Source organism: Diabrotica undecimpunctata, chromosome 11, assembly GCF_040954645.1.
Source record: "Diabrotica undecimpunctata isolate CICGRU chromosome 11, icDiaUnde3, whole genome shotgun sequence".
In the NCBI taxonomy this organism is placed as follows: domain Eukaryota; kingdom Metazoa; phylum Arthropoda; class Insecta; order Coleoptera; family Chrysomelidae; genus Diabrotica; species Diabrotica undecimpunctata.
Genome location: NC_092813.1, coordinates 27,417,035 through 27,561,213, shown reverse-complemented (window position 1 = coordinate 27,561,213; position 144,179 = coordinate 27,417,035). Strand labels below are relative to the sequence as shown.

At 32.6% G+C, this 144,179-nt stretch overlaps 1 protein-coding gene across 1 annotated transcript; it reads left to right on the top strand.

Annotated features, from left to right (window-relative positions):
* The first annotated feature begins 41,498 nt into the window (after nucleotides 1-41,498).
* Nucleotides 41,499-134,904, top strand: LOC140452813 (uncharacterized). The gene is made up of 4 exons (XM_072547145.1): nucleotides 41,499-41,548; nucleotides 77,821-78,158; nucleotides 134,017-134,089; nucleotides 134,598-134,904. The coding sequence occupies exons 1-4, from the start codon at nucleotides 41,514-41,516 to the stop codon at nucleotides 134,902-134,904; spliced, it is 753 nt and encodes a 250-aa protein (XP_072403246.1). The 5' UTR covers nucleotides 41,499-41,513.
* Nucleotides 134,905-144,179: the final 9,275 nt, after the last annotated feature.

The window sequence follows — 144,179 nt, the reverse complement described above, 5'->3', positions numbered from 1 at the left end:
TTAGACTGGAATCTTTGGATAATATTCAGCGAAGTTGGCTTTGCACAGCCCCATGGGTGTAGTCCGTAGAACCAGATAGGTTTGAGTATGGCTTTGTATAAAAGAATTTTGTTTTGTATGTTAAGTTTTGATTTACGTCCAAGAAGCCAATACATTTGCCGAAATTTTAAGTCGAGCTGCCTTCTTTTGGTCTGGATATGTTTCTTCCAAGTTAGAACACTACCCTGCGGGACTCCGGAGTCGATAGGGTAGAGGTTGGATTGTTGGTCTTTGAATTTTACAGAGAAATATCTATTTGATATGTAGGATTTAATTAGGAGGAAATAGTTACTAGATAGTGCTATTTTTACTTTGTAAAGCAGAGCTCTGTGCCAGACTTTGTCAAACGCTTCTGAAATGTCTAGAAATACAGCGTTGCAGTATTTCTTTTCTTCAAGACTTTTTGATATTTCATTTATCATTCGATGATCTTGTTTGATGATTAGATGAACAGGCCCATTCGCCATTTGGTTTACGGATGGGAGGAACAGTTGTGTATGGTTTCTTAAGCTTCTTTGACGCCTTTCATAACGTCTGGTCATTTGCTGTAAGATTTTTAATGTAATGTTCGAAGGTTTCGTTGTTTGGGCTTTGATGGCTACTCCAAGTTGCCTACGTAGTCTATTGAATATATATAGGTCTATGTTGTTTCTAGATCTCTGAAGTATTGAGCTGCTGTATTTATGTCATCAGTAGATTTGATACGCAGATTAAGATTGGTTTTTTCTTCTAGGTAGGATTAAAAATCTGCCCAGTTGGTGTTTTTTGACGTGAGTCGAGGAGGTGGTGGGCTGTTTATAACTGTGGTACTCAGGCTCATAATAACCGGTGTATGATCCGATGAGAGGTCATAGCTGGATTCTATTAGACAGTTGTTTCTGGACACTCCTTTGCTTATGTAGTAGTCCAGTCGATCTGAAAGTTTTCTGGGGTCACTCGGCCAGTACGTAGGGATTCCGACGTTGTGGCAATCATAGTTGTTGTCGGTCATTGTTTTTATAAGATTACGACCTTTTTTTGTTGTGAGTCTTGAGCCCCAGTGTCTCCCCCGGCTACGAATTTGCTGCCAAGTAATTGGAAGTAGGCTTCATATTTATCTGTGGAGATTGCGTGACGAGGTGGGCTATACATTGCAGATATGTTATGGCGTTAAGTGCCATGGCGTTGAATTTACTTGAACGATTGCTGCTTGTATTTTTTCTGTTACATATTTCGGCAATACATGATGTCATATGCAGCTGCGGATGATTACCGCCGAGCCACCATGAGCTGTATCATCGGGATGAGGTGTGCTGTATGTGGTATAGAGCGGAATATTGAACGTAGTTAGGTCGGTAAAGTAATTTTTCTGAAATAAGCAGAACGTCAATTTTATTCAAGTTTAAAAAAGTAATTACTTCTTGCTTATGGTTTAGCAGGCCATGAGCGTTCCATGTGGCAACACTAAGTATGTTTAAGAATTTCTTTGGTTAATGATTTGTATTAGTAAGTTTAATATCATACCATTTTGACTCATGAGTTGCGAGAACATGTTTTTGAACTCGTTTAGGAATGTTAGTAGTTGTTGTTCTATATTAGTTTTAGGTTCTGAATCATGATTGGTTTGATGTGCTGTCACGTTTGCATATGTTCTTTGATGGTTTTGTAGAGTGGTGTTTAGTTGATTTGTTTCAGTACATACATGTGGGATGTTGAATGTTGGTCTTTGAGGCTGTTGGTTTCCTCTTTTCTGCATATGTCTGTTTTCTACTAGTTCCCTGTAGACTACACAGCCGTTATAGTTAGCAGCGTGATCTTGTTTGCATAGTGCACACTTAGCTGGAGTGCTTCTAGTTTTTTTACAATCTTTTTTACTATGTTGTCCTCCACATTTGACGCAGTAATGCGGTTTAGTGCAATATGTTTTACTATGGCCCTCTGCCTGACATCGCATACATTGAATTATTGAGTTTCTCTTCTTTGGTGCTTCGACTGCTATTTTGGTGTGACATAAGAATTCTAGGTTGAATATGTCTCTGTTGTTACTGTTGGATTCAAGGTCTATGAAAAACAAAGATAAGGGTTCCTTTGTTTGTCTGTGTCGAATGTTAGTTATATTGTGAACCTTATGGCCGGCTTTTTCTAGTTCCTTTGTTATATCTGTTGTGGGTATTGAGTGATGGATATGTCTTATTACCACTCTACAGGCACGTTCTTCCTTTATTTGGTAAGTATGGTGAATAATTTCTTCTTCTCGTAAATGTCTTATCAGTTTACGTTATGTATTTATTGTATATGTTGTAATCTTGACAGTGTCGTTTGGCAGAGTTCTGGTATAGTAAGTTTCTTTCTCCACAATTTGTGCAAAGTTATTGACCATATCTTTAAAGTTTTTGATGCCATATACGAATATTGGAGGTGGTTTTGGTATATTCTGTTGTTTTTCTATTTCAGTCTGTTCAGAGCTTTCGGCGTTTGATAATGCACTGTATCGATTTTGTATTTTTGTTGGTGGTCAGCTTGGAGAATTGGAATCGTTATTTTGTTTTGAAAATTTACGTTTTTTGACTACTTGCCATGAGTTTTTATTTTGGGTTTCTTGATAGTCGTCTTCTCTAGACTCAATATCCGAGTTTTCTGAATGTGTAATTACAAGTTTTAGCTTTGTGTTTAAGGTCTGCCCTACAGTAGATGGGTTGCTTGGATTGTAATAAATTGGTTGGGGTTGTGGTGGAAATTATTGTGGTTGTGGCGGAAGAGCGAATTAATTTTGTGAAATGTTTGATATAGCAGTATTTGTGGGTTGCCAGTATATGTGGTTTGGTGCATGTTCAAAGTATGTATGTATGTTTCATGTATTCTAGTGAGGAATATTGTTGGGGAGTTGGGTATATGTTCTTGAATGTTTGTTAATAGTGGACCTGCTGCTTACCTGCAATTTCTGCTGATACTACAATAGACACTAAATATTTGTGTTCCGTGTATGTGAATTGTTCATTGTAGAAAACAGAATTTGGTACGCCACTGTCACTTTACTGTTTATTTTATTAACTATTTTATTAACTAGAATTTTAATAATTAGATTTTAATTGTTTTTATCGATGGTCAATTTTTGCTATCGCACTTGGCGGAATACGTCCTTATTTTACGATATTCAAGTGAACACTCTGTAATTTAACTGAGTTACTTTAGTTTTGCCTTAAAATGCTGGTATATTTTTGAAATCGTTGAACTTTACTTCTACAATGTTGACATTGTAATGATCGAGAAGATTCTATACAAATCTAGGAATGGGAAGAAAAGGAACATACTCACCCGTTGTTGCTTGCGCTGCTTGTTGCTTTAAATGGCGTTAGCTCTCAGGAATTATTTGTCTGAATTCACCTTTTGCTTCTTCCTAATATGCTGTGTAGCCGAAAGACTATGAAATGAACTGTATATGTATCAACAATAAAATACAAATCGCTTTATTAAATCCCTGATTGGCTAAAACCAAATACAATATACTTAAGTCGTCCAGAAAGTAAAGAAAGTTTTGACATAAAAAAAAATTAGACAAAAGATACCAACACAAAATTTTATTTACAAAGTCGCAGTACCTTAGGATATCTTTAAATGTAGTTGCCTTAGTTTTCTAGTTACAAAAATGTGCCTAGTTAAATGTAAAGGTTTTTATTGTATCGTAGAATCAGTTTTTCAATGCAGGTGTTGTAGTCCTTTACTGCCAAAAACCTGAGCCAGGTTATGATTTGACGTTTGTACTCTTCGTCATTTCCAAACTCCTTTCTTCTTCTTATTTTTCCTCTTTATAAGCAATTCTGCTGGTTCATTGGTGGAATAATATCTCTATGAAAGGTTATCACTCCATCTTTTGGGTGGTCGTCCGATACTTCTTCTGCCGAATGGTAACTTATTTCTTGCTATTTTGACGACACGGGTCTCCTCCATTCTGCTTATGTGGTTATTCCATTCTTTTTTCTATTTTGTGTCCATTCATTTGACACTGTACGTTACATTTTCTTTTAATGTCTTCGGTCCTCTTTCGATCTCTCAGCGTACTTCCTGTAATTCTTCTCAGTACTCTCATCTCTGCCGTTTCCAGTAGCTTTCGCATCGTGGCTGTGTCGGGTCTTGTTTCTGAGGCGTATGTCATTACTGGTCTTACACTGGATTTATAAATTCTTGACTTTATCTCAGTGGTAATGTATGTGTTTCGCCATATAGTGTTATTAAGGCATCCTGCCAGTCTATTTGCTTCTTTTACTTGATCTCTCACTTCTTTGTCCAGGTTTTCATAGCTAGACTAGTTAGACTAAATTCCTTCAGTTTCGGAAACAGATGATAATCGAAAGGCTTGAGGTCTGGACTGAAGAGAGGGTGCTCGAAAATTTCACAATGAAGACTTTGAAGTTCTTGCAGATATATGATGGTCGAGCATTGTCGTAAATCAGAAACAGCTTCGTCGAAAAGGTGCCACGTCGTTTATTCTGGTTTTATTGTTAAACCCATAGGCATAAACTCCACGTGAATTAAACAAAAGTTAAATTACTAAAATTAAAATTAAATCAAATAAAATTAATTAAATTTATATGTGGGACGACCCACCTATAACATAAAAGGTGTTAATTTGACAACTTTGACGTTCGTTACATTGGCACGCTTAATTATTTAAATTATCCTTTCATTTTTTATTAAAATGATTCCTAATACTTTACGATTACAAAATTTTATTGACTGCTTACTTTGGGAAAACATGTTCATATAAAGTCAAAACACTTACATATTTCTTATTAAGTTACTACTGCTTTTTTCTTAAATTCTTAAATTTTTATAAGATATGTGTGTGTGCCTGTGTGTGTATATGTGTGTGTACACTTTGTAATTTTTCTTTTACATTTTTAATACCCTTAACTAATAGACATTTTTACAAGTTCTAATTTTTGTATTTAGTTTTTTTTTATTTTTATTTTTTGTTATTTTTTGATTATTTTTTTATTTTTTGTTTTTCTACTATTTTTTTTTTATATTTTTATATATTTATATATTGTTTTACATTTACAATTTTAAACCTATATTACAAATGTGTTTGTATAACGTTTTATATGCTTCCATATTTTTAGACATTAGTAATTAAGAAATATTGTTGGGATTATGTATAAATTTAAATTTATCTAGTAAGTATTTAACTTTTTCACATTATCCTTTACGTTTTTACAATTTAACATAATATTTTATGTTACATCATATTTTATGTTCCGTTGATGTATGTATGTATTGTACGTATGTTTTTATAAAATACTTCTTTTTGACTTTCAGTATACCAAATTTTCCATTCCTCCTTCACTTGATTTTTTAAAAATATATTTAAATCTAAAGGTGTACATTTATTATTACTAATGTAATTTACATTTAGGGCCTCTTTTGCTAAATTGTCGACTATTTCATTATGTTTTAAGCCGCAGCGCGGTTTAGTCCATGCTAGTTTTGTATGTATACCAATGTTCTTTAATTTCATAATTTTCTTTGCAATATTAATTTCATTATAATTTATTTTGGTTGTATTATGAAGTTTTTTAATTTTTCCAGTGCGCTTCTGCTATCTGAAAAAATAATCAAATTTTCTTGATAGCATTTATTTTCTATATATAATAATGCCTCCAAAATTGCTGTCAATTCTGCTGAGTATATTATGAAATGCTTATTTACCCTTTTTGTTACTTTATTTATTTTTAATATTTTGATCCAGACTTCACAAAAAATTTGATCATATTTTTTAGAGACATCAGTATATAACGGAGAACTGTTCAGTACTAGATTATTAATATCTGACACAAGTAGTTGATTCCCAATCAGTTAAAGAAATTTAGAATAGTCCTTAAGGAAAATTGTTCTAACGATAATTATATTTGTTATTGAATTTAGTTCAAAATATTGCAATATATCAAGTTTTTTACTACAAAAATCTTGAAACGAAACTCTTTTACCTTGTTTTATAATTTTGTTTGTCGGTTCTATTTTACTCAATTCTATAAAAAAATGTTATGTTTGTATTTCTTTTTAATCGTAAAAAGCTTCGTTTCTTAAAATAATCATATTTGTACCTTTTTGGTTCCATCAAGGTTTACTAAATTTTGAGTTGGTTATTGTTTTCTTAATTGGGATAGCGGCATCAGTTACATTATAATATTTGTAATAAATTGATCATAAGAAATGTTATCATTTTTTATTGTATTTAATTCTTGTTTATCAGAAAACAACAACCAATCTGCTTTTTTGAAGTTGTATTTTTGTGTGTTTATTAAATTTTCATATATATTTATGTAATTAAATATATCAATTATAATAGGTAAATGGTTAGACCCTAAAGATACTTTCTCAACTCTCCAATTACAAAGAGGAGTAATCCCATTAAAGCAAAGTGTCAAATCTACTGCTGATTTATAAATTTGGTATGGAGTAGGAATCAGAGTTTCATCTCCTGTATTAATAATGACTAAATTGGTATTTTTCACTGCCTCGAGTTTATTGAACTGTTTTTATTAATCTAATTTATTGTTTTTATTTATTATTAAAGGTTCTACACTTATAACACTTATAAGTTTATTTAAAGTCTTTATTTGGACAATATAACTAATTTATCTTACAGTTAATAATTATATAATTTATCTACGTGCGTTACATTTTAAAAACTCGACGCGATGTTCAAAAACTAACTTCTTGTTTACAACAAAATTCCTCTTTAAATATAAAATGGTGTTAGTTCCGGAATCGCCGCGATCCCCCATCGAAGAGCCCAGAAGGTCGCTCATACTAGTTTTATTCGGCCTGCTTCTGGAAATTTCAAGTCGTGGGTGACTCATCAGAATTCAGGTAAACAGATCTTTAAACTGAGCGCCGAAATAACTAGAACAGAAAAGAATTAGTCATAATATATTTACAGTTTTAAGTCATATGACACGTCATTATCTATCGCAACAATATGATTACCAGCAGCATCATTTCTTCCGCAACCCCACACAATATGATGACAAATGAAATCACCTGCCACAATAAAAGGTTTTTCTAGAATTTAAAAAATTTAGTCCATTCCCTCGCACCTATTTTCAAATTTGGTTTAGCGTATATAGAATATACATTAATTCGAGTATTTTTGTCTAATATTACTTTAATAGACACACACACACACACACACACACACACACACACATTAATTGATTTTCCCTAAAAAAAGGTTTGATTTTGCTAAAGGCAAATGATTTGGTTAATATTATGGCGGCGCCAGCAAATCCATCATCTCTACCTTGTCTAAAAATATTAAAATTACTAATTGAAAAATTATTTTCCTTTTTTAACCAAGTTTCGCATAAAATACTTAAAGAAATATTGTTGTCCAACAGAAATTTTTCTATGCTTTACTTATTATGAATTACAGATTTAGTTCTATTCTGTAGAACTACGATATAAGATTTTGGTTTACATCTATTTTAAGTGATTCTAACAAATTTTGTTCTGGTGAGAATTGAAAGTATTTTTATAAAATATTTTTATTGATGTGTAACATAAAATCCATCATTTCTTGATTTATATTTTGTGTCCCTTCAGACAACATCTATATGTTGTTATGTTTTTAAATTATCCAAATACCACTGCATTTGATGACCTTGGAATTTAAACAATGTTTTTATGTTCTTGTGAGTATCCTGATCTGTTGCTATTATTTTCAATATGCCGTTTTTTATTTATGATTGTTGTGTAGTATGGCTACCTCGTTTCTTTTTTTCTACGGTTGCGTAGCTGTTAGTCACCATCATTTTGATAACAGATTTTTGCTTTGCAAATTCACTGCAAATTTTTTTCATTTGGTATGTGATTTCCGCCGCCTAAAACACATTTGGTTCCTTTCTTTGTTGACAGTTATTGGCTTCATGTTCCCCTCCTTAATATGGGCACCTGATTTTTCATTTACATTGGTTGCTTATATGACCATATCTCAGAAATTTATTACATTGGACGACCCGTGGAATATATATTTATACATCATAAATAAGTTTTTCTGTAATTACTTAAGAACGGATCATTTGTCTTTTAAATGTAACAATAACTGTCGATGTAGGGATTCCTTTTTCCCCATTTTTCTTTTCTTTATTCTAACATTCACTCCAATTAGTTAATTCCAATTCTGATAAATCAATGACTTTGTTTAAAAAGTTCTTTTTTGTGTAAAAATGTGGGTACATATATGTCGTATCCTTTTTCTTTTAATTTTTCTGATTTTATTAGTTCCAAAAATCAGTTTTAATTTTTTGAAACCTACAACATCCATATTACAATCCAAATTTTTTTAAATTTTTGGGACAGCATTTAATATCAATCTTGCGGTTCCAATTCTACGAAGTTTACCAATATTACCCACAGTCTTCTGTACGAAGGTGTAATATGGACCAGCATCAGATGATAAATAAAAATTGATCGGCCTTGTGAAAGAAATAATATTTGTACTTACCCCTGTGTCTACCTAATTAATTAAACGTGTTCTTTTGTTAATAGCTTCTTCGTCTGTAACGATAATTCCTGTACTGTTGTGATCTATGTTATTTTTTACCCTATCTGGTGAATCACTTTTAAGACTTTTATTCATTTTTCTTAAAAAACGCCGATCATCAAAAGGTTTTTATAAATACCTTAATTAACCTTGTTCGATACACAAATTTAACTGTATCTTTTGTCAATTCAACTCGAATACTAATGAATAATTGGAATTTAACTATTAAATACTATTTAATATATACAAAATTATTAAAAACCAATTGAAGAACTGTTAATTATCAAGTTTAACTTTGAGAGTTATATGACAATTGAATTTTTATAAGATGAACGTGAAAATATTTGTGAACTCTTCCTAAATTAATTTCATCTGCCACCTTGATCAGTTTGTAGTAAATTTGTTTCGTGTGTTATTATAAGTGAATTTATTTCTAAAGGTAGGTTTGTGATTATTCATTGTTTAACTAAAAATAGTGAATTTCTTATGTTTAAACAGAGATATTTATTACTTTTAAAATGATCGTTGTTCGCGCCACGGCCTTCCGGTAGGGATCTATGGAGGAGTATCATCAAGCCGCAAGCCCTTATCTCTTGTCGTACTGCTCCACTATAGGCCGATCAGATACCAGCATATTCTGGTCTAAGGCTATGGCTCCACGAGAGACAGATTGTCGCTAGCAGTAGCAGTAAAATTACGGCGGTAGTAAAGCAGTAAAATCATGGCTCCACGAGCGACAGTTTACAGCACGCATATCGCCGCGTTTTGGTCTTGTAGTGGCTCCATGAGCGTTAATATGACGCAGCCGCAATCAGTGGCATCTTGTCCGTTTATATAGTGTCCGTGTATATAGCAGATAAAATAAATAAATAAATAAGTAAAATAAATTCAGACCGATAATACAATAATACAGTATGGATAATTTATCATTTTAACAAAAAGTTGCTTTAATATTGGCATTGCGCCGTCGACGTAGGGTAAAAAAAAGGAAATGGTGGATTCACCCTGTTCTAGTGCCTAGACAGACAGAGGGAAAATTTTTTCTTTTACACAACAAATTAAAAGAATATCCTGACAAGTTTTTTGAATATCACAGGACGTCAGTGTCTCCTTTTAATTTTTTATTATGTGAAATAGAAGATGTCATACGAAAACAGGATACATCAATGCGTGATAGCCTAAGCTCAGAAGAAAAATTAGCAATTACTTTAAAGTAATATTTCAAATTACATATTTTATAATTATATACATGTATCTACCTAAAAATAAAAAAAAAATAAAATATTTAACTATTTAACTTTCATTAGAATAAAAAGGGGCCGCCACCACTTCTTACCTCTGCGTATTCTGTAATTCGCTACTGAATTATCAAGTAGATCGACGGCTCCCATATGACAATTATATTAATTTATCATATTGGGTTGATATAATGAATCTTCCTTTTCCAATATCTAACTTGCTTTTTTATGTTACAATAATTAAAAAAATTCTGATGCGACATACAATCTGCTTTGTTGCATTCCTTTATTTATGAATCACGCCAAGCTATCGAAAACGAAACATTAGTACTGAAGGATAATAAAATTTAACACTATACACAATAATTATTCAAATTTTATTTATATATGATTAGACAACCACTTATATAGAAATGAATCACCAGTTCAAAGAAGGAAATCCAAAAAATAGATTTTCGGGAAATCAATAAAAACTGTTTATTCTCTCTATTCAACTTTTTCTTGTTTAATAATGGCATCTATTATAAAATACAGTTTGATACGGTTAATTGGGAAAAAAACCATCCATTGATTTTTGTTATCTAGAATACCGATAAAGAAAATATTGGATTTATTTCTTTCTTAGAACTTATAATTTTTTGTTATGATTTGAGACAAAAAATTGTATGAAAAAACTGTAAAGTAATTTATAAAAACAAAGAAACAACTTAACAAACACCGAGAAATAAACAAAACAAGAACAAAAATATCCGATTAAATGACAATTACCGCTACAAGCGACAAATTACTGCTAGTGGAGCCTCAAACGCGCTGCAAATTACTGCTAAAAAATAGGTCCGAGCCTATTCGAACGCGACACGACCTTGACGACGCGTCTCGGTCTCAAAACGAAGCGACAATCTACAGCGCGTGGAGCTACTCAGTATCACTGCTGTTGTTTTCATTTATCAAGCTACATTTTACTGCTACTGCTACCGACAATCTGTCGCTCGTGGAGCCATAGCCTAAGCCGCAGATTGATCTAGAATTTTAAACTGCTGCGTTAGCCTTTTTTATTTTTCTGTACACCGAGCTGGGGCTCGAACCCACATCCACTGAACCATTCGACAGTAAAGCGAATGAGAATCGGCCGCCTAGCCCGCTTGGCTATCTGACCGACTTTCTCAGCTCAGCTTTCATACATATGATTAACTTTCAAAACTCCCTTATTTTAAAGTTAATTGTTTGAGCATTGGAAAAAATTAAAAAAATAACTTTAGCTTTAATAATAAAAAAGTTATAACAATTAAACATTAAAAATTTTACTACAAATTTTTGACTAATTTGTTTATAAGAAATTTAAACAAAATTAAGTTTTTTTTTGCTTATTGGCTTTGGCTTGGAACCTTTAGCCACGTAATTGCATATTATGAATATTAGTATTCATTCATACAGGATTATACAAGGAGAACCCTTTTCACGGTCAGGGATTCATCAGAGCGGCTTTATTTTAACAAACAACTAACCTATCTAACCACGGTTAGATAGGTGGGCAACATATACAGGGTGAGTCACTACTCACGAGACGGAAGATTACAGCGAAACGGTAAAAGATTAAAAAAAAAATTAAATTTATAGTTTGAAGGTTAATAAGGGCTACATTTTAAAATTATTATAAAATATACAGGACATTCCAATAAAGAGCGGCGTATCAAAGTTAAATTTTTTCTTATGGGAGACCCTATATTTTATTACATTTTATAATTATAGGCAAAGAAAAGGTAAAGTTTCATAAGACTTCCCTATACCTATATATAGAGTGTTCTGAGTTATGTGGAATATTCTTAAAATGTAAAGCTTTAAACGAAGACTCATTCCTAACTTATTGAAGAAATTTTAATAAAATTGGTTATACCCCTAAATAGTTAGATATTGATTGAATGTATTTCATGATTAATTATTAAACATTATTTACAGTGTGTTCAAAATGTGCAGTTTTATTATTGGATTATTCAATGTGTAACATAAGGTTTATTTTAAATAGAACACCCTGTATAAATGAATTATTATATTAACAAAATTTTTCACTTTCGAATGGTATATGGATGTCCTATAACTAGGAGTAATAGATTTTCCGTAATTTAAAATTTTCTTTTCGATTTCAAAATATTTATAGTTGTTACTCTCGATTTTTAAACCCATTATTTTGACATATTTGTTATAAATAAAACCAATGTAGTTGTAAACAAATGTATATACTTTATACTTTTACTTGCTGATACATAACGTATCAGAAATAATTTTAATAAAACAAATAATACAAAATAATACATCATGAACATAAATAATACAAAATAAACAACAACTTACTACATTATAAGCAAAAAAAATTTTTAAAGAAGACTCATTCTCAACTTATTTAAGCAATTATAACAAATTTTCTCTTACAGCGAAATAGTTGGGTAATGGTTAGATTTATTCCATTATTTATTATTAAAATAGATAGAAAGCTAGACTTCTATCAACCTTGCGAGCAAGCAGGATTTAGAGCTGGATACGGAATAAATGATCATTTGCAAACTATTAAGTCGTTGATTGAAAAGACCATTAAATATAATAGACCCCTGATACTTATCTTTGTCGACTTTGAAAACGTATTTGATACGGTCAATCAAAGTGAAATGCTCCAAGCTCTAACACAATGTAGAATAGATCACCGATACATATCCCTCATCAGATACATCTATCAGCATGCTACAGCCTATATAAAACTTAATAAAGATACTGGGACCTTTCGTATTGAAAAAGGCATTCGGCAAGGAGAAAACATGTCATCTTAAATTATTTACAACTTTGCTAGAATACGCTTGTAAAACAATAGATTGGAACGAAAAAGGCATCAATATAGAAATGTAGCCATAAGCTCCCTTACTATTAAGAATCAGCAGATTCCGATATCCGACGTTATAAATAGGAAGAAATCAATATTTTTATTATTATTGTAATTATTATGTTTCAATAGTCAAGTTTAAATCATTAAATGTACCTAGTAGTTTGTAGTATTTCTCAAAATTGTAACTTTTATTTTCGAAATAAAGATTTTTTTTGGGAAACTCAACGTTAAAGAAACATTTCTGGCGCTGCGAACCACAGGATATTTCATACAGAAACATAGTCGTTTCCTGGTCTACATTAGTTTAATGAAATCCTGAAGAACCTGGTAAAAGAGAAAAATGTATTGGAAATCAAACACGATCATCCTTGCGTAAGTTTTTCCTTTCTTTACCATTGTTTATGAGCATTTATTATTTTAATTGAATTTTTAAACATTTACATTGAATTTATTATTTATTGTATATTGAATTTATATTATTTATAACATTTTACTTCAACGAATTTTTTATATATATTTGCATTTATATTTTTACATGTTTGCATATATTTTATGAGTACATTGAATAATATTTCCCAAAATAGTATCGAAAATTTAAGTTTACTATTCGACAATTTAAATTTAAAAATATAAAGAAATCTACAAACCCCTAAATCTAAGCCTGCATCTAAATTACGTTCCAAAATGCCGATGACCAGTAGCGATATTGCTAGCCTTTGCTCAACTCTGCCCGAATTCTCTTCTGGAGACAACCTCTCCACCTTTATCAAAGCAGTAGATAATTTAATAGTTTTCTTAGGCACCCAAGATTTAAATCCGTCCCAAGAATGTATCTTAAATTCCCATATCGTATCTCGAATTAAAGGAGAACCTAGAAATTTCTTAAACTATTCTAATAAAACCAATTGGACAGAAATTCGTCCAGCGTTATTAACAAAATACGGAGATAGACGTTCCGAAGACATATTAGTAACACAACTATCCACCACCGTCCAAAAACATAGTGAATCTTACGACAATTATCATCAGAGAATAACTACAAATCTGAACGATTTAGTCCAACACATCACCCTAAACGATAATCCCGCGACAGTCACTTTTAAAACTCTATACTTCAAAAACATTGCCCTCAAAACCTTCTGTACCGGAATCGACGAGCCTTATTGCGAATACTTATCGCATTTTGAATTAAATTCCCTAGAAGAAGCCCTTCAAAAGTGTATTGCCTACGATAACCATAAAAATCAACAACAATACATGAACTTCCTTAAGAGCCAACAAAACAAAAAGCCCCCACTCAAAAATAAACCCTATCAATCTTCGAATAATCAAAGATCCACAAACTTCCAACCCACACACTCAAACTTCCAACCCATGCATTCAAATTATGTGAGACCTTCAACTCACAACACAGAGCCCAATTTTAACTTCACTCCACAACAGAACTATAATTTTCCTCAGAGACAAAATTTCAGTTCTTACGAACAAAATCAATCCTTCCAACGAAACAATGTTCCGAAAAACAACCAACAAAGATTAAATAAATATAAAGCTCCTCGACCCCAACCAAATTTTGCTACTCCAATGAGCGGTGTTCAAACTACCACAACCAGAAACCATCAGCCCATGACAATTACGACTAATAGAAGCCACAATTTTCACATAGACTCAAATGATACCCAATATTTTAAAAATGATTTCGAAAATTACGAGTCCGAACAAGAGCCCGATTTGCATGATGAAAATCATCAGGATTTTCAAGTCATCCCGTTACACGATCATTCACCCCCTGTATAAACCTGCATAATATCGAAAGTTCCCCTGGGTTACCCTGCTTCGTTACACCCAAAACACATCTACGCGTTTTAATCGGTACCGGCGGTTCCCATTCAATTTTAAATCCGCGAGCTCTCAAACTATTTGATAAAAATCATATTTATCGAAAACCTTTTTCGCTAACGTCAATGAAAATTACTTCCAAGCACGACTTAAATATTAAGACGCCACTATTCCTAGAATATGGAATTCCACAAACATTCGACGTAAAAATTGCCGACTTTAGTCAGCACTTTGATATCCTCCTTGGAACCTACGATCTGAAAAGATTCCACTCCACAATTAGCTACGCAACTCATATTTTAACCTTTGAGAATCCTTATGTTAGCATTCCATTTGAAACTTTATACCAAAAAATTCCAGTAAGCGTTCATAATGGTGAAGTTTTATTGCGTGAAAGACACTTTCAAGGTATCAAAATTCCTCATTTTATTCACGTTGCAAAAAACGGCTTTATAGACACTATCGACTTATCTATGCCTATGAAATTTAATAAGAGAATTGAAGTTGAGAACTTCTGTAATTATAATATAGTAGAAATTCCGACAACGCATTTTAATGAAAATAAAATCCGTACTTCGCACTTAAATAACGAAGAAAAGTATAAAATTATAAATCTTTGCAAAAAATATAAAGATGTATTTTACGATGAAAACAAAAATTTAACTTTCACGTCAGCTGTTAGACACGAAATTAAAACGAAGGTTGAAAATCCGATTTATGTAAAGGGATTTCGGCATCTCAAAGCAATGCAGGAAGAAATAAAAAAACAAATAAGTAATTTATTAGATAATAAGATAATTCGACCGTCAATTTCACCGTACTCAGCTCCAGTTTGGATAGTATCAAAAAAAGCTGATGCCTCAGGTCAGAAAAAATTTAGATTAGTAATTGATTACAGGAAGCTCAATGATCATACTGAAAGTGATCGCTACCCACTTCCTCAGATAGATGAGCTACTGGATAACTTAGGAAAAGCCAGGTATTTCACAACATTAGATTTAGCTCAAGGTTACTATCAGATTGAAGTTTATCCGGATTCTTTTCGGAAAACAGCCTTTTCAGTTCCGCATGGTCACTTTAAATTTTTACTTATGCCCTTTGGTTTAAAGAATAGCCCAGCAACATTCGAAAGGTAAATGGACAATATTCTTAGGCCCTTTATTCATAAGTTTTGCTTCGTCTACATGGACGATGTCATTATTTTTTCCAAGTCACTGCAAGAACACTTAGTTCATATTGCGACTATTTTTGACACTTTCAGGAAAAATAATTTAAAAATTCAGTTAGACAAATCTGAGTTTCTCACGAAAGAAGTTTCTTTCTTAGGTCACGTAGTGACAACCGAAGGAATCAAACCTAACCCAGCAAAAATCGAAGCTATACAAAAATATCCTCTACCAAAAACAGTAAAAGAAATTAAATCATTTCTTGGTTTAATCGGTTACTACCGAAGATTCATACCCAACTTTGCAAAAATAACATCCCCATTTTCGAGATGTACTCGAAAAGGAGCAACTATTGACCCTACCAATCCAAATTATTTAGAATGTTTTGCAAAATGCAAACAATTGTTAACTAATTCCCCAGTTTTACAATACCCAGACTTCGAAAAGCCTTTTGTACTGACTACAGACGCCTCTAATATAGCTATAGGATCAGTATTATCTCAAAATAATCACCCTATTGCCTACTATTCTCGAACTCTAAATTCCGCAGAACAAAACTACTCCACTATTGAAAAAGAACTTTTAGCCATACTAGATTCTTGTAAACACTTCCTTGTATGTATTTATACAACCAAAAATTCACTGTAGAAACAGATCACAGTCCTCTCGTATGGATCTACAAAATTAAAGACCCCACTTCTAGATTAGCCCGATGGAGACTTAAACTAGAAGAATATGATTTTGAAGTTAAATATAAAAAAGGCAAAGAGAATCAAGTTGCTGATGCTCTTAGCCGAGTCCAAATAAATGCCCTAAGCTCAAGTTCAGAATATGCTGAACCACCGAGTTCAGAATGTGCTGAACCACCCGACAATTTCGACATTGACGATTTCCTTGCCGATTTTGACAACTTACAAAACAGTACCAACACACAACATACATCAGTTGAGAACCCTATCACTGGAATAGAGATTTCACCTGAACCAATTAATTTATCCTCAAACCAAATTATTTTTAAACCAGAGTCAAATAATTTTGAAATTAAATACAAAAGAATTTTTAACAAACACCGTTACACTGTCACTTTGACAAATAATTGGAAAACAGAAATAGCAAATACCTTCCAAAATATCCTTAGACCAAATCAAAAATTTGCAATAACAATCCCTCACGAATTTAGACCTTTTATCTGTAACTATTTTAAACAAAAGATAAATTCCACAGTCAAAGCAATATTTTGCAATATACTACTTCAGGATATAGAAGAAGAAAACCAACAAATAGAATGCATAAAGAAATATCACGTAGAAAATCACAACGGAATAATTGAAACCTACAAACAAAAATGTTATTGGCCCTCAATGCAGACAACTATTTCTAATTTTATCAATAAATACGAAATTTGCCTAAAAAATAAATACGAACGACGTCCTTATAAACTTCCCCAATTAGGACCGTTGTTAGGTCAAAAACCTTTTGATATATTACATATCGATCTATTCCACTGCAATAAAAACCTGTATCTCACAATAATAGATTCTTTTTCCAAATACGGTGAATGCTATAAGCTCACCGACAAAACTTCCATTTCTATACTAAATAAATTAAGACACTACTTTTCGCACCACAATTATCCAAAAAAGATTGTATGCGACAGCGGCACCGAATTTAAATCCGCAGTCATTAAAGAATTCCTAAATATCCACAAAATCGAAATACATTTTACAACAGTAAACAATTCTTCCTCAAACTCTCCAGTAGAGCGCTTTCATTCAACTCTTATTGAAAAACTTAGGACCTTACAAGCCCAAAATCCAAATGATTCGTTAGATGACATTCTAACACACGCCATTCTTATTTACAACCAATCAATCCACAGTTCCACAGATTATTCCCCTTTCTCAATTCTGTACGGACCCTATTCAGAAGAAATACATTTCGACTTTGATCTTCCGATATTCGAAACATATAATCAAAGACATAAAGAAGAACTCCAACCCTTTATTGCAGAACTATATAATAAACAAAAACAAAAAAGACAACAACTTTTAGATAGACAAAACGAAAATGCCGAAGATATTCCGGAAATAGACCTTACAAAATCCCTATATGTTTCTAAGTAAAAACATAAGTCCAAATTACAAGCCCCTTTCTCCACTATTCATCCAGAAACACAAGACAAAACAAAAATAATCGGTAAAACAGATAAACAAAATTTTACAAGCACTCACCTTAAATATGTAAAACGAATACGAAAACATGTAGACAAACCTACTCAAGACCCAAATTTTTCACAGGACAATCCTCGCCCTGGTCCATCCACTCAGTATTCAGGAGATTCCGAATAATGGTTACTATGCTGAAGAGATAGGCAAATCAAGAGAAATCTCCCACTATCACAGACATTTTCTTCACATTCCACTAGACAAATTATCCGACAGTATTGACGCTAGTCCGACAAGCTATTTCAAAGATCACTTCAAAAATGCACCTCTCTCGCTACTGTACTCCCAATACACCCACATACAAGAACAAACAAAAGACGATCTACACAAGATTACGCGAAAATAGAAACGCGGACTTTTTAATTTTCTAGGTACAGCCATCAAATACGTGACTGGAAATCCAGACGACTCTGACTTAGACTTGTTAAAATCACACATAATCTCTTTAGAAAATAAACAAAACGAAATCATAAAAAAATTTAATAACCAAATATCTTATGGAAACTCTTTTAACACGAGATTCGATAAACTTTTAGAAAAACTAAATTCTGATAATTCAATTCTCCTATCTGCACTCAACAAATTATCAGCTGATTTTGACAGCTATATCATTCTACACAATGAGATAATAAATTTCCAAAATATAAACGAATTTCTAATGAAACTTATAAGAACCATTACTTTATCTGAACTTAATATCTCTAATGTAGAATTATTCACTTTAAAGGAAATAATAGACCTTAAAGAGAACCTTCTTAAAATTTATCCCAGAGATTCAATTCCCAATGGTAATGAACACCCTTATGAACTTATAGAGTCAACAAAAACTTTAGTTTGTGTAACTTCAAATACAATGCTCATAATAATTAAAATCCCTATACTCCATGAAATTGCTTACACTACCTATAAAACCTATCCCATTCCAAACAAAGATCATGTTATGATTCTGCCACCTGCAAGCTACTATACAAATAATAAATGGTTCGACACTTGTATAGGACAAGGCGATAACATAGTTTGTTCTAACTATGTACAATCCAAATGTAACATAACCAATGTAGATAATTGCACAAAAACATTAATCACAGAGAACTTTTTCCAAGAAACCAGCAAAGTCATATTGCTAGGAATAGTTCACCCAATGAGAATCCAGCAGATAGAAATTAATTCAACCAGCCTCTTGACGACAGATGTACCCATAATGATTGAAGGCATCCAATTTAATAAAAAGACGTCTCAAGACATTTCCATTCCAAAAATTGTTCAAAAAAAATTAATACCAAACCATGAGATGAAAATTGAAAAATTAACAATCCCAGAGACACATGGCCAAATTCAACCAATAAATACCATAGTACTACCCCGATTATCAATAGGACTGAGCACCACTTCTGTTATAATATTTTTAACTATTTTAGCTTTCCTAATAATCTTCCTAATTAGGAAAAGAAAACGAATTTCTAAAATCCTATTTGGAGAAAAATTGCATCCTGCCCAGATCCAGATATTAGACGAGCTGATAGCCGAAGTAACCAAAACTTCGAGGACGAAGTCCCAACCAATGGAGGGAGGAGAAATGTAGCCATAAGCTCCCTTACTATTAATAATCAGCAGATTCCAATATCCGACGTTATAAATAGGAAGAAATCAATATTTTTATTATTATTGTAATTATTATGTTTCAATCATTAAATGTAGTAGTTTGTAGTATTTCTCAAAATTGTAACTTTTATTTTCGAAATAAAGATTTTTTTTGGGAAACTCAACGTTGAAGAAACATTTCTATATAGATGGAAAATTTTTAAATAACCCTAAATTTGCAGATGATATCGTTCTTATTGCAGACAGCTTTGATCAGGCACAGATAATGCTCCAAGAACTCCATACTGCCACAAAAAGAGTTGGTCTTAAAATAAATTTTTCAAAAACACAATTTATGACAAATTTAGTCCACAACAAAAACATCTCAGTAGAAGACAAAGATATTGAGCCAGTTGACTCCTATAAATACTTGGGCCATGAGATCAGAATAAGTCGAGACAATCAAACAATCGAGCTGAACAGAAGAATAAACCTCGCTTGGGCTGAAAGAAAGCTAAAAGAAAAGTATTTAATCAGTGTATTTTGCCAGTGATGACCTACGGCGCAGAAACCCTACCACTCACAAAAACAACAATGAGTAAACTACAAGTTGTGAAAAGGGCAATGGAGAGAATAATTTTAGCGATTTCTCTACGTGATAGAATACCCAATGCTACTATACGCAAAAGATCAGAAGTAGCTGACGTTATTGAAAGGATAACAACACTAAAGTCGAACTGGGCAGGTCATGTAGCAAGATCAGTTGATGACCGGTGGACAAAAAGAATTTTGGAATGGAGACCCCGAATACAAGCTAACAGAAATAGAGGTCGACCCCCAACGAGATGGCAGATGACATAAAAAGAGTGACTACAAATTGGATTCAGATGGCGCAAACTCGGACTAAGTGGAAAAGCATGCGAGAGGCCTGTGTTCAGCAGTGGACGTCAGAGGCTAGTTGATGATGATGATTGATTATTAAATATTTATTTACAGGGTGTTAAAAATTTAGTTTCAATTTTGGATTATTCAATATTTATCTAATATGAGGCTTATTTTAAATAAAACACCATGGATATTAATTAATTGTAATACTAAAAAAATTCCACTTTTGAATGGTATAAAGATGTCCTATACTTAAGTCTCATAATTTTTGCGTAATTTACAATGATTTAAACTCTTCATCGGTATACATATTGATTTTAAAACAAAAGATATAGTTAGTTAATGTTATTGTATGACATTATCATTTTCTGACATTACGGTCTGGTAATTGTCAAAATATAAACATTCGTGTGTAATATTTAACTTTCATTGTTCCTAAAAATAAAGAATTACGCTATCCATGAAAGAGTCGACATGGTACTTTGCATTGAAAAATGTTTGGAAAATTGTCTCTTAGTTTCCAAAGTTTATGCTCAAAAGTATCCTGATAGAAGACACCCACAAAAGGAAGTTTTTGAGAGATTGCTTAATAGATTCGGTGCTACTGGTAATGTTGTATACGAAAAGGTAAATAAAAATAAACCAGTTATTGGTGACAAAGTTCAAACTTAATGTCCTGCTTTTTGTTACGGAAAACCCAAATATTAGTACAAGAAAAATTTTGGGTGAATTAGAAATTAGTCAAACTAGTGTATGTAGAATACTGAAGACCAACCACTTTCATCCCTATTACATTCAACTTCACCAGCATTTGACAGAACAAGATTATGGTAACCGTTTAAATTTTTGTTTATGGACTTTAGATAAAGTTGGAGAAGATCCTGATTTTTTTTAAATGTATTATTTACAGACGAATCGACTTTTCATAATAATGGTCTAGTAAATAGACATAATTTTCATTATTATGACACAGAAAATAAACATTTATTTCGTACTGTTGATCGCCAAGACCGATGGAGTGTTAATGTTTGGGGCGGCATTATGAGCGAGTACGTTATTGGCCCGTATTTTTCTGACGGACATCTCAATTGGACAGATTTCTTAAATTTTTTAAAACAAGATTTTTAGATACTGCTTGAGAACCTTCCACTTAGCCTACGAACAAAAATGTGGCTCCAGTTGGACGGACCTCCTGCTCATTTCTCACGTGATGTTAGGAACTGCCAACAGAAAATTTACAAACAGATGAATAAGTAGAGGTGGTTCATATAATTGGCCCCCTCGGTCACCAGGACTAACCAAGATGGATTTTTTTAAAAGGGATGGATTTTATTAAAAATATTGTAGAGATGACATGAAATTAAGAATTACAAACGCGTTTGCTTCATTAACTATGTTAAATAATGTAAATAAATCATTCGAATATAGTATCGCTTGTTGTATTGCACAAGATGGCAAGCATTTTGAACGTCTGTTACATACCTGAACATTTTTTACTTATAGTAAGTTTTGGATTATTTTGTATTATTTAAGTTCATTATTCGTTTTGTATTATTTTGTATTATTTGTTTTATTAAAATTCTTTCTGTTTCGTTATGTATTTAATTATTTTCAAAAAAATAGTGTGTGCTCGTAAGCACGTAAGAAGTTATAGGTACATCTATTTTTATGACTTCAAAGAAATAAATATATTTTACAGTTTTATTTCTATTTAAACATTAAACTTATTTTAATACTTAAAATAATACAAAAAATTAAACATAACGTTAATATGTACGTCGTTTTTGAAAACTGTAACCTATGCGCAGTTGCCTTTCACTCGATGAATCGTAGAAAATCTAAAAAACATCAGATTTTCTACAATTTTTTTCTCTCTATTTTCTTTTCATCATATTTTTATACTAATTATCCTATTCCCAACGAATACAAATCCAAAGACATACAAATTTTAATTATTTACAAAAAATGTATTTACAACTACACTGGTTTCGTTTATAACAATATGTCAATATGATGGGTTAAAAAATCGAAAGTAACAATAATTATAAATATTTGAAATCGATTTTCGTTTAACAAAATTTTAAATTACTGCAAAAATATCAGTCCTAATTATAGGACATCCGTATATCATTTGAAAGAGGAAAACTTTTTTAATTTAATAATTCGTTAATAAATTCGTTTTAAATGGTGTCCCATTTAAAATAAGCCTTATATTACACATTAAATAATCCAATAATGAAACTACAAATTTTGAACACCCTGTAAATAAATGTTTAATAATTAATCATGAAATAAATTCGACCAATATCCAGCTATTTAGATGTATGAGTAATTTTATTAGAATTGCTTAAGTAAATTAAGAGTGAGTCGTCGTTTAAAGTTTTACATTTTAAGAAAATTCGACATAACTCAGAACACTGTGTACATAGTATAAGGAAGTCTTATGAAAGTATATCTTATTTTTGCAGACAATTGGAAAATCAAATAAAATACAGGGTGTTCTATAAAAAAATATATAACTTTGAAACGCAGCGCTTTATTGTGACACCCTGTATATTTCAGAATAATTTTAAAATGTAGCCTTTATCAACCTACATACTATACATTTAAAATGTTTTCAAAATCTTTTATCGTTTTGCTGTAATCTTCCGTCTCGTTAGTCGTGATTCACCCTGTATAATAAACATACAAAGGAAATATTCATGCATACGATCAATTTTACACTCGTACATAATGATTTTATAAATTTTTATATTGTCGTCACTTAATAGAAGATTTACGTTTAATGATGTACTTAAACCCTCTTGTATCAATTTTTTTAGCAGCCACGTGCTTGTATTACGATGTAGTGAGCAGTTCAAAATTATGTGATTTAAATCAGGTATACTAGTTTCACACTTACATCGGTCTGTTGGGAGAACTCCTGATTTGTGTAGATGTTTCGGAAAACATCCATGATCTACTTTTAATCTTAAGACAGTTGACCCTCTGTTTCTGCTTAGTGTAACATCTTTGTTGTTAAAGAAATTGTTTTACAGCTACTGTTGGTTGTAATTTGTATAAATTAGTGACTGTGCTTTCACCAAACTGAATCCATCGTCTGTCCCATTTAAATTTAATATGTTGTTTGATATAGGCAAGTAGGTCACATATGTTGAATTCTTCTATCACCATATTATGTGGGTGCTGTAATCGATTTTTAGCTATAGAATCAGCAATAGTATTGCCTAAAATATCTGAGTGTCCCTTAAACAAATTTAACACCATATGGATCTGATAGTTTTAGTTGGTGTTGAAAAATTTCTAATATGAATATAATGCTAATGATTGTGAATTTAAAGTTTTATAAGTTGTGTAATACTGACAGTGAATCACTGCATATGACAATTTTGTTCCACTGGTTTTCACAGCACAATTTAAGGGATTTTTATATAGCACATGCTTCAGCAGAAAAGATGCTGGATTGATTATTTAAAATAAATGATCTTTTTATCTTCATTTTTGGTACAAAGTGAGCACTGGTTGTACATGTTGGTGATTTTGACCCATCTATATAGATCACAACATGTTCTAAATAACCACTTAAGATTGCTGTGTGGGTAGTGTAACAAAATTCGTTTTGGTATTTAGGAATAATAATATTTGTAGCTAGAACACTTGTTGGATGTGGTATATCCAACGATTTCCAGATAAGATTAAAAGGGGGATTTATTAACTTGAGTTCGTTGCAAGTTATAATTGCTCTTGAAAGTGTTGGAGTTTTTTTATTTAATGAAGTATGTGGATGTTAAATCAGCTGTATTTAATTCATTAATTATTTTTGCATTATAAGTGCGACGATAATATTTATTTAGGAAATATTTGCTTACCGGATATTCTCTGCGCAATGAGGGTAGGTTTTTAGATGCTAGAACTAGGGTGGCTTCATTTGGAGTGCTTTTCATTAATTCTAACAAAATTCTTAGAGCTTGAAATTGGATTCTGTCAAGTTTACGTAAATTGATTATGCTAGCTGACCCATATATCAACCAGCAGTAATCTATAATAGATCTTATATAGGCTCTATAAAAATTCAATGCAATGTTTTGATCTGCACCCCACGATCTTTTACACACTATTTTAAGAAAATTAATACCTTTTTCGCAGCGACCAATTTTATAATTAATATGTTAATTCCAAAGCAATTTTCTGTCAAATACGACACCAAGATATCTAAATTCCGAAATAATTGGAATATTATTGCCATGTAAGGTTACAGCGTGATCTTTATTAGGGTGTCTTCTTGGAAAAAATACTACGGCCGACCCAAAATTCTTGATTTTGGAATGTCAAGAAACACAAATTTATCACAGAGTATATCTAAATCAATATTGTCATATGCACTTTTTATGTCAATAAACAATACATATGTTGTCATGGAATTAGAAAAACCAATTTAAACATCTGTAGTCCGTGGTTCCATAGCCATGTTTATATCCATATTGTGTTGCTGGTAGAATATTATGCCTTAACCAAATTTCCATTCTCAATTTTAGAATTCTTTCAAATGTTTTAAAAATGCATGACAATAGTGTTATTGGTCTATATGATTCCTGATTATCTTTGTCTTTTCCCGGTTTTAGAATTAATATAACAAAGCAATCAATCAATTTGTAAGGAGGTATTCCAGTTTGCAAAATACAATTATAAATATGTAGTGGTAGTATTTTAGCCATTACATCCATTTTTTATAACATAATATAAGAAATCTGATCTGGACCTGGAGCTGTGTTTTTGGATATCTTGATAGCATATTCCAGTTCGGATGTTGATATTTCTTTTAATAAATAATGTTCTTCTGAATGTAAACCCATGTAAGGTATATGTTTGTCAACAAATGGTGGACATAACTTCTAAAGAATAGCTTCTGCAACTGCGGAAGGAGCATGTTTGATGTTTGTGTTTTTGTTGTTTAATTTGTTAGCCATCTTCTATATTTTAGTTGATGGGCAACTAGAGTTAAGACTGGAGCAAAATTTAGTCCATGTTGTTTTGGCTTTGCGTTTAAACATTTTTTAGTTGTAGCTTCTATCTTTTTATATTCAAGAAATTTATTCAGTGTAGATGCGGTTTTGTATTTTTTAATAGCATTCTTCTTAAGCTGTAGCTGTGTATTACATTCATCATCCCACCAAATTGATTTTTGTCTATGTTTAGGACTAAATGTTACGTTTTTGGGGATAGAAGCTTCGCTGCTTGTATTAATTGCTCTATTTAGATTATATGTCATTTTGTTTATTGTTGTAGTGGACTGTATTCATTGAAATTAATTAATAGTCTAAAATACTGCATTTATTTATGAATTTGCACAAAAATATGAAAACAATAACAAATAGTTCTATGCTTCTCAACGGCTGGTGATGGAATGTCATTCTGTCATCTGTCGTCTGTACCGACTAGCTGGCTGGCTGGGCTGCAGTGGCGGACCGTTCAAATACAAAATGGGTTGTCGTCGACATACTCCCGGCCTTGAAAGATCCTGAATCTTTCAATTTAATGGAAGGAGAGGACATATTTTGGAGAATGACCTCGTGATGATACCTTCTTGAGTCTTTATTTTGCAACTCTAGCGGTATTCTGCGATCCGTCATGTATGTGAGTTATTCTGCCTAGTTTCCACTTTGCTGGTGGCAGACAGTCATCTTTGATAAGGACTAAAGTTCCTTCTACTAATTCTCCCTTGGATATTTGCCACTTAGAACGTCTCTGTAGCTCGACGACGTATTCGGAAGACCATCTCTTCCAGAAACTTTGGAAAATTTGTTGGATGCGTTGAAATCTATTGAGTCGTTGTGGAATCTCTTGGAGTAGATCTGGTTCTGGAGCTAGCGTTGGCATTCTACCGATGAGGAAATGAGCGGGACAGAGTGGTGTTAAATCATTAGGATCAGGACTAATAGGACACAAAGGTCTGGAGTTGAGTACTGCTTCTATTTGTGATAGTATTGTTGCAAACTCCTCAAATGTAAGATTTGTATTTTTAAGTGAACGTTTTAAGTGAAATTTACAAGATTTTACTCCGGATTCCCAGAGTCCCCCGAAATGTGGAGAATATGGCGGAATTAAATGCCATTCAATACCCTCATGTGTACATGAATCTTGTATGTGTGCATTGTTAATTTTTAAAAATCTTTTAAGTTCAGACATGGCACCTACGAAGTTTCTACCATTATCTGAGTACAATTTGGCTGGCTTTCCTCTACGAGCGATAAAGCGGCGCAAGGCAAGCATGAATGTTTGAGTGCTCAAATCGGTTACGAGCTCAAGATGAATCGCCTTTGTAGCAAAACATATGAATAATGAAATATAGCATTTATTTAATTTGGCACCTCTGCCCTTATTTTTATACAAAAACGGACCGGCGTAGTCAATACCAGTGATGGCAAAGGGAAATGTGTATAGTAATCGGTCACGTGGTAAATCACCCATGATTGGTTGTATAGGTTTAGGATTCAATCGTAAACAAGTAGTACATTGTTTCACAGTCAACCTAGATAGGTTTCTGCCTGATATAGGCCAATATCTCTCCCGAATAGTAGATAGAAGCAGCTGAGGGCCTGCATGATATAGACGCAGGTGTTCATGACGGAAAAATAATATCGTGAAATGATGTTTTGAATCCAAGACAATGGGATGTTTTTTGTCATATAGAAAATCCGAGTTAGCCAAGCGACCACCAACACGTATTAAACCATCCTGGTCAATAAATGGGTTTAAAGAGAAGAGCTTGCTGTTGGAACTAACGCTTTTTTGTTTTGACAGCTGATCATACTCTTCGCGAAAAGAGTGTAGTTGTGTGATCTTCAATAAATAACGACGAGCGTCATTAATATTGGTTAATGTTAGAGAGCCACACTCTCTAAGAATTTTGGGTGTTAATAAATTATTTTTAAATCTAAGGATGTATGCAAATGCGCGCAGTAAACGCGAATATTGTGAAAAGGCCTTGAATGGAAACCATTGTTCTTGCTGAGAATAGGAAACAAAATTGAGAATAGTTTGAGATTTTATTTCGGGTAGAATGTCTACCTTTGGATTTAAAAGGGGCCAAAATTCTTCCCTTAAAGACAACCATGACGGACCGTCCCACCATAGTGAAGAATTTAGTATTTGAGAAGGAGATAATCCCCTTGATAGATGGTCTGCAGGATTATCTTGTGTGGGTACATACTTCCATGTATAGGACTTTGTTAAGACCTGAATTTCGGAGACTCTGTTAGCTACGAAGGTTTGAAGATTGTTAGGAGAAGTATTGATCCAAGCAAGGGTTATTGTGGAATCTGACCATAAATAACATTTATTGAGGTCTATATTAATGGATTCAATTACCTTAGTTAAAAGACGTGAAAGTAATACAGCTGCGCAAAGCTCTAGGCGTGGCATGCTTAGAGTTTTGATAGGGGCAACCTTTGATTTAGCACATAGAATTTTAACCGAGATATTTCCCTTGTCATCAGTACTTCTTAAATAGATACAAGCACCGTAGGCTTGTTGTGATGCGTCCGAAAAACCGTGTATTTCTATATCTTTAGCATTATTGCACACTGCATGACGTGGTATACTTAATTGTTTCAGATTGGCAAGATCATTTTTCAATCTATTCCAAGTATTTAGTGATGAACCGCTTAATTTTTCATCCCAATTCAGTTTTTCAGTCCATAGCCTTTGCATTAGAATCTTCGCAAGTATGATACAAGGACCTACTAAGCCTAGTGGATCGTATATTCTTGCAATTAAAGAAAGAACATCTCTTTTGGTACAAGTTTCCTTGTAATTGTTATATTGTACATTGTATAATAGTGAATCACGTTGGGATGACCAAATAAGTCCTAAAGTTTTTGTGACTCCATCTTTAGAGAGGTTTAGAATTCCAAAGGAATCATCTTGATTATTTACCCTTTCTAAAACTCTTGGGTCATTTGAAATCCATTTTCTGAGTGGAAAACAACCTGTAAGTAAAATACGTGAGACTTCACGGCAAATGTTCGAAGCTTCAGTAATAGTATCCGCACCGGTTAACAAGTCATCTACGTAGAAATCCTGACGTAATATCTTCGCGATTTCTGCTTGCGACAATTGTGTAACGGGATTTAATTAAGCATCAGATTTAAGTAATCTTTTTAATTACGTGACACACATTTGCCAAAATATATTATTTGTTTACGACATTAAAAATATCGTTGTAACGAGGACACACTCTGACCTAGTGAAATTTGCAATGTAATCAATAGCTTATTAAATAATGTGTACAAACTAAACAAGTAAAAACAATAATATATCAACAAGCGCACGGGAGGTAAATAGCTGGAAATCACGGGATTAGTATTATTATCAATATAGTTAAGAATGAAGAATCAAGAGAACGGTCTAAGTTAGTCAAAGTCAACTGAGTACTTTCTAGTATTGTACTTAGATAACCAATAAACTAAATCATGAGTATCTAGTGTATTTTAAATAAATCTACTAAGAGATCATAAGTGAAGATTATTTATTACATGGCGATCCTACCTTTCGAATAAGGAGTTTTCTGATTCGCAGAAACAAATCAAAAATGCCAACCACATACTGGAAATTTAAATGGAAATTTACATAATAGATGATATATGGAACCCACTGTGGAAAATGCATCAGCAGTTAAGAAAATTCCCGCCAAATTCCGGTCCAAACCCGCCAGGAGCCCCGCGACAGCAGCCCAGTTCATAATAATGGACAATAAATGGAAAAAATGGATAAATGGACAAAAGTGAAATAACAAAAACCATATATGAAATATATTATGTAAGTAAATTTTATTTTTTATCCCTTATATAAATTATGCAGTCTAACAGAAATTATTACTTAGTATTTAAATATAAGAATTTAACTAAGTCAAGTTCAGAATGTTGAGTACATAATTTTTTATTGATTTTAAAAGTACAGAATATAATTAATTTTTTTTAAATTATCGCTAAATAACTGTTTATATATCAAATTCTATTTATTTTTATTTCTATTTTTTAATGAAACAAATATGTCACATATAATTTTATTTGCTTAAGGTATAGTTTTAAAAATATTTATATTTGACCATGAAAATATACTGTGACTAAGTCGGAAAATATTAAATTACGACATGAATTTGCTTAAATGACAAATTCTTCAATTAATATAGACGAAGAAATCGGATATGACTTTATTTAACTATTTAGCTATAATAAATTAGGATATTTAGAATTATTGTTACATTTATAAGGAAGAAAAACGAATTTAAAAGAACTTTTAAAGACAATTGACCATGGCATCAGAAAAATTTTCATTATGTTGGAACAATTTCCACGAAAATATAAGTTCAGGAATAAATTCATTATGGAAGAGTCAAGATTTTGTAGACGTAACGCTTTCAGCACAAGGAAAATGCATAAAAGCGCATAAAATGGTTCTTTCGGTTTGTAGCCCATATTTTAAAGAAATTTTTAAGGCAAATCCCTGTCAACATCCTATAGTAATTTTGACAAACGTGACTTACGAAGCACTAAGAGACTTGTTACAATTTATATACCATGGAGAAGTACAAATTAGACAAGAAGATGTAAATACCTTCATTGGAACGGCCGAATCATTGCAAATACAAGGACTCACTGGAGATAGAAAAGTTTCAAATGATAATAACATTATGGAAATTTCGGATAAAGAATATACTCAAAATGTAAAAGATTTTAAACCGGTTTCTCTACCTGTGACAAAGAAACAACAACCTATAAAGAAGGAAGAACATAGCGACACAGAGCAAGAAATAAGTATGGCTCTTACAACAAACGAATTTTTAAATATCGCAAGCAAGGTGTTACCCAGCGAGTTTGATGGAAAAGCAGGTAAACTGCAGTCATTTTTAGATGCACTAGAACTCCTTGAGAAAATAGCGATAGGACACGAGGAGACAGCGACAACATTAATAAAGACAAGATTAACGAATAAGGCCAGAAACGTTATAGCTACAGAGGATACAATCGCAAGAATAGCAGAGGTACTGAAGAGAGAACTGAGAGGCGACAGTCCAAAGACGGTAATAGCTAAATTGGCGAAGAAAAGACAAGGACATAAGGATGCAGAGGTCTATGCATCTGAAGTTGAAGAATTAGCGGAAAGTTGCATACGTAGCGGAAGGAATGTCATTGGAACTAGCAAAAAAATACACAACGGAGGCAGTAGTAGCTGCAATGAAACGCAACGTCAACACAGAAAAAGCTAAATTCATTTTGGAAGCTTGTAACTTTTCAACCACACAAGAGATAATGTACAAATTTTTATCGATCGACGAGACAGAAGATAGCACACAAGGAAAAGTATTAAATTACAGGAACAAATACGATTTTGATATGAGAAAAGAAAGTAAGAATACAATATATGGATATTATAAAAATAAATTCGAAGAAAGAAAACAATATAGAAACAAAAATTATAGAAATATAAGGGAATATGGAAGACATAATACGAGGATATATCGTAATAGAAACAGAGCAGATTGGCAATCACAACGAAGAACAAAGAATAGTCAATGGACACAGGTGAGATGCCACAGAAATAGAGGTACAGCAAGATCATATTACGCACCGCATGCGAATACGAATACAGTGAGAGGAGTAGATTTTTGACAGAAATGTAGGCAAACTGCATATGGTTCGACCTTAATGGTTGAAACCTACGTCGAGCAGGAGGCTGCTAAGAGGATAAGCTAGGGTGGTACTTGAATCACAACCCGCTGAGAGTCCTGCGTCTCCAGCACGACAATACAGTAACTACAGAATGGATTAAAATTGCGGAACGAATTTTGAATAATGATTTTTTTTTTAATAAAGTAAATGGAAAATTATTGAAAAGGAAGTTTGTCACAATGAAAGACGATTCCCTACAATTATTTTATTTATATGCAAGAGAAGAAAATATGTTAAGTAAATTAAGTACGCACAAAGGCGAAAAATGATGAACAGATTATTTTGAAAAGTATATGTCAGTATTATTACATATTTGGAGAAATTAATTTCGAGATCGAACAGAAACAGATACAGTAATATAGAAACAAGAAGTTCCGAAGGAATTTACAGAAGGATTAATAAATAAACCGATTAAGGGTATGTTACCTATACGAATCATAAATGTAAATAATCGAGAAATATAAATTAGATGTTTAATTCCGAAGATACAAAACCAGGAAAATTTTATATATTTTATATGGAAGAAACAAAGCAAAGAGTAAAAAAAGAGTCGAACACTTATTAAGCACAGTAAAAACCATTAATATTTGAAGAAAAAATGACCATAGAAAAAGTGCAAAATATGCAGATGTTTTTATTTAGAAAAAGACCCATATGTACAAGCAAAAGTTAGTTTGTAAAAGACGAGAAACCAAACAATGAACAAAAAAAAACCATAACTATAATATTTCATTACTATAGCAAACAGTATTCGTCATAAAAACATTACATATGATATTTGATACAGTTGGAATGTACGTAGTAAGCATGTCCATAAACTTGAAATTAGTAAAATATAACTGACCAGGTTAATTATTTTATTATTATGATCCGTATGTCTAAAATTTTATTTACAATGCAAGAAAAATTTTGCGGAAATAGTCAAACCACGTAACAGATTATCTAGGAAGAAAGTAAAGCTTAATGGACTACTGAATGTCAAGAAGCATTTAATAAGCCCAAGATATATCTAATAAGCCCCGATTATGGAATTCCCCGATTTATCGAAGAAAAACAAATTTATTTTAAGGATTTATGCTTCAGGAATAGCATTAGGAGACTTGTTGAGATTTTGTCTCACAAATGTGAGTGCAGAAGATTATAAAGAAAATGATAATAATGAAATGAGAATAAAACGAGATGAAAAAAGAATCAACCAAATCTTAATAAAATACGAAGAGAAAAATAATAATTTTTTTAAGGAAAGTATAAAAGCTTGTATAGTACAAGATAAACATAATACAATCAATACATAATATAGTACAAGATAAGCAGATCAAGAAGAGTTATAATTAATGACTTCCACATGTTACAGGAAGGATATGGAAGAATAAATAGGATATATTAAATACAGAAATATAAGTTAATACTATTTGTGGAACGAATTACGAAGAAATGTTGAAAAATATGTGAAATGTGAAGAGATGCGACGACTGCCAAAGGCATAAGCACTAAATCATAAACAAGGAACCCATGAAAATGTACATGGATGAAAATGGAAACAGATATATTGACGTACAATGCGAATTAAGCAACTACGTAGAAGAATATGTAATAGAAAATAAAATAAGCCAAAACAGTAGCCAAATCATGGGTAGAAAAATTTATCTTGAGGTATGGAGTACCCAGAAAAATAATAGCAGACCAAGGCACAAAGTTTATAGCTAGAATAATTAAGGAAACAATACTTTGCTACAATTAGAGTCAATGAATATACTCGTAATATATACATGTACTTTTGAATGCAAATAATATACAAAAATATATTTAAATGAATATAATGTGTAAATAGAGTTTTAAGTTCGTACAATATTTTTATTTAAAATGTGTATAACAAAAAGAAAAATGTTAGACTGTATAGTAGTAGTTAAACAAAAGAAATAGGGATAAATGAATAAATGAATAAAACGACAAAACTCTATTGTGAGATGTCAAAGTTAGTAATAGTGTATATATGAAAAGTGAAAACAGAACTATTACTTGGTACCAAGAATTAATGCAAGAATTAATGCAAGAATTAATGCAAGAATTAATATAAGATTTTATTATTATAAATTTTTATTTATTATTTAAAATATGTAAAGGTTATTGTAAATATTATGTGCACATAATAGGGGGTAAGATATAATATGTAATCAACCACATAATAGGTGGTAATATAAGGTAATATAATCTAAATGTTTTAACGTAAGGTAAGAAAAAACGTACGTAAAATATTAAATTAATATACCAGTAAGGCATAATGAAGGATACCAGATAGCATATTATAAGGGAACAATTTGGGTAACCTTATAATATGCTGAGGTTAGGTTAGGTTAGGTTACTAAATTTTTTTAGATATAAGGAAATATGTACCAAAAATTTGTATATAATTCTATAAATATGTATATGTAAATACTGAATGTAATTAATGTATATATGTACAGTAATCAGTTGATGATGACACGAAAAATTTTCTTTTTTCGGAAGGGAAGAGTAGAAACAGTTCATGTAATTGATTGAAAACGAACAGCACTCAGAAAATTTTTCTTCTGAGGGATAGGGATGTAACGGGATTTAATTAAGCATCAGATTTAAGTAATCTTTTTAATTACGTGACACACATTTGCCAAAATATATTATTTGTTTACGACATTAAAAATATCGTTGTAACGAGGACACACTCTGACCTAGTGAAATTTGCAATGTAGTCGAAAGATTATTAAATAACGTGTATCAATTAACAAATAACAAACGTATTATGATAACAAACTAACGTGTGTTAAATAGCTGGAAATCACGGGATTAGTATTATTATCAATATAGTTAAGAATGAAGAATCAAGAGAACGGTCTAAGTTAGTCAAAGTCAACTGAGTACTTTCTAGTATTGTACTTAGATAACCAATAAACTAAATCATGAGTATCTAGTGTATTTTAAATAAATCTACCAAGAGATCATAAGTGAAGATTATTTATTACAATTGGCATTCGTTAGCTAACTCGAAAAGGCATCGGATAGCAAGAAAACTAGCTGATGCTTGGCCATAAGTAACCGTATTTAAAGCAAAATGTTGTAATGGATCTGAAGGACTTTCCCTCCAGACTATTTTTTGAAGACTGCGTTGGCTGGGATGAATTAACACCTGCCTGTACATTTTGGTTACGTCTGAGCTTATGATGAATTTGTGTTTTCTGTATCGGATGAGAATTGAGAATAGATCTTGTTGTATACTGGGTCCGACGCATTGAATATTGTTTAATGATAACCCGTTGCTTGTTGGTGAAGATGCGTCAAACACGACACGAAGTTTTGTTGTAAGACTGTCCTCCTTTAGGACACCATGATGTGGCATGTAGTAGTCGACAGTAGAGTTTTCAGAGATATCTGCTAACGACATGTGGTTTAGCTCCTGATATTCGCGCATGAATTGTATATATTGTTCGCGAAGAGGATTGTTTTGTGCTAATCTTTTTTCTAGATGATGAAATCTTCTTTCAGCTTGTATCCTTGAATCACCCAACACATGCTGATATTGTTTTAATGGCATCATAACTATGAATCTACCATTTGGATCACGTGTAGTAGTTTTTTGAAAATTGTCCTCGCACAATTGCTCTTCTTCAGATAGATGAGGAATATTTGGCAATTCCTCTACTTCCCAAAATTGCTGAAGAAGTTTAGTTAGTTCCAGATTTGTGCTAAGATTGCAAGATATTGTATTGTGGGGAACCGATCCCAGCGGGCCAGAAATTATCCACCCAAATATTGTTTCTGTTAAAATAGGACCTTGATCTAAAGATATGCGACCTTTACAAATCAAATGCCAAAAAATATCTGCGCCGATAAGAATGTCAATAGATCCAGCATTGCCAAAATTAGGATCTGCTAACCGAATTGTATTAGGAATGTTTATAGCGCTTACATCAATGTTTGTATGAGGAAGAATATTTGTTATTTTTGGCAATACAAAACAGTTGATTATTTTTACAAATTTATTATTAGATGTGCAAATCTCTAACTGACATTGACCTGTAATAGTTGATAGTTTGTTGCCTATGCCCAAAAGATTTAAGCTGACATCTTGTGGTTTGATTCCTAGTTTGTTACACATGTTTGTTGTGATAAATGAAGATTGAGACCCGCAATCCAATAGTGCACGAGCCCTTTGCATTTTACCATTCATATCTTTAACACTTAAGATTGCTGTTGAGAGAAAAACATAGCCTGTATCAGAACAAGAAAGCATGCTGTTACCACAAAATGTATTGTTACTTGTTACTGGATTTATTGGCTCACTTGTACTTTGTGATGGATTTGTATTAATACTGCTATTGGATATATTCGAATTTCTATTGAACGTGCCCGAATTATTTTGGCTTATAATGATGCTCCTATCATTTGTATTATTGTGTAAAAGTGAGTTGTGACGTGCTTTGCACTTGCGACATGGCCCGAGTTTGCACTGTTTATTGGAGTGACCCGATCGCAAGCAGTTTGTACACAATGATTTTGATCTAATAAAATTCCACCTTTCGTTTATTGGATAATTTAAAAATGTTTCGCAAGTGTAAATGCTATGGTCGCCTTGACAAGAGACGCATGTATAGTTTGTTTTTGTTGCTAAGAATCCCCTAGTCGTCCTGTTCTCCTTACTTTTATTTTTTGTTTCAATGTTCATTTCAATTGCCTCTAGAAAATCTGCTCTTGATTTTAAAAATCCTTTTAGATCGGATAAAGTTGGTAGTTTCGTTTGAGTAGCAATATGCTTTTCCCATTCGCTAATAGTAGTTTCGTCTAGTTTTGATGTTATAATGAATATAAGTAAGGCATCCCATTGTTCACACGGCTGATTTAATTGTTGAAGTGACTTTAAATGTTTTGAAAAATCATCTACTAATTTACGAAATTTTACAAAAGATTCTTTGTGAATAGATTCCAATGAAAATAAAGCTTTAATATGATTGTGTATTAAGAGTTTTTTATTATTGTATCGATCACATACAGAGTCCCATGCCAAATTGTACCCGTTTGCGGAAAATTCGATAGGTTTTATGACTGCGGCGGCATTTCCTTGTAATGATGCCCGAAGATAATGATACTTCTGAATATTTGTAATACTATCATTTGTATGAATGAGTGACTCAAAAGTGTCTCGAAATTCTAGCCAAAATTCGTATGTGCCGTCGAACTTTGGAATTTGTATTGTTGGCAGTTTTACACCTTGTAAACGATAAGCCCCGTCAGAAATAGAAGTGTTATTGTTTGTATGCTCGCTTGTCACCGACTTTTTATCATCAATATCTGAAATGAATTTATTTAACAATGCTTTGGCATTAGCCGATAGTGAATAAAAATTGTTTTCAAGTTCTTCCCTTATCACAAAGTGTGGTTCGGGATCGTCTGCCAATTCTTCTATTTCTGATTGGATAATTTTAATTTCTAAAAATGTATTTTCTAGTTTATTTATTCTGTCGCTTAGTTCGATTTTTTCAACATCATGTAATTCTAATTTGCATTTAATAGACTCTAGAAATTTGGAGAAAATTGTAAATGAAGCTTTATGACCAGCACGTTTTCTAATTAATCTTTTTAAGTGTTCGTCCGACATTGTTTATTAATCAAATAGATTCGAATTGAATTTAAATAGATATATAGATTGTAAATAGTTTTATGCAACTTACACAAACAAAAACAGTATAAATAGGTATAGGAATCAGATGGGAACTCACCGGTATTTTTGGCTGTATATTGTTCGGCAATCCCACGTGTTCTTTCACTTGACCGTTAACTGTGAATCACTTTTAGCACTGATTTTATCACAAATATCGGGTCGAATGGACCAATGTTTATTGTTGTAGTGGACTGTATTCATTGAAATTAATTAATAGTCTAAAATACTGCATTTATTTATGAATTTGCACAAAAATATGAAAACAATAACAAATAGTTCTATGCTTCTCAACGGCTGGTGATGGAATGTCATTCTGTCATCTGTCGTCTGTACCGACTAGCTGGCTGGCTGGGCTGCAGTGGCGGACCGTTCAAATACAAAATGGGTTGTCGTCGACACATTTCATTACAGTTTTCAGAGTATGCACCATTCTTCAGTTCCATTTTAAGAGTGCTCTGAAACAATTCCCAGTTGGCCTTCTCTAATTTCCGTTTCCTTGTTGGATAGACAACAAAAGAGGTACATCAATATTCAACTTAATGGAAATAATATAATGATCAGATCCAAGAGTTCTATTCAATGTTTGTCAATGAGCTAGTATAATTAATCCAGGAGTTATTAGCGTTAATTCTACAGCTGATTTTGTAGAGTATGTAGGAGTAATTTTAGTCGCTGAACCATCATTTAGAAATATTAAGTCCATATATCAGTTAATGCATCAATTATTCTATTGCCATCAATATCAGTCTTTGGAGAACCCCATACCGCATGATGGGCGTTGAAGTCACCTCCTAGTACCGTCTCTCCTTCGAGTGAGGAACACCAATTAAAAAGCCGTTCCCATTCTCGGGTGCTTATATTCTTGTCAGGTTTATATAATGAGACTATAATATTAACTATTCTGCGATTAAAATCAATTTTTACACCACACATTTCCAATGTTCAAACATTTATAACATCCAATATCTTATACTTATTTTTTATCCGTAGACCTAAAAATATAGCTACACCTCCAAATCTACGACCTTGACGATCTTTTCTAATAATTTGGTATTCCTTATAAACAATACTGTGTTTCGTCTTATAACATGTTTCAGTTAAAACTGCATGCTCATTAGATACAGTAGAACGACTATTCCATTGAATTAAATTTAAATTATTTGAACTGTTATGATCAACTAGATGTGGATAAATTTTCCAATATATTTGAAATGTGATTTTTAATTAAATTTTGATCATTGTATATATTATCTTTATAATTAAAAACATCAGATAGAAAGCTGAATATTATATTAGTAATACCTTCAATTATTTTTTTTATGTCTCATGAACTCATCCCTGTAAGGATTTGGTAAGATTGATGAACTAGCTGTACTATTCTCAACCCTTTCATTATCAATATGATCGCCCTTATTCAGTTTTCCTGTTTTAAATGATTCAGAACTGTTACTTGATGTGGAATTTCTTCTCACAACTCTCGGCTTAGAGATACTGCACACTGAAGGTAAATTAACATTTTTGGAAGGTAACGGAGGAAAACTACTAGAATCATTAGCTAGTAACGAGAATCTATTATTAGTTAATATGTTTGAATTACTTTGAACTTGTTTAACTTCCTGAAACGAGATATTTTTTGTTATCATAATTTCCTTAATATTGTTTAATATATTCTGAGCATTCTTTTGATAGTGCCGAATGTTGCTGACCACAATGTAAACATTTAGTTCCCACAGAGCAGTCCTTATTGCTATGATTTTCACCACAGTTTTTACAACGCTCTTTCCCATTACATTGTTGTGTCATATGTCCATATCTCAAGCATTTCTCACACTGTATAACAGGATATATGTGCGGTTCCACTGGAAAATGCAGCTATTAATTATGACTTCTTTTGGTAAAGAAGCTCCGATGAATGTTATATATGCAAATTGTCTAGGTACTAGACTACTTTAGTTTTATTTGTTTCTGTAGTAGATATGTTTCGGTAATCCCTGTATCAAATGAATGTATTGTACCTCGACGTTCCACAAAAAACTGTGGGATATAAGCAATTAAATTGTTGGCTTCTAAAAAGTCGCCACTTACAATGTTATTAGCAGATGAAGCATTATTTAAAATTACCTTAATTTTATTCCTGCCAATAGATTTAATTCCAGAAATATTATTTTTAAAATTATTTAGATGTAAATAATGACCAACTCTTATCGGATGTAATTTACCGATATTTCTATCGATAGGCCAGTGTCACACAAGTTATATCAAATGTTTTTGTCGTAATGTTTTTTTATAAGACTCGGATCGTTATCATTTTTATAATCGTCTATTATTGGGAACGACTCACCAGATACAGTTGTTCCACCAGGATCACCTATCTCATTTCTCACTTCCATTTCACAAAATATACTTTGTCGTCACCACTACAACACTGCTCGTAAATACGTCTACTCTCGTTAAAAACTTAGACGGAACTGCAAAATTAAGTTATAAACTTTGAAAATCTGGCTAACGGAAGTTGTAGAATAACAAAAAACGCACATTTTAAGCATTTATAAATGTTTCTATATTAATTTTTGATCAAGACATGGAACTTTTAATGCACCCTGAGGCGCACTGTCAGCTCGCAGCGAATAAAAACCAATACATACGTAAAATCTGTGTAGATTCAGATATGCATATTATTTTATCATTATAAATAAAAAAGTTATAGCAATTTAAAGTTAAAATTTTCGTTAAAAAGTGGTAAACTAATTTGTTTATATGAGTCTTAAATAAAATTGAGCCGCAAACGTTAGCAGTTTGGTTTGGACAAACATTTTAAGCTTTGGTAAATGTTTCTGTGTTAATTTTTGACCGAGATACTAAAAATTGATTTAGGCGTACAGTTGCGAGGCGAACGTGCGCGTTATTAAATGTTTCATATCTTAGTCAAAAATTAACATATAAACGTTTACCAAAGCTTACGACTAGAATGTTCATTTTGAGTTGTGCTATAACTTTGATTAGCCAGATTTTCAAAGTTTGTAGTTTAATTTTGTTGAAATCTCTCATAAACACATTAAGTCGCAACTTTTTAGTAAAATTTGTATAATTGAATTGTTATAACTTATTTTATTAATGAAGATAAGTAATTTTGCATAAATTTTTCTTTGCAATAATTACTTTACAAATATAACTGAAACAATTACGTTTAAAATAAGGAAGTTAAGATTTTTTTCAATGGTATATTAATATAAATAAAATAGAAGACATTATACATCCCTACTTAACTCCATATTTCTTCTTGTAGTTAGTTTTCCTATGGCAGGTTTATTGTCACCGTAGCTATCCGTACTTTATTTGGAGACGCTCTAAAAAGGTACACTGAGCTACAATTCTACTATTCTCGAAAGTTTTTTGGTCAGGAAACCCTCCTTGAAAAAACTTTGGTGTTTCATCGCGATTAAAGAGCAATCGTTTTAAATATATGAAGGGGCATTTTGTAATCAACCTTGAATCTAACCAGATATTACTGAACTTTGAACTGGAACATAAACCTAAATACTAGGTAATCTGATAAGTAACCTCCTGCAAATGAAATACATGTTTATCCAGAAAATACTTTTATTGTATTTGATAGATTCTCCTTTTAGATCAATATAACAATTCCAGTAATTTTTCCTCTTCTTGTAGTCCTAATAATACGATTGTGGAAGCTGTGCAAAATAAGCGTTTTTTGCCAATTATCTCTTCGTTAGAGTTAAAATTTTTCTTTACGAGCCATCTCTTCAGATTTGAGAAAACATTCTAATCAGCAGGGACCGTATTAAGACATTAAGCTGCATTATAAAGCAATTCAAAGACCAACTTCTGAATTTTTAACTTTGTCATAATGCTCTTGTGAGCCGGTACGTTTTCTTGGAGAAATAACAGTTTTTCTTTTGAATATGAGGCAGTTTTTCACAGAGATTTTGCTTCAGATTGGCTAATAATGCATAATAATATTCGTTGTTTATAGTATTACCTTTTTTAAGATAGCAAATTAAAATTATTTCTTTGCAATACAAACCTTCTGACATATTAAGCAAGTTTTGGCCGCTTCGGAGTACTTTTGTCAGCATCAGTCCACTACCGTGCGTTCATTATGTTCTCTGGTTTATAGTTGTGGATCCAAGTTTTATTAAAAGTTTTATTAATCGACGCCAAATGTCCGAGGTATTGTCCATCATAAGGTCAAAACGCTGCTGAGAAGTAATCACATGATCATGTTTTTGGTCAATGGTCAGTAAACGAGGCATCCATCGGCAGGATCATTTTTGCATATTCAAAACTTTGTTCATTCAAGATATGACAAGTCATTTTTGTAGCCTCTACCAATTGACACAACTTTTCGTTACGATCAGGTAAAACCGTTTCGTCGATATTATTCATATTTTCCTGTGTAACTGCATCGGAAGGCCGTCCAGTACTTGGTTCCTCCAATTTAGATATACTAAGAAATTCATGGAACCAAAATTTGACCATGTATTCTGAGGGACAATTAATACCATAATATTTAACTAGCTTTTTTGTTTTCTCTTTCTATTGAAAACAAAAAACACGATATATATTTCAATAATAGTTAAAGAGCCGCTTTTCAGTCCTATTACTACTATGTTCATAGAGCATTTGTTTATTCTGCCCTTTCCTGGTTTTACACAATATAATTAAATTGGTTCATTTTTCACAGAAAAAACAATCTTCAAAAAGATGACGTACTCAGCTGACATTAGTTCTTCAGAGAGGTAAGTGAACTTATATTTATCGTTTGTAAGTTTTTCTTTCTAAATAGTTCAATACATATGTAAGTGTCCGCATAGCTCGCAAAAATAAAAAAAAATATGCATATAAGATGGAATAATAAAATATTTATATTGCTCCTGTACTGATTATTTTCCAAGTTAATATTTACCTATCCTAACTTGACTGCACCGTATTGATGACGACCAAACAGTCAAAAATACGTACTTATAGATGCCTTCCATCTTAGATACATATTTTTTATTATTTTGTTTTTATTGTTGCGAGCTATGCCGAAACTTTCTACATATATATTATATATATATTATATATATTATATATACGTATATATATATATATATATATAGATAGATATAAGAAATACTGGATCTGCCATTGATGCTCCTAATAGTAAACTTACTAAACACCTTACAGATATCCTCACAATTTCCGACAACGAATCCAATGAATTCTATATTAGAGATTCTTTCACATTTGGTAACTTCATTAATAATGTTAAAGTTCCGAATAATTATATACTAATTAGTTTAGATGTTGTGTCACTATTTACAAACCTACCACTAGATGCTATTCTCAACAGCATCAAAAATAACTGGAACAGCATCTCTCTGCATACCAAGATCAGTTTAGATGATTTCATAAGAATTTTAACATTCATTTTTGACTCTAACATCTTTTTGTTTAATGGTAATTTTTTTAAACAAATTTTTGGCACTCCAATGGGCAGCAAAATATCCCCCATACTATGTAACTTTGTATTGAATGAACTTATAAGAACATGTAAGGAAAAGATACCTTTTCACATACCTTTTATCAAACGATATGTAGATGATTTGATCTTATCGGTCCCTGAAAACAAAGTAACTGATGTTCTAAACACTTTTAACGCCCAGTGTGAACACTTAAAGTTTACGGTTGAGAGAGAAGCTGATAATATGATTCCGTTTTTAGACATGCTTATACATCGTGGCAGTGATGGCATGCTAAGGACGGAGTGGTATCGTAAACCTTGTTTTAGTAACCGTTTCATAAACTTTTATTCTCAACATCCATCTAAGATGAAAACAAATTTGGTTTTGGCCCTTAAAACTAGGGTTATCAACTTATCACACATCGAGTTCAGGGACAAGGGACTAAAAAAGTTGAGATCTATACTACAAGAGAACTCCTATCCTACAGGGCTTTTGAATAAACTCATTTTTGGTTCTCCTTTTCCTTTGCAATTTTCTGACAACCAAAATTTTCATAATAATGAGGTGAATGAGGTCCGTCAACTGACACAGACATTGACACACAACACATCAGAGCTACCACAATCTAAAATAACGTATGGTTGCCTACCCTATATTCCATTTCTCACACCTAAGCTATTAAACATTTTCAAAAATGTAACTGGCTTAAAAATTGCAACTAAGAATGTGAAAATGGTATCGAAGTTGTACACAAAGACAAAGGATCCTTTCACAATACAGGAGTCATCGAATGTTGTTTATTCTATACCGTGTGCCAATTGTAAAAACGTGTATATCGGAGAATCATCTCGTAATTTTCACAATAGAGTAATATCACATCGCAGCGACATAAAAACCAAAAAGATAGACGCATATGCGCTCACAGAAGATGCATTAACTTTAAAACATGAATTTAATTTCAAAGATTCCTGTATTTTGGCAAAGGAAAAAAAACATTCAAAACGTATTTTCTTGGAAATGTGTTTCATAAAATCTAATACGTCTTGTTTAAATAAAAAGTCAAACATAGATAATTGAGCAACATTTATTGTTACTTACTGACAAAACATCAAAAATAAAATAAAGATTTACTTTTACATATACACACCATAATATACCTGCATACAAAACATGTTGCATACTATCAAGACAGGTTTAATATACTACTTCAATTAATATAATAGCAAGAACTCCTAATTACCTTTTAATCACACTATTTTTGTTTTTTTTTCTTTTGTTCTCTATGTATCAGTCAAAACACACCATTAAAAGATGTCACTAACAAAATTTTAACTTTCCAACTAAATTTTAAAATGTATTTTGTCCATTATTTTACATGTTATATTTTATATGTGTGTTTTTAATGTTGAGTGTCTTAGCTTTACACAAATAATCTCAACGACTAGTATGTTGTAATGACAATTTGAGATATGTTGTAAATATTTACACTTTCTTCTAATTACAGTGTCTCGAAGAAGGAATAAAAGAATTCCGAAAGCTCGACCAAAAGTCAAAAGAGTGTTTCTATAACATCCCGGCCAAACCTACTGACTGCAGCCCTAATAAACTGTGTTGTTTGTATATATATATATATATATATATATATATATATATATATATATATATATATATATATATATATATCTGTACCGTGGAGGTAAACAGTCGTATATCCATAATGTATACATTTGCAGGAAAGCGCAAAACATAGAGACTACTCAATAAACTAAAAAAAATTTTGTATTTTCGTATTATTGAATTCAACATTATTGGTACATTACACTACGTAAATGGAAATCTATTACTAGATATTAGTATTGTTAAGAAATGATTTACTTGGTGTACGATATTAGGAGTTACGACTTTTTATCTCTATGTCTATAAACAGGTAATATGCAAAATAAAAATCGTAAGTGATGACAAAAATATTATATTCTGTGTTTAAAAATGCAAAAACCACATCACAATGTTTGAAACAAAAAAAAATCATTAAGCAGTAAAAATATAAAACCTAAACATTTTTACTTTAGTTGTCGCTGTCACTGTTACCTGCTTGCTGCTTTGAAATTGACTGTTGGTAGAAATTATGAAATTGCACCGGGATCCACTGGCAAAGCTTTAATAAATGTTCGTGTTTTTTTTTTGGTGATACCTTTACAATTCGTACGCATAGCAGGCAATTGATCAGGGAATGGTACTTGAGTTCTTGCTGATCTTGATACATTCAAACGCGTAAAATATTGGTTTGTAAAGTTTGTTTTATAAAAAATATTTAACGACGACGCAGCGTGAATTTGAAAGTGCACCACAGTTGAAATAAGGAACTCTTGTTTTTCATTATTCCGTTTTTTACCAATACATGGTGAGTAAGGTTTGGCATACAATATTTCGAAATTTTTGAAATCCGATACCTCCATTTCAATCACAGTTGCACCTGTAGAGCGGATTAACTACTGCCAGTCCCAAGGCGTAACGATTTCCATAGTTGCTTGTTTTGTTAACGTCCTTTCAATTAAACCATGAACATGGTCTGCCTCCATGTGGGTATGCGCTCTCAACAAAAACTTGTGGTCTATTGTTTTCAAATTTGGACATATTTTTAGTTGCCATAGGTAAGTGAACATCATCATTATATTACGATTTTGAGTGGGACAATTGTCCGACCAAATAATTAAATGTTCTACCGTAGAATTTGCAAGAACAATTTAACTCCACTTCAATAATGCTGAAGCAATTTCATATCCACCCCTTCCAGCTTTCGATTCGTCCCAGACCATGCAGTAAGCCTTGTTTGTGGTGAAATCATAAATTGTCAGGTTTAGTGTCCATAGCTTTAACGAATAAAAACTTTAATTATTTGTCAGGTAAGGGGTTGGAAGACTTTTTGTAGGTCGATCATAATCACTTTGGTTCTATCAACTGCTAACTTACTTGTTATTTTGTCGTTCTTTTCAGTATACCTCATATCAGTGTCGTGAAAATGATCTTCATATTTCTGACGAACGGCAGCCGTTGCTTCATCTTGATCACCTTCTTTGAGATGTTGACTAAATTTATCGCATCCATCGCATATATCAACTGAGGGAGTTTTAAATTCCAGGTTAAATTCAGTATTGAAAATTTTTTTATAAAGCCACATCTACGCAGTTTCTGCTTTGGAAACTCCATCATCTTAACATTTTGCCACATATAATTTGTACATTGTATCCTTATTTAATTCAGGTTCATAATTTTAGACACCCTTGCACTAATTAATTGACGTATATGTTTGTTTTCATTAGAACTCATGTTAATTCTAACGTCAGTAGAAGCAATAAAGTAAAATAATAACAACAGTAACACGTGGTAACACCCTCAACTAAATATTATTTAATGTAGAACTGGAGCTACGGTTTATACCACTACCGCATTTCAAAGCATACTATCGTGTACGCACGTATCTATTACTACTGTTTACCTCAACTGACTAATGAAGTTACGGTTGCTTCTAAACGCCATATCTAGGCAACTAATAATGCTAGATGTACGATTCTTTTTCACCAGATGCTATGAAAACCTGACAACAAGAGCGTAGTCTTAACACCATTTCGGCCAAAATTGGAGTTACGACTGTTTACCTCCACGGTACAGATATATATATATATATATATATATATATATATATATATATATATATATATATATATATATATATATATATAAACTTAGAGCTAAGATTAATATTATTACAAAAATTAATATTAAACTCACCAGTCTTCCGGGTTGAACCGCGTCGATATCGAGACTGGTGAGTTTAATATTAATTTTTGTAATAATATTAATCTTTAGTCTAATCTAAGTTTAATTGTACTAACCGCGGAAATCTTTCCGAACATATATATATATATATATATATATATATATATATCGCACACTCAGTGCAAGACTGCAGTAACTCAAAATTTTATGAAAATGAAGTAATCATGGAATTCAATTGTAAACATGCATATCTATCCCCTGTAAAACTTTAGTAACTTTCAAATGCTTAACCGGCTAAATATTACAACAACAACAGTTTAACTATTTTGCGTTTTTGTACATAAGTTCCGTGCAAAACTGTTGTAATTCGAATGTAACAGAGTTACAACAGTTTTGCACGGAACATTGCAATGGTTTCGATAACAAGCAATGAAAGGCACGAAAAAAGTAAGATATTTGTTATTTTAATATCTATATCTGTGGTGTTTAATTTTAATATACAACATGTCTACGTAATCCCTTTAACAGCCGAGACAATAAACAAAGATTTTTACGAGACCAATCTATTCATGTAAGTTTTATGTCCTTTGCGTCACATTATATATTTTCCATAAAATGTGTGCGATGTCATATCGCACCATTTATATTTGACCATTTATATATTAGATTGGATTAAAAACACATAAATTATTCACAGCCTTATTATTCACAGCCAAAAAGTATTTTTTCTTATGAAAGGAAAAACAGTTATCTTAAAACTTGTGTATTAACAATACTGACAGGTTAAAAAATCTATTCTCAGAAAACTTGATCTATAAAAATTAAATCCCAAATTGTATTAAATCTTCATGTAACCTTTCGGGTGTCTTATCATATTGTCCCTCCGTAATTCCCAACTTTCACTAAGGTAGTGAATTTCAATCCTTTTGTTAATCACTGTACTCAAGGTAGCCTGATTTGCATATTTTTATTATAGTCCTTTTGTTTTGAATTTAAATAAAAATATTGAAATTTTACAAATAATTTTTCTACCTTGTTATGATTTTGTCATTACAAAGCGAAGGAATTATGGCTATCAGAAACATGTGCAGAGATAGAAACTGATAGAATTGTAATGAAATGCAGCAAAAAAGTGGTTCATCCTATATAGTTTAAGAAATAAAAACAAAGGACTTCATTGATTTTAAACATGTTTCCTTTCTGTTGGGAAACAACTATAAAATTGATCAAAATAAAGAAAATGTGAAGTGGACAGATATAAAAATTCTGCAATGCAGAAAAGATAGTCCGCACACAATTTTTTTTAATTACAACTATGATGACGAACTATGGAACTATCTAAAAAAATCATCACGGACTACACATAATATACGAGAAGTGCTACTTAAACCTGCCTACAAAGAACAGTCAAAACTTCAAATGGCCAAAAAGTAAGATTTGGTATACTTATGCGATTCGGGTATGATACCAGAAGCCCACCATAGTTTTTATAAAAAAAATTTGGCCCAAGATGATATACGAGAAGAGAACAGAAAATGTGTCTACACTTTTTACAATTTTCTCCGTGCAAAAGTGTTGTAACTTTAAAATTCTAATACTAAATGTGTAGTGATTAACAATTTGCTCCGCGCAAAAGTGTTGTAACTTTGAAATTCCTAATTTTTTTAGCATTAATATTATTTTATTTAAATTTCTATTTTTGGCTAATGTAATATAGGCTAAAAAGCATGCAAAATCATAATTAATTGTTAATTTTTCTTAAATCTTGTGTCTTATTTCACCGATATTATCACGAAAATAAACAAAATCGTCGTTATCTCGAAACTTACTTATTCTGACTTACTGCAGTCTTGCACTGAGGGTGCGATATATATACTTTAAATAAGTTAAGTTTAATGTTTTGTGAATTTCAAAATTTAATGGATTAACCTCATGTTGTAAGTTTTTGTGCTAGTTTTATACAATGTTTTTAATTTCAATTTCATTGTATATACTAATAAAATAACTATAACCATATATTAGCATATCCTGAAGAAGCGAATAAATTTTGCGAAAGCTTAATTAAAGAGCAAAGAGTTTTACTTATCTTACCCTAATACTGACTGCAACCTCAAACTGTACTTTATATACATGGATGAGTGCCTTAAGAACCGGCAAAATAACGCAAAAGATAGAAAACATAATACGTTGTGAAATAAAAAGAGATGAAAGTAGTAGAGGTGAGAAATTATCGATATTAACCTATAATTTACTTTACATTACATTAGATTTATCGAAAACTTCCCACCTTTAGACGTTAGCTTATGAGCTGGTTGACTTCAGTCATAGTAATACGTATCACGTCATGTAAGTAAAAACAGTTTAAGTAGGAGTATTTTTTTATCCAAAATTAAAGTACTGATCAATAATAAACTATGATTTAAGACGTCGCACACACCCTTCTCAATACAGAATTATCATAGCTTATTATTCTGTATTCGTCAACACCGAATTAATTATCAAATAATTACTAATTAAACTGTTTACTTACATTTGCTTTATTGCCTTCAATCAGTTTTTACTTTATGCGAAATTTAAAAAATGTAAATATTCGACGTCATACTTGTAATATTATGACTGTAGTCAACTAGCTCATAAGCTAACGTCTAAAGGTGGGAAACTATCGATAGTCCTGATGTAATTTAATGTAAATTAGAGGTTTCTATCGATAATTTCCCACCTCTACTACTTCCATCTCTTTTTATTTCACAACGTGTTATGTTTTCTATCTTTTGCGTTATTTTGCCGGTTGTTAAGGCACTCATCACTGTATACAGTAGAACCCCTATTATCCGTGCTTCACGGAACCGGGCGGTGGAACGGATAATTAAAATGCAGGGATAATCCGAACATTTTTTTAATGTATATGTACATATTGGGTGGAATGCATAAAACGTAGTAGATGCTATTGCTTCAGCAAATAATATCTAGTTTGTAGCATTTTCTTTTACATAAAAAGAGGTGCTTTGTTGAAAAGAACGTACTACACAACCGAAATACTTGCTACTGACATGAAGGATCTACTACTAAACGTAGCGGGAGCCGTAGTGCCCTTGTGCGCATCACACCAATCGTATTAGAACAAGTTTTTCATGTGGTTTTTTATATGCTTGTGTTTTGTGAATAATTATTATTAGAATAAAAGTGAGCAGTGAGTAATAATAAGTGGTTCAGTTTCCGAAGCGACAAAAGAGTTAGGCGAGAACAAAAATGAACAAGTATTGTTTGTTAATCTTCTTGAAAATTATCTAATTTTATTAGATAAAAGAATGATCCCAAAAATTAAACATAAAATGAAAGCTTCGTTGAATAAATTAACTGCTGCCTTTAATGAAATTATCAAAAAAAACCGGATTCAAAATAAATTATGAAGAAATTCAACAACATGAAAACAAAGGTTAAAAAAATTGTTGACGTAAAAAAAACTGGTAAAAAAAATCGTACTAACTGACTGGCTAAGAAAATTCTATAAGTTATGAAACATTGGAGAAAATCCAGTCTTGCACAGGGTACAAGGTACTTGTCAGGTCGGTGTAACAGAGGAGATTGGGGTTTAATCACAAAAGAATAATGATGAAAACGTTCTTTTTATTTTAGCTCCAATTCTGGTTGCTAAAAACTAACAGGCAGTGCTCCCAAATAATAATATCCTAGTGCGAAGGAGGAATCGCTAATTGAACTACAGAAGACCTGCTTACGAAAACAAATTCAAGCAGCTGAAGCTCAAATTTCTTGTGCTCGTGCTCAACAGCCTTCGGCAAAAGCTCAGGAGCGAGCAGCGAATGTATTGATAAAGTTTGCTGAAGCTGGTGAGCAATTAGTCAACCATAAAGTTCAACGTGATATGGTACAGTGACAAAAGTTGTATGTAAATATGAATTTTTATAAAAACAAAGTTATAAACTAAATATTAAATAAATATGTGATTATGTTGTATTTAGTTTAATATTAATATAGTAGAAATCAAAATATTCGTTACGAATTTTTATTGGACCCTGTACATATGATAATAATATATGTGTTAGTTGACATTATGAAATAGAGCCTTCGCAACCTCATTTCTACGTTGCGTGCCTCGATTTCGAATTTGTGCTTGATTTCCTTCAGGTATCACTTCATTTGCATCTTGCACTACAAATTGAACTGGATCAAAATCACGAATCTTGCAGATATTTAGATATGTTGTGAAGTACAAATGCACTTACAATATGTTTTGGAATGTTTTCAGTTTTTAGGCGAAAAGTATACTGTAACATTGGAAAACGCCTTTTCAACTGAGAAAAACAGCGCTCAATGACACAACGTTCCTCCGCATGAATTGTATTATAATTTTGTTAAATAGGTGTGGTTGGATTTTTAAAAGGCGTCAACAACCACGGTGTAATACCATATTATTCATCACCTATCAAGGCTCCTCCTTGCACATTCATCATCATCACTGGCTCGTCAACCCTTTTTGGGTCTTGGCCTGGTCCAGGATTCGTCTCCATTTTGACCTGTTTCGTGCTTTTTTTCTCCAGTTTTTTATTTTTAAGGTTGTTATATCATTTTCTATTTGTTCTAAGTATCTCAGTTTCGGTCTTCCTCTTGTTCTTTTTCCTACTGACATCTGTTTGAATATTTTGTTTGGTATTTCGCCTTCTTCCATTCTTTCTACATGTCCTATCCAATGCAGCCGTCCTATTTTAATGAATGTTATAATATCCGGATCCTGGTATATTTTGTATAGTTCAGAGTTGTATCGTCTTCGCCATATTCCGTTTTCTTTTGTGCCTTATATATGTGTCGCAAGATTTTTCTTTCGAAGGTGGCTAACAACGTTTCCTCTCTTTTAGTGAGTGTCCAGGTTTCTGGGCCATAATGTGAGTACCGGTCTTATTAGGGTTTTATATATTTGGCATTGTGTCTTTCTTGCGACGTTATCTGATCTTAGGTGTCTAATTAAGCCATGGTAACATTTATTTGCAATAAATATTCGCCCCTTCACTTCCTCCGTAACGTTATTATCAGACGTGACTAGGGATCCCAAGTATATAAAGTTTTTTACCCCCTCTATGTTGTATTCTCCTATTGTTATATTTTGTGGCTGCCTTAATTCTGCGTTTTTACTTACCTGCATATATTTTGTTTTGGTCTGATTGATTTTAAGACCACTATTTTGTGCAGCTCGTTCTATTTGGTTGTATGCCTCTATCATTTCTCTTCTTGATCTTGCGATTATGTCAACATCATCTGCAAATGCTAGTATTTGCACGTTTTTATTAATGATTGTTCCTCGTGTATTGACTGTTGTGTCCCTCAGTATTTTCTCGAGTACGATGTTGAACAAGATGCATGATAGAGCGTCTCCCTGGCGTAGTCCCTTTTTCACATCTATTGTTTCCGTTAATTCATTTTGTATCCGGATTCTACTTTCTACTTTTAGAGATTCTTTTATCAGTTCTATTAGCTGTGTTGGTATATTAAATTCTTTCATTGCTTTTATTAAGAATTCTCGGTTTATATTGTCATATGCGCTTTCAAAGTCTATGAAGAGATGATGTGTGTCGATGTTATATTCACTTGTTTTTTCGAGGATCTGTCACAGAACAAATATCTGGTCTATTGTTGACTTCTGTATACAGAAGCCACTTTGGTATTTGCCAACTATTTTTTCAGCGTGTGGTCTAAGTCTTTCATAAATGACATTGGACATTATTTTATATGCTGCATTCAGCAGCGTGATTCCACGGTAGTTTCCACATTCTAACTGATTTCCCTTTTTTATGTAATGGTACAATAATACCGCTATTCCACTCCGTTGGTAGCTGTTTATTCGACCATATCTTTGTTATCAATTCATGTATTGTTTTTTGTAGTGCGTCTCCTCCTTCCTTTAGTAACTCCGATGCTATTTGGTCCGATCCCGGTGCTTTATTGTTCTTTAATTTTTCCAATGCTGCTCTAATCTCGGCTATTGTTGGTGGAGTCTTTTCTCTGTTGTCTGCTTGGTCTAATGGTATGTCAGGGGTCGTCTCTCTCCGATCTCCTTCAAACTTTTTCGTAAAATGTTCTGCTCATCTACTTAGTATCTCTTGCTGTTCTGTCAATATATTACCTTTCTTATCTCTACACATCATTGTTCTCGGTTTGAAGTCTTTTCTGCTTTTGTTTAGTCTCTGATAAAATTTTCTTGTCTCTGTTGATTTACTTAGTTCTTGTAGTTCTTGAAGTTCTTTGTTCATATATTCCCTCTTTTTTCTTCGGTGAGTTTTCTTTTCTTCTTTGCGTAGTCGTTTATATTCTTCCTCTGCTTGTCGGGTTCTGTGCCCCTGTTGCATCAGTAAATATGCTCTGTTTTTTTTTGTCTGTGATGATCTGACATTCTTCGTCAAACCAGTCATTCGTTCTTGTTTTTCTTTCTCTACCTTTTATGCCTAATACTTCTTTAGCTGCCTCTTTTATGATGTCTCTGCATTCTTCCCACTCTTCATTTAGGTTTTCATGTGTTATTCTGTTTTCTAGTTTGTTGTTTATCTTTTCTTTATACTCTTTATTTTTGTTTGTTTCTTTGAGTCTTTCTACCTTGTATCGTTCATGTATAGAGCCTCTTTCCTTTTTGATGTTTGAAATTCTAGCCCTTACCCTACTTTCGACCAGGTAGTGATCAGAATCCGCATTTGCCCCTCTTCTGGTGCAGACGTTTATTATATTCGATTGGTGTCTCGAGTCTACAATAACATGATCTATCATATTTACTGTAAGTCCATCCGGGGATTTCCAAGTACCTTTGTGTATATCTTTGCGAGCGAAGTACGTGCTGGCAATCACCATGTTAAGTGATCTTGCTAGGTTTATTAACCTATTGCCATTGTCATTTGATTGCTCATGGAGACTGTGCCTACCTATTGTGGGTTGGAATTGCTGTTCTTTTCCAACTTTGGCGTTTAGGTCTCCATAGATTACTTTTATATCATTTTTTGGGCATAACTGATATGCGGACTCTAATTCGTCATAAAAATCTTCTTTAATTTTCTCTTCTTTTTCTTCTGTCGGGGCATGCGCATTAATTAGACTGTAGTTAAAGAAACGACCTTTAACCCTTAAAATGCACATTCTTGGACTAGTGGCTCTGCAATCTCTTGTAGTATGCTTTACTCTCTTGTTTACTATGAATCCTGTGCCCAAGACGTGATCTTTAGGATCGCAGCTGTAGAAAATCGTATGGCTTCTTTTTTCCATTACATTGTTTCCAATCCACCTCATTTCTTGTGTGGCAGTTATGTCTATTTTGTATCTGTCTAGTTTATTTAGGAGATTTTGGAGAGCTCCCAATCTATATAAGGTACGAATATTCCATGTCGCAACCCTCAAATCGTGTTCCTTTTTCTCGCACAGTCGTCGTCGTTTGATCAGTCCGGCTTTTCTTCCTCGAACGTTCATAACTCATGGTTTTTCTAGAAGAAGGTAGTTAACCTTCAGCCCAACCCCCTATTCGTCGAAGGACCAAGACTCCCTTCTTCGTCAGCCCTGACCCCACCTTCCACTGGGGGTTGGTTACCCAATCTCCAGTGGGGTTGCTCAGATTACCGGCGTGTACCGCCTTGGAGGTGAAGATAGGAATTGAGTAGGATAGGCTAAGTGATGCCAACAGGATACGGCATCATGTATTGCGCCTCACTACCCCCTTTACACATTATTATACATAATTCGATGCACTACGGAGTTTCGTCAAATTCGACTATCGTGCACGGAGCCTGGCCAACTCGCATCGACACTGGTAAACATTTCTTGGGCGTTACAAGTACATTTATGGAATATACTCCTTTTCTATTTACGTATTCTTCACCAGGGATACGTGGCTTTGTTATTTTAACGTGGGTACAATCAATAGCACCTATAACATTGGGCATTTGCTTATTGGTATTTGCCCACTGATTGATAGCAACTTCAAATAACTTGTTAGTATTAGGAAATGCTATCCAGTTATTTCTCTTTAAGTAAATTGCTTCTGAAACACTGATCAAAAAGGTAATATTACATTTTTCAAAGTTTACAACTTATTTCCAAAACTAACCTAAACTTCTTAAAAATATCTCCACTTTCCGGGTGACAAGGCTCCACCTCTTGTTTCTACGGAATCGTCATCGTCAAGAAAATAACTAAGAAGCCACTCTACATTTTCTCTGTTGAATCTAAAACAAAAAGTATGAAAGTAACTTTTTATAAAGATTTTATATTAATACCTAAATATATATACCTACATATGCAGTGCGCTGAAATAAGTCTTACCCCCACTTTCCTACTTTCCCATTTAAAAAATCAAAGTTATGACTGTCACCTGAAGAAGTATTGCTTAAAGTTCGAAACATCGATGCTATAATATAGTATGATTATTTTAAACATCGACCTCTCCGAGCGTTTTGCTTATATACTAAAAATGAGTTAATATGGGCGGTAACACTTATTCCAGCGCACTGTATGAATAAAACTGCACTATTCATATTTTACGATAAATATCCCCATTGTATATTCTTCCTGGTTTGTAGATTTTTCTACGACAAACATTCATAAATGCTGCCATTTGTTAACAAAAAACACCTATGCCGAAGTCGTTCATCCACCAACGTCACCGAAACTGAAGCAAATTCTACTAAACTAGCAAATACTTCAAAAGCGTAGTACATCCTTCTATGTATCTGGTAAATAGTAGCAAATATTACGGAGGAAAGCAAAATGCTTTGTTAGTGTAGCAAGTACTACAAACTTGTAGAATTACTTGAAGCATTAGCAGATACTACGTTTTATGCATTTCACCCATTATGTACATTGTACATACATGCATATATACCTATCATAAAAAGATAACAGAAAAAATCAAACTCATAAGTTCAAACTACATAAAAACATACATAACAGAACAAAAAACAGATTTCTACCGAAATAAATTTTTATATTAATAATAAAAATAAAAACTACATAAAGTTATTATATTATATTTTAGGTGGCTACGCTTTAAAAAAAAATCAGTCACTTTGGCCTGTGTTAAGAGTTTTCGATTTTTTATAATTTTCTGACGTATTTTACGCAAATTTAAAATATCGACAAAGTCTAAAGATTCTTGTTGCTCAAAATAGTCTATTACAACATTGACAGCTTCCTCAGCCTTTTGGTTAGTTATTCTGTTGATTAATAATGTTAATGTTAATGCTGAAGAGCTAATAGCCTAACTCATATTTCTCACACTCTGTCCATCTCTAAACCTTGGTTTCATCAATTTCTTCAAACATTCAAACATCAAACAAATTATTTTGTAAAAAATCTTTTGAGAGTGGTCTCTTTCACTCTATTCCATGCATTTGCCACTGTAAAAATTGCATCTTTTATGGTGAACGATTTCCAAAACTTCATCAGATGAACTTCATCTAACAAGTTCATCATAAATTCTTTTTGGTAGAGTCGTTTTATTGTCTCAATAACACCTTGATCCATTGGTTGAGCAATGTATGTAATATTGGCTGGAAAAAAAAGAACAAAGAAATTTCCATCGTCAGATCTTAGGGTCGCCTTATTGGGATGAGCACCAGCATTATCCAGAAGAAGAACCGCCTTTTGTGGTAATTTTTCTTTCTTCAAATATAACTTTACTTCAGGAATAAACTTTTCATGGAACCAATCTTGAAAAATGTCACAAGTTATCCAGGCAGCCTTCTAATTATAATAGTGAACTGGGAGATTCTGTCGTTTCATATTTTTAAAATCGCGAAGATTTTTTGACTTTCCAATCACAGTCAGCTTCAGTTTATGGCTGCCAGACGCATTGGCACAACACAACACGGTTATCCTGTCTTTACTTTTTTTATATCCAGGTGCACTCATCTCATTACCTGAAACTTAAGTTTTTGTAGGTATTGCTTGCCAGTATAATCCTGTTTCGTCAGCGTTATAGAATTGAGAAAGTTATAAATTATTTTCTGTAATTATGGTCTCCAGCTCATAGCAAAATTCCACCATTGCTTCTCCGTCGGCACTGAGCTTGTCGCCTTTTTGAATCGATGTAACCAACCACTGGATACATTAAAAGGTTCTTTGATTTTTAAATTTTTGTGAAAAATCTCCGCTTGCTTAGCACACATTGGTCCCGAAATTGGTACGCCCTCAGATCTTTTCTGCAGAAACCACTTGGAAAGCGCTTCATCGAGTTGTTGAAAAGTCGATCCTTTCAACGATTTTGTGCAGATATGTCTTTAAAAGAGTCGATTGAGATATAAAATTTTGTAGTTTTAATTTGTTTCTATTAGTATCGCGCATTGTTTGCTTAATAACTTCGTAGCTCCGTGACAATGATGTGACACTTTCACCCTTTTCACTTCTGTTGAAAATCTCTAACATGATTTGCCATCGTATTCATCTTGTAAACAGGCTATCAAATCATACGGATGTCCTACTCTTATAATGTGAGATGTTCAACAGTTTCATCAAAATTTTTATTCACATGTTAAATAAAAAAAGTTTTTGTTAACTTTGTTTCCCCAAGAACTGATCTTTGTTCTACGTACCATTAGCTAACAGAAAAGATAAAGGTTGAAAAAAATAATAAACTTAAAAATACAGTATAAAATGAAAAACGCATACATACGTTACGAGCAAAAGCTTTTTTTAGTTTACTACAAGAAAAAAAGCAATGCCTTAAAAACCGTAGCCTTTGACTGTCAAAAGAATCAAGCTCTGCCGAAGATTCCTGATCATTCTGTTTATTACAGCCAATCAGTATATATGTACAATTTTGCTGATGTAACAGGTTCATCCCATTCGCCGTTGACTAAGGAAAATGTGTTTTTGTACACATATACAGAAGATTAACACTTAAGGAGAACGATTTGAACCTTTGGCGAGGTTGGACGTATTTAATTACCAGTCTAATTACACCTAGTTTTTGTGCTTTTATTTATATCCACTTAATAATTAAAGTGTTGTGTTATTATAAATAAAAATTAGTGAACTTATTGGAGAAAATCTGTAAGTAATTTTAATCTAATTAGATACTTACTTCACAACAAGCTCATATTGTTTATATTACCTGTTGTCATTAAAAAACGAAAATGGATGATGTTAATAGTCCAGGGGCGTCGAGGCCCCAAATTTTATTGACATCACATAAAACTTGTTCATATTCTGCAGCGTTAATCAATTCAACGCCAAAATTCCCATCCAAGAAACAAGCTATTTTATATAATGCTCTGGAAAACGCCAAACTTGAGGAATATCTACTTGCACTGGGAAAAGTTATAGAACCAAGATATATTATTTTTTCATCAAGAATTTCAAATCACCGTATTTGTATTTACCTAGCTAGTGAAGAATTAGTAGAAACAGTCATGAATGCTGACAACGGAAGAATAACCATCAATCAACAAATAATTTTTGTCGACGCTTAATTACACCAAATGAAAGATTACTGATCTCTAATGTTTGCCCTAGTATTCCTCACACTTTCATAGAATCTGAACTTAAAAAGTTAGGCCTCAATTTATTAACTCCAATTAATTTTTTACGAATAGGTACAACAAACCCAGACTATAGACATATACTGAGCTTTCGAAGACATACATTTATCTCTCCTTTAGAAGCTACATTAATTCCTCCCTCAATTGTCATAAACCGCGAACAAACATCTTATCGTATTTTCTTATCTTTAGAAAAACAGATGTGTTATTATTGTAAACAATCTGACCATTTTGTGGGAAACTGTCCATCCTGTACAAATCCAAATCAAAACTTAACAATAACAGTGCCAACTACTACTATAAATACAGTAGTTAATACTCTTCCACATGACGTCCCGATCACTTCAGCATCTTCAGCGAATTCCTTTTCCTTACAATCTTCGACTATACCTTCTTCATTAACTACACCAATATTAACTGCATCCCAAATATCACCCTCAACATCATTCCCAAGTTCTCAAACTACATGCACAGATACAAATATAACAACTACCCAGTTATCAACAACACCTAATGTTTCACAACCTCATACATCAATCCCAAACTCTTCCTCAACACTAGCATGCCCTGTCAATAGCATATCAATAGATACCACTGATACACTTGAAATAACTAATACACCTAGTAAAGAAGTAAACACAGCTAAGCGCAGCCTTGACGAAATTTTATCCCCACCTTTACAAGAACCTAAAGAAAATTTTACAAAACCAATACAAAAACTTAAATCCAAAACTATTGATAATTCTGAGACTATTTCTAACAGTATGGAACCCGTAAAAGATTTTATTACTAATAAACTTATAACACCGATATTAAATTTTGAACAACTAACTAATTTTTTTGAAAATGCTTTAGGATCTCCAGATAAATTGAGTCTATCTAAAACTTATACAGAAGACACATTAGGCTTACTTAATCTGTTAAAAGAGATCTATCCTCACATTATATCAAAAAAAATGAAATCGCGATGTACTAAAATAATTAATTCAATTACTCGACAACTAAAACCTCAGCTCGATAGCGACTCCTCCATAGAACCTTCTACATAAGCTCACGTTTAAGTCTATTTTACAGTGGAATTTGAACGGTTATTATACCCGTTTAGAAATGTTACAATTAATAATTGCTCAAAATTCACCTTCTATAATTTGTCTACAAGAAACTCATTTTAAAAATAACAAAATTCATAATTTGAGAAATTGAGAATTAAGCGTATCTAAAATTAGGCAAAATCAAGAACATGCCAGTGGTGGAGTTTCAATTTTTATCGAGAATTCCTATGAATATTGCAATATTCCTCTAATAACAAATCTAGAGGCTGTAGCGGTGTGCTTAGTAGGTCCACTAAAAGTTAACATCTGCAGTCTTTACATCGCACCTAATTCTGATCCAAGTATAGCAGATATTTCTAATCTTTTATGTCAGATTCCTACACCTCGAATTATACTGGGAGATTTTAATGCGCATAATTCATTATGGGGCTCAAAAAAATTGACAAAAATGGGAAGAAAAATAGATGATATCCTAAATAATCTCAATTTAAATCTACTTAATGACGGCAGGAATACTCGATATAATGCAGCAACAGGAGAGTTTTCAGCAATTGATTTGTCAATTTGTGAACCAAACTTGCAACCTAGTTTATCGTGGGACACTTTACCTGATCTATATGGAAGTGATCACTTTCCCATCTTAGTTAACAATCTGTTGTACCATAAGCACAATACACACATCACCAAATGGTCCTTAAATAAAGTCAACTGGACTCTGTTCTCAACATTGATTTCTTCATTAGCTATGAATCTTAGAGAAATGTTAGACTCAGAACAAGATATTAACGAGAAAACATTATTTTTCAATATAGTCATCATTGATGCAGCGAATAAATCCATTGGAAAAACAGCTTTTCATCCAAAACATTCACCTGTACCGTGGTGGAACGATGCGTGAAAACAGGCAATAAGGGAATCTAAATCGGCTTTTAATAGATACAAACAATATAAAACTACTGAAAATCATTTGGAATTTAAAAGAATAAGAGCTAAATGTAGATTTATTATTAAAAAAAGCAAGCAAGAGTCATGGCAAAAGTTTGTTTTAGAAATCAATAGATCTAATCCAATTGGCCAAATCTGGAGCATGATTAGAAGTTTATCTGGAAAAAATTCACAACACTCTATAAAGTACTTAATAAAAGACAATCAGACATTTACGTCCGAATGCAGTATATCTGAAATAATGGCAAATCAATATTGTACCGCTTCTAGTGATGAAAGCTATTCAATAGAATTCTTAAATAAAAAACGATTTGAAGAAAATAAAGGAATACCAATAATCAATGACACTTCACCAATAAACAATCCTATAAGCTTGACTGAACTTATTAAAACTCTTTACTTCGTTAGAAATACTAGTCCAGGACCAGATAATATACTTGTGCTTTTTCTACAGAACCTACCACTAGTAGGTCAAGAACTATTATTGCAACTATTCAATTTTATATGGATCAATAAAGTATTCCCACACATATGGCACTCGTTAATCATAGTTCCAATACACAAACCAGGTAAACCTAAATTTGAAGCAGAATCCTATAGACCAATCTCTCTCACGAATGCAATGTGTAAGTTGTTAGAAAAGATCATTGCCAATCGACTCATGTGGTATATTGAACATAAACATCTTATTATACCCGAACAAAGTGGATTTAGGAAAAATAGATCAACATTAGATAACTTAATATCATTGGAATCAGAAATTCATGAAGCATTTATATGTAATCAAGAATGTTTAGCCATATTCTTTGATTGAAAAAAGGCTTTTGATACAGTATGGCGCTACGATATTTTAACCACACTCCATAATTGGAAGATTCACGGTAACATGTTTGCTTTTATTTCAAACTTTCTACGGCAACGATATTTCCAAGTTCGAATCAATTACCATTTGTCTGAATCTAAATTACAGAAAAATGGAATTCCACAGGGCTCCAATCTAAGCGTAGCACTATTTTTTATTGCTATTAACAATGTTGTGTCGGACTGCAATGGCACAATTAAACCTTTTTTGTATGCTGATGATCTGGTAATTCTAGAAAGAAATAAAAACATATTATCGGCTCATAATCGTATTTCTGCAGCTCTTAAGTCGATAGAGTCGTGGTCTAACAAAATTGGGCTCAAGTTTTCCAACAAAAAACAAAAGCTATACATTTTTCACAAAAATCAAATCCACAAAAGCTCCCAAATCTAATTTTAAACAATTCTCTCATAGAATATACAAAAGAAATAAAATTCCTAGGAATGCAACTGGACTCAAAATTAAGTTAGACAAGTCATATACACTCGCTAAGAGTATCGTGCCAAGCTGGACTAAACATTATGAAATCTGTATCACATAAAAATTGGGGAGCAGATTTTTCAACTCTAATTAATTTATATAGAGCTTTAATTAGATCAAAACTGGACTACGGATGTGTTGTGTATAACACCGCAAACCAAGCATTGCTTAAAACTTTGGATACTCTTCAGAGTTTAGCCGTTAGACTTGCTCTAGGAGCATATTGCACCAGTACTGTGGACAGTCTACTCTGTGAAGCTGGAGAGCCACCCTTAAACCTAAGAAGAAAATACTTAACTCTATCGTATGTCTCGAGTATAAAATCTAACCCAAAAAATCCAGCTCTTCATCATGCTGTTGCTAACAGGTTCCAGGAGGTCTATCGAAAAAGAAATAGGGGTCCTGTACCTTTCTATGAACGAGCTAATAGATACTTATTCGATTTTGATATTGAACTACCTCCCATTTATCCTATCTGTGAAATAAATTTATGTTTTCCTTGGGTTGTTCCCTCTCCGCTTTGTAACCTTAAACTTACACCATATAACAAAAATAACGTGATACCAAATTTTTTTAAAACTCACTTTCTCCATGTTCTCACACAGTAGAAAACTTACCATTTGATATACACGGACGCATCTAAGACCATAAATGGAGTAGGAGCATACTTTGTGACATCCCATGAACATTCCATCTATAAATTGTCTCCTAAGACAAGTATTTTTACAGCAGAGCTATTTGCCATCAATAAGGCCCTAACCTATATTCTAGAAAAAAAACTTCCCAAATCTCTTATAATATCTGATTCACTTAGTTGTCTGACATCAATTTCTCAGATTTATCCCTCTCATCCAACATTACAGCAAATTAAGTTAATTTTATACCGTATATACCAAAGAAATTTGACAGTAGAGTTCCTCTGGGTACCGTCACACGTTGGAATAGATGGTAAAGAAAAGGCAGATAGTCTAGCTAGGTCCGCAGTAACCAATACAGCCACATCAGTGGAAAATCTAACGGTGAATTTGGATTTAAAACCTTACTTAAAATCAAAATTGCACGATGTTTGGCAAAACCAATGGAATAGAAGCACCACTAAATTGATAGAAATAAAATCTTACGTCCTTCCATGGAACTTCTGGCCTTCAAAGCGACAACATCAAGTCCTAATAACACGTCTCAGATTAGGACACACTTCTACAACACATGAATACTTGTTGAAGAAAGAAGAGGAACCAGTGTGTTTTGTTTGTGAATGTAAAGTGACAGTGAAGCACATTTTGATTGAGTGTCCAATATACATTTTCCAAAAACATTAAAAGAACTTTTAGGAGAATCTAAATACGTAGCTGACTTGATAGAATTCTTGAAAATTACAAAACCTTTTCAATAAAATTTAATACAATACATCAATAATTAAAATATATATTGTATACATTATTATGTAATTGATATTTTGTATATGCCTATGTATGTCTTTATCATTTTTGTATTTTTCTTATGCTAATAACCCTAAGTGGTTGAAGCAAAAAAAAAAAATTAACACTTAAAAGAAGCAAATGCAATAGCCAGTGCCGTTTATCAGAAGCTTTGCCATACAAACATCGATGACGATATTCGATGACGATGTATGACTTGTTGCAGATCGGTGCGGAGCACAAAATAAAAATTCCATCATGATATCTATGTGCACTAAATGGCTTAGTATAGATAAACCTTCATTTATAAAACACTTTGAGATTATATTCCCTCTGGCTGGACATTAATTTATTCCCCTTAGTATTCCGGACAGAGTATTTGTAAAGATCGAAAAAGTTATTAAAAAAACACACCATCGTTTCTCCAGAAGAGTTCATTGAACTTTTTAAAGACCATGGAACTCTCCATATCTTGGGCCAAGATGTGATGATGTACGACTTGACAAAGGATTGATAAACTGCACTTAAACATCCTGCACAGTGGAACTTTTGATTTAATATGAGCAAAATATTTCTATTAAGACGTGGAAAAAGTAAAGTTGTAACTATTATAGGGGAACAGTCTTCAACAAAGACAGAACAAAAGAAAATCCGTTAAAAGTATGTTCCAATCTACAGTTACACGTGGCGCACGTCCTAAAAAAGAAAAGTTTGAGGACCTAAAGAACTTTAAAAAACATTGGAGAAAAAATTGGCAATGATACTCCAGAGACAATCAACAATGACCATTTGTATGAATTAGTTGACGAAGTTCCGGATTTAATAGTTTAATTTAATGTTTTTTTGTTAAAATAAAATAAATTATATGATAAAATAACAATGTTTGTGTTTGTGTTTCACTAGATATAATTCAAACTCCGACAATTCCATGCACGTTAGTTGCAAAACCCGACAAATCCGTAAGTGAAAATCGAAACCTATCAAATTAATTTATGTTTTTTAAATTTTAGTTAAAATTACGTATTCCCAGAATACTTAAAAATGGTTTTTAATTCAAAACCGTTTTGGATGGGTTGGAGTCAATAAAAGAGCTATTGGTTAACTATTTTTTTAATCTCGAGCTTTCAATTATGTTTACAATTATTATCATGAGCTAAAAAAGACAAAATATCTTACAAGGTTGAACTAAAAAGAAAAAACAATTTTTGTTAACTTACCAAATAAAAATTAGTTTAGTAAGTAAAAATTACTACTAATACATCTTCAAAATATTTAATATAAAAATGTTTTAATCTAATAAATGTTTCTCCGAAAATTTTTATAATTTTAAAAAATTTTTTTTAATACAAAAATAATTGACTTTATAAATAAGTTAAAATAGCAACCAATTACAAATATGCCTCAATGTCATAAATGCCAACAATTTTTATTTTTGACAATTATATTGCCAAAAGTAAAATTTCGTTTAAACATTCTTTTTTGTTTAGTAACAAAAAGAAGAAGATTTATTCACCGTTGACAGATGTCTAAAAAAATGTAACAGATATATGGAGAATTAAATATGACATTTTACAAGTTTTATATATAAATCATAAAGAAAAAATATAATTATAAATTTTACTTAGATTTTGAATTTCTGATCTTTTGTTTAAATTATTATCACTTTTGCTAATACAAACCATTTCCAAAAAAGTCCTTTTAAATTTATTACTTTCACTATATAAAATTTTAATGTTATCAAAATCCATAATATGGTCTTTATCATTTTTTTTATTAATTTTATTTAACCAATTGTAACAAGAATGAGTAATGTAACAAGAAATTTGACTGTAACAAATATTGATGAAAGAGTGAAATGTAACAAAAATGAGGAATGTGTAGCAAAAATGTGCAGTGTAGAAATAGGGTAAACTCTAAAATGTACCTTTATACACCAACGAACTAATATGTGGAATAACAGAAGATGGAAGAGATTAGATAAAAATAAATTATGTAAAAGAAATAAATAAAGGGTATATATGAATTTTAAAATATAATAAAATTAATCCTGGCTAGCGACTATGCAGGAGAATGACCACTCGACACTCAAAGAGGGATTCGGCCAATTTGCATGCCCTACAGAGACCGTAAGATATAAGAACTAATGACAAGAAAACCACCAAGAAATAAACAGATGAAAGATAAAGTTGCTCTACTGAATGTTTGGGCGCCAGGAAGTTAAATGTTTTCTTCCGAGATATCTTGTATTGCTGAAATATGAAAGATAGGTACTAATTGAAATATTGAATTGTTTTAACCCAACTTTAATAAATACCAATTTTTATGTACAGACTATTTTAAACACTTATATATGACCCATCACCTCTTATATACAATTAACTTATCTATATTTACAGTAAAATCCCAGAATATAATGATAAACAAAATAAAATGATAAAAAAAAACAACTAAATAACAAATGGCTTCTTCCAACACAACAGCTTTTCCACAAAATAAAAAATAAACTTAAACCCAATTCATGGAAATGGCACCTACAGCCGCCTTGAACAAACTATGTTCACTCGACGAAATTCCAGCCACAAGTGGCGATCTGACGGTGCTACGGCTGTCACGACGATGTACTTTCAGAGTCTTAGACAGAGGGTGGGATTTAATGCCAACTTTCGAAAATAAAATTTACTGGAGTTTTAAATATTTGGTTTAAGAATATTTCAAAAATGAATTTAATTTATAATTAAATTAAAGGATTCCAGTGACAAAAAGGTAAATGGTTCTTTAAGTAACGGACTCGTTACACAATAGCCCTTTTATTGACTCCAACCCATCCAAAACAGTTATATATTTGTTCCAAACGAGTCACAAGTAATTTGTTTTTTCTTGTTCTTATATATATATATATATATATATATATATATATATATATATATATATATATATATTTATAGAAGCACTTTGATTGCTTCGAGTGGGAGAGAATATATTATTTTCATGAGTGTGAGAAAAATTATTTTCTTCATGCAGAAGTGTATTGTGCTTTTTTTTATTGCAAATTTTACATGTGTATTTAGAGAGGCATTTATCAGTTAAATGCTTAGTGCCAAAACAGTTTCTGCAAAGCTGTGCTTGCTTTACAAAATTAAACCTTTCTCGAGAATTAGTGTCTTTAAATAAGTTACACTGATATATGTTATGACCAATTTGTTCACAAAATATGCAATTTTCATATCTAGATTTATTATTATTTATAGTGGAAATATAAGCAGTTTTTTGAGTGACTTTATTATTAAACTTTGACTGAGTTTCAGTGTAATTAAGTTTCTCTAAAACATCACAACTTTTTTCTAGAAATTAAAAAAATTTTTTGAGTGTTGGAACATTCTTAGAACCTACTTCATATTCAAAAGCCTTGTGAGAAGCGAAATCTATTTTTTCTAAAAATATTTCTATTAAAAGGAGGTCCCAATGTTCAATTGGAACTTCGAGATTACTAAGAGCTTGAAGCGTTTGATTCGTGTGTACAAGAAAATCTCTTAGTACCTGAGGAGTGGATTTGACTAGAGATTGAGACTTTAACAGCTTTTTATAAGAGTACTAATCACTCGTGATTTGTCATCATATCTTTCTTTTAGAATTTTTATAGCGATAGCAAAATTTGCATCTACTACTTCGATGCTGCTAATTAAGGTTCTCCTTTGAGGAAAGATTTTAAATATATAAACTTTTGTACATTATTTAAACTTGAATTGTTTGTGATCAGAGTTTCAAATAGTTGAAAAAATTCATTGAATTCTGAGAAATTGCCGGTAAAGGTTTTCATGCTAATTTCAGGCAGATTCGCACTGAAAACAGCTTTATTATTTGAGCTAGGTGCTTTATTTTCTGTTAAATTTAATTCTATTATTTTTCCTTGCAAACCTTTGAGTGTGTTGAAGTGTTTTTCTTCAACATTTGCTCGATCAGCTGATTGTTGGTCGCTGTCATCAGTCTGTTCGATTTCTAATTGAATTTGTTCATATTGTGTGAAAAAATTAAAAAGTTTTTCTTTCCTATTTTCAAAATCAAGTATTTCGTTTTCTGTGTCTTTATTGGCTATAAACCATTCTGAGATACGTGTAATTGATGCTTTAAGTGATTTGCGCTTTTTCTTTAAAGCTTCCATTTTTTATTTAAAAGTGAATATATTTGCAAATATATATACTGAGCGAGAAATAAGAGTGAATGATTTTGTTTAGTGTAAATGTCTTTTTCAACTAAGACGCGATTTTAATTGTAATAGAGTATTTTTACTAGAGTGATAAACAAATATTTTTCGTGAGAGCCGGCTGTGAGACAATCTGTATAATAAATAATTGTCAGCTATCTTTAGCGATATTGAGAAGAAAGATCTGTTGTCAAATCAAAGCCATTAGTTAATATAAATATTATTGAACAAATAAAGGTCGAGACAAATATCTACCAAATATAAATTATGTACATACAGTGATTATAGAAGATATAGAAAGAGTTTTAACCTCACCAAATGTTTTGCAAGTATCAAATTTAATTATCGCTATCGCTTAGCAACACTTTTCACAAAACACACGTGTCTAATCTTGAACGAAGGTCAACTTGTGCAATCTTTCTTCTAGGGACGAGAAACCATTATTCTTACTTCTTGTTGTTCTTCGGCGTGTGTAATCCTTTTCTTTCTTCAGTCCTGTTTCATCAAATAATATGTGCTCGATAGGACCACGAAATGAGGACGCCTTGTAACTGGCTACCTACATTCGAGGGTTGGAAATCTTTTGATTCCAAGCCTTACTTCAAAGGACTTGTGAATGGATGTATCTCCATAGGTTTGGTTCTTCAGTGACCGTTGAAGGATAAGGATTCTTAATATGAGCAAATATAGCTCCAGAGAAATAAAATCACTTTATGTTTGACGATTTATAATTAAATCTTTTTAAAGTAGAGAGGCCCAACACGGCCGTAGCGTACTATACAATATCAAAAAATTCTTTCTTTATCACTCGGTCAAAAATGACCGATTTCGGCGTAGAGAAATATTTTATACGTGAATTGAGAGTGTTTAAAAATTCTGTTGCCTCTACGGCGATGTGTGAGAATGAACTGATAAAACACTACTTGATGCGTGAAAGTGAAGATTACTCCACTTTTATTTAGGTGTGAAAACTATTTAAGAGGGTGAGACGACACCAGTCAGTCGGGGTCGCGATCAAACTTGATAAAGTGACTATTTTACTTATTCTACACTAAGACAAGTCTAAAGAATTACATTTTTATTTTATATTTTAAAAACAATATGTTCATTTCTGGAACACATGTATTGTTGAAATAGCTGTTATTAAATTATTTTTAGAAACATCGATTGATTTGTCTGACGAATAGAGTACCACATCATCTGCAAATTGTAGTATTTTTGTGTTAATAGGAACAATGACTTCTAAATCTATATTATATACAATATATAAAATTGGACTTAAAATACTTCCCTGCGGCAGGCCTATATTGGACAGTCGAGGAGAAAAAATTTTGTCATTGATTTTTAAGTAAATCAATCTCTCTGAGTACAAAGTTTTCAAAAAGGATGTTATACCTATAGGTATCCCGACTGACAATAACTTTTGTTCAAGGAAATCCTAATTTATATTATCAAAAGCAGATGATACGTCCAGAAATGCAGCTGCAGTAGATGAGTTTTCCGTGAAATTGACTTGAACTGTTGTTACTAGAGCAGTTATGGCATCTTGCGTGGATTTAAACTTGCAAAAACCAAATTGAGAGTGTGGGAGAATGTCATTAAATTCTAACCAATGCTATAATCTATTTTTAATTAGTCTTTCCAGGGTTTTAAGAAGACAAGAAGCTAGAGATATTGGGCAATATGAATTGTAATCGTCACGTTTGCCAGGTTTTCTTATAGGTATTATAATATACTCCTTCCAGCTTTCTGGAATTGGTGCTTGTTTCTGCCAAATATTATTTAGAATATGAACATCGTCCTTACCTGTAAACAATTCATCAATTCTTGCTAATGGCCAGTGTAGGGGTGAAACTTTATCTTCCTTTAATAGAACTAAGTCGTTAACTTCAAGGTTCTTCTGTGATGTTAACCACTTGGGGCGATTCTGAAGTTGATTAAGGTAATCAATTTTCCAGCGTTTGGCAAATGATTGCTGAATCTTCATGAAGTTTTGCCAAATTGTTAATTTATTGTTAGGTATTTCCGTCACTATCTCTTCAGGAAATGACGTAATTGGTTTTCCTATTAGGAAATGTCCTGGAGACAATGTGTTAAATTCATTTGGATCATTTGACATAGCACAAAGAGGGCGTGAGTTTAGTACTGCTTCTATTTGTGCGAGAACTGTGCTAAAGGCTTCAAAAGTTAAAGTGGTATTGCCTAAAAGCCTTAAAATGTGATATTTAGCACTTTTTATAGCTGCCTCCCAAATTTCACCATGATGCAGAGAATGGGCTACAATGAATTTCCATTGGATTTCAGAAGAGGAGAGAAAATTGAATATGGACTCAGAGGCTTCCTTTTGTTTAAGAGATAGTGCAACTTCCCTCAACTGATTTCTAGCTCCTAGAAAATTAGTGGCGTTATCTGAGTAGATAATTTGTGGACAGCCTCTCCTACTAATGAATCTTTTTAAAGCAAGTAAGAAACTTTCGGTAGAGAGACCTGTGACTAATTTGATGTGCACTGCACGAGTAACCATACATACGAACAACGCTATGTAGGATTTTATTTTTGGAGCCTTTCTTAAATTGGAGCTTTTTATAAGACATGGATTACCAAAGTCTAGACCAACATTGGTAAATGGAGGGGAGAAACATGAACGTTCTTGTGGTAAATCAGCCATTAACTGTGTGGCTGTCTTTGCTTTAAATTTAAAACAATCGTGACATTTGTTAATTATTCTTTTAGTTTCTTTGACACCATTTAGACACCAATATCTTAAACGAAAATTGGAAAGAGTATTTTGAGGGCCTGCATGACATAATCTTATATGTTCTCTATGCAGCATTAATTTTACTACGTAATTATGAGAGGGTAGAAGTAATGTGTACTTCTGTTCATATGGGACGTCTGAGTACCTTAGACGACCACCTACACGAATCATTTGCTGATTATCTATGAATTTGTTGAGTTTTAAAATTGTTCTATTTGAAATTATCTCCTTATTTTAAAAACAAGAAAATTCTCGAAAAAAGTGTGCCTTTTGCAAAAGTTTTATTATTAAATTTTCAGCATTTTTTAATTCTGAAACAGAGAAGGGTCCAACATATTTTTCATTTGGAAACTTGAAATTGTGAATGTACCTGAGAATAAGTGCTATACTGCGTTGAAGTTTTCAAAAAGGATGTTATACCTATAGGTATCCCGACTGACAATAACTTTTGTTCAAGGAAATCCAAATTTATATTATCAAAAGCAGATGATAAGTCCAGAAATGCAGCTGCAGTAGATGAGTTTTCCGTGAAATTGACTCAAACTGTTGTTACGAGAGCAGTTATGGCATCTTGCGTGGATTTAAACTTGCGAAAACCAAATTGTGAGTGTGGGAGAATGTCATTAACTTCTAACCAATGCTCTAATCTATTTTTAATTAGTCTTTCCAGGGTTTTAAGAAGACAAGAAGCTAGAGATATTGGGCAATATGAATTGTAATCGTCATCACGTTTGCCAGGTTTTCTTATAGGTATTATAATATACTCCTTCCAGCTTTCTGGAATTGGTGCTTGTTTCTGCCAAATATTATTTAGGATATGAAGTAGATGGATTTTATGTTCATTTGTCAGGTTAGAAATCATAGAATAAGATATATTGTCTTTACTAGGAGCAGTATTGTTATTTTGTTTGAGGACCCTTCTTAGTTCCCATAGATAGAACGGACGATCTAAGCAAAGGTTATCTCTAGAAACAGTGGCTATGGAGTTGGTAATATCATTCGGAACCCAATCTGGTGAAATTCTTTTGGTAAAACTCTGTTTGTTATCCATGGTTCGTCCGGGTCAATAGGTAAATTATTGGATTGTTTGCGATTTTTGAAGCAATTTAATTTCTTCCATACCTCCTTAATAGGAATATTTTGATTCAAACTTTCACAATACTCCTTCCAGTTTTTCCTTTTCTTCTCCTTAAAGGTTTTCTTCGCTAATGCGTCCATCTTTTTGTATTCTATTAGGTTCCTTATTGTGGGATTTTGCTTATATTTAATATAAGTTAATTTTCTGCGTCGGGCTGTTTACTGGCACGTTTTGTCCCATCAAGGTTTTGGAATGTGATGTTTGTTGGTAATATTCGTGTATTGTTTTGACAGATTCTTAATTTTAATTCTTTGTCAGCAAAAATATAAGAAAATATCTCTAGGATGGGTAGTTCGATACTATTTTCGATACAATATATTTTTGATTTATCGAACTGATCTTTATTTGCAAAAATTACGAGAAACAGATGTGATATTACCCGTTCGGAATCAATCGGTAATGGTATAATAATATATTTTCGATCTTTTACAGTTTTGGCGTGTACAATATTAATTCTTCGGTTACTATATTCCATGTTTTCTTTAAATATGTCATTCATTATTTTCTCGTGGAGTTCTTTAATTTTATTTTGTTAAAAAAAATTTTGACAAACGTTGAAGTTGTGGAGCAAAAATTATGGTTTTATTGACAGCTACCAATAATTACACTAAAGATGATGGTTAGGTAATTTTCTACGATAGACTGCTCTCGAATAAGCTCAAATCCCCAATTTATTATCTCACAAATAATGTATAACTCAGCACAGAGGTTATTGCTTCTATCATACCAACAAACTTTGAACTATGAGCTTACAATACAATTTATTCTAGGTCGTAATTGCAACACTTGGAAGTTTAAGTGGAAAATATATTATTCCGCAATTTATTACGTTGTAGGTAAATGAACTAATTATTAAAATATTACACGATATGTTTTCACAATGTTTCAATTATACACGATGAAATAAAATATTAAGAAGTTAAGAATAATGTAAGATTACAAATTAAGAGATTATTTTTTGATTGAACAATCGTCGTCTTCGTTTTCTTGAGTTTCCGTATCATCTTCATTCGATACATGTAATGAGATTTTTCATTTAAAGTTTGCACAATCTTTGAAATGGTTAATCTTTATTCTTGAGAGGGCATCTGCATTTCTGTTTATTTTTCCTGTACGTTGTTCTATTTTATAATTGTATTCTGTAAGTTTAATCGGCTTCCGGGATCTCTTATCGAGAAAAATCATGTAAGTGGTCGATGATCCGTAATAAGAGTGAATTTTCGGCCATAATTATATTGTCTAAAATGTTTAACTGCCCATACGATAGCCAATAATAATTCTCTCTCTATAGTGGAATATTTATTTATTTTATGTAAATCTGTTCCAATAGGGCCTTGCAATAGAACGGCTCCAATCGCGAATGCACTAGCGTCAGTTAATAGTAAAAATAGTTTCTCAAAATTCGGATATATAAGTATTGGCTCTGGTGTTAAAATATTTTTGAGTTCGTTAAAGGCTTCTTAATAGTCAGAATTAAAAATAAAAGGCACGTCTTTCTGAAGTAATTTCGTAAGTGGTTTAGAAATTTTGGCAAAATTTGGAATAAATCTTCTGTAGTAACCGACTAAATCTAAGAACTATTTTATTTATTTGGTGTTCTTTGGTTCCGAGAAGTTTTTGATGCAAGATATTTTAGATGGATTTGTTTTTACGCCATTTTCTGTTACTAGGTGGCCCAATTACGCTACTTCTTTTCTTAAAAATTCGCACTTGTCTGTATGTATTTTTAAATGTCTTTCCTAACCTTTTAAAAACTTCTGTTAGTCGTGACATGTGATCATGAATAGATACACTAAGCATCTTTCGTTTTGTATTCCTAAGAGGATGTTGTCCATTACTCTTTGGAAAGTAGATGGAGCATTAATTTCTGGATTTCAATCTGGTGAAATTCAGAAGCCAAATCTAGTGTTGTGAAGTATTGGCATCTTTATAGTTGGTCCAATAGTTCTGATATTTCTGGTAGAGAATAACGGTCTTGTACTGTGAGTTCGTTAAGCTTTCGATAATCAATAACAACTCGCCATTTTTGTTTTCCTGACGCATCTAATTTCTTCGGTATGACCCAGACTGGACTCGACCAGGGCGAGACGCTTTTCTAAATTATTCCTTCTTTTAACATTTTATTAATTTGCGTCTTTACGTCTTCCTTATGTATTTGGGGATATCTATAGGATTTAGTGAAGATAGGATTAGCGTTGTTTGTTTCAATTTTGTGCTTGATTTCGTTTGTGAAGGTCAGTTTGTCGCCTTCGACATAAAATATATCTACATATTCAGTATATAATCTAGAATTAGTTCTTGTTCTTAGTAATTTAGATGATCAATTCTTAGTTGTTCTTTAATTATCCGTGTTCTATCTACTACGGGTTCTTTAGAATCGTTTTTGTTGTAGGATAAGATTGTTTCCGAATTTTTGAAAGGTGCGATTGAAATGTCTGAAAATTCGATTGTCTTCGGAATAGCATTAGCATTTAGGACGGAAGTTAGGAATTCTCCATTTTCGTCTACGGACTAATGCATGAGGTAATCTAACTTTTTCTATTTCTTGAGCTGATAATATGGCACCTGTATTTGATAAGTTGCATTTTAGTCTGCATATTTTTTCGGTCCTGCTGTGAATGGCAATTCTGTTTGGCAAAAATGTATCAAATATATCAAATAAAAATATATCAAGAGAAAATATACCAAAAATATAGGAAAATAAAAAAATATCTCAATATAATATCAGTATAAAATAGTATGAAAGAAATATGTTAATATCAATCATTTTAAATATTAGATAATCAACTTGTAATTTTTTTATGTATCTTGATTAATTGACTTGCAATATAGTCAATTTTGTAAATTATTATAACAAAATTATTAACGAGATGATTCAAAATCTACTTACATAAAGAAGAACATCGGGACGCCTTGTTCTCTTTCCTCAGCTACCAGGGGCTTTACTACGTGTTCTTTCCGTAGATTGCAGGAGTGAGGTTGTTCGGAGATGCTTTCTTATTTAAGGGTCGACTTGTTCTCTCTGCTCAGCCACCAGGGTCTTCACTACGTGTTCCTTCCGTAGATCATAGGAGTAAGGACTTCCGTAGATTCTTTGTTCTGTTAAGGGATGAGAATATGCCGCTGTCAGTCAGTATACACGTGTTCTAGCAACGTTAACCGGATCCTACTGACTGCGCCAATTGTTAGATCACTAATCAGATATTTGACTTTTAAAAAAAATATGTATTTGTTACACATTAAATAATAAATAATAGTAGAAAATTAAATTAATTTAAAATGACTACAATAACTGGACTGGTCGAAGTTGCAGCTAAGTGTGTTTCCGGCATCTGAAAATGGTAATTTATAGGTTTGGTATCAGGTACTGAATCGCTGTTCCCATAAATATTGACCAATAATTTGTACAAAGTTCTTCTACTGCGTGCTCAGCGGTTTCTATTGGAATGGAATGATGAAATCTGAAGTCGGCGAACTTAAGCTAGTTCAAGGTTAATATTTTTTCATATAACAGCTCCCCTTATTAGTGTAAAGTCAATGTAATTACTTTGACTTTTACAGAGTAATTGGTGTTCTCTCAGAGTATATATATATATATATATATATATATATATATATATATATATATATATATATATATATATATATATATGTACTTGTGACTCGTTTGGAAAAAATATATAAATGTTTTGGATGGGTTGAAGTCAATAAAAGAAGCTATTGGTTAACTATTTATTATCTCGAGCTTTCAATTGTGTGAAAAAATTTTTGGTTAACCCACCAAATAAAATTAGTTTGGTTAATAAAATTGCTGCTAATATATTTCAAAAGAAATTAATGGAAAAATGTCCTTATCTAATAAATGCTCCTCTAAAATTTTAATATAATTTTGAAAACATTTTCTTAACACAATAACAATTGAATTAATAAATAAGTTAAAATAGCGACCAATTATAAATAAGCCTCAATGTCATAAATGACAAATTAAAATTTTTATTTTTGACAATTTTATTGCCAAAAATAAAATTTTGTATGAAAATTGAAGAAGGTATGTGAAAAGGTATCTTTTCTTTACACGTTATTATAAGTTCATCCAAACCAAAGTTACATAGTATGAAGGATATTTTGCTGCCCATTGGAGTGCCAAAGATTTGTTTAAAGAAATTACCATTGAACAAAACGATGTTAGAGTCAAATATAAATGTTAAAATTCTTATGAAATCATCTAATTTTAACATTTATATTTGAGCCGAGTCGTGAATAAGGTTTCTTTATTTGAGGAACTGGGAAACTAACTACACCAAAAATAAATAAAAAAATACTTATGAGATTTTCTGGGCAACAAACACAAGAAGATTTCGAAACTATTTTATTTGGACGCCGTTTAAGAAAATCCTCTTGCTGGGTAGAAACAAGGCTTATTTCACATAACCAGTTATTACAAATAAAATTATCCAAATTTATCAATCAAAATATTCTAATTTTGATCAACATTCCTTACATTGAGTTTAACCTTTAAACAAAACAGAATTCAAAATTGTAGTTGTGTACCAAATGACAGAAAGGAATAATACTGACTCTCATATAATATGTGGGAATGAAATATCAAACTTTTTTGAAATACACAATAATTATTAAAGTTAACTTTATTTAAAAGGAGACTTTATTTATCATTTTTCAGTTTGTCATGAAAGCAAATCTTTGTATATTAATGAAAAATGCTTATTTTACTTAAAAAAATTTCAACAAAAAGTACCTTGTTTCACGGGCTGTGTATTTCCTTTAAGAAAGTTTATTACCTTGGAATTGGATACAAATCAAACACCCTATCCCACACAAACTGCAAATGATCTAGATGGACCCATGAAAACACAAAATGGACTTGCGGAGGTCAAACATTTAATTGGGCTTCAGATTATCCTGGATGATAACAAAATGTATTCTTCAAAACTAGGCTGCTTAATTCTTACTTAAAACCATGTGGACCTCTTAAGACGTTGGACACGCTGTTTTTCACGTTTCTTACATAGTATACAGTACAACAAATCGGTGATGAACTAATTCACTGAACAAATACTGTCAAATAGCATTTTGAGTTTAAATTCATCTCTTAACTCATGAAATTAAGAAAAAAATTGCCGGTTTTGAAAACTACATACCGAGATCTTATCTCTTCTGAACCGACTCTTCTTCTCCTAACTATTATTACACTTTACTTTACTTTATTGAATTCTCGAAGACAAATAACGAATAACAATAACGAATTTTAAGAAGAAAATCCGGACTCAAACAATAAAACCAACTGCTTTGGATGTCCATCGTATACTGATATTATTTTCTCAAAAGAATATCTTGCCCGCATCAGCGAAAAGATTCCTGTTTATTTGACGCGCAATATCTAATAGACGGAATCAATATCAAATAAAATATCAATTAGTGTTATTACACACAGACTAAAAATTTCTATATTATGAATCTCAGCGACGCAAAAAGATTGAGAAGATTTTTCTGTGTTTTAACATATACCAGGGGAAATAGAAATGCTACAATTTTGCCTTGTTTTGTCTTGTTGTCTTCCGTCATTTTTATTTTCTCTTTTGTCTTCTTTTTCGTTACTTTAGCATCATCCAGACTGCTCTCTGCATTGCGTACTGAATGAGATCTTCTGTGTGTAGAAATCTTTAATCCCGTTTTGCTATCACTGCTATGGGAAATACCGGTGGTATGTATGGTATCACTTTCGGTCGCGATGTTGTCGAAATTTTCATTACTCACTACCTCACTAGACACTACCACACTAGATAACTGTTAGATTTATATGAAAATATTCAGAACTAACTAATTTGTTAACATTTTCAATATTACTATGCGACTCTGAACTATCTCCAGAGTTTAATATTGTATTCTCGCTAGGGAAATTTTAATTTGAATCATTGTCTGAATATGAATCCTTATTTTCAATATCATATTTATTTTCAAGTATATTTTCAATATTATATAATATTGAATAATTATATTTAATTATATTTATTTTCAATGTCAACGTGCATTCACTAATATTAAATCGAATAGTCCTATTCTGTATAGAATGTGCATTATACAATTAATTTGATGAACATTTTCTAAATTTTTCTACATTTTTCGATTTATATCAGATAATTCACTACCTGCTTTTAGTACTTGATCATAAGACCTTTATACTAAATAATCTTTGATTAAACTCCAGCAAAAAGTTTTGTGCTCTTAATAAAAACAAGCAACTTTATGAAGAGTATAAAGATTTCTTCTGGCTCAATATTTGTTTTGTCCTTGTATATCAGATATGTAAAAAACACATTCGTTGCAATTAAGTGGAACCTTGCCAGATAAGCATAATAATATTAACAATAATTGCCGCAGTAACGAGGCGATTCGTCACAGATTGATATAATACAAAAGTAGCTAGAAGAGTAGTCAAGGTCAATAACAATAGATCACTATTCAATCGTTAATTGTAATTAAACATATGTAATCTCAATTACTCGTAGTGAATAGTCACAACAGACGAATTTAAAGTTAACCTCCTATCATCGTCAACTAAGTCTGTTGTTAGTCAATAACCGTTAATCTGTAAATAGTGAGATGTAGCAATAGATGTAAGAATGTAAGAACAGATTTATACATATATTTACAACGCTCCGTATTACGAAGACTAGAACCCCCAGAGATGCACGACCGGCTTAGAGAGACAAGACAAGAATACCTGCCTTATCTTATGGCGTTCCATGTACAATGTACAGTTGTCACTTTATCATACGTTTTTCTCTCTATTTTTCATTTTCTGAAACATGATTCACTCTACCTATGTTGCAAAGATGTTTCCTCAAATGAAAGTGCCCATTTCTCATCTCTCTTATGCTATGATCAACTAGATTAGCCAAAAGTCTTTTGTCAATGTTGTTAATGATTTTCTTTAAATGGGTGTGCTTCTTTTTTGCACTCCATTTATTTTTATACTTTTTCAACCACCTTTTTGTTTTATTTCTAACAAATTGTGACACCGTAGAATCATTCTGAATCTTGAATTAGTTATTAGTAATTAAGTTAATATAGTATTAGTTGTTTGTTCTATATTTAATACCCGTTACTATAGGAGATTAGTTAGATGATGGTATTCATTTCTTCCATGCTCTGATATTAGTTCAACTGAAAGAGGGGTTCCTCAAATAATGTGCCAGGGATATTTGTATGACTTCTACATGGGTCCCTTGTTGGGTCTTCACATATTGTAACCTCAGGATAGTTAAAAAAGCTAAAGTTTATTTCCTTGTATCCTTATTTATAGTATTTTTGTTAGATTCTTTCATCATCAATATTATAATACAGTTTTATGCCTACAATTTTATCATTAAATAATAATATTTTTTAGCTCTTCTGAAAACGACAAGAAGACAAGAACAGAAAAATCAAAAAACAAACCCGAAAAAATGTCTAATTTGAAAACAAACACATCTATTAATCCAATATTCTCTAAGCAGCCCTCGAAATCTCAGAAAAATGTTAAAGACAATAAATACGAAAAATTTAATAAATATGAACAAAAGAGATTGCTAGAAAGTAAGACATCTAGAAGTAGATCCAATTCAAGAGAAAGAGTTGGAAAAAGACCGAGGTCCGAATCGGAGGACGAGGAACTAGCTGAAATTAGAAAAAGAAGGCAAATATATGAAGCGGAGTTTGCTGAAATATCTAGAAAATTAAAATTAGGTAAGGTTGATTATTAAAAATAAACTGTAAACTTAAAGAAATAGAGAAAGAAAGAAAATTGTGTAAAGTTGGACAAAATAAATTTTACGCTACATTTATGTTCTCTTGTATAACACATTAGGTTTTATAAATAAAAAATTCATGCGTTAATGTAAAATTATACTCCACACTTCTCTTGTACTTTTAATTCTAATTTTCTTCCGAATCGATAAAAATGTCGATTTACTTAGTGGCACATACTTTTAAAGAGCATTTTTATACGATTCGATCGTATATCGCACTCGAAAATTTTACCGCGTCCTTCGAAATTTACATTCAAATTTTATTGAAGTAGTCGACTACCTATAAGCCATCCTGCAACTAAAAATATTTGGAAAGCGAGATGCAGTAAGAAGAAGAACATCCTGGTTAAAAGTCTTCAGAACCTGGTTCAACACAACATATGTGCAGCTTTTTACCGCTGCTCAAGATAACACAAAGGTTGCCAGGATGATCGCCAACATTCATCACAGATAGGACACCAAGAAATACCTTCTGTTTCGAAGTTTTTGAAATATTAGCTACTAATACATCGTAACAAACCTACCGACATTGACATCTGTTATTTACCGTTATCAAAAACTAACTAGAGCTATAGGTGTGTCGGGAGTTCCCGGTCATCTAAGATTCGACTCACCGGCTCCAGCTCACTTTAGAGAACCGCATCACTTTGTGAGGTGACGGGAGTTATAGTCGTTGACCCCATAAGCCAATACCCTAAATCCGATGCGTCACCACCTGAACTATGATCGACCTGAATATAAAAGTGCAACTTGCGAATTATTGTTTTATTTTCCAATGTGTAATGTATTTCATTTTAATTAATTATTATTCAGTCTGATTTGAAACTTTGTACAGTGAAGTCTGATTTTAATATTGTAACTTTTAAGAACGCAATAAAGTTCTCTCGCATTTGTAAATTAAATAATTATTTTTTAAAAATTGTCCCTGAAGGGCAGAAACTATCAGTGGCGCAGTCTTAGTGGATTTTTCGTAGAATTCCATTGCGGATATTCGTGAGTTTTAACTCTTTGACGAAAAAAGAACCGGTTTCCGTTTTTCATAAACTTTTCGAACTGTCAGTGATTTTGGGCTCCATCAGGACATCCACAATTTCCAGGGATATCAGAATAAACAAGCAGAAGTACATAAATGTGGTAAGCTAATAATTTTTATTCATATTCAGACTCCTCTTTGCCTATTAAATCCTTTTGTGAAAATAATAGTCAAGAGTACGTATTATTTACTTATTATTTTTGATAGATAAGAATATAATATCATTTTATCTAATTGATAGATAAGAATATAATATCTTTTTCATAGCGAGGATAAACCTCGCTATGAAAAAGATTAATTTACAAATAGAGTTAAGCATTTTATAAAAACTAAGGATGAACTACCTATTTATAGTAAATCGTATAGATACCCTTTTGTTCATAAACCAGAAGTAAATAGTCAAATAAACAAAATGTTAGAGCAAGGAATTATTAGACCAAGCAACTCACCTTGGTCCTCGCCTATCTGGGTAGTACCCAAAAAAGCAGATGCATCAGGAAAAAAGAAATGGAGAATTGTCGTAGATTATAGGAAACTGAACGAGAAAACAATTCCAGACAAATACCCATTACCAAATATTATCGATACACTTGATAAATTAGGCAGATGCAACTATTTTAGTACACTTGATCTAGCTAGTGGTTTTCATCAGATTGAGATGCACCCAGACGATATTCCCAAGACAGCTTTCAATATTGAGAATGGACATTATGAATATGTTCGTATGCCATTTGGACTCAAGAATGCTCCTGCAACTTTTCAGAGAGTTATGGACGATATTCTGCGATGTCTTCAAGATGACATCTGTCTTGTTTACTTAGACGATATAATTATTTTTTCTACCTCACTACAAGAGCATATTGTAAATTTAGAAAAAGTTTTTAAACGTTTACAAGTTAATAATTATTTTAAAATACAACTAGATAAGTGTGAATTTCTAAGAAAAGAAGTAGCGTATCTTGGTCATATTGTAACTACAGAAGGTGTAAAACCAAACAAAGATAAGATTAATGCAATTGTCAAATATCCAATTACTAAAACAGCACGCGAAATAAAAGGATTTTTAGGATTGTTAGGATATTACAGGAGATTTATAAAAGATTTTGCCAGATTAACTAAACCATTAACGAAATGTTTAAAAAAGGATGCTAAGATAGAACACACTCCAGAATTTGTAAAATGTTTCGAAGATTGCAAAAATTAATTAATTAATGAACCTATACTTCAGTATCCAGATTTTGATAAAGATTTTATATTAACTACTGATGCAAGTAATGTAGCAGTAGGAGCCGTATTATCTCAACTGGTAAATGGTCAAGACAAACCAGTAGCTTATGCCTCGAGAACATTAAACTAGTCCGAACAAAACTACAGTGTTATAGAAAAAGAACTTCTTGCGATAGTATGGGCAACTAAATATTTTAGGCCTTATCTATTTGGAAGACAGTTTAAAATTATGACAGACCATAAACCTTTACAGTGGCTTATGTCTCTAAAAGAACCAAATTCACGATTAGTAAGATGGCGTTTAAAATTAGAGGAATTTGATTACATAATCGAATACAAGAAAGGAAGTTGCAATGCAAATGCAGACTCCCTATCTAGAATAGAGATTCATTGTAATGAATTTTTAAAATACATGGAAGAACAAAATAAGACTCCGACAAGGAACGATGATGATAGCGTTTCGATGGCTGTAAATATCGACGATGACATTAACGAAGAAAACATAGAACAAGGAAATGACCAAGATAATGACATTGAAGATAACAATGATGATGGAGAAACTGTACATACTAGTATAGAAGATCCAATACTAGGAATGTTCATTTCTGATAAACATCTTAATGTTTTTGATCACCAAATTGTAATTGATTTTGTTTTACACTCAGCTGCCAAACCAAAAATTGAAAAAATATTTCCCAACAGAAAAAGACTTTATATCCAAATTTCAAAAAATAATATTGTACAAGAAACCATTGACCCAAAATACAAATATGCTGTGTACTTCAAAGAAGACACCTTTATACCAGAAATATTAGAAACGTTAAAAAACACATTTAAAAATTCTGCCTACAAGTTAATAAAATGTAACAGCATCTTAAAAGATTTAGTAGACAAAGATGAACAGCATGAAAAAATAAGGTTATTTCATGAAGGAAAAACCAATCACCGAGGCATTCTAGAAACAGAAACTAGAATTAAACGTACCTACTATTGGCCAGGAATAAAACAAGATGTAACAGATTTTATAAATAATTGTAATATTTGCCAAGTAAATAAATATGATCGTAATCCGCCAAATCAAAAATTAATGATTACACCCACAGCTACGAAACCGTTTGAAATAATATTTGCAGACACTTTTCAAAGTCAAGGCCAAAAATTTCTTACTATAATAGACACATTTTCTAAATACAGTCAAGCATACCCACTTTCAGCTTTGACAAGTACTGAAATTGTAAGAGCTTTTCTAACCTTCATGACACATCATGGAATTCCTGATCTCGTAACTATGGACCGAGGCACAGAATTAAAAAACTCTGTTGTACAAGAATTCTTCGACATACATAAAGTAAAAACTCATTATGTTACTACAAATAGTACCCAATCTAAAGGATCTATAGAGAGATTTCATTCTACTCTAATAGAACACCTACGAATAATTAGAAGTAAATCAGATGGAAAAATTCATATCTTAAATCAAATGCCTTATGCTATTTTAGGATATAATAACTCAATACATTCCGTAACTCAACAAAAGCCTATAGATATTATAAATGGACACATTAACACTAAATAAATATTTGATATGAACATAGACCAAAAACTGATTAATAATTATATGCAGAAACATAGAGATATGACCAAAGAGATCTATAAAGAACTTAATAAAAAATTGACCGAACAAAAAGAAAAATGTATTGAATATCACAATAAGGATCGACACGAACCACTTACATACGAAGAAGACAGGATGATGTGATGTGTTTCAGTGATGTTTACAGGAAAAACACTACACTTGTACGAAATAAACTTAACCCTAAATTTATGAAAGATAAAGTTGTTAAATATACAAAAATTAAAGTTGCTACTCAAAAAAGACTTTTACATAAACAAAACTTAAGACGACCAAAAACTAACCGGAAAAAACTCTTGCAGGTTCCTAATGACAACGATGATAGTCCTGGGCCTTCAACAAGCCAAAACTAAAGACTTAATAAACAAATTTTATTATCGACAGATATTGTAGAGAATTTTAATAATACTATTTCTCTCATAAAGAGTAACCAAAAAGTAATTTTCTCTGGTTTAGAATCTATTCGTTCAAACCTTAATAAATTTATTTTTAATTTTGAAGATTTCCTTATAACTTGAAATATTTTAGATCAATTAAGTATAAGTATAAATATTATAGGAAGAAGACGAAACTTCTGGCTAAAGAATCTACGGGAATGGTATAGCTGTAGCAGCAACGAATTGTTTCGGTCAGCAGTTTCGAAAATACGTATAGCCCTGATGATTGCCAACCTTCGGAACGAAGATGGCACTTGAAGAAGAAGATAAATATTATATTACAGTTGCTAACAGAAATAGAAAACTCTATAACATTTGCGAAACTAGGTATTTTAAATAGTAGTATAGTAAAGATTAATGAACTTAAGTCAATATTAACTCAAATTATGAAATATCATTGAAGAAACGAACTAATTTATCCGAATATCACATCAGACATAAATAAATATTATAATATCTTAGAAACAGAAGCGTACTACTCCAACTTGACAATTGTTTTCATTGTCCATGTTCCAATAGCTTATCCCGACGAATACTTCTACTATCATTTATACTCGATTCCTACTGTAAATCGAACTACCACCCCCTAACACCTATCTGATAATGAATGAAAATTTTTACCAATACACATCTGTACCATGCTCCAATCTGAAGCCAAAATTCTTCTGTCCCGAGAATCATCTGAAAAGTAAAAATGAAGAAGACTGTCTATTCCAACTCCTTAAACTGAAATCTAATCCTACGAGATGCCAAAGAATAGAAGTTCAGATTTCAAAAAATATGATCCAACAAGTAGATGAGTCCCACTACATCGCTGTTTTGGTAACCAAAACCAAAATCCAAATGAACTGTACCAACACAGATCTTCAATTAATTTCTGGAAATTGTCTCATCACAGTTTCCTTCCAATGCCAGTTTAGCACAGAAGACCAAACATTTAGCAATAATCGCCTCATTTCTGAAAGTCAGCCACTATTACTTCCGAATATAGTTATTCCTCATCCTCATCAAGAAGAGATTCCCAAAGTTCATATCGAAGATGTCCAACTGGACCAGATTCATTTAGTTAAGAAGAAACAAGAAGAAATTAAAACATTGATACTTAAAAACTCAGAAGCTACTAGTCCTTTTAACTTTTGGAACCTATCAATAATATTTTTGATTATAATAATTTTTGCATATTTTGGTATTAAATGTATAAGAAGAACGAATTCGCAAAGAAAAGATGATAGTCCCATGGAGAGTGTTCACATCCAAGATGATCCTAAAGAAAACCTACCACAAGCCCAACCTAGGTCATTTTTCAATTCCATGAAAAATTCCAGAAACTAAGGGTGGAGGAGTTATAGTCGTTGACCCCATAAGCCAATACCCTAAATTCGATGCGTCAGCACCTGAACTTTACTATGATCGACCTGAATATAAAAGTGCAACTTGCGAATTATTATTTTATTTTCCAATGTGTAATGTATTTCATTTTAATTAATTATTATTCAGTCTGATTTGAAACTTTGTACAGTGAAGTCGCATTTGTAAATTAAATAATTATTTTTTAAAAATCGTCCCTGAATGGCAGAAACTATCAGTCGGGTCAGTCGGGTCAGCAGAGATCATATACAAACCAAATATATAATTTTCTCAAGTGGTCAACTTTAAACCTTACAAGACATATGTGTTTAAAGCATCCAGATAGTCATGCTATAATTTAGTTCAGTACATTTTTTTCAGCCCATTTGCTTCCTACCAGCAATAAGCAAAATTACAGAGCGAGTTATCTTAGTTAGGTTAAAAGAGGAGTTCGAGATGATAGAAACAATAGCAGAAGCGCAGTTCGGATTCAAAAGTGCATGCATACAAACTACAGTTATTGAGACTAGGTGAATACATCTTAAAAGAGTTAAGGGAGAGGAAATATATAGCAGCCATTTTCTTGATGACAGCAAAGCCTTTTACAGAGTCTGGTACGAAGGCTTGCTGTATGAAATACATGAAATACAAACTAATTTGGATATAGCGAAGCGATGACATATTTTCTCTCGTCTTACCTGGCCAACAAAAGGTTCTAAGTTTGCATAGAACCAACACTATTTAAGGTCGGAAACATAGAGGCCGGAGTGCCACAGGGAGCGTTGTTGTCGCCCTACCTATACACAATTTTCACGACCGATACCGAGCCTGTACTTTAACGACACTGCAATAGTAGCTAGTAGTAGCGATCTTGACCTGACAGCGAGATACTTACAAGCGACACTTAACCGTATGCAATTCTATTGTATTAAGTAGAAAATCGCGATCAACCCGGACAACCCGGACTCAGGTTGTCATGTACAAAAAAGGTGCAACCTAACAATACTCCAATTGAATGGGCAAATAATTCCAAATACCTTGGTAATACGTTAGATAAAAAACTAACATTCACCGAGCATATCAACCAAACGGTACATAAGGCCAAGCTTCTTAGTAGTCTACTCCTACTCTCGTCACTAATAGGGTAAAAAAGTAGACTAAAGTTCAAAACAAAGATCAAAATTGCAAATGCTATAATTCTGCCAACCCTACATATGCCTCAGCGGCATGAGGTCACACGTGCAAGCCAAATCAGATGAAAATTCAAATCGTGCAAAACTTTATAATTAGGGAGGCTCTCAATCTTCGTAGATACGTGCCTTTAAAGTTCTTATTTAGGGATTCTCAACAAAAGAGAGTCCTGAAAATGAGTGAAGAACGTGCACATGAAATAATTAACAACCTTAGTCACAATCCGATCCAAACACTAAGAGCGTTGACAGACTACGATCCAAACGTGAGGACAGTATACAGACGGCCAAACGATCGCTTGATAACCTGAGGTAACCACAAGCCACCCTAACAACGCAATAACAGAAAGACTAAAAAACACAAAAAAAAATTACAAAAAATACAAAAGATCACTGCTCATTAAAAAAATAACCTTTACCACTCAATACTCTTTTCTTTCTATTAATATTTTAACTTCACCTTAACTAATAACCTTCTGTTCTTTAACTTCAACAGACAAGTCGTTGATGGCTCTCTATCCGGAACACACATGTATTTAGGGACCAGAGTCAAGATATAAAATTAAATTCAGTCAATCATAGAGAGAAAAGCTCTCTTTGAGCTACTAAAATTAGGTGGTCTAAACACTACCAAGGGAAACAGAGGATGTTCGCTTACCCAGGGCATCCAAAGTAATATCCAGTAGATAAGCCCCCCCCCCATTCGTTAGTCACATGATGGGGAGGGGTGGTGAAATAGCTTGAGGGTCAGATAGGTATCCGGTGACCGAAAAAAGTACCAACTACAATCTGTACGTAATGCAGTTATTCCAGACAGCACAATACTTAGAACCGGCTATGCGAGAAGAGGAGATTGTCCTATATATCGCCAGGCAATATAACCATAACATGGCGGAAACAATAGCTCTTAACAATATAAAGACGATGGAAAGTCTGACAGGATATCTTCAGAGGATTGAGAGGAGTGTAGGGACGCAGAATCGAAATGGACAAGAGCAAGGGACATATAGGAATAACACAGCAAATAGACAGGGATATGTGAATCGAGGGAAAAATTATAGGGAAAGAGAATTTGAGAGACAAAATAGAAGCAGGGATTTTACAAATAGGGGAGAGAATATGAACAATGTCAGGAGAGATATCGGAAGATATAACTGGGAACGTAGACAAGGGAATCCAAACAATGATAGAGGGAATAACTGGAGACAGGGAAATGACAGAGGCAATAATTGGAGACAGAACCAGGGAAATTAACCACAGGAGACGAGAAATAGGGAAGTTTACAGAGAAGGGAATCCAAGATATAATAGGGGGGAAAATGAGGAGAGAAGACAGGTGAATGTAGTTAGAACAGAGGAGAATAGGGGGAAGCAAGTGTTGATGCAGAAGGGAGAAATTTTGTTTAGACCGCTCCTATGTGCATAATATTGTCTACTTATCAAAGTATGAACATACAAGGGAGTTTATTAGAGATACTGGGGAATTAAATAAAAATAATAACACTAATACTTTAAAGTTTATTGAAGGGTACATACAAGATTCAGTATACAAGTTATTATTAGATACAGGTTCAGAAGTAACTCTAATCAACAAAAACATTGTAAATAATTTAAATAAGGACAATATTATAGTGATAAAAACAAATAAATTATCATTAATAGGGGCGAATAATAAAAAATTATATGATACTAATAGTTCTATAATCTGTAATGTAAAATTGGGAAATAAAATGTATGAAATACAAATGTTAGTGGTAGATCACTTAAATTTTGAGATAGTATTGGGAAATGATGAAATGGAAAAACATAAAATGATTATTAACTATGTCAATCAAACTTTACAAATTGATCAAGAATCTATTAAATTTTGTAAATTAAATAAAGAAGAGATTTTGAATAAAGAAGAATTTCAGATTTGTCAAGTAAACAGTTCAGAAGAAATTATTTTAGTGCCAAAGGAACATGAAATGGAGATAAGAAGTTTGTTAAAGGAACATCAGAGGTTATTCAATCAAGAGGTGTGTGTGGCAAAACAATATGTACATAAATTGGAAATGAACAAAGAAATCAACAATTATAAAATGAAGACATATCCCATTCCGTACAAATTAAAGAATGAGGTGTACCGAGAGCTGGATAAAATACTGAGGGATGGAATAATAGAAAGAAGTAATTCTCCTTATATTAGTGCCATCACATGTGTAAGAAAAAAATCAGGAGAAATCAGGATATGCCCGGATGCTCGTAATATCAACAGCTATACGAGAAAACAATATGAGAGTCCAATGAATGTTGAGGGTATTTTTGGAAGAATCACTAAAGCTAAAGTCTTTTCAAAGTTGGACCTTCGGCATAGCTTTTGGCTTATTCCATTAGCCAAAGAAAGCAGATGTTATACAGCATTCATGGTGGATGGTATTGTGTACCAATTCTGTGTAGTACCATTTGGACTCCAGAGTTCATGTGCAGCACTGGTCAGAACTTTGCATTCCATTCTGAACAAATATGAAAGGTTCATTCTCCACTACATAGACGACATCTTGGTATTTTCTGAAGATTAGTTGTCACATCAGGATCACCTAAAAACATTAATGGAGGAGTAATAACAGCAGGTTTAAAATTAAATTTAGAAAAATGCTTTTTTTACCAAAAAGAAGTCAAATATCTAGGATATGCGCTCAATACACAAGGAGTCAGTATGGATCCAGAAAGGATACAAACGATTTAAGAATTTGCCACACCACATAATCTCAAAACACTCAGAGGTTTCTTAGGAATATTGAATTATTTTAAACGATTAATTCCAGACCTAAGTAGGATGGAAGTGCCACTAATAGAACTGTTAAAGAAGAACCAGAAATGGGAATGGACTCCAGAAAGAAATACAGCTTTTTTACAATTAAAACAAATTTTTACAACTAATTTGCAAGTGTATCATCCGGAGTATGATAAGGAGTTTATACTAAGAACGGATGCATCATGTGAGAGATTAGCTGGAGTGTTGCTACAACAACAAGAAGAAAAGGAAGTTCCTATAAGTTTCGTATCTAGGGTAACCAAAGATTTTGAAAAAAGATATTCAGCAACGGAAATAGAAATGGCAAGTGTGATCTACTGTGTTACCAAATTAAGATTATTTTTGTTAGGAGCACATTTTGTATTGGAAACGGATCATTCTGCTCTGACAACTTTGTTTAAAAACAGGTTTGCCAACAACAGAATTCATAGATGGAGCCTTTTGTTACAAGAATATGACTTCGAAATTAGACATATTCCAGGCAAGTCAAACATTGTAGCAGATGTACTAAGCAGAGAAGCACAACAAAGAAGTGAAGGAAGAAAATATCAAATTGGAATCAACAGAATGAAGAATGAAAAAGGGCTGTATTCGTTAGAAAGAATCTTGGAAGATCAGAGAAGATTGGAAAAAGCAGAAAAGAAGAGAGCAATCAACATCAATGGAGTATGGTGTAAGAAGTTGGAAACCATAGAAGTTTATGTCGTAACCAAAGAATTAGCAGAAGAAATCATGAGAGATCTACATGCTGAATATGGTCATATAGGGAGCAGAAAATTATGGATGTTGTTTAGGGAAAATTATTTTACAAGAAAAGATATATCCATGGCGAAAAACATCACTAAAAGTTATACCATTTGTCAGTTAGCAAAGGAGAAGAATTTCCACAATGTTAATGTAGCAAAATCAAAATCCATAGTTGCAGAGAGACCTTTAAAATTAGTTGCTATCGATTTTGTCAGTAATTTAGCCATAAGTGAATAGGGCTGCAAAAATATTTTTATAATGATTGACATACATACAAAATTTGTAAAGTTATATCCCAGCGAAAGGACAAATGTAAAAACCGTAAAATACTATCTAGAAAAATACATAGAGGAAGTAGGTACTCCAGAAACAATTATCTTAGATCATGCCACATATTTTGAAAGTCCAAGATTAAAAAGAGTTTGTGAAGAAAAGAAAATCCAATTAAATTTCATTAGTATCAGAAGACCCGCATCTAATCCTGCAGAAAGATACATCAAAGAGGTGGTAAAATTCTTAAGAATTTTGTGTGCTAGACAACATTATTTATGGCAGGAAAATTTGCCACAAGTTGAAAGATTTTTAAATGAGACACCACATGGAATCACCAAACAATGCTCATATTTCCTAATGTCTGGAAAGTATCCAGAAAGACCCTGGGAAATCAGTAATACAGGGGACATTCAAGAAGTAATGAAGAAGGTGAACCACAATTTAATAAGAAATGCTAATCGTTATGTAAATAGAATCAATAAGAAGAGAAAGAAAAGAGTTACTTTTGAAAAAGGGGAGAAGGTACTTATCAGGTCACTACAGGTGCCTAAAAGGGATGAAAATCTGTGTGGAAAATTACTTTTGCCATTTGAAGGACCTTATGTCATTAGTACTGAACATGGGGTAAACGGTTATGAACTAAGACATCCAGAAACTAATAAAATTAGAGGGATATTTAATATAGAGGGAATTTATAAGTATTATGAATAAACATACAAGGGTAGGCAATATTATGACACGAATTTGGTACTAAAATACTATCTAGAAAAATACATAGAGGAAGTAGGTACTCCAGAAACAATTATCTTAGATCATGCCACATATTTTGAAAGTCCAAGATTAAAAAGAGTTTGTGAAGAAAAGAAAATCCAATTAAATCTCATTAGTATCAGAAGACCCGCATCTAATCCTGCAGAAAGATACATCAAAGAGGTGGTAAAATTCTTAAGAATTTTGTGTGCTAGACAACATTATTTATGGCAGGAAAATTTGCCACAAATTGAAAGATTTTTAAATGAGACACCACATGGAATCACCAAACAATGCCCATATTTCCTAATGTCTGGAAAGTATCCAGAAAGACCCTGGGAAATCAGTAATACAGGGGACATTCAAGAAGTAATGAAGAAGGTGAACCACAATTTAATAAGAAATGCTAATCGTTATGTAAATAGAATCAATAAGAAGAGAAAGAAAAGAGTTACTTTTGAAAAAGGGGAGAAGGTACTTATCAGGTCACTACAGGTGCCTAAAAGGGATGAAAATCTGTGTGGAAAATTACTTTTGCCATTTGAAGGACCTTATGTCATTAGTACTGAACATGGGGTAAACAGTTATGAACTAAGACATCCAGAAACTAATAAAATTAGAGGGATATTTAATATAGAGGGAATTTATAAGTATTATGAATAAACATACAAGGGTAGGCAATATTATGACACGAATTTGGTATTATAAGATATAAGATATAAGTTTTGTAAATAGAAGGATAATTAATAAATAAGCATATCTTGATATAAATTTGATAATTAAATAATTTATTGGGAACAGATGTACAGAATAATGATGAATTTATATAAACAAAAAAGGTTAATTTATTTTCAAGTAGATTTATAGGAGTTACAACTATAAATAAATGAGCAAAATACTATGGGCAAATCGATATTTTGTAGAAATTGGGAAATAGGGAATATTATAATGATAAATAGTATATGCGGAAATAAGATGAAAAATAGAATTATATGAAATATTGAAATATGAAATATAGAGAGTTATATGTAGAGATGATAAAATGAATATTATATGCGGATATAAAAAGAATAAATAATAATGCGGCAATGAATAAAGATACTGAAATAGTATATGAAATAGTATATAGGGGAAAAATTATAAGAATTTCTACGAAAATAGTACAAGAAATAAATAGTACAGGAAAATAAGTAAAGAAATTGGGAAAGTACTTGGAAATTTGATTCTGAAGTTGATATAATTAGTGAAAGATTTGTAGATTTTGTTTGAGAAGAGAAAGAACGTTGGTTGCTGTTAGTAACGGATAACAGGTTTTTTGGAGAGGCCGACGAGGATTTTTCGACGAAGGGGAGCCCTGAAACTGTGGAATAGGTCGGGAGTTTTTTTTTTTAACTCGTCTAATTAGAATTTTAGTTTTTCCACAGTTTCCACAGCAGAGATATCCAGAATTTGTTCCAGAGAGTAAGAGAAACAGTTTGACTTATAAATTATTATTGGAGTACAGAAATGTCATTTAAATTGAGAAAATTAAAATTCATGAATTTACATAATTGCAATAGGCCTTAAAAAATAGAAAATATTAATGATCATTAAATTAAAAATAGAATAGTGCGTACCTTAACTTCCGAAGAGAGGATTGATATTCCAGTTTCACCGATTATTTTGCGAGTAGTTAGTTTTCTTTAAATAAATCAGAACTGTTTTAAAGTGAGGTTGGATAATAATTTTGGGGATCATTTGAAATTTTGATTATATTTGAATGCAAGTTAAAAGTCAGCGGAATAAAGTGTTCATTTTCTCATTCTTTATAGTTCATTAAAATACTTTATAAAGTTGCAATATTTATTTAGTTTTTAGGTACTTGTAAAGAGTCTCCACATTTTGTAATAAATTTTTATTGTCACGACACTAAACCACATTAAGATTTATACGATTCCTATTTTTGTAAATTTTTTAAAGGCAACCCAAGTTGCAGACGAATTTTATTGTTTATATTAAATTTGTTCAATATTAATAAATAACGTGCTTCATTTGGGTTAATTTATCAAAAGTCTAAAGTAAATTTTGGTTTAATTTCTTTTTGAACTCTACCAGGAGACTACAGAGTCGACGTCACACAGTGACAGATTGCTTAGAACACATAATTGAGCTAGCGGAGGTATATATTAAATTAAACAACGAACCACATATTTTAAAAATTACAACATTTATTATAAATAAAAATAAAATTAATAAAATACAACTTTTTCAATATATATATATATATATATATATATATATATATATATATATATATATCATCATAATTTTGGCTTTACAACCCTGTGTGGGTCCTAGCCTCCCCAAGAATTTTTCTCCAGTCGTCCCTATCCATCGCCTTCCTCCGCCAAGCACGTATTTCCATATTTCTCATATCTTGGTCTATGTTATCTAGGTATCTTGTTCTGGGTCTTCCTCTTCTTCTTTGACCAATAGGTCTATCAAGGAGCGTTTTTCTAGCTGGGTCGGTTTGCTCCATCCGCATTACATGGCCTACTCACCTCAGACGTCCTATCTTTATGTGTTTTACGATATCTGGTTCCTGGTATATCCTATAGAGTTCGAAGTTGTATATATCCTTATATATATATATATATATATATATATATATATATATATATATATATATATATATATATATATATATATATATATATATATATATATGTATATGTCGTAGGCAAGTATGAAATACAGGCATTCTCGCAAAAGCCTAGTCATTTTCGTAATGACTTGGCAGTTTGTATAACGTTTTCATTTTTACGAAATGACTTCAACCTTTTAGGCATTTGCGAAACTACCGGAAACGGTAATTCTATTTTGAAACAGTGTTGCAATTTAGGCACAGATCATATAATATAAAAACATTTTTTCCTTTCCTAAATGAATTATTAAAAGCTCTTCCAAAATCATATTCTTTTGGTGAATAAAAATTTAAAGTCAGTGCAAATGTCCTTGATTCTAGAGAATATTTGGCACCTTTTAAAAAATATCGAAACAATGCTTTGGGTGATTTTCGTAAAGAGGCCTAAAACAATAAAAATGCAGAAATAATTATACAAAAATACAAGTATATAATAATAATTTAATTAATTTTCTCTTCCCTTTTTTATATTATATGATCTGTGCCTAACTTGCAACACTGTTTCAAACTAGAATTATTACCCATGATATCATGAAATTATCGTTTCCGGTAGTTTCGCAAATGCCTAAAAGGTTGAAGTCATTTCGTAAAAATGAAAACGTTATACAAACTGCCAAGTCATTACGAAAATGACTAGGCTTTTGCGAGAATGCCTGCATTTCATACTTTCCTACGACATATATACATATATATATATATATATATATATATATATATATATATATATATATATATATATATATATATATATATATATATATATATATATAAGAAATACAGGATATTAGTGACTGTCGATATAAACAAAAACACAAGTTTATTAGGGCTGCAGTCAGAAGGTTGGCTGAGATGTTAGCGAAACACTCTTTTGACTTTTTGTCTACCTTTTTTTTGTCGGAATGGTTTTATTTCTTTTTCAAGACACTGTAATGTATATAAAAAAATGTGTAAATATTTACAAAATATCACAATTTGTCAGTGCAACTTACTAGTCGTTGAGATTATTTAAAATAAACTTTGACACTCAACATTAAAAAAACAAATTTAAAATATAATATTGGAAAATACATTCTAAAATTTTTGGTAAAATTATGGTAAAGGATAGTAAAACATAGTTTATTTCATGACGTATTTTGATGGTATGTTTTACCTTTATTGCATAGAGAACAGAAAGAAAAAACAATGTGATTAAAGTGTAATTAGTTGTTCTTAATATTGTATTTAGTTATTTTTTTTGTTCAAAAAGCAAGAAGCCTATATTTTGGGTAGTTTAGATTTTTAATTAATAACCTGTCTTCATACATAAAAACATTATACAATACATAAAAACCAACAAAATAAATGCATGTGCACTTGCAGAACATGCAATAACTCGGAAACATGAGTTTAATTTCAAGGATTCTTGTATTTTGGCAAAAGAAAAAAAATCAAACAAAACGTGTTTTCTTTGAAATGTTTTGCATAATATCCAGTATATCTTGCATTAATAAAAAGTCTGACATTGAGCAACATTTATTTTTATTTAATAGAACAATCATCAAAAATAAAATAATTATAAATGTTCAAATATTCTTGTATGCATAACTGATTGCATACCATTAAGACAGGTTAATAATTAAAAATCTTAACTACCCAAATATGGGCCTCTTGCTTTTCGAAAAAAAAAATACAATATTAAGAACAAATAATTACACTTTAATCACATTGTTTTTTCTTTCTGTTCTCTATGTATTAAAACATACCATTGAGTACCATATGAGTTAAAACATACCATTAATATATGTCATGAAATAAACTAAGTTTTACTATCCTGACCAAAATTTTTAGAATGTATGTGTGTGTACAATATTATATTTTAAATTTGTGTTTTTAATGTTGAGTGTCAAAGTTTATTTTAAATAATCTCAACGACCAGTAAGTTGCACTGACGAATTGTGATATTTTGTAAATATTTACACATTTTTTTTATATACATTACAGTGTCTTAAAAAAGCAATAAAACCATTCCGAAAGCTCAACAAAACGTCAAAAGAATGTTTTTCTAACATCTCAAGCAACCTTCTGGCTGCAGCCCTAATAAACTTGTGGTTTTGTGGTTTTGTATATATATATATATATATATATATATATATATATATATATATATATATATATATATATATATGGGGAAAGACAACGTACATTATAAATCCAAATACATTCCAATATTAAAATCAAACTTAATCTTATTTGTAAACTTAATAGTCTACGAACCCATGTGATATTTTTAAGGGGTCACTGCATGAAGATCGCAGCACGAATCACATATAAATCCATACTACAATATGTAATAAAAACTTCGGAAACTATGCCGTCAATTTTTATTGCTATTTTTGTACGGCATTTATAACTTACGTAGGTAATACAAAAATAATGACCTGCGACCTAATGCCGTACAAAAATATTGGTACAATTACATTAGCAGGGACATTCTATGATTTTCGGAAAACCTTGACCCCATTTTAGGTACTTTCATTCAGAAAGTCAGTCATACACATTGTTTTCTATCGTTATTTAGATTACTTTTTTTGCAGTACCGTACATATCGGGTGGTACAGGGGTGAGAAATCTAAGGCGCAAGTCTTGATTTTAATCCCCATTACTTGAGGTTATTGGAAACACTCTTTTGACAAAATACAACTAAAAACTATGAAACTAATTCATAGCCGATTATAATAGTTGTTGGACATGAAAAACGGACAAGTCAATTTTCATTGAAAACATACAAATTAATAATTAAAAAAAAAGCAAAAACCAAAAATTTGAAAATTGAACAGATTTTTAAAGTACCCTGTGGTGTATGTTATGTTATATTTTAAATACGTGGCTGTTATTAGTTATTTAAAAGGATTTAAATAAAAAAACTGCTGTACATTTTTAATTGATGGATTTTGCACAGCTGATAATAGTTTATTGAAATGTTACATTTTTTAGGATTCAGCATGTATTTTTTACTGGACGCAATTTTATTATTTTTAGGTATAGGAAAAGTAAATATAAGCTTAAGTTCGTTCAAGTTTGTGGTGTTACCACCCTTGTCCCGCGGCCGCTATCTTGGAAAAAGTGGTGCAAAGGGTTTTCGCGCCGTATCTCATAAACTAGCAATCATACAGAAAATTATATTAGATATTATTTATAGCAATTTTATTGGTCTATAACTTTAATTTTATGACTTTTTATCATAAAATGAAAAATAAATAAGTTATAAACAAAAAAACTAAAATGTTTGAAACAAATTTTTTTTGTGGTAATTTTACAAAAAAAATACATCGAAGTAATGTTATAGAGGGTTTTTTAAAGAATAATTTTCACTACAAATTTGTTAAATTTCATCAATTTCTCTGGATTTTACAGTGAAAAATTATAAATCCAGAAATCTGTCCGACATTGACAGGATTCTTGAATACTCACCAACTTGGAATAAGTAGTACAAATGATTTTTCCGCTGTATCTCGTAAACTAGCAACCCTATAGAAAATTTTATTTCACATTATTTGTAGCAAATTAAATTGTCTGCAACTTTATTCTAAATAATTTTTAGTGTAATATGAAAAATAAAAAAATTAATTTTTTTCTGGGCTTTATAGCGCTCCGAAGTTGAATGAGTTCTTGATTACCGTTCAATCACAAATTAGTGCAATAACTTGTAATGTCAAATTAATCTTAATTTTCTGAATATTTATAGTTTCACCGTGTATAATTGTGAAACATTACAGTTTGTTCAACTTCCTGCAAACTATAAATTGCCTAATAGCTAATAAGGAAATTATTGCAATCATTTCATCGGTTCAAATTATATTTGTTAGCATTTAAAAGTCAAAGGTTTTTATTCTATGTATGCAGAGGGCAATACACTTATTTGATGAATCGTAGCATTTTAGATTATAAGTTTAGTTTTGGGACTAGTTTAGGACCTCAACAACAACTATAGTGCAATAATTGAGTAGCTGTCAATAAAACTATATTTTAGTCAACGACTTCAACATTTTATTTTATCATCGTCAATCGAGAAGAATCGGACACAGGGCATTAGAAACAATTCGAAATTATAATTACATTCGAGTTTTCCATTGGTCCCTTAGCAAAACAACAACAGAAGGGTGTTATTAAGGATTAGAGCTTCAAAGGAAACGACCCTTAGCGACCTGAATAATTGTTAGCCAGTTCCGTACCAGATCGACGATCGCATTCGAAGTGTGGAGGAAAGACAATACAAAAAGAAGATCAGAGAGCAACAGAGTACCTGAATAGCAGTCCTTGGGTCTACTGTTCCAGCTGTTGGAAGATGAAGAAGCTTGCGACATCCAGGGATCCAGCTTACGTTCTAGTTACAGTTCTAACGGGGAGGCAGTGTTTTCCATTTCCACCCGGTGCCATATAAGTGAACGCAGGGATAAAACTGTAAGTTTTTGCAAACTTTTTTTTTGATAATTTAAAAAAGATTATTAAAGAAACATAAACTTTTATCCTTTTTTGCCTACTTAAAATGACAATATTTAATTAAATTAAAGTACCTACCTACTATGCTACCTCCTATGCTACATGAAAGTGTACATGGAAGATAAATTTAAAAATAATATGGAGAGAATGCAATGTTACAATTGTCAGGGCTTCTTCCACGGCTCAAAAGCGTGCCACTGTGGCTCTAGATGCGTGAAATGTGGAGCAAATCACAAGTCAGGAGACTGTGAAAAAGATAGAAGTACTCCTTCTAAATGCACAAACTGCGGTGAAGCACACACTGCAAATTACAAAAGATGCAAGAAAGCTCCAAAACGTAAACCTCCACAAACACAACAGGCAAAAAACAGAAATGTACAAAGTACACCGACCAACAAAAATGTGAGTTACGCTCAAATGGTCAAACAAACATCGAACAACGAGACACCAAAACAAACGTCAAATAACATTGTGCTAAATGAAAGGTTAATAGCTACTTTCCAAGAGCAAGTAAACAATTTCTCAACAATTTTTGAGAAAATTACAGGAGTCATGAGCGCTCTGAGCAGTTTCGGTGCAAATCAATAATGCCAGTACAATTAGACGATCTACAAATGGGGTCATGGAATTCTGGCGGACTGAGACAAAAAATCAACGATATGAATGAGTTCTCCAATAGACTTAACTTAGACGGTATAGCCTTCCAAGAGACTCGTCTCATAAAAAAGGTGAAAACCAAATTTCCGGACTATAGCGTCTATAGGAACGACCATAGATCACGTTCAGGAGGTCCGGCCATCATGGTGAAAACAAGAATAGAACACCAATCAATTCCTATATCAGATGGTCTGGTCACTATTGAAGCCACCATAGTTCGGATCATTACGATTAACGACACGCTGAAAATTGTCTCAGCCTATGTCAGACCGAATGAGCCGATCCTGAGCGAGGATCTGGACGTCATTCTTGATACAGACGAACTAACCGTCATAATTGGTGACTTGAATGCAAGATCACCTAATTGGTTAGACAGAGTAAATAACAGAAACGGGAGATTGTTATGTGCATATCTCGAAAACAAAATTTATATAGTCATCACGGGACTTATGGAGTCCACATGTTTCATTGGAGGAGACAGACTTCCTACCTATTTAGACATAGCAATTCTTCACAACGTGGAACAACAATACGAAATACAGTCACTCAATGAAGGAGACTCTACCCACAACCTAATCGTACTAACTTTAGGCGCCTTAGAAACAAACTACGTGCAGCCATACAAGAAAAAGAAAACAAGCTAACCTAACTTCAAACGAATTGTCAGTGAAACAATAGGAATAGTTACTTACATCAATAACAACCGAAAACTGGAAGAGTAGGTGTTGAAGTTTGAAAGAACCATACAAAATGCACTGGAAACCGGTACCATCAACAACAATCAGAGAAATCAGCAATGAACTGAAAACTCTAATACAATGCTAATGAACTGAATAGGGAGGTCAAAATCAGCTGTAAATTCGCAGGAATAACAACTGGGACGACTATATCCAACAGCTGGATCCTAACAAATCTGCTTTCTAAAGTCTTGAGAAAGGTTAAAAAGCCAATACCTACATTACATGGGGCTAACGGCTTAGTTTATTCTGAACAGGACAAAGCTGAGGTCATGAAACATACACTGGAGAGAGGATGCAGAAACAACCACCACATAAATGAAGATCCAGACTTTGAAGAAGAAGGGGAAAGAAGGAGCAGATTCCTAAAGAGTAGAGACGGCATAGCACTCAGACACACCACACCTGAGAAAATCCAGTTGTTTATCAAAATGACCAATGCTAAGGAAGATCAAGGCCCAGACAACATCACAAACAGAGCCTTAAAAAACCTGCCAGTGAAAGTTATCGTTCGCTTAACGAACCTAATAAATCACATAATAACATTAAGATACGCTCCTGACAGGTGGAAGGAGGTTCAAGTTATAATGATAGGGAAACCAGGTAAAAACGGAACGTTTCCACAAAGCTACCTATCATCAGCTTATAACCATCAATAAGCAAAATTGCAGAACGAGTTATCTTGGCCACATTAAGAGATGAATCTGAAATAATAGGAACGATTCCAGAAGCGCAGTTCGGATCCAGGAGCAATCACTCCTGTGAACTGCAAGTACTGAGACTGACAGAGTTCATCACAATAGGGTATAATGAAAGAAAATATACAGCAGCCGCCTTTTTAGATGTCAGTAAAGCCTTTGACAGAGTATGGCATGACGGTCTGATGTATAAAATGAACGAACTTGGATATAGTGAAGCGATGACATGCTTTGTCTCCTCCTACCTAGCCAACAGAAGGTTCAGAGTTTAAATAGGGTCCACCCTATCTGAAGTCGGAACTATGGAGGCAGGAGTCCCACAGGGAGCCGTGCTATCTCCTTATCTGTATACCATATACAGTTCAGACACCCCCAGTGATCATCGGACTATGCTTAGTCTGTACGCTGACAACACTGCTATAGCTACTAGCAGTAGCAACCCTGATCTGGCCACTAGATGCTTGCAAGCGGCCCTAAACTGTCTGCAATCTTGGTGTGGTACGTGGAAAATTGCCGTCAACCCGGACAAAATACAGGCTTTCATGTACAAAAGACGTGAAGGACTCCCAAACAGGGAGCTAACTATCTTCAGTACTCCGGTCGAATGGACAAACCATGCTAAATATCTCGGAGTAACGCTAGATAGGCATATTACCTTTACAGACCACATAAATCAAGCGGTACACAAGGCAAAAATCCTTAACAGTCAACTCTCCTCGGTTATAGGGAGAAAAAGTACACTAAGATTCAAAACTAAGATTAGAATGGCCAACACCATCATACTGCCATCCCTCACATATGCCTCAGCGGCATGGGGACATGCATGTAAAACAAACAGAAAGAAAATTTAAACAGTCGAGAACTTCATGATTAGGGAGGCTCTTGAAATCCCTAGGTATGTACCTTTAAGGTACGTATATAGGAATTTGCAGCAAAAGAGAGTCCTGAACATGATAGACGAATATGCATATGTGTTCTTTAATAATCTCAGAAACCATCCCAACGGTTTCCTAAGAGAGTTGACAAACTACGATCCAAATCTAAGGACAGTACTAAGACGGCCTAAACAACAGCTGGCTGGTTACAGGGGTAACCCTGATTGAACGCAAAGTAAGGATATCCACATAAAAAGCTGCAAATGACAGCTTAACAGATTTGGCCCCAAAAAACACAAAAATACAAAAAAAAATTTAGCAAAAAAAAACAAAAAAGAGCCTAGCTCACCATAAAAATAACCCCTAACCCCTAACCCATTTCTCATTTTTAATTTTATTTTTAATATTTTAGTTATTTTCATTTTCACTAACCAGTTAAAACTACAAAAAAAAACCCAAAAACATATACACGGAATGTGTGAGAGCATTATACACTTGAGAATGCACATTCCACCCATTAACTCCTTCTTTCTATTATTATTTCACCTAAAACCTCTACTAACAATCAAACTAGTAAAGCCATTAAAATCAGTTGGACACAGATCCACATTCCTTAAAGCCCGTCATGCCAAGGCCCCTCAGGCATGCTCTCAGGCAAAAAAACACGGGCTTGATGGCCAGACCCATCGGTTACTCGGCCGGCAAGGAGACCAAAACTTGTTTTTGCCAAATTGGCGACTGTTTGACCAAGCACACAACTTCCGAACAGGGGGCCGTCAGCTTCGCTGCCGACTCCCTGATTGGACACACATATTTCTGGGACACAGAGCCAAAAGTCAACTCACATATAAATTTAGTAAAGTAAATAGGGAGAAAAGCTGCATTAAGCTACCCCTAGAGTCAGGTGGCCTAACCACAAGTCATGAAAAACGGAGGGTATTTTGTTTTCCCAAATCGTCCGACGTAATCGTTCATAAGCCCTTTCTGCGTATGTCAGACATAGGGAAGAGTGGAGGACAAACCTGGCGGTCAGATAGGTACCGAGCCAAGGGATACACTCCCTTGGACCGAGACCGGTTTAATCTTCGGACATGGGGGTACCACTGAATAGCAGTGGTACACGTATGTTCCTAGGGGTTGGGATGAACTCATGTGTGTGTGTGTGAATTTAAAAGAAGCCTGAAAAGGAACTTCTAGGAACAGTCCCCACATAATTATGTGGAGTAAATGATGAAGTATACAGGGATATCGATTTCTTGAGAAAATCCAAAGGAAATAATAAAAAATTTAAAACATCAGACGAAGATGATGTTACCAACAATAGCCTAGATTAATTCTTCATGAGAAAGAATAAATGGACATTTAAATAGGTTTCGAGAAGCACTGACAAAAGAAACAAAGGAAGTGTGTAAAGGCCTAAGTGATGTCTCATATAGAGCAGACACATTAGAAAAAGGGTACATACGACTGAAAATGGAAGCGGCCTATGACCGTGCAATGGAACATGCAAGAGAATGTACGAACACATACGAAAAAATATTAAACCTTAATAATAATAATAGATACGGTTGTACAAAATAAAGAAGGAGACATCGTCATTATTGGCTATTTCCTAATAATTGCCAACACTAGATGCAACCTACTGAGAGTCACAGCTCTTCCATCGTTGGTGACAAGTGGGGTTGTTCGCTCGTTATTGGTCCCAAGGAATCTACTTGCAGTAGAATATAATAATTTACACTATTTTGAAGTAACATATGAAGATAAAGAAAGGTGTATAGAATTAAACAAAGGAGAGTTAAATGTTCAGATATAACAATGATTAATATGGATACCCAGCCAAACTGCATATTAAATGAATTATATGATAGAACGTCTAACACCGCCTGCAATATAGTAAATTACATGATAAAGGAAACCAGTTAGTTGAAAATGAGCACACCAGACCTCTGGCTAGTTATTCCACCATACGCTATAAATTTAGCTATATTGTGCGATAGTTCTCGATCTAAACATATAATAGTAAGCCCGGAATATAACATTTCTCACATCCAGATTGGAAACAGCAACTGGAAGTTACTTAAAGACTCCTGTCAGGCCCATTAAAGAGTTCATGCAGAGACCAAGAATAAAACAGATCATTATTCCCAGACATAGTATAGACATTCGGGGAGGTAAGTTGCCAAATATAGTACTTGAGGCAGAGCAGTTGGAATAAGACATATCCTAACACACGTGGAAAGCCATTGCCAACCATCAGTGGATTCCTCATTTAACCACAGAACATGATAGACTATATTCTTTGTTATGTGATTGTCATTATGTGGAAGGTAGTCAGATATTTTCGAAAATTCAAGAGAGCCAAAAAACAAAGTCATCAAGGTTCCTGCATCGAACTTCATCCAGCCCCTCAAGGACATATGATATCACAACCAAATTTTCGTAGTACTTTCAGGACGGCCCCACCTAGATCAGTTTCACTTAATGAACTTAGATTTGAATTGGATAGTATAACTGAATTATAAATTCTAAATATTCAGGTTATAGTGTAGCAAAATACTGGGGTGTGTAGGAGGAGAGAGGTATAAGGAGAGTGGTCTATATATATGGGATAAAATAGATAACAATTAAGTAAAGAAGTATGAAAAAAAAAATATTGAACGGAATGTGGCTAGGCTAGCAATGTAGGCAAGAGAATGACCACTAGAAACTCAAGGATGGATACGGCCAATTTGCATGCCTTTTAAAGACAGTAAATCAGGAAAATATGTATGATGGATAGAAAAGAAGATAAGAAAAATTAATAGATATAATGAAAATTAACAAAGAAAACAAATTGAGGGTGCCAGAAGAGGGATACTACTCTAAAAAGAGTAACGGTCACTCTTCCAGGTATCGTATACTGCTAAAATTAATTAAAGTTGATTTAATAAACAAAAATGCTGTAAATGTAAAAAGGTAAGGAAATATTAATAAAAAATTATATGCAAAAACAAATTCAAGTTTATTAAATATAACTTCTTAGATTTTGACAATCTCTAAGTTACCAAAAAGTATATGAAAATTTCACAATATAATATTTTAAAAAAAATGTTGAAAACAACTATAATAAAAAGTGGAAAATTACACAGAATAACTCTGATATAGAGTGTACAACCTACATCTAGGTTAAAAAACAACCTTAAACAAAATAATGCTAACGTTGGAAGAACGTATAGCCAAGTAAATATATCAAACTTACCTACAATATGACCAACAATATTGTTAAACAACTCTAAATTCAAATATAATAAATAAGTAATATATATAAATGGGAACAAGCCAAGTTAAACAATTGAAACGGTCTATTATCCTGAAGGGATAATAGCCAGAGTTAATAACGCAAGATGAAATATAAAAAAAATTAGTTAAGTAAACACATAATGAAATAATTAAAGTTAATAATGAAATAAATGGTTAATACAAAAAAACAATGGAAGATAATCTCTGGGTAGAATTTGAGCTCAAACTTACCGATACCTTACACCAAGGGGAGTTATATTAATTAATATATATATATATATATATATATATATATATATATATATATATATATATATATATATATATATATATATATATATGTTATAAAAAAAACCTATAACTGGTGAAACCAGATATATATATATATATATATATATATATATATATATATATATATATATATATATATATATATATATATATATATATATATATATATATAGTTCTGAAGTAGAAACCAACTGTCCTCCTAGGTGAAACAGTTGTCTGGAAGGATACTCCCGAATGGCTTCGGTGTCCCAGCGAAGTCCTCCTTGAGGTCCGAAATTAGCACGGAGCTGGTGCTAATTGGCTCAGTTCCGATGATGACTGTCCTGCCCTACCTCTAGGTGCAGGCTGGAGAAAAAAATGAGGGTGGAGTAGACAATACTCCCTGGCTTGTCCCAATGACCCTGATTCTAATAGAGTTGAAGTGGTACTCTCCCTCGGATGTTCTGAGGGAAATTTATAATTCCATGGTAGGTGGCTGAAAACAATTCCCCGTTACTTCTAATCTCAACATTGATAAAAAGAAATCAAAGAAGAAGTGAGGAAAGTTTCTTTCAGCATAAGAAACCGGAGCAAAAAGATAATTATAGTAGATAAAAAAAAAACCCATCCAATCGGATGTAGCGTGACCTTGCTTCACATAGAGTAAAAATATAATGGCCTTGAACAAAATACTATATTAAAATATGAAATAATAAATCTGAATAATAGGATATAGATAAAATACTCTAATGTTCATTAAAATATCTGTGGAAATTGTAATAGATGTTAGAGATTTACGAAAAATTCAGAATTTTAATCAGATTCATGCCGGAATGATTGTAAGCGGCCATACTATACTTGAATTCGTGACCCAAGGTCATTCTGAATACCTTAAGGATGTGGGAACAAAAGTTAGTTTTTATAATATAAAAAAAAATTATTATTTACCAGATAGCTACTTAATTCCGTGCTAGAAATTTACTTCAACCTCCCGAGTTTCCGAAAACACCGTCAATTAAATTGTTATGGTTATACTTAGAATATTTAACTTCTTGAAGTGAAGGAAATTCTATGCATTAATTGGATTTTCTTTCGCTAACTACCACCTGTGTACCACTTCAAACTCTCGATCAAAAGTGAATTTTAATTCACAGTTAATTAACCAAGAAGAGCCAATTTCCACTTCCCTTAATCTCCTGTCATCTCTTTGGTTCGCAATGGTACCAAATTAGATCAGAGTGACAACTTAAATTATTAAAAATACACACTTACTGGGCAAATGAACACTTAAAGTTAGGCAACCCATACTACATCTCTGAAATTATTTTAATATAAATTGTTTATTATTTTAATATAAATTGTAATAAAAGTAACGACTGTTACAATAGGTAGCACTGCTCGGGTGAGATAATAATTTAAAAACCGAGTAAATTAAAAAAAAATTATTAAAAATCCTTTATAAAAGGTATATAATTTAAAAAACCCAATCGGGCTATATCACAAAACGTTTTCGAAATCCATATTCCATCATCAGTGCATTAGGTGGGTATCCATGTATTGAGCCACTAAATATATGGGTAAAAACCCGTTAAAAATTGTTTTTTTAAATTTAGTTTACATTATATGGTGGTAAATATTATGACGTTATAAATATTTACCACCATATAATGTAAACCAATACATGTATACCCACCTAGTGCACTGATGATGGAATATGGATTGCGAAAACGTTTTATGATATAGCCCGATTGGGTTTTTTTAATTAATTTTTAAATCCTTTTATAAAGGATTTTTGATAAAATTTTTGTTATATATGGTATACAGCCAACTACAGGAACTTAGATTCCTTGTCGAGTAAATTAGTTTTATAATATGATGAAGTGTTGTAAATATTTTAAACTATTAATATTATTTTATATTTTATGTATCTAGACATTTTGTATTGTCATCTGGTTCTTAAGGATTGGCCACTATGTTTAATCACAAATTAGTCCATTAACTTGTAATCTTACAATTATCTTGCCTGAATTTTTATAGTTTCAACGTGTAGGTATAATTGTAAAAGATATCGATTAGTAGCTTAATTACAATTTGTTTAACTTCCTGCAAACTATATAGAGTGCGTAATAGGTATTAAGCTCGGTTCAAATTATATTTGCTAGCTTTCAAAAGTTAAAGATTTTTGTTCTATGAAGAGGGCAATACACTAATTTGATGAATCGTAGCATCTTAGTGAGATTATAAATATAGCTTCGGGACTAGTTTGGGACGCAGTCTATTACAAATTTTTACCTTAACAACAACTATAGTGTAATCATTCAGTAGCTTTTAATAAAACTATATTTTACTCCACGACTTTAACATTTTATTTTATCATCGTTGATTGAGAAGGATCGGACGCAGGGCCCTATAAACAATTCGAAATTATAATTAAATTTTTAAGAATACTATAAAAATGAATTGTTAGACTTAGTTTCTTATTATTATTCTTTAATTAATATCATTTTAAATTAATTTATTGTTTTCTTAACATTATTTCTATTTTATTCTTAATTTATTATCGACCATTTCCGTCACCACAAAACTTATTATTATTAATTATCTAAGGATAAATTTCTTGTTAATTTAAAGAACAAAACATATTTAATAAACTATCTCAAAACTTTTCTTTAATCTAGTCACTTCCTAACCTAAAAAATAATAATTTTCATATGAGTTTTTCAACCTCGAAAGTGTGTAATTTTGCTTTTTTGAGATTTTAAATTGTTTATACGATATATGTAATAAAATTGAGCTTCCGGTCAAGTTCGCACTCTACGCAGATGATTTAATAATTTTCTGCCGAGGCAAAGACACTGTTGCCACTTGCAAACTACTTCAGAATGCTACTGATTAATTGCTTGAATGGACTTCAGTAAGTGGATTTAACTTTTCTGTTGAAAAGACAAAAACCATTAAGTTTTCTCGCAAGACAGCCAGTACTATAGATTCTAAAATTACCATAAATGTTACTTGTCTACCTACAGTAAAGAGTATGCGGATTTTAGGACTCACATTCGACAGTAAACTTACTTGGAAATGCCATTTAAAAGAACTGAAAACTAAGTGCATGACAAATCTTAACTTATTAAAAACTCTGTCCAATCATCATTGGGGTGCAGACGAAGACTCATTGCTTAAGATTTATAGATATCTTATTCGTTCTAAAATAGACTACTGCAGTTTCATTTATATGTCAGCTAGCCCATCAGATTTAAAACTTCTTAATTCTGTACACAACACTGCACTCCGAATATGCCTTGGAGCCTTTAGGTCGAGCCCTGCAGAGAGTTTATACAGAGAGGCTAATGAACTTCCCCTCTGGCTACATCGCCGGCAACTCCTTTTAAAATATTCGTCTCGAATCTTAGCTAATACCGAAAACCCAGCTTATAAATTATTAAGTAATGAACTTTTAAACTCTCCTTCTCCTATTAAACTTCAGTCTATGTCACAGTATCTCTCACCACATCTGAATAATATCGATCTTTCAGTCACAACTCCAATATTAACCTCCCTGGAATAAATCGATAGCCGATTTTAATCTCTCGTTAACTAATTATGATAAGCATCAGACAAATCCACAATTTCTAAGGCAAACCTTTAAAGAATTAATTGCTAACAACAGATTTGACCAAATTTTATACACAGATGCTTCTAAGAGTTCTACAGCTGTTGGATGTGCTGTAACTTCAAACACCGATTTAATCACATCTTGTAATCTTCCGCTCTTCTGCTGCATACATATTGCTGAATTATTCTCTATTCTCCAAGCTACAAACTTATTATCTCCAAAATATAAAAAAGTAGCAATATGTCCAGACTCTTTAGCGTCTATCTATTCTCTCAAAAGTATGTACACGGTACATCCTTTGGTTCAAGCTATTCAAAACTCTTTCGACAGTTTAATCTCAACGGGAGTATCCATAACCATGATCTGGATTCCTTCTCATGTAGGAATCCCAGGTAACGAACTAGCCGACCTCTTTGCAAAACAAGCGTCGTCTTCTAATATGGAGACTGAAAACATACAACTTCATACAGATTTACAGTCGCATTTTAAAAATATTATCCAAATGTCTTGGCAAGATCACTGGAATAAAATCCCTTCCAAGATTCGTGACATCCATCCCAGCGTTAAAAAGCTTGAGTTTCCTTACATGACACGAAAAAACAAAATCTTAATTCGCCGACTTAGAATCGTCCATACAAGACTAACTCATAAACATTTAATGACTTCCCAAGATCCACCTTCATGCACACAGTATGGTAATATTCTATCTGTTAAACATATTCTCGTAGACTGTTCCCACTTTACCAACGAAAGAAAAAATAATCTTTTGAGTCAAAACCTACAAAATATTCTCAGTTCGCCAGATCAATTCCAAAACCTTACTAATTTCCTCTATGAAACCAAGCTTTACCAGGATATTTAGAAGAAGAAACCTAGTTTAGAATTTGATAATTAATAATAGTACCAATATTTAATGTATTTCTTTATTAATTGTAATGTTACTGTATATTCTTGTAATGTAATGTAATAAAATTGTACCTGTGTCAGTGACCTACGCTGTCGAGACACGTAAAGCTAAATAAAAAAAACTTGAAAACTATTAACTTTAGAGAAAAATGAAAATACTTTTTTTATTTAAGATAAGAAATCTAAAAAATGTTTTTTGTTGCAAAAACCGGTTATTTTTGAAATTTGTTAAAAAAAATTATTTAAAATATTTATGCCTAAAAATTTTGCCTGGCACCCTACTGATTTGTTCAAAGGCGGCACTTTTAAACAGAAATCAGTAAATAAACCGAATCAGAAATATTTTTCCTGCGGAAGCGGCCTCGCAACCTGGACTATAACACTTTTAAAGCCATTTAGACCCTTTTTTTTGTACGGTATTTGTTTTTTGTTCATAATTAATATTAATATTAACAAAATATATCAATGCCGTACATAAATTTTTGATCGTAATTGCCCACTTATCAGGAGAAAATTAATTTTCCTCTCATAAGCACATGTACTGTGAAAAATGTACGGCATATCCAAAAATTTTATTATTTTATGCAACTAAATTTAAATCGGTAAGTTTCATATTGGTTCAAATGACTTTATTTGTACTACTTAAAAAACAAGGCTTGTGCCCCAGATTTCTCACCCCCGTACTACCCGATATGTAGGGCACTGCAAAAAAGTAATATAAATACCGATACGAAACTATGTGTACGAATGCCGTACTGTATGAAATTACAGAAAATGAGGTCAAAATTTTCCGCAAATCAAAGATTATACCTGCTACTGGTACCAATATTTTTGTACGGCATTAGGTCACCGGTCATTATTTGTGTATTACCTACATAAGTTATAAATGCCGTACAAAATACCAATAAAAGTTGACGGCATAATTTCCAAAGTTGTTATTACCTATTGTAATATGGATTTATATGTGATTCGTGCTACGACCTTCATGCAATGACCGACCCATTAAAAATATCCCATGAGCTTGTAGACTATTTAGTTTACAAATAAGATTAAGTTTGATTTTAAGATTTTAATAAAATGTTTAACCAAATTACCCCCCCCCCCCTAGTGTAGCCATCTGTAGCAATACAAATTGAAGGCATAATTTCTGAAGTATTATTACATATTGTAGTATTGATTTATACAATGATGAGTGTCTTAGCACCGGGCTTTTTAACATAAGAGATAGAAAACACAGTTATTTTGTGAAATAAAAAGAGGTGAAACTCGTAGAGGTGAGAAATAATCGATAGAAACCTATAATTTACATTACATTACATTACCACTACCTATCGATAGTCTCACACCTTTAGACGTTAGCTTCGAGTTAAATTACCTCGGTCATAATTATTATGTGTAACGTCGTATGTATGACGTATTTCCATTTTTTAATTTCGCATAAAGTAAAAACTGATTGACCACAATTGTAACGATGAGTCCAAGCCATCACCGTTAAACCAGCGTGCGCGCGAACCAACCCATGAAGTAGGAATGTATCGACAGTAGAAAGGGCAAAACTAATTACCAAGCTCCGCTATATAAACCGCAACAATTCCTCATAGAGAGAGAATCGACAGGTGTTGACTGAAGGTTCTCTTCTTCCCTACCCCGGCTTGTGGACGTGTTGAGTTCACAAGTTGTTCCGTCCCATACCGCCGTTACCCGAAGAGCGTGTTGAGCTCTTCACTACCCGTACTCTGAAGCAGTCGTGTTGAGACTGTCGAGGAGTGTCCTATTAATCCGAATCACTTAAGGGACGTGTTGAGTTCCTTTCCTTTCTTTGTACCTATCGTCCGCTGTTATTAAATCGATACAACGTTCCCGTAAAATTTCAAATATACACTCGCTTGCCGATAAGACTAATTTCATATGACAAGGTCAAACTTAATTTGGATAAATAGGCCAGGTACTGAGAAGACTAAACCAAATTGTAAATATGTACATCAGATTTTTGTCAATTTAATTTAAGGAAGACAATAAAGTTTTATTTTTATTTTGAACTCTGTCTCTGACTGTCTAAAAACTACCCGGATAGTGACTCCCACGAGAGGACATCACAAATGGCGCCCGAGCAGAAAAATACGTTTTAAACAATAATACCGACCGAATTCCGAATTTTATTTTCATGAGACAGTACTACATTTCAAATTTTAATCAAATACAGGGTGATTCACAGTTCAAAAATGACAGACGCTCCGGAAACGTCGAAGGTTAGATGGGTGTACCTATTAAAGAAAGACGAACTTATAGCCGAATTAACCAACAGAGAACAGCCGGCGGAAGGGAATTTCAGCGAGCTAAGAGCGAGATTAGTTGCGATCATCAAGGCACCAACTCAAAAAGGCCAAAACCCAGAGGAAATAGAAGAAAACCAGATGGAAGACAGACAAAGAAAGATGGAAATAGTACGCAAATGGGGGTTACACTTTGACGGTTCAAGAGACCCAATAGAATTCATAGAACATTTGAAAGAACTCCAGACAGCTTACGGCCTACAAGACACCCACGTTTTACAAGCTCTACCAGAAACATTAAACGGGAAAGCATTACTATGGTACAGAAACAATAATAAATATTGGAACGAATTAAAAGACTTTGAACAAGATTTCCGCAATTTCTTCGTTTCCTCCGTTCTCACGCAATCTCTGGAAGCTCAAATCCGGAACCGACTCCAACGAAACAACGAAGGTGTAAAAGACTACATCATTGATATTCAAACAATGATCAGAAGACATGGTGAATTCAATCACCAAGAAGAACTAAACAGGATATACACCAATATGAACCCGAAATACAAGTTGTATATAAAGAGGCAAGACGTATCGTCAACACAGGACATCATCAGACTAGCGGAAGAATATGATATGGTCCAAAAAGAAATATATAACAGAAACAATACAAGGTGTGACTGGACACAGGCAAATAGTCGTAATAACAAAATACAGAATTTCGACAGACAGACTTGTTGTTGGAGATGCGGCCGCAGAGGCCACAATAGAAGAAACTGCAGAGCTATCGCTGTACTCTTCTGCAGCCATTGCGGAACCCGAGGAACAACTTCCAATAACTGCCAATGTAGAAGCCGACCGGAAAACTCCAACAGGACTGGACAAGAAGGAGGCAACCCAGTCAGCATTTAGAGTCCTCCCTAACAACCTCCAGATACGCACACTATACAGATCAACGACCCCACACAACGATAACGTTCAGCAACGGTAAAAAGTTAAGAGCACTAATAGACACAGGAGCCCAAAATTCGTTTATAGAACAAAAAGGTAAAAAAATATTGGAACAATGTGGAACAAAAAGCGACAGAAAAGCTTTAAAGATCACGCTGGCAGATGGAAAAACCAGCAACATAGAAATCTGTTTTACAGCAAAATGTTCCATAGACAACGTTTGGAGAAAAGCCAAGCTACATTTTTTACCAAACCTAGCTTCAGAAGTAGTACTGGGAATGCATGAAATAACAAGATGAGGCCTTGATTTATCAAACATCTTAAATAGAAATCGCGTAAGAAGGAGAGAACAATACCCAACCAGGACAGAACACGAATCCAGATCGTACAATGCAGACAATAACCGAATACCGACCAATTCCAGGGTCAACGAATCACGAAACAGAGAAGCAAAATATATAACAAAACGACCTACCGACTACCGACCGATACCGCGGTCGAAGACCAGACCGAAAATATACCGACTACCGACCGATACCGCGGTCGACAACCAGACCGAAGATATACCGAACTACCGACCGATACCGCGGCCGACGACCAGACCGAAGATATTCCGTCATACATACCGGAATTCACGAACAGTCCGAAACGAGAGCAGCTCGACATCAGTACTACACTAAACAATACCGAAAAAAAAAACAATTACAGGAATTGTTACTAACAGAATTGGAGAAATTTAAACAAATTAAAGGAACAACACATCTAACCGAACATACAATAAAACTCAAACATAATACACCGATCAAACAAAGATACAGGCCCCGAAACCCGGCAATGCAGAAGATCATAAACGATGAGATAGATAAGATGCTAGAAGAGAATGGATAGAAAAATCTAATAGCCCGTACAGTTCCCCCATCGTCCTAGTAAAAAAGAAGGATAACAACGGATACAGATTTTGCATCGATTTTAGGAAAATCAACGACATCTCAGAAAAAGATGCCTACCCATTACCGTACATCAATCATATCCTAGAAAAGTTAAAATCTGCAAAATATTTTACCACGTTAGATCTAAAAAATGGATATTGGCAAGTACCACTTTCCGAAACAAGCAAACCCTTGAACGCTTTCATAGCACCAGGAAAAGGACTATTCCAGTTCAAAGTACTTCCATTCGGATTACACGCCGCCTCCGCTACTTTTCAACGATTACTGGATACAATAATCGGCCCAGAAATGGAACCACATGCATTCGCCTATTTAGACGACATAATAGTACTGGGGAAAACGTTCGAGGAACATATGGAAAACTTAAAAGAAGTACTTCACAGACTACAACAGGCCAAACTACGAATTAATATAGACAAATGTAAATTCTGCAAAGAAGAGATAAATTATTTAGGCCATGTAGTAAACAAAACGGGAATAAAAGTGGACGACAACAAGACAAAAGCTATAGTCGAATATCCCGCGCCAAAAACCTTTAAACAACTACGCCGATTTTTGGGCATCATCTCATGGTATAGGAGATTTATAAAAGATTTTTCACGAACTACAGCCCCTTTAACAAAGCTACTAAATAAAAAACAACATTGGACTTGGGACAGAGACCAAGAGGAAGCATTTAACAAAATAAAATTACTACTGACACAAGCTCCAATACTGATCTGCCCGGACTTCCAGAAAAGATTTTTTTTACAATCGGACGCTTCGAACCACGGTTTAGGAGTAGCTTTAGTACAAACAAACGACGAAGGACAGGAACAAGTCATCGCTTACGCAAGTCGAACCCTAACAAATGCCGAAAAAAATTACAGCGTGACAGAAAAAGAACTACTAGCGATCATCTTCGGTGTAGAAAAGATGAAACCCTACATCAAAGGATACCCATTTTCAATTATCACAGATCATCAAAGTCTACGATACTTACAAACAATGGAAAACCCTACAGGTAGAATAGCTAGATGGGCAATGCTGCTGCAACAATTTGACTTCGATGTCATTTACAGAAAGGGCTCCCAGAACGTCCTGGCCGACGCGCTCTCTAGAGAACCAGTAGATCTGGTTTGCATAATAAACGTAGAAGATGTAGAACCCGACGAATGGTACAATAAAGCTTTAAATAAAATCCAGACAAATCCGCAACTATTTCCAGACTACTCTATCAAAGATGGACTTCTCTATCGACACTTCTGGGACAAATACGATTTAAAAGAGACAGAGGTATCCAACCCCTGGAAACTATGCATCCCAAACCACAAGAGACAACAACTCCTGGCAGAAAACCACGAGCAACCGACCGCAGGACATCTAGGAATAGCCAAAACAATAACCCGCCTAGCTAGAAAATACTACTGGCCAGGGATGTTTAAAGACGCCGCAAAGTTCGCCAGGAACTGCAAGAACTGTCAGAAATTTAAGCCGCAACAAAGCCTAACTCCAGGCCGCATGCAATCTACACAAATTCCGCCACATCCATGGCACACCGTTTCAACCGACATCATAGGACCCCTTCCAACATCCAGCAAAGGAAACAAATATATAATGACATTCCAGGACACCTTTTCAAAATGGGTCGAAGCCATACCGATCAGAACAGCAACGGCAAAATCAGTCTGTCAGAACTTAAAAGATAAAATCATTATGAGATTCGGATCACCCAAAGAGCTAATATCAGACAACGCAAGAACATACGATAACAGGGAAGTACGAAAGTTGCTAGACGAATTCCAGATTTCTAAAAGAAACATTCCGCCATATTCACCCCAGAATAATCCAGTAGAAAGAACAAACAGAGTAATCAAAACAATGATAGCTCAGTTCTGCGATAATAACCATAAGAAATGGGACACGAGCGTTCCAGAACTACTATTCGCATATAATACAGCTAAACACGATTCAACGGGTTTCTCCCCAGCCTTCCTGAACTTTGGACACGAACTAGAAATTCCAAGTAAAGTCGTAAAAACCCCAAACGACACACAACATACCGATCAAAACATAAAATGGCATAAACTACGAGAAACATTTGAACTAGTACGTACAAACCTGGCAAAAGCTTTTACAACTCAAAGCCATTACTACAACTTACGACGAAGAGAGTGGAAACCCACAATAAACGACAAAGTCATGAAAAGGGAATACCAACTCTCAAATGCCGCCAAAAATTTTAACGCCAAATTAGCACCGAAATTTTCAGGCCCATATACTATAACAAAAGTGTGTTCTAATGTAATATTCAAATTAAAACACGACGATAAAAACCGTACAATAACAGCTCATATCACAGACCTAAAACCCGCATTTACCGATTTCCCTACTCCTTAATCAGTCCAAGCACTTACAGTCAACACCAAGTAGTGACAGTATATTTTAATACAGTTTACCAGTAACCTACAAATATAATGTCAGACACGTTAGAAATATATTACAGTGACATAGAAATGGACGGCACAGTTACGCCGCCACCATAGACCGTTCCAGAATTAATATCACCATTGGGGAACACACCAAAACCTAACACCCCGGGCAAAGGCTGCGAGCCCCTGATAAAGGCTATTTCCAAATTTAAAAACCTTTTCGATGAACCAACCATGGGCATCACAAAAATTCAGAAAGTCCAGTCAATTCCAGTGTCAATCCCGCTGCTCTCACTAATTCCGCCGCAGCATAAAGGAAAAAAATACAGACTGAGACTCCCGAACCGGGTGCTGAGGATAAAAACCAATAATTGAAGCCCCACGAAGGAAGACGTTTTTTTTTTAAGAGAGAGGAAGACGATTTTTTTTAAGAAGACGATATTTATTTTTTTTTAGAGCAGACATTTTTTATTTCGATGTATTGTAAATTTTTTTTGGGTAACCAAGTACCTGGCAAGGAATAAAAATAAAAAATTTTGTTCCAAAATTTTTTTTTCCAGGAAGAGGGGGTGTAACGATGAGTCCAAGCCATCACCGTTAAACCAGCGTGCGCGCGAACCAACCCATGAAGTAGGAATGTATCGACAGTAGAAAGGGCAAAACTAATTACCAAGCTCCGCTATATAAACCGCAACATTTCCTCATAGAGAGAGAATCGACAGGTGTTGACTGAAGGTTCTCTTCTTCCCTACCCTGGCTTGTGGACGTGTTGAGTTCACAAGTTATTCCGTCCCATACCGCCGTTACCCGAAGAGCGTGTTGAGCTCTTCACTACCCGTACTCTGAAGCAGTCGTGTTGAGACTGTCGAGGAGTGTCCTATTAACCCGAATCACTTAAGGGACGTGTTGAGTTCCTTTCCTTTCTTTGTACTTATCGTCCGCTGTTATTAAATCGATACAAAGTTCCCGTAAAATTTCAAATACACACTCGCTTACCGATAAGACTAATTTCATATGACAAGGTCAAACTTAATTTGGATAAATAGGCCAGGTACTGAGAAGACTAAACCAAATTGTAAATATGTACATAAGATTTTTGTCAATTTAATTTAAGGAAGACAATAAAGTTTTATTTTTATTTTGAACTCTGTCTCTGACTGTCAAAAAACTACCCGGATAGTGACTCCCACGAGAAGACATCACACAATAAAGCAAAAATGTGAATAAAATAATTTAATTAATAGTGATTATTTAATCTAAAGTTTTAAATTATTGACCAAGAATAATTTCTACTATGATTTGAGGAGTTTCATACACTCTTGTCACGGAATAATTATCAATCCTTCGTAGATTAGAGGTAAGAATTCGACACTGCGACACAGACCTTGCAGACGATTAGAGTTCAAAACCCACATGTGGTTTTCTTTATTTTTTTTTTGATAATTTGAAATTATGCAGAGATCGTTTTGCTTTGAATCACTAAACATTTATGTCAGTCGTTACTAGTATTAGAAGTGTTTAAAGTTAAACATAAATATCTTATTGAAAAAACAGTATCGTCCACTTTCGAAAATAAAGTAAAAATTCTTCAAAATTAAAAGAACGTTTAAAGAATGTTTAAATAAGTAGAAATTCTACAAAAATAAAAAAAATATTGTAAATAAATGTATTTACAATATGTTCAAATAAGCCTTTATTAGCAACAGAACAATAACTCAATCTATTATAAAAGTTTCGTGTAACATTAGTTAATGTTTCTGGACTAATACCTCTCATTGAATCAGAGATCTTTTCTCTTAATTCTTGGAGAGAATTAGGCTTATCGTCTTCAATTCCATATAGTTTGGATTTGATATAACCCCACATAAAAAAATCACAAGGTGCAAGATCAGGTGATCTTGCAGGCCAAAAAATATCTCCCTGGCCACTAATCAATCGATTAGAAAAAGTCGCACAGACATATTCATTGACGATGCGAGAATTATGTGCAGGACAACCATCGTGTTGAAACCATATGGAATCGAAAGTTATTGGTAAATTACGAAGGCTGGGACAATTTGATTTTGCAGAAGTTCCAGTCAACATACCGTCTATAAAAAATGGACCAATGACATGATTCCCTATTATGCCTCCACAAACATTTACTTTTCGAGGACGCGGGGTACGAGCGACATAAATCTGACGAGGATTTCCTCGAGACCAATACCGAGCATTCATTGAATTGTGACGGCCATGCAATGAAAACGTACCTTCATCGGTGAACAAAACGTTCTCTAAAAAATGTTCATCTTCATGTGGCATTTCCATTGCAGTTTGACAAAATTCTAAACGTCTATATTGATCCCCAGGGAATTGTTCGTTGGATTTATGAAGTTTATGGGGACGATATCCATGTCTTTTCAAAATTTTACCTACTCTAAATCTTGAAATTCCATATTGTTCTCCGAGACGAGATGTTGATTGGGTAGGGTTTTGCTCAATACTTGCACAAACCAAAGTGTCCCTTAGTTCCAAATCTGGATTTACCTCCCTTCGTCTACGAACTCTTCTTGGAGCGAACACGGATCCATATATAAAAAGAAATACGTATAATAGACCGAATTGTTGATAGTGCTGGAGCCGGCCTATTTGGAAACATATTTATAAATTGTTGTCTAATCATGTCTGATACTCCATTCCAATGTTGTCAATTGTTTTGAAAATCATTACCTATATAGAGGAATTGATATTAACACTGAGAATTTAGTGATGGATTTGACATTAAACAGTCTTCACCGGATTATTTTGCTTTCACAACTGAAGACTGTAAAACTGGAATTGAATTTGAATTATTTTGTATTTCTATTTTATAACATTGGAATAAGAATAAATTGTAAATAATAAGTTTTTCGAAAACTTGTTACCTAATATGTATCATATTTTCTATTATTTTTTCATTGAGTAAAACAAAAATTTTATCCTTGGTGTGAATTGAACCCCAATCATCTTGACAATAGATCATGTCTCTAACTATTACACCAATTCCACATACAATAATTGTTTTCGGACAGAACATACCTACCTTTAGTTAACTCAAATATTTCAGTTGAGTTATTTTTATTATTAAATAAACTTAAAGATTTATAATTTAAAATCGCTACTAATTAATGTTTTTTACTATAATATATCTTAATTTATTCAATTATTTATTCTAACATCAGAAATTATTAAAATAAAGTATTTTCGAGGTCATCCGTATAATTATGACCGAAGTCAAATAGCCACGTCAAGAACTAGCTTTATCTCGTACTATCTCACAACTTAATCTGTCTTCTATCCTTTCCGCTATTTTGCCGGGTGGTAAGACACTCCCCACTGTATATGCTTCATGCTTGGTCAAATGACCCCATGAAAATGTCCCATGGCCTTGTAGTCTATAACTATATTTTACTGTATATTTTTATTATGTACAAATTTGACCCATTGCCTCTTATTTCTAGGCAGCGTCCTTGCATCTGTCCATGTTGTTTCCCTTTTTTCGATAATATTTTCTTGGGTTCTATTTTATGTTTGTCGTGGTCTACCTTTCTTCCTTCCTCTTTGTGTTTTTGTCTGCCAAATTTCTTTCACCGGTTTTGTATTCTCCATTCTCTGAAGATGATCCCACCAACTGAGTTGCCTTCTTTTTATATATTCTTGTAATTTAAGACCTATTTATGAATTTATTTCTCATGTCATAGTATAGGTTCATCGTTTTCTAAATTCTATTATTAATATCTGTTTCCTGTTTTCCATTGTCTTTTAATTCTACTCCTTAGTATTAAAAGTTTCGTGCTTGTTCTCTATTTACTTCTTCTATTTTGATATTTATCCTTTCTTCTTCTTCATTTTCTCCTCTCAATATAACTCTTGTTTTATTTTTATTAATTGGCATTCTATATTTTTTTAGTACTTCATTCCATATTTCTATATTTCTTTGTAGTTGTTTATCATTTTCGGCTAATATGACAACTTCGTCAGCGAATGCTCCTTTTGGTATATTCTACTCTTCTTAAATTTTTATAACTCACTTGAATTTTTTTCACTTTTACGTTACATGCCATAATTATCTCATCAATGTATATTATAAACAGCGTTGGACTTCATCCTTGTTCTTGTGTCAGACTCTGGTTTGTAGTAAATGGTTTTGATGTTCTGTTTTGACTTATGAGATAGTTGATATTGCTATCGTAGTTATTCTTAATTACCCTTATCATTTTGTTATTAATACCTCTCTCTTCTAATATGTCCCATAATTGTTGTCTTGGTAGCATGTCAAAAGCCTTTTTAAGGTCTATATACGATACATTCATCTTTTTTATGTTGCTGATATTTTTATAATATTTGCTTGATGGTAAATATATGATCATGGGTGCTTCTGCCTTTTCTGACTCCGCTTTGTGATTCATCAAGTGTGCTGTCAAGTTTTTCGGTTATTCTTGTGTTAAATATTTTTTCCTATATTTTTATTGGCAGTACTTAAGAGTTTTTTTTCTCTGTAATGTTACAATACGTTCTATCCCCTTTTTTAATAAATCGGTAATCTCTGAACCTTCTGCCAGTTAATTTGTATCTGTTCTTCTCTCCATTATGGTATTAAATATCTTTTGGATTCATCTTTAGTGTCTTAAGTGTCTTTAGTATCTTCAGTATCTTTAGTAACTCATCAAAATCATTTCACTAGTTAGTCTATGATACCCCGGTGCCTTCTCATTTTTCATTTCTGAGATAGCGTTTCGCAGCTCCTTTATGGTTATTGGATCTACAGTATTATCTGCTATTCTTTGATTCAACAGAATATTTAATTTTTGATAGAAGTGTGTTTGTAGCATCTATTAGGAATACTCTCTATATCTGTTTATTATTATATTTTGGTTTGTGAGAAGTTCGCCAGTTTTGTACTTTATTTTTTTATGTCTTGAATGTGTCCTTTTCTCATTGATTTAAATACTCTATAGAACAATTTCTGTTTATTTTTACTGTTTATTTCCATCTTTTGTCCAAATATGTCCACTTGTGGTTTCTTGCTTTTGTAACAAATTCGTATACTAATCTATATTTTTTTAATAGCTTTCTCTACCAATTCGTCCGAGAGTTGACCCCTAAAAATAATAGGAACAAGCTGAATATTGCACAGAATATTAAATTTGGGACCCCAAAGAATATGCAAAAACGTTTACCACTTTGACCTCCGGGCTTCCCCCTAAAACTCCCTTCGCAGGGGGGTAAAAACAAAAAAAAAAGAATCGATTTACCAAGAATCTGTACACCGTAGAAAAAAATGTTTCGAATAAAATATGTAGCTGGGATAATTTTAAACAAAAATATTGATAAGCATTTTTTGTAGAATGAACCGTTCTCTAAGAAACAACACTTGAAGCGACCGTCGATTTTGCATGTCAGTTACGCGCCAGAAATCAATGTTCAATAAAATTTGTATCAGCTCAACGGTAAACATTCGATATCTTTTGTTCCAAATGTCCTATCAACAAAACTCAAGACGCATTTTAAAGACTAGGATTTTTGGCATTTTTTACGATTCTCGTACGATCAATAAAATTGATCACTTTCATTGACCAGTTGTAGTAAAATTTCCATTTTTAGAGATCAATCTTTAGAACTTATGACATAAAATTTCAATTTTGAGTTGTGGTAATTGAAATGAAATATGAATAAAAACCGCAGAATTTAATGTTTTACATTACAAACAATCATACGTCACGAGAAATGCAATTAAGAAGACGGTTTTGGGTGTAGTTGATTACAGAAGTTTTGTTCTTTTGAAAAACGTACTATAATTATAGTACGTATTATAGTGTAATTTGAAAAAAAAAAGTTTTAAATGTTTTAGATCGCTTGTTGTGTGAAAGTTCCAGCGTTTTTTAAGCTTATTTCGAATGCTTCACATTTGTTGCCTAAACTTAAAACTAAAATTTCATGCTATAGGTTTTAAAGGCTGTAGTAATCGAAAATTTATAGTGACCAGTCAATAAAAGGAATCGATTGTATTGATCTCGTGAGAATCAGAAAAAATGGAAAAATCGCGCCACGTTTATTTATTTAACACCTGTATAAAATCGAGTTTATTTGCGTCAAACTACAAAAACTTCAAACACAAGCTGAACTCTTTACCTTTAAAGTAATATAGGTCGCTTGAATCAAAATATATCGAATTTTTACCGTCGAGCTGATATAAATTTTAATGAACATTGATTAATCAAGTAATCGAGCGCGTAACTGACATGCAAAATCGATGGTCGTTTCAAGCATTGTTTCTAAAAGAACGGTTCATTCTACACAAAAAATGCTTATAAAAATTTTTATTGGAAATTATCTCAGCTACCCTTTTTATTTGAAACATATTTTTCTACAGTGTACAGATTCTTGATAAATTGATTTTTTTGCGTTTTTACTCCCCTGCGAGGGCGGTTTTAGGGGAAGTTTGAGCGTGAAAGTGGTAACTGTTTTTGCATCTTTTTTAATGTCCCAAAATTAATATACTCGGCAAAATTTGGCTTGTCAGTATGATTTTTAGAGGTTCAGTGGCATTTTGTCTTTGACGACTGGAGTAATCTGAGCATGTTTCATTTTGTAAATTTATTTCCAAGCATTTTTCTTTCTTTCAATTTGTTGTTTCACGTCTTCATTCCACTACGCAGCTTGCTTTCTTTTATTGCTCTTCTTACTTGTTGCACGTACTTATGTCGCTGTATTTATTAAAACCTCTTTGAAGTAGTTCCATAGTTGTTCTAAGTTTCGACACTTTTCTTTATTAAGTACTCCTAGCTTTTGATTTATGGCCATCTGGTACTTCTCAGTATTTTTTTTATTTCTGAATTTATATAACTTAATAGTTTCATATTCTTGTTTCTTTTCTTGCACTGTATTATTGTTATTATTATCTGACTCATTTTGTTTTATTTTCAATAACACTAAATACAATAGTGGTGACTTTCTATTTCTAGACCCCTTCTAACTTTTGTGTCTATTACTTTTCTTATGTTATTTTTTTTTACTAGCATGTATTCCATTTTTAATTTCTCTTATCTACGTTTAACTTCTCTTGTGTACTTGTGGATATTTTTGTCTTCAAAAAATATATTAGTTATTACTAAATTGTGAATCATACAGAAGTTTAGCATTATTATGCCACTATCATTTCGTGCTGTTTCTTCATATTTTCCTAATGCCTCTTTATATTCCTGGTTATTTACGTCTATTTTGCTATTAAAGTCGCCTACTAAATATATATATTCTCTTTTTCTTGTTATGTTACCAACGCTAATTCTTCCCTGAATTTATCCTTATTATAACTTGAGTCGTCATCGTTTGGGCTAAATACATTTATTATCGTTTTTAAATTTTGGCTTTTTTCTTTCATCTCAACTAATAGTGTTCTTTATGATCAGGTTTCCCTGGTCTAGGTGTGCACTATTCATCCCACCCCTGCCGCTGCTCTCTTGTTTTTTTTATTTCACTATATATAAATACATGATCATTTTCATGTGTCACCACTATCTGATACATCTTATGATACAGATCAACTATCTCGAATCTAAGTTGCCAGAGAAGTGACAATTAAGTAAGATAGTATCACTCAGTGGATGTTAATATATTTAACTAGTAACAAAATTATTAAAGCACCCTTTTAATTCAACGAAATCCTTAAATCTCATTTTAGGCGAGACTGATTTCTTTATTATTGAAATATATATCGCCATTATTTAATAGTCTAATTGCATTGTTTAAATAGAACTAGTTAGACAATCCTTATGGAACAAACGCTTGACTTTTAGTCTGCCGTTATGTGGCGGCCTCTAGTCATAAATTTAAAAAACTATTAACAGAAACTTAATTCTTTGCAGGATTCTATTCGAGTATATTTTTACCTGTCTCATAATTAATGCAAACCTGTACACGGATGCCAGATTCTGAAGAAAATATAAGACATTAATAAAATGCTTATTGTTACTATCGTTGTATGCGTCTAGTGAAAGATAACTTGACTATTTCGAGCAAATATTTCAAATTGTTTTTATACTTTGAGACTTGCTAAATCTAAATCGGTTAGTAATCTATTTAAATGAAGGAGGTAAATGCTGCCTTTTTTTAAATTTTTATTAGTTTACCAGATATTTAATTTGGTTATATGATTTGCTAGAAAAGGATAAAATATTTAATTGAAATAGACTCGATTGCTATCGTCTTAGAACACTAATGCGGAGATTTATTTTTTAGTAAAAAAAGTAGTTAAAAAAAAGTTAGTAAAAAAAAATCTTTTTAAACAATGGTTTTATGTATGTCGTGAGAAAATTAAATTTTCAATCTTTTAATCTTTAAAATGACGTTTGAAAATATAGTAAATTTATGGGTATGGTTTTTTGATAATGCTTTTGAAACAAATAAACACATCGATATGCCACAACAAGAGGCAACACACATTTAGGGAAAAATTAATCTATGTGTTGGAATGAAAGGAATAATAATTAACAACACTTTAATAAATAGTATCCTTTATTTTATTTATTTATGTATTTTATAATATAAACACCATTTTTGTATTTCTGTTTACATAAATGAGAATGTTTTTTTCAATCATCTCGCTCGATTTGAGCTGTTTATTAATGAAACAATTTTAAATGACAAAGTGATAGATATTGCAAAAATTAAATTCGCATTATTTTAATAGTTATATACCACTTATCAAAATTCTAATATCTACACATAGACAATATTAACGAAATAATAATTCAAGGTAAAAAAACAAAACAAAATTGTTTACATTACATACAGGACACATAGCCAGAATGACAGATGGGCGATGGACAAAGAGGTTATTGGAATGGAGGCCAAGGGAAGACAAGAGAAGCGTCGGTCGACCACCTACAAGATGGACTGACGATTTAAGAAGACTCAATAAAAACTGGATGAGAGCGGCGCAAGATAGACGGGGTTGGAAACATGAGGAAGAGGCCTATGTTCAGCAGTGGACTCTTGAGGCTGGATGATGATGATTTCTTTATAAGAAGGTTAGAAGATTCAAGTTTGTTAAAAATAGTGAGTCAGGTATATATTGAAGGGAGATCTTTAGCCCAGAGGGGAAGTAAAGGTAGAGGAAATGAACTCGTCAGAAAAAGGTCAATATTTTTAAGTAGTGGACAAATTAATTGAGGTAGAGGTTTAATGATAAGGTGTTGGTTATTGTTAGTGGAAGAAGACGGCATTGTGGCAATTAGGGAATGAACGGGATTAAATGGATTTGCGGATGTTGATTAGATTCACGGTATACACTCTCAATAGGACTAAAGCGAAAAGCGCTCAGACCTAGAAGTAGTTTTATTGGCACCCCATTGAAGATGACTGAGGGTTTTAAAAATGTTCAACCTTTTAAAACAATTGATTTTAAGTTCAGTGATTTGATTTTTTCAATTTAATCTGGAGTCAAACATAAAACCGAGAATTTTACAATAATTAACAACAGAAAGTAGAGAGTTGTTAAATAAAATTTGGGGTAAGGGAGTGGAAATCCCTATGGAAAATTTTATTAACTTGGCTTTGTATAAGTTTATATGAGGTTGGGACAGATTTAACATGGCAGTAAATGATTAGGTCATCAGCGTATTGAACATATTTGATGGGAGGCAAATTTCGTTGATGGCAAGAATGAATAAAGTTAAACTTAATGCAGATTCTAAAGAGACACCTTAATTTTGAGGAAGAGATTAAAAAGTTTACCCTTGGCAAGGACTTTAAAGATTCTTTCAATTTTTTTACAAATGAGAAAATATTACCATTTAAATTATAGTGGGAGATTTTGTCAATGATTGCTTTTCTGGAGATTGAATAAAATGCCCCTTCAACGTTAAGTACAGTTGCTACGACAACTTGTTAATAATTATAGATTGCTTAAGAAATGTGTGTTTGAAAAATAAAAAAGTTATCAATAGTAGACCGATTACGTCGGAAGCCGGATTGAGCGTCGGGAATAATATTATACTGTTTAACGAACCAAGTGAGTATTTTATTGATCATTGTTTTAAGAAGTTTGCAGGTAATACAAGTAAGAGAAATCAGACGAAAGATATTGGAGTTATAGATGGTTGGTCAGGTTTTTTAATTGGAATGATTATAGAATTGCGCCAAACATCTGGGAATTTTTGTGTGTTCTAGATAAGGTTATAAAAATTTCGAGAAGTTTGGAGAGAGATGTATTAGAGAGATTTTTTAAAAATAAATAAAAGAAATCATCGGGATCATCAGCAGATTTTGTACATGAAAACAAGGTAAATTTTAGTTTATTTACGGTAAACAAGGCGTTCATAAACGTGACATCGTGTGGAGTTGACGAGATGGTGGAGAAAGATTGAGCGCGTAAAGAACTGGGAGTAAAAGCCATTATTACTTTTATTGAATCTGTCTTCAACCCCATTAGCGAGTGTGTCGGAAATGAATTGACTGTCAGAGATAACTGTGTTGTTGAAGATGATAGAAGAAATAGTTAGGATATAGGAATGAAGGATGACTAAATTCATAGGATGAAGGTTAGTTTTATTGCCTTGGATTTGTGAAACAGTTTTTTTTATAAATGAGAGTGGAGTTATCATATCCACAGGTAACTTTAACATCCTAATATATAAGACTAAATAATGTAAACTAAATTGTAACATATAACTTTTAACGGGTTTTTACCCAGATATTTAGTGGCTCAAATAATGTACACCTGATGATGGAATATGGATTCCGAAAACGATTTGTCTTCATGACATAACCCGTTTGTGTTCGTTTGTTTTTTTTAATGATCTTTCTTTTATCTTAGTCTAGATTAGGGAAAGATCTTTCATTAACGATTGTCAGCGGTATGTCAGTGGTAAATTTACTGGCTTCATTTAGAGGGTCGTTGGTGCCTAAAGAATTTTCGATAAATTTTTCAAGATCATTTTAGAAAACCCTAATTTTTTTGTTTTTATAGGATTTGAGTGCAGCTTTTAGTTCGAAATAGTTTATACGAGAGTTCGGATAATTGGTATCTTGTGAAACTGAGGATGAATAATGAAAGGGCGAAGGAAGAAAAGAGTATATATGGTTAGGTCCAGATTTGTTGCAAAACTTTTATTTTAAATTTTCTGCCAGAATCTTGGCTGTCTCTTAATTGGTAAGGATAACCTTTCGATTAAAATAGAGATTGGATATTTTAAGGTTATTTTTTATTAACAATTTTTTTTCCACACTAGACTTGGGCTAGTATTTGAAGTACATAAAGTTTTCTTACTTAATTAAATATCGTGTCCAAATTTGGCAAAAGATGAAGTAAAAATATACAAAGAGCAGAAAAAATGAATAAATACGAGAGAAAGAGAGAAATTCTATTTATCATGTATGCTGTGATTAGATTTGACATCAGAAGATTTATCAGAGGATGCACTTATATATACTCTTGTAAGTCGGAGGTAGGCTGTTCTTTTAACTTTTTTAAGATTCTAATGATACGATTTTTTAGTGATCTTTTCCTTGTACCTATGTAGAGCTGCAATAAGTCCTTTTGAATACCATCTATATTGGAGGATTTTTAAGCTTCTTGTAGTGGGGTGATACATACAAAAGAGATCTCAAGAAGTGTAATAAGTTGCGTGGAATTGAGTGTAAAATTAGTCGGATTATCTTTGTAAATCATTTCTATAGCGGAAATATAACAAGGTTTCATCGAGTAATCCAATCAAAGATTAGATTTGGACATTTTTTGGCTGGTTTGGGTGGCATCGAAAATGCCGAAGGAGGAAAATAACTTAATAGAGCAAGAATACCGAATGAAGATAGAATGGTAGGAGTATCAGGAGGACTGTCATTGAAGTGTCCCCTTTTTTGTCCTACTGCCAACATGGGCATTAAATTAGTACGACGAGGGATGGATAAATCCATAATGGCAGCCAGGATGGGTATATAGTTAACGGAGATGGACTCAATTTCCGAAGATAGAAATTCTTTTGATGAAGTTAAGGATTTAGGATTAAGGACTCCTTAGAGTCAGCTAAAATTGAAGAAGAGGGAGGAGCATTAGCTGCAATGAGTGTGTGATCTGGTCAACTGGAGACTTTGTAATCAGACCCCACGGTACGACCCGTAAGCTTACAAAGAAAACACTATAGTCTTTCAGAGAATAAAAATATTTTAAAGGATGTATTTTCATGGTTAATTAACAGAGAAGATTGCACTTCGAAGTTCACCTTGTCAGGAATTACAAATGTTACCCTAGAAAAACTCCTGATATATGCCTATTGATCATCTGATATTCCGTATTTTTTAGGGACAGCTCGATTAGTGAATGAGGCATGGAAGGAGATACATTTGAAATAAGGATTCTTTTGGTCGCAGAAAGAAGCCTGCAGATAAAAATGACGGTGGAATTAATTATGACGTTCGGTGTATTAGTTGATCAAAGATGTCGGTAGAAGTGAGGAAAACGCAGATTCGATTATTCAAAATGCGAGATGTAAAAGTAATATTTTTTGGATAAACTATTTCACCAATTTCTTTAATATATTTAAATAAAACAGTATTCAAAATGGAGTGCATGACAATAACTTGTTCCCTTTTAGAAAACGAACGGGGAAGGTCTAGAGACTGCGGCAACGACATATGATTTTGGGTTGGAATTGAAGTTGTTTTGTGTAAATGTAAATATTTAATTGCTGTTCATGATATGTAGTCCTGGTTACCCAGACCGTAACACAATACCTAAATGTGAGTACCTAATAGACCCTCTCCCAAACTGGAAAGAAAGAAAAACGGATCTCACCTGGGCTATGTTGCATTGACAAAACGTTTTCGGAATAAATATTTCATCATCAGTGTCAAGTTAATACATGGATGTAGCCACTAAATATGTGGGTAAAAACCCTTTAAAAATTATTAAATAAGATTTGATTTACATTATGTCTAATTTACAGTTAAGATGTTAAAGTTACCGTTGGATTGGTAACATGGTGACATATGACTCTACATTAGTTGCGAGTCCTGAGACGGTATGTCTACGAGGACTTTGTCAAAGCAACTCAGTTGCTTTATTTACTATTATTTATATTACAGTTGCTTTATTTATATTACAGTTTACTATTTAAGAGGCTGTGGCGCCATTAAGTCGGCTATTCCGAGCAAACTAGATATTAGTGAATATTTTACTTATTCTACACTAAGAAAAGTGTAAAGAACTATATTTTTATTTTATATTTTAAAATTATATGTTCATTTCTGGAACATAGACTGCCCGCGTTGAAGTATTTACTTCAAAACGAAAGAAAGAGTGATTTGAGAAAGTAAGCAAACTTAACTTAAATGTAATTTAAGAAATAACTATTCCTAAACTAGAGTAATACATATAAATGTGACAAAATTTAAAATTTTAATTTTCTACTTTGTCCACAGGAAGAGGACAGAGTTTTGTAATGGGTCTGTTAAAATATCTATCTCTAGTCTTTATTTTAACACTACGGACCTTATCGTCCTTACCAGTAAACAATTCAACAATTCTTGCCAATGGCCAGTGTAGGGGTGGAACTTTATCTTCCTTATTTTCAAGACAAGAAAATTTTCGAAAAAAGTGTGCCTTTTGCAAAAGTTTTATTATTAAATATTCAGCATTTTTTAATTCTGAAACAGAGAAGGGTTCAACATATTTTTCATTTGGAAACTTGAAATTGTGAATGTACCTGAGAATAAGTGTGATGCTGCGTTGTAGTTTTGAGAAGTTTGAAAATTTGAGAGATAAATTTTCAATGAAACTTATTGGACTTTCTTGTGCTAGATGAACTATTTTCTTTTCCTCGGGTATTTTACTTACATTTGGTTTTGAATCATAAGAAGTTAAATCTAAGTCATAATTAAGTAGAAATGAGAGACCTTGAAACCAAAATTTTGAGTTTAGAAGTTCAGGAGCAGACATGCCTCTTGACGCAATATCTGCGGGGTTTTGTTTTGACTTTATATATCGCCACTTAAATTGTGGGTTTCCTTGTATTTCAGAAACTCTATTTGCAACAAACTGTGACCATCTCGAGCTATGTGAGCCTAACCAAGCAAGTACGATTTCTGAGTACGTCCAGCAGTTTATTGAGTCTATTTGTGTTAATTTATTATCTAGAATTTCAACTATTCTTTTAGTAAGTTTGCTGCATAAAACAGCACCCATAAGTTCTAACTTAGGTAAAGTTAATGTTTTTATTGGAGCTACCCTACTTTTAGAGGTGATGAGTGTGGAAGAGACATTTCTTGAGCTATAAGTCACCCTAATATATATGCAGCTGGCGTATGCCTTTTCACTAGCGTCGGAAAATGCGTGTATTTGTATACTACATATATAATTTTCAATAAAAAAAGGTCTGTGAATTTTTAAATGTTTTAGTGCTGATATATGTTTGAGAAAATTCAACCATTCATTTAAGAGTGTAGAGTCTAAACTTTCATTCCACTGAATTTTTGAAAGCCAAATTTTTTGCATTATTATTTTTGCAGTTACTATTACTGGATTAATTAATCCCTTGGGGTCGAAAAAACTTGCGATTATCGAGAGCACTTGTCTCTTAGTGTAGGAATCTTTTATTTCGATTTCTGGTACTGAAATAGAGAAACTATCTAATTTAGAGTCCCAACAAAGACATAATATTTTATTAGAATGATTTTCTGGAGATATGACATACGTGGAGTCAGTTGAAAATTGTGAAATATTTTCTAAAAATTGTGGTGAATTTGAACACCATTTGTGAAGAGATATGCCTGCCTTTTGTAGCAGTGCAGTGATTTGCTCATGCGCAAGTGTGAGTGTTTCAATACTATTTGTACCATATAATATGTCATCAATATAGCAAAAATTAATGAGCATATCATGAGTGAGAGGATATTCTTCCTTATGCATGTTTGCGAGTTCAATTAAACATCGTGTGCTAAGGAAGGTAGCTGGTTTCGTTCCATAGGTAACCGTTTGCAATTGTATACATTTTAACGGCTCAAAGGGAGAGTTGCGCCACAAAATATTTAATAAGAAAGTTTGGTTGGGGTTTATTCTGATTTGTCTAAACATCTTTTTTATATCAGATGTGAATACATACTTGAAGAGTCTAAAGTTGACTAAAGTGTCAAATAGTTCTGGTTGTGTGGTATAACCCTTTAACATAATATCATTAAGGCTAAAACTAGAAGTGGTTTTCATAGATGCGTCAAAAACTACGCGCAAACGAGTTGTGAGAGAAGTGTCTTTTTCTACACTGTGGTGAGGCAAGAAATATTTGTTTTCTGAGTGTACATTCTGCAGAGACAACGGAACATATTTTGCTTGTCCTAATTCAACATACTCATCTATAAAAGATTTATATTGTTTGTAAAGAGAATCATTTTTTGAGAATTTGTTTTCCAAATTTAGAAATCGCCTTCGCGCCATTTGGAAAGAGTCGCCCAATTTATTATTTTCATTAGGCGTGCATAGGGGTAAATCTACTTGGAACTGTCCATTCGGTAGGATTTGTGTTGTGGCTTTAAATATTTTCTCAGCCTTTTCATCATCAGGACTTAAACGCTTTATTTCGGGAACTTCTTCAATGTCCCAAAACCTTTGGAGAAGATTATTTATATTTTCTTCTTCAGTGTGAGATTGAACAAATAAAGAAATATGATTCGAGTGTGAATAGTTACAGTTTGAGTGAGAGTGCATCTTTTTCTTAGATGAAACTTGTGGAGATAAGTTACCGAACATTACATATCCTAAATGAGTGTTTTGAAGCACTGGAAGACCTGCTCCAATATGAATTAAACCATCCTTTAATAGATCACAGTAAATTTCTGCACCTAATAAGAGATCTATTCTCCCTGGGAAGGAGTAAGAGGGATCACTGAGCTTTATGCCAGCTGGTATTTTTATTTTGCTACGATCTAGAGGTACCTGAGGTATTTTACACGTAATATTATCCAAAACTGCACATGATACTTCAAATTTCATATCATTGTTTTTATATGAGAAAAATTCAATGTTTACCATTTCATTTGAGATGGAACAATTTTGAGAGATTGTGGAAATTTGTAATCTTTTATTAGTGGTAGAGTAATTTAGTTTATTTACTAAATCTTTTGTTGTAAAGCTCGATTGAGATCCATTATCGAGAAGACATCTTGCGTGTACAGGTTGTCCACTTTTAGAGTAAATTGTTACCAGCGCTGTGGCTAGCAAAACTTCGTTTTTTGGATTGAAAGTGGAGAGAGAAGAGATGCAAGATGAATTTTGACTTTGTGTGTCTGAGAGTAGACAATATTCATTTGTCTGAGTGCTTAAGTGAGTAGAAGTGTTTGGTGATTCATTATATGAATGTGGAGAATTAATTCTTTGAGTAACTTGGGCATTATTACTCCTTTGAGGAGCATGAAAATGACTTTGAGAGATATGTGGTGCACTATGGCGAGTTTGTGATTCACCCTGTATACTTGCGGACGATTGAGAGGTTTGTGGTGCATTAAAGCGTGATTGTTGTCTATTGGCGTGACTTTGATTACCATCATGTGAATTTGAAGCACTTTGATTGCTTCGAGTGGGAGAGAATACATTATTTTCATGAGTGTGAGAAAAATTATTTTCTTCATGCAGAAGTGTATTGTGCTTTTTATTGCAAATTTTACATGTGTATTTAGAGATACATTTATCAGTAAAATGCTTAGTGCCAAAACAGTTTCTGCAAAGCTGTGCTTGCTTTACAAAATTAAACCTTTCTCGAGAATTTGTGTCTTTAAATAAGTTACACTGATATATTTTATGACCAGTTTGTTTACAAAATATGCAATTTTCATAGCTAGATTTATTATTATTTATAATGGAAATATGAGCAGTTTTTTGAGTGACTTTATTATTAAACTTTGACTGAGTTTCAGTGTAATTAAGTTTCTCTAAAACGTCACATCTTTTTTCTAGAAATTCAAAAAATTGATTGAGTGTTGGAACATTCTTATACGCAGAGGATACAGAAAACGATATTATCATATCGTTTTCGTTCACTGCCGCCAAAGCAGGTGGCGCCTTTGTAGCTAACTACTGTTGTAGTGAAGTTTTGGGAGACATTCGTTGGACGAATGATGGACTGATGAGGCTGGGCTAGGCCGAAATGATCATAACACTTTATTGATACCGATTCGAGCACGGGAAGTTTAACGAATTTGTCCTCCTAGGCCATATATTTGGCCATTTAATTTAATAAAGCGATAGCGGCTTTCGCTAAAAGATTATATCTTTTACACATTTCGCATAGCGCAGAGGATACAGAAAACGATATTATCATATCGTTTTCGTTCACGGCCGCCAAAGCAGGTGGCGCCTTTGTAGCTAACTACTGTTGTAGTGAAGTTTTGGGAGACATTCGTTGGACTTTCCGAGTTTGAATTTGTATCAGCCCAAAGTGTCTGATGAGGCTGGGCTAGGCCGAAATGATCATAACACTTTATTGATACCGATTCGAGCACGGGAAGTTTAACGAATTTGTCCTCCTAGGCCATATATTTGGCCATTTAATTTAATAAAGCGATAGCGGCTTTCGCTAAAAGATTATATCTTTTACATTTATAATAACGTTGATATCGTTTATGCCACAAACTTATTTAGAGGCTTATGAAAAACTGGTGAAAAACATACTTTCTAAAAAAAAACAGAATCTTCTATGACCCTTACTAGGCAAGAGAGCATTTTATATTTAAAACCAAAACATTTTATTCCTAAAATCATACTTCCATTGTCTATCAACAGTAAGAGCTGAAAATTGAAGGGACACTAAATAAAGATCTGAATTGTGCGTTCCAACTTACATATGGCATATGCGGTAAAGAAGTAAAAATTTATAACCCGTTAAAATGATGGTATTTGTAAAATACCGCTTCGGAAAACTAGAATGGAGAACCATTTGAGCTCGTTTTTTTTTAGATTTGAACTTTTTCACAATGAAGCGCGGTTGCAAAATTGGCAATATCTTGGCTTCTGTGGCACGTAAAACATAATTTTTTTTTAAACTGGGATAGCTCAACAAAAAGTTGTTTACATAATCGCTTTCTACGATAAACAAATCGTCACTATTTTTATTGGTTACATTACATACCATTATGAAAAAACAAAGTTATTAAAATTTATAAATTTCTGCAAAATCAAGGGTTTTTTGCAACTATTTTCGTGAATTCTTTATATATTTTAATTGAGAAACTCACAAATGGAAGAAATTTTTGAATCTACAATTTTTATTTTAACTATTTTTCTCTAAACTGGATAAAAAACGTTTATAGCCAAAATCACCTGTATATCTTCACAGATTTATTATTAACTAACCCTCATATATCTTTTAGAACCTTCAAATATCTGTATAAAATTTTTACGTGAAACCAATAATTTTTTCCCAGATGGACCTTTGTATAATTAGTTCTCCGATAAAGATGAACTTTTCTACTTTTCAATACAATAAATAAAAATAGCTAAAGAAATACATATTTAAATATCTAATACTTTGTTTATGTTTATTAACTTGATATTTATTCACTAATTTGTTTTTCCGAAGTTTATTATATCATAATTATAATACCAACGAAAACGTAAAATTCAAATTAATGCATCTCGAATATGACGCGTGCACCCTGGCGATAATAAAAAATGATGAATGAATAAAAAAATAAACATTTTTTCAAATTAATTGCGTAACGGAAACGGTGTAAAATAAAATATAAAAAAAGTTTGTATTTACTTACCAGAGTGTAATATCCATCTTTGGCAAGCCGAAGGATTTTTGTCGGAAATCTGAACATTCTTAATCCATGAATTTTGTATGGTGATAAACCACATTTGTAATAACAACAAATATTTCCGGCCATCTGTAAAAACCATTTATTTATTATGGAAGTAACATTATTTTAGTTTAAAATTACTTTTTTCAAATATTATCGAATGTATGTATTATCCGGTAAAATTTATTTCTGAATAACTAATTTGTTCATTTCTCATACAATGTTTTTTTATGTTTTAAACACATATAATTAAAATTTTTTACTTACCTCGGACCAAATTTTTGTAATACACTTCCAAATAAAATAAAATATTTAAATTCTTTAAACTTATTTAGATATAGGAAGATTTAGAAGCCACAGTACGTTTATGTACAATTTTAGTTGACACGATATTTACTAGTTGATAGTAATAACTCTATTTTAAACGAATACGTTGTGATTCATGGTCTGTTTTTTGTAACATTTTTATTTGTAAGTAAACATGTTGCTACTATGTCAGTGAAATATTGCAACGCTGGTGAATTTAATTCAGTGGATCAAAAATGGACGTTTAGTTAAGTCCTTAACTTTTTCACATAGCACCATCTAGTATAATGTATATCAAACAAACAATGGTATATTAAAATCTATTGAGACAGAAAGAGTGGTGACATCTAGTGACTGTCTCAATTAGAATCAAACAAATTTATACCTTGCGTTGGCTAACTATTCCTATTTAAACAATGCTTATTGTAAGTACGATACTTTTGTAAGTATATAAAAGTTACCAGTTTTTTTTAGTTATAAAGGAAGAAGCAGAAAAAATAAGGAAAGATCTAATTCTCACGAAAAGAGAGAAATCAAAAAAGACTAGGTATGTTGTTTTTTGAAATTTATTATAAATATATCCATAGATAAAACTATTTTTTTATTTTTTGTAAATTATTGAAAATAATTTTCTCACTTTTAATTTGTAGTCAAATCATGACATGTAAACATCTGATATGTATTTTCCTGTACGATACCCAAAGAGAGCAAAAACTGAATTTTGTAGTCTCTAACTCATAAAAATAGGAATAGGAATGAAAATCGGTTTTCCCAGTTTCTTGTCTGTGGGCTACTATGTGCATAATGTGCAATGATATAACGAATGTAAAAGTTTATTCCAATATCATTTACATATTTTCGTCAATGATTTCAAAAAGTGGGAGTTTTCTGACTTAATATTTGATGCGATCTTTTTTACTTGTATTTATAGTTTTACAGTAAATATGCGTAATTATCATTGAGAATGTGCAGAGCACATGCTAAGTATAGGTTTTATTAAAGTACTTAAACTTTCTATTTATATACTAATAAGGTACTACCTCACATCTTTTTAGTAGTTGGACTCTGGACTCAAGACACTCTCCCAAAGAAAAATCTAAAGGCTTACTCAAGAAAATTTCGAGTAAGCAACGAGTTTCATCATCATTTGTAGATAAATCTGAGGTTAAAGCATCACAGAAATACCCAAATGACAGTTCTACAACAGCAATGATAAAAAAGGACTCAGAGAGTAGCAGCAGTGACAGGAAAGACAGCACTGACAGAAAAGAGAGTAAAACCAAGAAATGTTATTCCACCAAAAGTCCAATTAAGAAATCATTCGCACCCGATATGGCAGAAGAAAAGGTTAGAAACAATTAAGTTATTTATTATTTAAATTAAATTGCTTTAACACTAGAAGGGCCGGCGCTTGACGCATACCTAGAAGTGCTGCAGCCATCATTTTGACGTAGGACTTAAAAAGCACTTGTTCCTTACTTTAATTCAAGTTAACTGCAAATTATAAAAGAAAACTATATTTACTTAAAGTATAACAATAATAATACCTATAATTAAATATCTAAATTAAACAATAGTACATTTGCCACATAAGTATTTTCTACAAGTATTACATGATTAACATGTTCGATCTTTTTTGCAATTAATGTTTATTTGACACTGCTTCCTCTTTATTTACTTTTTTACTTTAGTTTTTCTCTATTTACAGCACTTTCATCTACTGTCTAATGTTTAGGTGCTTAAGAAATTTAAATACTACTGGAGTCCGCTTTCCGTTTCACATATTTTGCTCGAAGCTCGCCAATCGTTTGTAGAATAAAATCGGGGAGCTATTTGTTTTTTTTTGTTATTTCTTTAAATGTAATCCACGAATTCTTCTTCTTCTTCTTGTGCGTCTCCTATCGGAGATTGCATATCATCAAGGCTATCCTGACCTTGTTTACAGCTGACCTAAAGAGTTCATTATTGGAACAGCCAAACCACTCTCTCAAATTACGCAACCATGACATTCTTCTACGGCCTGGGTTCCGTTTTCCTTCTATTTTTCCTTGCATTATATTTTGAAGTAATGCATATTTAGTTCTCTCATCAGGTGACCCAAATATTTGAGTTTTCTTCGTTTTATCGTTGACAAAATTTCTGGGTCTTTTCCTATCCTTCGCATATCCTATCCAGGAATTAATTGCTGCCAAATCTAACACGTTATAGAACACATGCACAGGTCACCTTCGGCTACCAGCTCTCATTGTATATTTGGGTGCTATTTGATCGACTATAATAACACCAAATTTTGTTGCGTTATAATATATAATATATAAGCAATCGTTTCAGGGAGCTTTTAGCATCTTTGTCAATTTCAACTTGTGGATGCATTGTACTAAAGATTAGTATATTTTTTTTTTCGGTTTTTCTTAGTAGACAGTAAGGTTTGTGTGGTTCCTCGACTTTAAAATAAATGGCTCATAAAGATGAGTTCGACTCGTTTTGTATAAATAAGGTCTATGTTTTCTTGAACGACGTATCGTACCGACGATACTAGTATTTTGGCCCTTTACCTTTTTTGCCAATGACAAAGATGTAAAAAAGTTGTCGGTAGTTATATTTCTCCCTTTTTTATAAAAATGGCCGAAGCAGTTTTAGAACCAGAACGTGTTCTGGTATTGACTGAGTTTTGCGTTCGTAATCTTTTCCCAAATACGGAAATCTATTACAAAGGTATTTGCTGTCAACGTCCACTAAGAGCCAAAATTTATGAGGTTTATTTGCAATGTATTGAAAAAATGGACAGTGAGTTATAGAAAGAAATAGCTTCTCGTTACCGGTCAAGTTTGCATTTGGAATATAGCAAGCACATTTAGCAATTTTCAAAAAATTCGTTTCAAACTTCTGATGCCATGACGCAAACTTATCTGTGGTAATTATCAAGGATCAAGTGTTTTTCAAGTCAAATCGTAGGTACTTCATTATGTCCTAGAGCCTATTCTTGCTCATAAATTGTTTGAAAATTGGTGGTCCCCAAACATTGAACCACAAGAGATCAATATCCAAGTTAGAGGCAACACGAGCATAATGCAAAGCAATAAAAGCTTCTAGTTCTGGAAGAAAAATGCTCCATGTTTCATTAGACGATTGTTGGTGAGTTTCAGTCTCTGTGTGGATCTTTATGTGAAGTAGCATTCAATCTTTGATAAATAATCGCCAAGATGTTAGCACATTATTCTCTTGAACATATCGTTTAACAAAAGCTGTTGAACCCGAAGATTCTCTTAAAAGACTTTGTTGATTGCGACGTCTTAGTCCATTGGAATCAATAAAGTCCACTCTGTTCCTTCACTAGAAATAAGGAGATCACCGAAAGCAGGAACTAAATTGTATGGAGTAAATCGTTGTCCGCTACGTGTAGATCGGCCAACTCGTCTAGACATTCTACCACGTTTGTCAGAACCTCGCATAATAACTTGTTGATTCAGATTATGTTCAGTGGATGAGGCAGTGGATGTGCTTGAGACGGGTAATTCAAGCAAAGATTTATCTGACTCTGATTCACTCAACGAAGAGCGCAACTTCTCCGATACAAAATCAATATCTCGTCATCATGGGACAAGGGAGTCATCATGGAAAACCGTGTTATTTTTATTATCACTCTCGTCACCTGATATATTTTTAAAAAAATTTACGCGAACTCGTATTAAAATAGAAAATAAATTCAAACAAAACAAAACTATTTAAGTCCGAATTTGGAATGAAACAAATGTGCAAAATAAAGCTACTTTACTGTAATGATAAACAACTATTCGAGTTACCAGGAATTTATTTGAGTAATGCCGTCAAAATGACGCTGCCGCTTATTCTAGGTATAAGTTATTATATCCTAAAATGTAAAAGTAAAATTGGCATAATTTTTTAGTGGTGTAAAAAAATAAAAATTAATTTAAGAGTTAATAACTATCAAGATCTTTATCATCATTGAAAAAAATATAATATTAATTGATGTTATTATTAATAAATAACGAAAGTAAAAATCCAAAGATTTCTATTGACGAAAATAAAATTTAGATTTTTGCTTTAATCTGTGCCTTCTATTACAAGCCAAAACAGACGTTGCTAAAGATGTAAAGAGAGAAATGGAAATCTAAAATTGCATTCCACAGCATATCTCGTCATATTCAGAGCTTCGGTAAATAGGCGCTCTGATGACTCCATTTAGGATAAAATACGTATAAGCGAATATACATAGGCACTATACCAAAATCAAATTCAATTAAAATTGAAATCAAATCTTAACTGTATTTCTTTGATTATTAATATTTTGTGCAAACAATTAAGATTAATGCTTTTATTTAAATTGTTAATGCAGTTTCATAAAAAATGAAATGCTAAGACATTTTGATAACTTTTTTGTTTATCGCCCAAGTTTGTTTAGTAAATATTTTTTTGCTATTTTGCATAGTGGGATATAATCCTATATAATCCTGAAAAAGGGGCAGAAAATCCCAGAAAATAAAGTTAATTTTGTTTATATTTCTAAAATTATATACTAATGTAGGGTTTTTGGAGTTTCAGATTCCAAATTTGATACTAAAATATACACATCCAAAATGGAGGATCCAATAGGTATGGAACATAAAATAATAATTATTATAACTGAATAAACTCTACGAAATTATTGAAAATAGTTTTTTTTTTCATTAGAAAAAATCGCATGCACCAAAAGGTTATTAGCGACGAAACAAAATATAAATGACAAAATAGAAGAACTACAAATCATGGAAAACGTTTATAGATATTAGATATTTAATTATATTATCATGGGAATACTCTTGACCTAGAGCTTCTGCTAGAGAGTTCGAGATATTGTAAGGATGTCTTTCTTTATTATATTTCAACAATTTATTAAAAAGTGTTCAAATGTTAATCGAACGTAACACTGATGACATATGGGTGGATTATTCTTTGTGAAAAGGTAAGAGTGTGTTAACTTGGTACCTATATCCTAGACGTAGACGCGCAAGCACAATTTGTTCACGCCTGTTTAGCGATGATGGAATCCATTGAGAAACATTATTTTTGATCTTATACAGCTTAGAATTAGTTAGTAAAAACGCAACGGAGACAATTTTGGACAAATTCAAAGTATTTAAATTTTTTTGGTTTTAGCCCTATTTTGATGATTTTTTTAGCATACTGTATATAAATTTATAAATTTTAATTTGGTATAGTTGGTGTCGGGATTCTGTGCTCAAACGTTGTTGTGATAACATCTATTGCAGAAAAACTCAAGGTATTTATAGATAATAAGGCTATTACTAATAATCCTTTGTTTGTAACCCGATCCCATCGCATACATACCTAATAGTAACAAGTAATAAAGTACACGACACAGTTTCTCCAACCAAAAATGGAAACCATTAACCTTGATCCTGATAAACCTCCTGACCCCTGCCAGATTTAAGTGGGAAAAAATTAATAACCAAAATAATATATATGATTCCGGTCCGTTCGAAGTATATGTACAGGGAAAAGACAAAAATATAGGAAATTTTCTCATATTAAGTATTGCTAAAACAATTTTTAATCTAAACCTACAGCAAATTATTAAATTTAACCGTAAAGGGAAAAACCGGTTAGGTGTTGTTTTTAAAGATTTTAAATCAGCAAATCTATTTGTGAATGATAAGAGATGGGAAAGTTTACAATATGGTGTATTTATCCCAAATCACAATGTCACATGTAAGGGTATAATAAGGAATTTATGTAAAGAAATATCTGAAGTGCAAATTAAAAATGCAATTGAAACAAAATTGGTCTCCTGTAAAGTAATTGACATAAATAGACTAAATAGAAATATTTTTGAAGGGGGAAAATAACAAAACTATGTACCAACAACCACCAAATGCGTAACATTTACAGAAAAAGCACTGCCCAGGTAGCTGCTTGTGTATGGATTGCCCATGGGGGTTATTCTATAATGTCAGCCCAGTCCTAATGTGTGGAAACTGCCTGTTATATGGTCACAGCAATAATCAATGCAGAGGGAACCCAAAGTGCCAGAACTGTGGGAAAAACCAACACAGAGAGGCCTTGAATTGTAAAACATACTGCATACACTGCAAAAATCATAATAATATCTCTAAAGATAAAAAATGTAAAGAACTCCAACGACAAAAAGAAATAAAAGCTCTAATGTCTTTCTCTAATATCTCATATTACGAAGCAAACATGCAAATACCAAAAAATGAAAACAGGGAATACTCTTTGAATGAAGAGAATTTTCCTGTCTTGCATACAGAATCCAAGCCTAATAATATGATAGATATTAGATATCAGAGAAAGAAGAATAGAAGCCATAAAGAATGACACAAATATACTAAAATATAACCAAATCGTCAAATCTCAACCCACCAAAAGAAGGAAACCAAACATGACAGCATATGACAAAAAACAATGCCACTACTACTATTACACCACAACATAAAGAGATGGTACTATCTTTTGTAAACAACTTGCTAAGAAACTTATCCCCTAACTCATCTAATGTATCACAATATAAAACAATTGAAAGCAGCTCAACAAATAACATAACCTATGATTTAATGGAAGATGGGACAGTATCTGATGCTTCAGAATATTAAGCCCAAACTAAAAAAAAAAAACAAAAATAAAGCTTTCACTCCTTTGATGATAATACAATGGAATATGAAATCATTTAATGCTAACGTGGATAACTTAAAAATAATGATCAAAGAATACAATCCTGACATATTATTGCTAAATGAAACATGGTTAAATAATAACCATATAATCAGATGCTAGGACTATCAAGTAATTAGAAATGATAGAGATGATTCGTATAGTGGTATAGCCATCCTTATTAGGAATGAAATAGAATTTTATGAAATATGTTATACAAATTGTTTCAATCTTCCTACCTAAATTCCAAATTAATCTACTTAATGCATATGTCCCTAATGCAAATACCATATCTAAACAAAAATGGATAGAACTGATCCAGGAAATCAACAAACCAGTAATAATAATGGAAGACCTGAACGCCAATCATGAGGCTTGGGGTAGCTCCTGTAATAATTTCAATGGGAGAAACATCTCCCCAACATTAGATGAGCTGGAACTAGTTTTTTTAAATGATGGTTCATATACCAGAATAGAACCACCACCAAAATGATCATCAGTGGTGGATCTAACAATAACATCTAAGGATATTGCTACCAGATCATCATGGCAAATAATTCCTGACTTAGGATTTAGTGATCATCTACCCACAATGTGCAAAATTGGTGTCCAAAAGATTACCATCCACATGCCACCAAGGAATAACAGAAACTTCAAAAAAGCTAATTAAGACCAATAGACCTCAGTATTAGAGTCATCATTTACATCATTTCCAGGTGAGAACTACTGATCATTTGCAGATTTATTAAATAAAGCTGCACATTTGTCCATCCCATTGTACAAATCAAATGTTAATAAACAGTATCATATCCCATGGTGGGATATGATAAGTAATTCCAATCAACACCCAACTTACAAAATTATTTAATAGTAAAAAACAAATGTGATATAGCTAGAAGATTCCTTAAAGATAAAAGAAGGGCATCCTTCCTGATCCTAATATGGCACAAGAGATACTGAATTCGTTGGCTCCTCCCAGTATACATTTTCATCAACAAAGTATACAAGCTAACAATACAAGTTCCCCTTTTACCTTAAATGAATACACATTCATAATAAACTCTAAAAAGGAATCTGCTACGGGACTTGACTTAATTTTATACTCTATGATTAGAAATCTATCTCATTCAGGATCATTACTATTGTTACAAATTTTTAACAAATGCTTAAGTACAGGGACCATCCCGATTTAATGGAAACAGTCATTAATAATTTCAAACCTAAAACCTATGAAAGATAAAGTCACTGCAACTAACTATAGGCCTATTGCCCTCACCTCTTGTGTAGGTAAAGTTTTAGAATCAATGATCAAAAATAGGTTGGAATGGCTTATAAAAAATAAGGGAATCCTCAGACCATTGAGGCTAGGTTTTAGAAGGGGTAAAGGATATTCAGAATGTCTATCCTTTTTGACATCTAAAATTCAAAAATAATTTAGTAATAATGAATGTATAATAGGAATATTCTTGGATATCCATTCAGCATATGATAGTGTTAGTATTGACAAACCGTACTCTACTTTAATACATTTGGATATACCACATGGTTTACCTAACCTTATATATGACTTTTTAAAATGCAGAGAACTGTTTGTCAAAGATAACTCTGGGTTAATATATGGCCCAAATACTACTAGCACTGGACTCACACAAGGATCATCATTAAGTCCAATGCTATTCAACATATATATATATCTACTCATTACACGATGTGTTCCCCACAAATGCTAAAGTCATACAGTATGCTGACGATATTGTAATTCTAGTCAAGGGAGTAAATGTTAAAAATATAATATTAAAAATAAACAAATATTTAGCCAATCTTGAGGCCTGGCTGGACAATCATAATTTGAACATCTCTGTGGGCAAATCTAAAGCTATCTTGTTTACAAAGGGTCATACCAAAATAATGCCTGGAAATATCAGTTAATAAATACCTAGTAATAGTTTTACAGAAGAACCTTAAATGGAAGGCACATATTAACCAGCTGGAAGTCAAAATTGGTAAAGCACTGAATGTAATGCGTGCCTTGTGTGGAACATGGTGGGGCAGTGGCCCAAAAATATTAAAACTGATCCATGAAGCACTTATCTTAAGTCATTTGAACTATGGGGTTCAATTCCTATCTACATACCCTAAATATATATTATAAAAACTAGATCAGATGCACGACCAAAGTATTCGGATTATCACAGGATGCATAAAGTCAACTCCAATCCAAGCCTTATTATCAGAGTCTGAAGAACTGCCAAAAAAATACAGAAGAGAATGGCTCACAACAAAATTTTTGCTAAAAAAGCTAAGCGTTAAAAACAACCCTATCATTCAATCAATCGTTGAATTAAAAGCACTTTGTAATACGGACAATAAATACTAAAGAAATAAGGAAAAATCCATATTGATAGCAATTATTAGAAAAATCCAACCTTATTTGCAGAACCTATATTCCAGTTTCCAGTAAACTTCTTCCTTGCCATGAATATGAACTGGAACTACAACTTCAACCATTAGGAATTCTGAATGAAAACATTACAAAAAATGAATTCAATCTTAATTATGAATTTTGTGAACTTAGTTAAAAAATTTCATTCATACAAAAAATTTTTTACAGATGGCTCAACGGACACAATGGGAAATGCGGGATTTGATGTTTTTCCCCAGATATAAACTATTGATTTTCATCTAAACTGTACTGCAGAGGTAACCGCGATCAATCATGCAGTCCAAATTATACGGGAACAAAATATCGCAGAAGACATTATCCTTTCTGACTCCAAAAGTGCACAACAAAAAATCAAAAAAACAAGGTTTTCTAAAGACACAAAACAATAATATCAAAATCTTACTAGCATGGATCCCAGGACACACAGGTATTACTGGAAACTACAAGACTGACCAACTTGCCAATATAGGTCGTTCTCTGAATATTCCCATGAATATCAAGCTAGAGTTTTCAAATTTTACACTCTACTTGAAAAGAGAGATTTGGTCTAACTGGGCAGATGAATGTTACGAAGGATATGGCACAAGTAATTCATTCTATGCCAAAAATAATAAACGAATCCACACACTACCATGGTTCAATAAATTCGCATATATCAGTAGGAGACATTTAACTACAATCATCCGTATGAGAATGGGTCATTGCTCATTCCCTGTTCATCTATTTAGATATGGAGTAAAAGATAATCCTTATTGCGAATGTGGCCAAGTGGGAGGATTAACCATAATTTATTAGAATGTCGCTTAAATCAAAACCCACACTTCGACTTGTATGCCGAATTAGCTAAAACTAAACTTCCCACCCCCATAAATATTTGTACAATCCTCAAAAATATTACCGAAAATACAATAAACACCTTATGTAACTTTAGTTCTACCTTTAATATTAAATTATAAACTATGATATTCCTTCTTTTAGTCCTGAGTACTTCTATTTTATTCGTCGGTAGCATTTCTGGTGTGTGCAAAGCTTGGAGGCTACCCCCGACCGAGAAAAGTTTATACCTTTGTTGTGTTGTCTTACTAATATTTTAGCCTGTGAAGAAAAAAAAACAGCACAAGTTATACATGTAGAATAACCTAAAACAAACAAAGGAAGAATATAAGTGTAGGTAGACACTTATTGCTAAAGCAAGACAAAAAGTGTCTACCCTCGAAGTAAACTGGGTAACTTGTCTAGTACATAGCCCAAAAAAAGAACAAGAAGAAGAAGAATTTGGTATAGTCAGTTTTTTGATAAAATTTTATATTTGACTTATTGTACAGGGTTAATAATTAAAACGTGGTTTTTTTTCGTAATTTTGAAACATCCTGTAAAATAATTATGTTTGTGAACTTTGGCAAAACCTTATTTTTCGGTTGCAACCATCTCTCCTAAGCATTGTGTTTTTTGTTTCTTGTCAAAATATGCCTGGTTAATTTTTTAGAGCCAAATGAATTTGCCA

Coding starts and splice junctions, on each gene's coding strand:
- LOC140452813 (XM_072547145.1), top strand. CDS start 41,514: ATGACGTACTCAGCTGACATTAGTTCTTCAGAGAG. Junction 41,549..77,820: donor GACATTAGTTCTTCAGAGAG/GTAAGTGAACTT, acceptor AATATTTTTTAG/CTCTTCTGAAAACGACAAGA. Junction 134,090..134,597: donor GAGAAATCAAAAAAGACTAG/GTATGTTGTTTT, acceptor ACATCTTTTTAG/TAGTTGGACTCTGGACTCAA.